We start from the raw sequence: 115,818 nt of genomic DNA, 5'->3' as shown, positions 1-115,818 counted from the left end.
CTTGTTGTGCTGTTTCAGTTTTTGTGCACTTTTACGCACTAACTTCAGTTTACCCATCAGAAGGAATTGCTTCTTAGCCTGTGAAAACACTTGTATTGTTGTATGGCGTCTTCAGGTGCCTTAAACGGAGCTTTAGAAGTCTTCAAACCAACCCTGATGATGTCAGGTCCGTCACAAATTTGTACATGAATGGCTCATTGCACAGGTGGAATGTGGTTTTAAAAATTATATCAAATTCAAGTGTCTTTTCTTTCTAGAAAGCTTTTCAGGATGGGAGTTTCATAGGTGGAAGCATTACAAGGATTACAAGGAAAGGAAGGTCTTAGTCAAGTTGCATTATAGGAAATATAGCATCCAGGAGGATTTAGGGATGTTTACCCAAGGTCAGGATATCTTGGACAATCTTTTTTATATAAATTACTTCCCAGTGCACCAAATTTGTGCAATTGTAAAAAAAAAAAAAAACCTTTAAGGGATATTTGCCTTTAATAATTATTGTAGCACAAAAATATTATTCAATAATATAGAATACAATCATTATTTAGTGTTGCATTTAACATATTGTGAGATCTCTGAAGGTCACGGGCCAAACAGCTTTTGTAACATAACATTGCAGTATGTTATGCAGAACAATTTAAAAGAGTAAATCTACAACAAGGGTATGTTTCGTTTCATCACAAAAAACATTTATGAAAATAACCCCCAACCCACCCACTGGCTCAAAAATCAGAATTATGCATCAAATACGACACGAGCCCTCCTAAACTAACTATCTCTGTTATCAAATGCAATCACAAGGATATAAATAAATGCTGGCCTTAAGGTTCTTGGATGCTCCATGAACCATGAAATCCTGCATTGTCACATTACTGCTCTGTGGGGGAGGACAGTAAGACGCTATGCTGCCTGAACACTGGTTCATGCGTTATTTCAATGTGCCACTTAACATCTGATCTGAGGTGTCAGTGACTGTCTATCTGCTCACTCAAAAAAATATAGGCTGTAACAATTACAATAAGATAAATTGCTTGTTCATTGTAAAGATTTGAATGAAGCACTGTTAAATTACATTTCTATGCAGTGTAAAGATTGCATGCACTGTAATGGCAGACATCAAAAAGAGGGGGGGGGGCTGGCAAGTGAAATGCCTCATAAGTCTTCGCCAGTGAATTGAAGCGTGGCTGTGATGTTCACATTTAGGTTACTGAAATATACTAACATAACCAACCAGCCTGAAGTAAACAAACAAACACACGCACGCACGAAGATACACACACACACACACGCACGCACACGCACACACGCACGCACACACACACACACACACACACACACACACACACACACCAAAACTCAAATCAGCTCCCTTGATTTCCATTCAGAATATCTCTCTCTGTGAGTGTGTGGCGCCATAGTGAAAATCACTGCAGTTTTCTCAGCCAGTCAGTCAGAGCCAGAAGCCTATACACTCTGTCTCTCTCGCTCATTCAGCGCATGGCTCACTCTCTCTACGCTCAACACATGCTGATCTTCGCCTCCTCACTGCATCTGTCCTCCTCTCCCTGAAGTGAGGTACCATGCATCCTGCTGTCTCCTCCTCCTCCGCCTCCTCCTCCTCCTCTACGCTCGTCTGTTGCCATTCAAGGGTTCCTTTATCAAACAGAGCATTCTTGCTGCAAAGCCGGGGACCGTAAAGCCTGTGTTACTGGCTCAAAGGACTTTGGAGACGGGACAAGGTTGTTTTGCCGGGTCTAAGGACAGCTGCTGGACACGCTGCAGTTGTTGCCGCTTTCTGTTAGGATGCAGATCTTCCCTGGGCATAAGCTTGCTGAGTAACAACGCTTGATTCCTCGCAAAGTTGCTGAAGGGCACGTCAATCAAGAACCTCGTCCTTGTTTCTCAGAGAAAGCTGAAGACTTGATGCATGTAAGAAAACTTGTACCACAGATTTATTTGTGTGTGTGGATAGAATGCAGTTGTTTGCCTGAGAAGAATTGTTACTTTGTAAGTGTTTGCTTTTCTGTGAAAGCATGATCATACCATAAAGATGTGTGACAGGAAGAGTTATAGGTTGTTTGTGATAATGTGTGAGTGTTACTCTCCTCGCTTCAGGTGGTTGGATAATAGGTTAGAGGGCAAGAGAGACTCCCCAGACACCCACAACTCCTAACAGTACGACAAACGCTCTAAGATTCAAGTGCATTAAAAGAGGAACTAAAGGCAGAATTTAGGTGTTTGTGGACAAAAATGGACTAGTCAGAAAGCAAGTAAGAAACCAAACGTGAGGAAAGTGCACAACAGTTGATATGCGATGAGGTGAGGAAGATAAAATAGAACAGACAACGAAGAGGAAAATGAGATAGGAAGGCAAGGAAAACTAGGGCAGAACAACCCTCATTCTTTACATTACCTCACAGAGACAGCTTAGAGGATTCAGCCAAATGGGAGTTAACAGGAGACAACACAGAAGGGTTTTCACAGGATTTTCTCTCCATTCTGGTTTCGCAGGACTTTTTCCTCATGCCCTCATCCCTCTAACACAAACACTCTCAAGGGCTCTTCTCATTTCAGTTACTCCTTCAAACAACTCACACAGTGCCTCTTCTCCTTCTTCCTTCTCCCTTCATCTGCATCCTCTCTCATATATTCAGGTGGAGTCAGACTGGCACAGGATCCCCATCTCAACCCTTCACACATTGACCAGGACTGCACTGCTGCTATGAACAATCTGGAAGCAACATCTGCTTGAAAGTCTTCTCTTTACAGAAACTGAACAATCTCATGGTTCTGTTTTTCTGCCTGTCCATATGAGATTCAGCAGCACCAAGCAGAAGTGGCTTGGATTACCGGCTTTCAATTTAACATAAGAACAACAAGGACAATATCTAGGTTTCACAGACGGAAAAAAAATACAGTTTAGTACGTTGAGGACACAAATAAACACTTGTTGTCTTGGAGAAGCTCTAGTGGCCTTTGCTAACAGCCATGCAGGTATCCTTTGCATGCACGGACCACGGGCTGAAGGCCCCGCGAAACGGCGAGCACAGCAAGCAGAACGCCACAAGCCCCAACACAACCAGTCAGGCCCGCGCCCGCTTCCGCACTGTGGCCCTGATAGCTCGGAGCCTGGGCTCCTTCACCCACCGCTACCACCATAACCTCAAGGAGTCCACTGCCAAGCTCACAGGCATGAAGTACCGGTACGTATATGTGTTGGTGGAGACTGTGTGAGACAGTAGAGTGGGGAAGAAGGTGAAGGTGTATTCAGTTTTAGTTTTTCTCCCCTGACACAACTCTGAATGTGAGAGAAGGAAAAAAAATAACTGAATATGAATGACAACCCATTATATAACAAAAAATCATACCAAAGTTAGGCTAAATCAATTAAAGGAGCCCTGCTGGAGAAGACGAAGATATGAGCAGTGACAGGTGATGAGTGGGAGGCTCTGCGCCTGAGGGCGTCTGTGCTTTTGTTTTTCTTATGCAGATTTACTGGCAACTCTTTATAATCATACCACGGTTAAGAGTGTCTAGCAAACTATGATCTGGGACAGTTTGTGTTGTTTGGATTTTACGAAGAGAGGGATTAGATTTTTGATGTGATGAAGACGGAAAAAAAAAAATTCTTATTCAGCATATTGGTTTAAAACTGGACTGGTTTTAACTGATATTATAAAGTGCACTCTATGTAGATGGATAAATTGCCCCCAAATTCTGTGCATCTACAGTACAGCACTTCACTGTATAAACATTTAGTTTGACCTTTAAGTCTCTCATGGGTTTACTCAATACTACCAGCATCATTTTAACTCCCTGACAGCTCTCAACAACTGGCTGCAAACTTATTTTATATTCTGGAAAGTGTGTGAGTAAGTAAACAATGCTCTCTTATGTCAGTGAGGGTACAGGTTGCAGGAGCAACATAGTAATTGATCACTTAAGGTGTCAGGATCAAGGGAAACTGAGAGAAAAATGGGGAGAATTAGAAAGAGTAAAAGACAGACAGACAGAGTACTATAAAAAGAAAGAATTAGAGAGTGAATAGAACAGAAAATGGGGCACGCAGGTCAGTTCACGGAAAAGAGGCAATTACAGAATCTGGGCGGATTGGATGCGGAGCAGTCAATGTGAGAAGTGTCTGCGTGTCACACAATCTCATCTCGTTTCCATAACAACATTGAAATGGCCAACTTCAATCTGTTCCCTGAACCAAACAAGCCTGAAGGCTCCATTGTGCTAAATGCTCCAGCATTCACAAAATCATTTTTGGTTCCTTCCATTTACTGAGATATTAATTTTGAAATGGTATTGCTTTTTATGAATCTATCATTTAAATCTCTTTTTTAAGTCACAGATGCAACCACAGAAAAGAGACCCCTTTTTCCAAGCTTGATTTAACGCTGCTGTTATTTTCCTGAGAGAGAGAAATTGATACAAACATGTTGCAGTACTTCTGGTGCAGGAGTGATGCCAGGTACATGGCCCCCAAAATGTGTTTATTTTGGTCTGTAACATGAGGATTTGCTTGTTCTTGTAGCTCTTTCTAAAAACAGGTGGAAGATGTAAGCAGTAAAGCTTCCTATAAGCCGTCTGCAAATCCTCTATTTTTACTACAGGAAAGTAAATGTAGCATGAAATGTCTCATTTGTTACATCCTGACTCTTGACCCTGTTTGTCTAACAATGCTTGTCCCTCTCTCTTCCAGTCATGTATCTCTTTCTTTTTATTCCAGCCACTGACCCTTAGCTGTTTTGTCAAAGTAGATGATTGCATTGCTATGGACTCTATATGATGTGGAATCTCTTTCTCTAATTTAAGATAAGTCCAAAACCAGATCTGTGTTGTGTAATCTATGTGAAGTTTCATCAGAGGGATAACAATTGAAAGCACTTTTACACAAAGGGTGGGTGTGTGTTAGTGGGTGGTGTAATTTGGTGCATTGAATTACATACATGAGCGCATTTATGTTCATTAGATGTGTGAGGCTCTGCACTGAGAACATCTGAAGGCGTAGCAAGTCAAAGCAGGAAATGTAGTGTGCAGAGCGAGCAAGCATAAACTAATAATACCACCATCTACAACATTTTAGTTGTCATGACGATGTATAGTGTAGCCAAGTATAGAGTAGGTGTAATTGTGGTGTCCCCAAGTAGGTACTTTACAATGCTGTACACAAACCCGCGTGCACATAGCCAAAATCCTGTGTGTGTTGTAACAAAACATGCTGTCGTTGCTGGCTTCACAAAATGTCCAGATTATTTCTGGGTCCTGGTAGGGAGCCCCTGGTTGCCTGAAGTTTATGACGGTCATTAGGCAGCAGAAGGTCTTTTGACAGTCCAGGAGATTTGGGGAAAATTCCACTTTGGTTGGTTCAGAGCTCCGCTGCAGATGGGCATGCAGAAATCCCTTCTGTCAGTTCCTTTGGATGCAGGCTTATCAGCGGCCAGCAGAGAGAGAGGCTTTCTCTGCTGTCTACAGTAAACATGTGTTGACAGTGTGAGTAATGTATACACCAGCCATACAAAGCGTTTTTGTGTCCACACGGAATAGACTGTATGCATCAGATGTTAGGGCTTGGCAAGATAAAGTGTTGATATTTGGCATATATTTTCAAACCATATGGATTTCTAATACAGCATCATAATTGCTACAGTGTGTTGCTTTAACCCTTCATCTCTGAAATTGTCCTCCAGAATCATTTCTTAATACCCTTGACAATGCCCTTTTGAGTTTTACTTTACCTTGATGCATAATGGGGAAAAGAAACCTATATTATATATATTATATTATATACCTATATGTATATTGTATTGTAGGGCTAGGCAATCATTCAATATGATAATTAATCGTCTCTGTTTGGAATGATATAAGGGTAAAATGATACAAAATGGTGTTTCAATTGGTAAAAACAGCAACCAAAAACTAACTGTGAAATATTTTGAGGAAATATCTTTTGAAGATTGCAGCGGTCTCATCCTTTAGTGAAGAAACAATCCATTTGTTAAGTATTTAATTCACACAAGAGTATGCAGAAATAAGCTTTACAATCTGACCATTTCATATAGACTATTTACTTACTGAATGACCAGAAATCTTACCATGCATATCATGAGCGGGATATGAAATTAATAATATTGGGATTAGATTTTTGACCATACCAATAAGCCTTAACACTGGGACTTACTGAATCCAGACTGCACTCTACCGGTTCATACTGGTTATGTCAATGTATTCCACACTTTTTTACGAGAGCTGACAGGAATTTGGGTGAAGAGTTTCCGTCTTGTTTGTAAGTGTAAAGCAGCCCCAGAGTGAATGAGATCCTTGCATTCATGCCTGACTCAGGTGTGCCTCTAGCGTAATCCTTTCAATTAAAATCCTTCCTCTTCTAAAGTCCCTCTTTTTAATAGACCAATGAGCTATCAAACCTGAAGCAAAAATGCTTTTGTAAGTGCTTTTACAAAACACTATGACTTCCCCTGATTCGCCATAGATAGCAGAGGATAGGTTTCTTGCCAAAAAAAAGATTAAAAACGACTGATGATATGATAAGCAGGGACTACATTGGAGATTTATTTTGCATGAAGTAAGCTAGAAATCAGCATATTTTCACAAATTATTCAGTGGGTTTAGCAACTGTGAATGTAACACAAAGGGCTTCATTTTTAGCGGCTCTATTGTGAGGCCTGATTTGACCTCTGTCCTCCGTCCACAGAAAGATAACAGAAATCCTGCAGCTGTGGCACTTGTCTAGATGCTCCATAAATCATAATTTGCTTGGTTGTTGCTCTCTGTTTGTTTGTTTGTTGTGAACTTTGAGTATTTGTGTGCATGCGCAGATGCCTGTGTGTGCATACATGCGTGTGTGTTTGCGTGACTTCATGCGTGTCTGCACCCATTGAACCGATAATGCTGCTTTTGCTCAGAGACACACTGTGTGTATCCAGCTCAGTGCGTTGCTTTTTTTTTTATCAAACATCAAAACTCTTCACCCTTTGGATAAAATGAATGTATTTTATGTTCCAACCTAATATGAGTTAATTTCTTGGATGTTTTTTTGTGATGTGTAGTTCTGATAATATGAGCCAGGGTGTTGCACAACAGGAGCCCTGTAGCATGCAGCTGCACCCTAAAGACCAAACCAGCCCCGAAGGATGAGATTCGCCCAGTCTCTCTGTTAAACAGCCAGGATGTTTTGCATGGATTTTGCCTTTTAATTAAAGGTCATAACTAAAATATTTTTCCTTGAGCATAATGGATTTATAATAGTGTTACTTTGCAAATTCAAATGTGTTTTTTTCTTCTGAAGTGGTCTCTTTAAACAGACTATAATCACAAGGATAACTAAAAGCTACAAAACTGATAGAAAACACTTCCTTGTGTAAATCAGTAAACAATAACTGTATGAAAAACCATGCTTATTGGTTGGGCTGAAAAAGATAAATAAAAAAGAATCAAGTATATGTTACTCAAGAAATCTATCTGAGCTCATCTGTCTTTATTGATATTGTAAATGTGGCAAATGTCAAGCAAACACTAATTTACCTTACAGTTTGTATCACAAATCCCGACTTGTGTGACAATACCGCTACAAATCAACAATTTTATTTGATTTCATACAGAATCTTATACAACATCCTTGAAAATGCATTTCAAAATGTTTATGTTTATTTATTTTTTGCTAAAAAGCAAAGCTTGTACTTAATGTTTTAATGACTTTAATTTCCTCCAACATTGCTAAGCTCCCCTCACCCCTCTGAATCTACCACTTCAGATCTTCCCACATGTTTTTCAATACAGGATCAACCCACAGACCAATGGGTTAGATTATGAGTCTCTGCCGAAATACAGTTATTCTGTGATAGATTCTCTACCCATCCATTTAGAGGGATTGTCAGAGGGAATAGAATCATTTTTTACAACACCGTAAAAATAACATTGTGTGCATTTATAAAAGTGTTACACACACACACACACACACACACACACACACACACACACACACACACACACACACACACACACACACACACACACACACACACACACACACACACACAAATAAGGCATTGTACAGGGCGCTGTAGGGAATCAGCTGTCATTTCCTATTTCCTATTCTGTGTCATAAAGTGCGTTCGTCTGTAGAGGGCATTTTAACTACTGAGACCTAAGACTTGGACATGCAACTCTGGACGCCCCAGTCTGTTGCCAGTGTCTCTCTCTCTTCGTAGCACTCTTTCTCCCGCTACATCTATTTCCCTCCTTTGGATATTGGTGAAATTCAACATGTGGCCTGTAGGGTTCATGGTAGTTTTTCCCCCCAGCATGGCTTCTGAAGCTTCTCCTTCCTACTTAATCTTTTTTTTCCCCATTGATTTCAATTCCCTGCTTTCTTCCCACCCACATGTGCCCTGGCTTTGATATATTTAGATTGTGAACCCCTTTCTACCCTGCCCTGAGTTATTTTGATAACAACATCAGGAGAGCAGTTGGAAATGAGGAGGTGGGCGTTGTCTAATCCCTCTGCCCATCAAGGTTGGCTTGTGTGGGTTGCTTAGTCTTCATTAATCCCCAGTGAGTGAGGAGTTTTATCTGTTTACTCATAACCTTGACAAAAGTGTTAGCTGACAAATATTGATTTGAGCAATCCAACTTCAGGAGATAAATGATGAGAAATGACTGTGTGTGACCTGGGAACCAAGTGCTTTCCAGGACAAAAAAACATCCTCCCTCAATGAGAGGTAATAACTCCAGAGATCTAAGCACAATAAATGCAGCCAGATGTTCATTAGATTGTTTTATTTATCTTAACTGGGGATCCACTAAGAAATGCACCGGCTACATAGAAGCATCGCATCTCAGGATATTCATAAGCGGTGACAGGTTTGTGTGAGGGGGCGTCTTAAAATGACTCATTTGTCATTTTACTTCAAGGCTTCTTTTGGGCACCATCCAAGCATGAGGGGCCGAGCCACATGGCTTCCAAAGTTGTTTATGTGGTGGTTTGTATGGACAAGTGGTCCTTTCCTTAGTGAGTTTATCTTAGGATTTACAATGTAATTAATATATAAGGAACGTGTCAATGCATCCTAGCAGCTCTCTTTTTCTCTCCCCCGCATGCACACAAGCTTGTAAATACAAGGTTTATTATTTTCTTCCCTTTGTTGCAAATTATATGCTGTAATCCCCTGAATCATTCGGTTCTTTAGAAACGTGGCCCTGCTGGCACCCATTTCCGAGACCTGGACAGATCTATTAATGCTGCATAGCCAGCTGTGTGGTTAATAATCAGGTATGGCTGTAAAATGCAGCATTGCGGCAGCTTTAACGCCTGAACCTCTTCACCTATCATTGAGACATGTTATTTGTATTCAACGAACAACACAAGCACTGCAAGTATAGCTTATGGAGGATCTCAAAAGACAAAGTTAGTCATTTTCAAGGACAGCCAGCTCTATTGGAAAATCAAAAATTCTTGCAAGCTTCTTTATTGTGGAGTGTGCATCGCCGTGCCACTGTAAACATGACAACATGTATCAATGAAGGCACCAGGCAATTGTATGCACAACTATTCCATCAGTGTAGGCATTAAGCTGATGTTTCACCCATAGCAACTTGCAATACACACATAAGCAAACACCATCACTGCAGTCCTAACTAACCCCCCCAACACACACACAACCACGCACATTCAGTCAGAATCCCACTTCTAAGTTACAGTACAGCCCCTCCCCCACACTTTCATGGATCAGAGCTCCCACTCTATAATACATCAGAGAGAGGAAGGATATAATATCCGAACTCCTCCACCATATCAGAGACAAGAACACATCCCACAATTTGTTGCTTCGTAGAGCTCTGTCTCCTGTCATGTTGTCATCAATGTCTTAAAAATTAAAATAAATCCATTAATGTATCAAATAAAGTGCTTATTCCTCTTTATTATCTTGGCTGAACTACTGACACGATGACTGATGCTTCCCCATGTTGAACACCTTATTGAATTGGCGGGGGGCATGGTAACATAGCATGGGCTTGGATTTGTCTTAAGCTCAATGGGACAGGCCATTGGTTATCAGGCAAGAGAAAAACACTGCTGGCATTTCTTTCATTCTTATTTGTCGTAATGTCTATATGCCTGCAAAACCAAGCAGAAGTCACAGACTGTAATTAGGGGTTGATTCTGTGTCAAGAAATTTGTATATGGACATATTCATCTCTCAAGATGAAGTGTGTGGCCTGTGAAAGTGGCTCTGCGTGTGGCATCGATGATTCTGTCGGACAAATGTGTCTCAATGTTACAGGGTTTTGCTTCAAATGGTTTCCTCGATCAGATGGCTGCGTTCACGGGGCATTGCATCACTTTTCCTTTCACAGTCTACAGACATCACACTGTTGGAAGACACCTGTGGTGGCAGGAGAATAATCTGCTGTTACTGTTATCACCAGTTTTATGTCATTAAGCACTTGAGTTCCCCTCTCATGATGTGACACCGATTGTAAAACTAAGGGTGAAGTGGAGCACTGAGACTCTGTGTTAAGGGTGGCAAGAACTCTCTCTTAGTTTATCTTCCATGGGGTTAATGAGAGCCAAAAGTGCTGTCTTATATTTCCTCAGATCGGCTGGGGGGAAATTAACTGTTATCAGGAGGTGCACTATTGCACAGTTCATAGGTAAGCGCGATAGCAGAGAAAGGAGGTATGGAGAAATTCTGATATGATACAACTCTTAAGAGCAAGCATGGCTGTCTGCCTTGTTTTGGGTAAGGCAATAACAGTAAAAAGCCCAAGGACTGAATTGCTCCCTGCTGTAAGGGAGCGAAAGGCTCCTAGGAAAATGGGAGGTAATTGAGTGAGGGATAAGGGGAACAAGTGCAACACTTGTCAAAAGTAGTGTCCCAAACTCAGTGCAGCAGTAATTGGATTTTCACGGTTGAGCAGAATATTTTCCAGGGTGTTTAGAGGGCCATCCTCTTATACCGGAGAAGGTGCGATCCATATTGATGGAATAAAACTGTCCTCCGTCTCATTTCTAATTCATGGATGCAGGTGTGATAAGGTGACCCTCACATTAGTGGTCCTCCTCCCAATCGAACATGACACGTTACATATGATCTTTTTATTTTCTTATGTTTTTAGCTCCATAGTAGCAAAATTGCTGTCATTTCATTTCAGTCTCTCAACTTGGACACAAAATAGATGTTGGCGTTGTTTAGGCAGAAAATCTTTGCCCAGAGCAAATATAGCACTACAGTAATTGCAATCATATTTGACTGATGACTTCTTGAGCCTAAACATTGCTGTTTTATAATCAGACTCTGTTACTCTTCATAGGAACCTGGGGAAATCTGGGTTGCGTGTCTCCTGTCTGGGGCTGGGTGAGTACATTTAATTAGGATCAGAGGCAAATGTCTAATGATTTCATAAGCATCCAAGTGCAAGAAAACTCATCTATGTGTGTGTGTGGGGGGGGGGGCAGCTTTGTTCCTTACCTCATGCATAGAGAGTCAAGAGAGAAAGAGCTAAGCTGTTTGCAGAGTGTTAATATTTTCCTCGTAAATATTTAATCAATAGGACTGTTTTTAGAAACAAATAGCTCAATTATCTCACATTTCGATTGCACAGCAGAGGGTCAAAACTCCCATTCATCTTGATGTCAGTTATTCACTTGGTAAATGGGTGGGCGTGTGTGCGCATGCATTTGTGTTTGTGTGCATTAGTTTGCTGGGTTATATCAGTATGCTAAGTTATTGATGGGGGTGCTTATCTGAAGACAAACTATCTCGACAAAGCAAATAAATGATGCAGTGTCTTTAAATACTAACTGATGGGAAATCTATGAATGAGTTAATTATCCCTGTAGTGATTTCTTTTTAAAGATTAAGTTCTAGCACATTAAGCAGTTGGTTGCCATCCTTCAATGTAAAGGAAGATGTTTGTTTAATCCTTCCAATAACCATTAATGTATAAATGACAATTGTTCTGCTTACTGTCTTTATGCTAAGCTTAGTTAAGAAGCAAACCATTTCTTTTAAATGTTATGATAATGCCAATAAAGCAGATTCTTTTAAAGAAATGTACATGTAATTGGGCACTTAATAAGGATGTTAAAGTTTTTACTTTACTTAAATTGCCTTTATTAATCTCTGCTGCTTCTGGTGCAGTTAGGGGCGGTGATGACGAAGTCTGTAGGGACTTGGCTTGGGAACCTAAAGGTCACCGGTTCAAGTCCCCGAAAAAACCAAGTGCTAACAAGGTGTCCCCGAGCAAAGCACTGTTCCCTACACTGCTCCCTGGGTGCAGTAAATATGGCAGCCCACTGCTTCTAAAACTAGGATGAGTCAAATGCAGAATGTACATTTCCCCTCTGTGGGGCCATTAAGGGTTCCTTCTTTCTTCTTCTTAGCTTCAAATTTAACATCAGCTTCTGCATTATTATAAGTGGGAGATGACAACCAGTTGCATGTTACAGAATCTTTCAACTGAAGGTTTAGAGGACAATATAAAATGCTGTGTTCAGACTGTGCTGTTTCAAGGGAGAAAATTGTCTTTCTACTTAAACTAACACAACCATAATTAATGCACATACTATAAACCCTCACAAACAAACACAAAACACAAAAAAAAACCAAGCTGCTTCTTTCAATATAACCACACAAACATCTGCTCAGTAGCTTACTCATTCCCGAATTCATATGGCAGAGAAAATGTTTTCAACCTATCAACACTCAACCCTGACATTTGACTGGGATGGATTTAGGCCCTTTTTTTATGTGTCCATGCCAAAATGTCAAAGTAATAATTAATGCACAACTAACATGATTATGAGTGATGCAAAGGTCTTTTATGTTTGTTGTTCCAAAACTTTGACTTTGATGTTTCCTTCCGCAGGCACATGGGTAACATTTGGAGGTCAGATATCTGATGAGGTAAGAAATTAGTCAAATCCAACATTCAAACATCACTGTATCAGCAGATCTTGGCTCTCATTATTTTTGATCCTGCAAATACAAAATCTGATGACAGTCTGCAACACCCCCAATATTTAGCCCGTATGGGAGCCATTAAGTGTTGCTGGATGTAAAATGGCATTAGTGTCAGTAGAACATCATTCTAGTATCAATTTCCCAATATCACAGCCTGCTTTTAAGTCCCTGTTGGCCTCTTCCAAGGCCACATGGTCAGGTCACATTGCTTCCTGTCACAAGCTCTTAAGCAGAGGTCCTCTTCCAGAGGCCTTGAAGGGGTAAGCCACTGAATTGGAGACAGCTCATCACTGCCTGATGACCACTGGGACTAACTGAGACACACAGACACAGGGACACAAACAATCTCACCAAAACTAAATCCTAGTACAGAAGGAGAAAGTCATCATGACAAAATTGGCCTTTCGGTTTATGGCTCTGAATAAACTGAAAGCACAAGAACTAGGTCAAAATAGTCAGGGAAATATATTGAGAAGTAAACAACATTTTTTTTAATGATTTTTTTTCTGTTCCGTTTTTGCCCTTATTATAGAGATTGACGGATAGAACGGGAAGAGAGAGAGAAACCATTTTAGACATTTTCTGATGATGTGTATCTTAGTGGAGAATAGATTAACTCTCCCTCAGCTTCTTCAGGGAATTTTCCCTGCACATACTTTGTTTTGTGTTATTTTGGGTGATATTTGCATTCATGAATTATAACGCACTAAAGTCCATGTGGGGAAACTTTTCTTTTCTGCGTCAGGTGGCAGAACAGCTGATGACTATCGCCTATGAGAGTGGGGTCAACCTGTTTGACACAGCTGAAGTCTACTCAGGGGGGAAGTGAGTGATGTCTCAGATTTGTTATCTATCTTACACCCACTGAGCAATTTTCTCGCTTTGTCGCTTTAGGACACAAGGTGTTTACAATGTTAGCCTCACACCAGGAATTCTTCATGGGGAGGGAAAAACCGAAAGGTGGCTTCACTCCGTAGTGATTTACATAATCTCATTCATCACTGGAGGCTCCCCGTTATGTTCACAGCTCAAACTTTATAAGCTTCGAAATTGTCTTCCTGAATAACGTGGGACAGGCTGTAGCTATATGCGCACAAATATTAATTTCAAGGTTGCTGGCAAAATTCAGGCTTGCAATACAGGCGTTTATCTATTATCTTGAACAGCTGTGTTGCTGATTTTAAATCAAGTATTCATACTGTAGATGCAGGGCAGATAACTGTCACGCTTACATGCTCTTAGAGAAATGGCAGCCTTAGATATAATCTCATTTTCTTATAGTGTATTTCCTTTTATTTTCTTTACAGAGCAGAGATAATCCTGGGAAACATCATCAAGAAAAAATGCTGGAGGTAAAATATACTCTCTTAAGGTTCTAAATGTGTTCTATGAATAGAGTTAACATTGTGTATGTGCGTACACACAACATAAGCCAAAAGTAAGACAAGCTAAAGAAATATACATATACGTTAGCATCTTTTTGCACATGTGTATCCACTGTTCTGAGGCTGCGGTGATTTGTTCCCATCAGGCTGCAAGAGCGTTACTGAGTTCATGCACTGATGTTGGGTGTTAAAGCCTTGCTCAAAGTCTGCGTTTCAATTTCTCCCAAAAGACGTTGGATGAGGTTGAAGTCAGGGCTCTCCGGGAGTTCTTCCACCCAGAAAACTATGTCTTAATGGTTCTTTCTGTGCATGGTAGCACTGTCATGTTGGACCAGCAAACGACCTTCTAGCATGCTTATCTTCATTATTTTTAGCTTGTGATTTAAAAGGAAGCATTCTCTATTTAGTTAGACAATGATAAGATGGTAATGTTACAGGTCTGATGTTGCATGTTAGCACACTAACAGATGTTTATGTTTAGTAAAAACAAAGTACAGCTTAGGTTCATAAAAGTATTTGATAATGACAATGACACTAAAGGGAAAAGTAGGGAATCACATACATTATTAGGATTCCCTCTCTATAGTAGCTTTCTGAGCCAGTCCATACAAGAGTTGTTAAGGTATTTTAGTCTGGGCCAGAGTTGTAGAACAACTGACCAAACCAACTTATAGCCATGCCATTAGCATGGATGAAAATAACTTGCCCTTGAGTAACAAAAATAAATATCTGCCTGATCCCTTGGATTTATGTAAGGATCCCTTGGGGGTCTGCTGGGGGAAAACTTAAGCATCAACATTTCCCTTTATTAAAATTAAGGACCTAAGCCCAAACCATGAAAAGTGACCCAATAACTTTGGTCACATGGAATCCCTCTACAAGATACTTCAAGCTGTTCCTGTATGTCTGCATTCAAGCATTGCACATGGTATTTTGAGGGGATGGAAGATGGAGAATGCCCATTCATCTCCCCTATAACTGGAGGTACAAGCACTAAATCCCTGATATCTCTGTATCTAAATGTAAACTGTGTGAAATATCATCATGCGTGCTGCTTACAGTTCAACAGCAAGCAAATGCTTGTAACAGCACTGAACCACGGAAAATATCAATTTAATATCAGTTCCATACATCTACTGTATACTGCATAAACACACATTGCAGTGAGAAGAATCAGTTACAACTCCTTAGAGCTCTGCCTGCCCTCACATCAACTCTGGATCTGTGTGAATTATTGATCATTCAAGCATGGAGGATTTAAAAGGGAGAGAGTTTTCGTATTAAAGTGCAGAGAAAAGAGTCCCTCTGTGATTCTTAATACTTGATCATTTACATGATTGACAATCTGCCAATTCACACAGCAGGAGAGAAGGTCACTGGAGAACACTCATTCAGGCATGGACTTGATGGCACGCACACATCTTTTTGACAACAGCTTCAAAGTACTTGATGGCTTTTTGATGTCTCTGTCTTCCCTCAGGAGATCCAGCCTGGTTATCACAACAAAGCTCTACTGGGGAGGAAAGTAAGTGTGTGTGCATGGAAGTGAGTTTATGGCATCCAGCATGTGCAGGCTACAGATGAAAACATTTGCCACACAGCTTGACATGGCAGGCCTCTGGCATTTTGGAAAACACACGCAAACAGACAGGGAGGATAGACTCAACATACACACACATAGAGATTTAAACACAGCCATGTTCTCAGCCCTTTTTGCATCACTTTATACCCTTCCTCAGCCTTCTTATCACACTATGAAGAGTCATATATGCTTCTTGTGTCATAGTGATGTATTCTGTTCTCAAAACAGTAACATTCCCTCTAGGTCTGCGTACAAAGTGAGGTACAAGCTCCTTAAGTTTAACCGCATCCTTCTTTTCTGTCTAGTTTGTCAATCAGTTTATTAGAGTCAATAGGCAGTTGTGTAAATTTAATTCAAGCTGATCTTCTCAGACTATTGTCGAGGTACCGAGTCAGTCTCCACACCGGATGGATTTGCAGAACAACTACTTACCCCCCCCCCTCTTTTACTGAGCTGTGAGTCTGCTAGAGAGGCCTGTCAAGCCTGTCTCATCACCCAAACATACAATAGGCATTTGCACACTTTATTCTCCATTGCACTTCCCTAAACTTTTGCACAGAAGAAGACATGATGACATGGAGGAGGACAGCCTGTTTTTGTTTCTGCACCACATTATTATAACCAAAGCAGGCTGGAACACCACAGGAAGGCGGGAGGCGGGAAGGGAAAGTGTGATTTGAAGCAAGAACAAGACAAATGGCAGGCAAATGAGCAAAGATATACTTGAGCAGAAAGAAAAGAAAGGAATTAAGTAGAAAAGGAAAAGCAGGCATGTGGAAATCTGAAAGGGAAGTCAAAACAGGTGGTGCTTCGGACAAATCACTAGTTTTATGGCCCAGCAAGTCGATTGACTCTCACCAATATTATCAGCCTCATTTTTAGATAAACTTAGCCATTTTGAGAACATATTTATAAATCCACTGAAAACGACATGCTCCATGCTACATGTCAGACCGACAAAGTTGCCAACTATAGCTAGTGGATGTAGTGGAGCATTACGCAGCCACAGAGCAAGACATTTCCCTCAGGAGTTGGTGGGGACTAAAACAAATTTAAGCAGAGAGAATATTTGATTTACATTTGTCTGGCAGCAAGAAACACAACTCTTAATGAATGCTAATGTGGTTCCATATTGACTGGATGAGTAAATAGGCATTTGGTTCCTAACATCGCATGGATAACATTGAACATTTAGGTGATATAGTTTTTGTCTCTATAGCTTGTTTCACTGCACAAAAGTAGCCTCAATATCAATAAAAGCAGATTAAAGTAAATTTAGGTTAGTCTAGTGATGCAAACTCCTATACTATGAATACTTAATACAAATACTATATTGTTCTGGAAGTTAAATGTTACGTCTAATCTGACTCAAACATATGACCTTTACAAAATACTAGCAAGCAATGAAAGTTTGAATGAAGTTAGAATTCTATATGTGTTATTGGATTAAGTGTACAAACATAAATTAAGTTAATCAAGTTAAGTAACTGCACATCAATAAAGTACTTATTCCAGCATTGCATAAAAAAGCCTTATATTCAACAACATTTTCAGTTGTTGACAAAATATATTTTTTGCATGCAAATCACCAAAGCCCATCTATCTGGGAGGCCGGTGGCAAATCCCTGGCGTTCAAGACAGACAGTGACAACAAGCCTTGTGTTGGCCGGCTGCAAAGACACGCTGCACAGTTTGTTCTATAGCTGCGGGCACACTGCAGAGTGTCGAGTGGGTGTATTTCTCCTCAGCAGTTTGTGGGTAGTTTATTATGCAGGCTCTGGTTTGGCATGCTTAATGATCTGCTTCAATTCAAGAGAATTGTGTGTATGTGCGTGAATGAGTGTGTCTATATATGTTTTCTGACATGTACATCCTTCCCTTCTGTTGCAGAGCAGAGACAGAGAGAGGCCTCAACAGAAAGCACATCATTGAAGGTAACAAGTCGATTTCCTCTCTGCTGCTTTGTCCTTCACATCACCCCATCACTCAAAGACCTGCTGCACTCCTGTAATCTCCTTCCTTTCCCTCCCTTTTTCCTGTCTGGGTCTTCTTTCTGCTCTTTCATTTTCATCAGCATCAACACCGAACAGAAAATGTAAAGTTAATAGTACATCGAACTTCAACAGACTTTCGTCTTTTCAGTTGTAGTATCATAACAGGTTGTTTGTTTTTTTTAAACCAAGTGTACAACAAGCTATCGATCATCATCAAACTCTCCTCTCCGCTCCTCTTTTAGAAGAGTTATGGCCTGGCTCAAGCTTCTAATCAGATAGCTCTCTCATCCCATTGGCTCATTCCTCCACACTTCCCTAACAACTGGCCATCCGGTGCACAGCGCAATGCATCTCCTGCAGTGACTCAGCGTCTCAGGTTATTAAGATTCACCACAGCCTCTGCAACGTACCCCCAAACAAGACAAGGGGAAATCTACTTTGGAGAGGCTGGAGGAGAAGGGTACAGATTGAAAAAGTGGAAGGAACTGCGGTTCCACCAATTAGATAAAGCCATTCCCAATAATAGGTACAGCATCCATGAGATAAATCTCTGTCCCTGTCACTGCTGGTGTGGCACAGAGTGGTAATAAACATGTGGTCATACCATTAGCCTCAATACTGGTTGTACATCCCAAAACAGGCAATTCCATGAGTCATTTGATTGGTTAAGTGACATTTTCTAGAAATAAATGAATGTCAAACTTAATGATAAATAGCATCAGAGATCAACACTTAAGAAAATGTCAAACTCTCTTCAGAAAACATCACTTGTGTTTACAAGTTTTGATCACAGGAAAATAAATTCCTTGACAGTTTCATGATTTCAAAGAGACTTGTATTGAAGGCATCATTTAAAGGTATAATATAATCCAAATGCCAGTAGAATAGCTTTGTTGTTCAACATCTTTTCTCAGTGCTAAAAATAGACTTCCTTCACAGCCTGAAAACGCCAGCTTATCCAGGAGACAGCGGAAACTGCTTGCAATGACGGCGCAGGCTCAGATTAGGATCCATGTAATGGATGTTTCTTGGATCGTGGGAGAGCAGATGACAGGGGAAGGAATAAGTTGTTGGAGCAGAAATCCGCAGAGCAACTTTCAGATGGGAATTAGCGGCAAATGATGAAGCCTCTGGAACTAATCTGCCTAAAACACTCACACAAACTCAAGAGCCCCGGGTGTATTTTGCCTTGCTTCTACTACTCTGCTGTCTTCCTTTGTGACAGTCTCTTGCTTTGCTTCTCATCTTTCATCTGGTCTTCTATGTGTGTGAATGGGGACTGATCTGCTCACAGTGTTGCCATCTCCTAACCTCCCCCCAATGTATTGTGTTTCACCTCGAACTAACACTGAAAGCAGAGCCCTCGTTTTTCTCATTATCCTCTCAGCTTTGAGTTGTTTGGTTTTGCCGCCACCTATCAAAACAAGGGTAATTTATGCAAAAAGGATCAAAGTTTGCACGGATGCAGGGCTTTCTCCACATTTGTAAATCTTCTTAAAAGGATGTAATGGTGTGCATTGAACTTGATACTAATTAACCTTGTAAATTCTTATTGTGAATATTTTTGATATTCTAGCTGTCGAAAAGGGACAACTTTATATTTTTGAAAGATTTAAGGATATTAACCTGAACAGTTCTGCTATTTCAGAAATAAACAATGTGTACAGTCCTTTATTTGTATAAAGTTTATATCAAAGTTTTATATTTGGACAAGAAACAGACCCACATGTTGTTTCATAACCTTAGATAAATATTGTGGGACAACAACATTTACTTTGTCACAAAAGAGTTCAAATTATTTAATTGAGACTATATAACTTTTACTTCGGCCACTGTGGCTAAAAGTGGAAGTCATGAGCGCTTTAGCATTCTACCAGTTTTAATGATCTTAACAGCTAACTTTGTATTGCCATAAAGCCTAACTCTGAGTGGAATAGCAACTCCACATATTTTGAATCATCACATAGTATTTAAAACTGGGAGACTTTTATTCCTCATAAACGAGCACTAAATAAAATAGAAAAGCATTTTGCTGTTTGAGGTGTTAAAGACTGCATTTCTTTAGCATACAATGCATTATTTACTTGTTTGACAAAGGTAGTCCAATAACTATACTCATACTAGGTTAAGCAGACCTCATATGACAGCTCAGATTCACATGTGAGCTGGATCATGAGATTTGCCAGGCCAGATGCAGCTGAGGGGCCTTGAGTCACATGTGGTCAACTGTCACTTTGCCATGTTTATGAGCATGATGGCTCTTAATTCCCCAGGACCTGACTCACCCTATTTTTCCTTTTATCTGATGTCATGTTGTAATGGATGACAGAACATTAAGATTACTACTTGAAAAATTTAAATTGCACGTTTTACTTTAAACTGATCACCAACACATATTGAAGTTAGAAGTTGAAGCTAGAATCAGTGTTTTTAAAATAACAATTGATAGTTGCAGAAAAGACTGTTAATTAAGCATACCGCAAACAATCACATTCTAGTGTACAGTTATTCCTATACCTACATAACATTGTCAAATAAATCGCAAGGAGATTGAAGGGTAATGAACACAGGTATTATCACTCTTCCTCTTAAAATCCAGGGCAATTGTATATGCACTAGCATGAGTCTAGCATGACACTGAAATAAATCTTCTTCAACGCAGTAGATGTTACATCAGTATTTGTATGTGTGTCAAATCAACCTTTAGAAAACAAGGACTATTTATTGATGTTGTTATCGTACAGGTTGGTAACAAATCTATACCAGCACTACAAAAAATATGCTTGATGTTCATGATTCCTATTGACTGTTTTTCTTCTTTCTCTACATATTCCCTTAGGTTTAAAGGGCTCCCTCCAGAGGATGCAACTTGAGTATGTGGATGTGGTTTTTGCCAACCGGCCAGACAGCAACACTCCCATGGAGGGTAAGTGATGGCTGAGCAGACCCAGGGAGCCGTTAGGGACAATTCAGGTTTTTCTGTAATAGGAGAAGGTGAGAAATGCTGACAAGGCTGCTGCCCTTACCAGACTGGAGACCTTTGCCTTTGACCAAAGAGGTTTGTCTTTGTGGTTGAGCGTGTGTGTCTACTTCTGACAAACACAAACACATTTCAAGTAATCTGACAAACTTGCCTCATCCCTCATCATCTATTTTAGTCTACCACTCTCTTTCTCCTTCCTTTCTGTCTCTGTGGGATCACTAGTTTCCACTGGGTCTCTCCAGCCCTCCCTGTTCTTTAGAAGCAGGATTATCCCCCCCCCACCATCTCCCCAGGGGTAAACTGGTGTATTTTTATGCTGGTCTCACTAGACACAAGGCCTACTGTGCTTTCCACACTATAGTGCTGCCTTTCCCACACATCAACCTTATCTGACTATTCATTTATTTTACATGCTTCCAGTTTTCTTCCTCAATTACTTTTCCTGGCCATCATACATACTAGGGCCCCTCTCTAGCCATTCCTAAATCTAATGATAGTATTTGGCTAAAAGGAATATATACCACTGAGCACTCTATAGTTTCCGGTCTGCTCCTTGCCCCCAATTCTTTTTTCCTGGTAAGCCAGCAGACGGAGGCCAGTCTGTCATACTTATTGTGTCCGGGCCTTGCTGTCACTGCTAATCCTGGTGACGGGCAGGCCCACCCTGCGGCCTACTCCATCAAACCTTCTAGTAACCTGCCTCTGCAGATAAAGTCATTTCACCATTAACTAACTGATGTACTGAAGTCTAATCTGATTGATGGATTGAATGATTCAGAGTCCGACAGAATGATCAAAACTGCTTGAATAGACAACTGACAGATACAGACATATGTAAAATAGATACTGTAGGTACACTGTAATGCTTTCAGTCAGTCCCCCCATTAATCAGTGTAAAGCCATTGTGCACGTTTTCTTCAAACTTCATTGAAGTGGAGCGGGTGCCATAAATCACTGTGTAGAGGGACATTCACTTTTAACAATTAGAGCGAGAGTAGGAACCACATGTACAGACTCAAACAAAACAGTGTTACCTCGTGCTTTAACACCAAGATTCCGTAAATGACTTCTCATGGGGACAAAGTAGCACTGCCAACATGCAAAAATGTAGGACTTCTGCATCTCTGTAGGCATTTGTTACTGAAACTTAAAACATCATTAGCATCTTTGCAGTGCACGCTAAATATCCCAAGTTACGTGTTAAGACAAGAATGTAAAGATATCGAACAGGTGTGTGAGCATACATTTGTGTGGAATTTGTGTTTGTATTATGTTCTTGTGACTTTAAGTGCTTCTGACTTTGTGTGAGACAATGTGTGTCCCCTTGGGGACAGAAAAAGTGATGTCACTGCTGCAGAGTCTCCCTTTGTTACCATCACTACTTTCTATTCTCTCGTCCACTTGTTCTTCTCTTTGATTTTCTCTTTTCCTCCTTGCTAAATCTTTCTTGCTTGATTTGTGTTTAGTTTATATTTCTGTTTAGCTTATATCAAGTCAAAACGTGCTCCTTACTTATTTTTATTTGACTCATGTCCTTTATTGCTTTTTACTATTACTGCTGTCACTCATGTTGATGAAATGATTTTAATTTTTCCTCAGGGGTTAAAGGCTTAGGAATCTACTTTTACATGTCGCCAAATGGTGAACTTCATAAAGCAGTTCCATTAAAGCAAATATGATGGAATGTGCCCCAAGGAGAATCCTCCATGCCATTTTCAAATCATTGTTTTAATAGGCATACTATCCCCTGCAGGGTTTGCTATTGGATATCAGCACATATTTTCTATCCAGTCACTCTTTTTGACAGTGACAATGCAGCAAATTGAATTCTTTCAATAAACTGAATATGAAAATCCCCTGGACAGATTGAATGAAAAATGGGATCGCCAGAGAGAAGAGCAGAGCAGACATGACATCAACAAATACACTTTATAGAAATCCGTCCAGACAAGAGAAAATTAAATGGTGCTGCCGCCGCATACTGAACACGAAACCCAAAGCCATCCTTGCAGGACATCCCATCAAAAGCAAGCAAGGACATCACTTCTTCTAATATGTTCAGTAATAAAGCCAGCATTTAGGAGGATCTTACCATCTCACTACTTCAATACTTATCTAATACTTTGGCTGCACATATTAAACCAACTTAAACTTGGTTTAATGCAACTCTCCTGGATGATTTACACTGATCCACACTACTTGCTGCATTCTGCAGAAATGTGCTAAAACAAAAACAGAGCACATGCAGTTTATTTACTTATTTATAACAATATCACACATATAAGGCAAAGCATGCACACTACTTCAGGCAGTCAGCTCAAACACCAATGATACATTTGCACGTAACGCCCCTTGCCCCTCTTACAACCAACCAAATGCATTCTCCTAAATCTGCCACTCTACTTAAGCTGCCAGACCTGCCTGAAACACGTGAGTTGTCTGAACTACTGACTGTAATAGGTATTTATTCCTAACAATATTCTGTAGTCTATAAAAAAGGCAGTCACTGAACAAAGTGGTAATGTTTTATTATATTAAGACAAACATTCAACATGATACTAATATGGACACACACGCATGTCTTTTCATGTGATCATTTCTTGATAATCTTCCGAAAGATGGTTAACAATGTTAATAAGTTAACTTTTCAGACAGAGCCAACCTCATACATCCAAGAGCATACCAGTACAGTCCATGTAGTTCATGCCCACAACTTTGCCCACGTCATCCTCCTTAAACACCCGCAGTGGGCTCGGGTGAGGGGGTGTTAATAATCGCTGGATATCTCCCCTGTGTGTGGCATTTGGTGTTGCAGTTGATGACTCACTGCGGCCTCTTGTAGACAAAATGTATGATGAGACTGACCAGTATGTTAAGGTTGAGGTTGCTGGAGATGAAGTTGTCATTCAGGTTGATAATTCATATATTCACAAACTCTTATTAACTATACACGCCACCGAGGTTCACTCTGTCCTTACATCTCTCAAAATCTCTCACTGCCTCCCTCCTTCCATTAAGGAGCAGATGCACTGTTATTCCTCCCACATGCTTCACCCACACCCATACACACACACACACACACACACACACACACACACACACACACACACACACACACACACACACACACACACACACACACACACACACACACACACACACACACACACGCACACACACTTGCTCTCTCTCTCTCACTGAGCTACATTTTGGTCCAGAGAGAGAACTACTGATGAAAAGGAATCGCTCTTTTTTAATCACACTCTGCTGTGGTCTCAGCTCTTCAATCTTATATAGAGTCACCCTGCTTTGTGTTTGCATTCCCAATCTACACTGCACTTTTGTAGTAGGCTTTGTGCAATAACTGACCAACGCAAGCAATTATAGACTATTGCAAACATAAACTAGTTTTTGCCTCGTTGTGGATTTCTCCAGGGATTAGAGAGTACAACAAAACACATTCAATACAATAGCTGTAGATCATCCTCCCATGTACAGTACCTGAGATGACGGTTACAGACTCCTTAGAGAAAGAACTTCACAGTGTTTTTAATTAAATACATTTTGCTTGTCCACAATTCCACCCACCAATTCTTGTTGCATCCTCAGGCACAAATACACAAAACACAAAATGCCACTGTGGCTAATATCAACCCCCAAAGCTGTAGCTACGATTTGTTTAACTGCAGAAGCAACATTTTGCTAAGGTTGGCTGAGTCTTTTCATCTAACCCCTGCAGCATTTGGCAAAATTAAGTCTTATGAACACCAGCAAAGAATATCTGTTTTCACATATAAAGGGATCCTTTCTCACAAAACGGCTTCTTCATATCAAGCATCATTGGATTCTGTTACTGTCCTGAAGGTGCTAGTTTTACCAAAGGCTGTTAGTCCGACTTAAACCTTGCTAAAGATGGTCTTTCTTGCAGGTTATTGAAAAGTTGCAGCTGTGGCGCCATCCACTGTTTGATTATTGATAATGGACATATCTTCTTCTTCATGTTTTGTTTTTACAGAGATAGTGAGAGCAATGACGCATGTGATCAACCAGGGGATGTCCATGTACTGGGGGACGTCCCGGTGGTCCGCAATGGAGATTATGGTGAGTGATGAAAAAAGTATTGTGCATCTTGTAACCAGCACTATGAGGTAAAGACTTTATTTATTTTTTTATCTTCCTATGACACATTTTCTTTATATGTTTTGTGGTATAAATATTATTACAAAATATAAGAAATAGGAAAATGCAGTTAAAAGTCACCATTTCTGTTTATTCAACGCAGTTTAATGAGTTAATTGTCACTTAAACGATTCCACACGTGATTTCCTTGCTTAACAGATGTTTAAATAGACTAGATTAGATTCAATTTTATTGTCATTGCATATGGTAGAGTACAAGTAAAAATAAATCAAGTACATCTATATTAATACGGAGGACATTGGGGGATCTTGTGTTAATCTTGATATTAATTTTTCCCTTCCTCACTGATAAAGCTATCATTACTTTTTTGTACTTGAAGGTGAGAATGATCTCCAAAATGAGCTGTTAATTATAACACCTTATGCTATACATAGAGCAGGGGAGAAACAAATTAAATCTGTTAACATAAAGGTCAGTGCTGCACATCGTTCCTCATCTTATTAACATTTCTACTCTTTTTACATTCAATTAGGAAGCCTACTCTGTTGCTAGGCAGTTCAATCTTATTCCACCAGTGTGTGAGCAGGCGGAGTATCACTTCTTCCAGAGGGAGAAAGTGGAAACTCAGCTGCCAGAGCTCTACCATAAGATAGGTAATGCTATAGTGAGTTCCTGTGTATATATTTAAGGCTGCCATCGATTTTTTTGTCTGTTGCTCAGTGACTTTTGCCCTCTCTTTTAGGTGTGGGTGTAGTCTCCTGGTCACCTTTAGCCTGTGGTATCATCACTGGGAAGTATGAGAACGGCGTCCCGGAAACCTCCAGGGCCTCAATGAAGGTACAACCAAAAGCTAATCTTTTCACAACCCGCCTAGTGTATGCTCCAATTTCTTCCCTCTTGTCCAACAAGAACAAAAAAAATGAAAACATAATCTTACCAAAGTTCTTTTTGCCTTATTTTGGGTTATAATTCTATAATACTTATTCTGATTTCACTGCTCCTCTAGCCATACCAGTGGTTGAAGGAAAAAGTAATGAGTGAAGACGGGAGAAAACAACAAGCCAAGCTAAAGGAACTGACTCATATCGCAGAGAAGCTCAGTTGTACTTTGCCACAGCTTGCCATAGGTAAGGGGCAACATGAAAATCCGAAAACCCTGAACTTGCAATTAAGCAATCAAAGATGTTGCTAGATATAATTTTTTTCTTCAAACGGTCTTAATCCCTTGAAACCACTACATCACTGTAAAAAGTCCTGCTATCTCTGATCTTTAGCCTGGTGCCTGAGGAACGAGGGAGTGAGCTCAGTGCTGCTGGGATCCTCCAATCCAGCCCAGCTAACTGAGAACCTGGGAGCCATTCTGGTATAAAGAAACATTCCATTTTTTAATAATTAACAATAATAATTGTACTGGTCGGCATTGATCTTGTGCTCTTGCTTTATTTTGTGCATCACAGGTAATTCCAAAGATGACAGCGGGCATTGCCACAGAAGTTGATCATATACTGGGGAATCGCCCTCACAGTAAAAAGGATTACCACCATTAAAATGGACCATGTTTCAGTGAACTATGCTCAGAAAAGCTTATCAAAGCTAACAGCCATGGCACTCTAAGTGCGTGCCCAACTTTGCTTGTGTGCGCGTATGACTGTATGTGTGAATGTGTAAAGTGTTCTGCTTGGCTCCCTGTCTCTAAGATCAGCCAGTATCATTATTGTAAAGTGAGCTACCTGACAAAACATGCATGCTACATCTATTGCAGCTGGCCACTGGACTAGACAACAGTACCAAGATCGTGCAACATGATTTCATGAGCGAAAGTCTCATCTGCTCCAACAAGCTGCTAGAACCAGATTCAAAATAGCATAAAATAAGATTATGGAAAATAGATGGCTGCATGATCAAGCTCAAGCTGACAACAAGCATATGCCAGGTACCAGCATCATCATTTTCTAAATAAGGGTGTCATTGCATTTAGAAAAGATGACTTAATAGGGACTTATTGTACACAAACTATCACATAAGCTCATGGCGGTGCAGTAACATAAAAAGGATATGGTGTTTCAAAATGTACCAAATCTACCTTACTAGGGGTTTGTGATGTGACGAAAAAAAATAAAATAATGAAGAGTGTAATTGGGACTGTTTTCGGGCAACCGGATGATACCCTTACACTTCAAACGCAGCTGGAGCCATTCTTATAACATTTTGAATGTGAGTAGGCTACTGGATTAACTAAAGTTCTTCTCACAATGTTGTTGATGATACCAAGAGAGCTAAGTTCAACTAGAATATGTATCAAAACATCTGTACTGACTGTTACATATATTTTCCTAACTAAGCAGCTGTGTCAGAATAACCTTTTCATCCCCTTGCGATGTATTTTTGGTTATTTCTCACTGATGCAAAAGTACAGCAAAGTGTACTTCCTCATTGTACCCCACCATCTCATTTTAATTTGAGCAATGCCAGACTTTCTGACAGTGAGGATATTGTCAGATTCATTTAATTTCAGTGTTTGTTGTGGATAAAACTTTTGTCGAGGTGAAGTTGGGTAGACGATCTTCCTAAGGGGAGCTTTTGAATTTAGCAAACAAAACCATGTAGCTGATAAAGAGACTCAGTAAAAAGAAACAAAAAAACCCCAAACTGAAACATATGGACCCCTGCAGTCATTCACCTGGATCTCTTACCCAACTTCTCACAGATGCCAGTTTTACATAATGACTTGTTCTTTGTTATGTCAAACATGTATTTTGGTGTCCTTCATAAGATTTGTACATACATATCAAGAGCGTATAATTATCATGTAATAGGTTGTAGAATATATAGTAATTTTCTATTAATGTTATGGATGCCTTCTAACTTTCGCCCCTAACAAATTGAAATAACAAAGGTAATCGTAGACTTCTTGTTTGCTGAGTTACATAGTAAACCGCAGTAAAACATAGAAAAGAATATAACCTGTGACTTGAAACACTCTGCCGTAGTTACTGCTGTTTGCTGTTGGGGTTCCTCTGTGTCTTCCTGTTTTATAATAAAACAATGTGTAAAATAATTTTTGATGATACATTTTCTTCTTTTTAATTTGTATCCTTTATTTGATCAGGGGAAACTTGCAAGGCAGCAAATCTCTTTTTCATATTGCAGATACTGCAGATAATAATCACAATTAAGGTCAATATGATTATGTGAAATCAAAATGTATCAAATCTAACATGAATTGAAAAAAACACACAAGACAATACATCTGTAAAACAAGTACATTTGACAGGAACAGCGTATGAGTATTTTAATCTTATGTGGTTGTTTTTGTTACATGGTTTCTATGGATACAAAGGCGGGCGTTTCTAGCGAATCATCCAATGAGGTGTTCTTGTTCAGAAGCGTGACATTTGATTGGCTTGACGGGACTTCCTTGAATCTACTCGGCTGCAGCTGGAAGCCCGCGGTTTACAAAAACAACTGCTGGAGTAACGATTCGTGAATTTGTTTAAATATCATTATTTCTAACTTAACTAACCTGCTAGAATGGTGCTAAAGGAGTGCTAACGACACAGCTACGTCAACTTGGAATACAGTTGTTGAAATTGCAGAGGCGACGTTTCCGATCCAAACACCGCACGACATCATCGTTTTGTTTGTTTAATGTTAGCAGATGGCTAGTTAGCCAGGCAGCTCAGGGGAGGTAACGTTACCTTGTCAACCACCATCAACTGAAACGGCTGCGGCCTGATAGAGAACAGAAGCTGCTTGGTTTATTCCTACGTGTTGGGGTGAGTGTTTCGGTCTTACTTTTACAAATCGGACGCCAATACCTAAGCAAATCCTATGTTATGAACTTGGCACATTTTTTTCTGTTGACTACCTGTGGTAATTAGCTAACCTTTAGTGGTTTAAAGTAACTAAGTATATGTACTCAAGTGCTGTACTTAGCTAAGTACAATTTTGAGATACTTTACTTTAGTATTTCAATGTTTTCCTACTTTTATACTTCTACCCCACTACAATTCAGAGGTAAATTGTATCCTTGTAATCCACAGCATTAATTTAATGGCTTTTAGTTACTTTGCAGATTTGGATTAATGATGTGAAATATATTCAACACTTAAATAAGACTTTAGTTACACCTGTAGTATCATTCAAAAGCTACCCTGCAGAATACAAAGTCATTAAAACTAGCTGCACTTTAATCCAACACATAAAAACATGAATGCATCAATAAATATAGTCAAAACATGTAATAGCCTATATATTGTTCTGAAATGGGATCTGCATAATGAGTACTTATGCAGTACTTTAGGTATATTTTGATGATAATACCCATTGTTTACTTGAGAAACATTTTGAATGCAGGACTTTTACTTGTTACAGAGTATTCTTACACTGGTAGTTCTACTTTTTGTAAAATACAAGATCTGAGTACTTCTACCACCTCTACTAACACATTTACAATGTTGCCATCCATTAATTCTGTCTTTATGGGTCATTCCTTGTGAATCCCAGCTGGATAACTAACAGCAATGGCGCTGTCATCTGAGGCTGGCTTTGGGGGCGGCCAGAGGAACAGGTCTAAAGGAGAAACAATCTGTGTGGTGCCGGGCCTCTACTCTGATCTACTGGAGGATGACTTTGACCTCAATAAGTCCTACCCATGTTCTCAGAGACCGATGTACAAGAGGAACCTTTGGGCATTGCAACGGGGAAATGATCCTGGTTCTTTGAGAGGTGAGTGTAACAGATGGTGAAACTAACAGGATCAATCATTCAACACACATTAATCCATATATATGATAATAACTTGTCCTTTAATAAATATCCACAAAAAATGACCCAAAAAGTACAATTGCATTTTTGCTTTTATTAAAATAGGTTGAATATTTTACATTTTTGTTTTATTTTCTGTGGTCATTCAATTTAATTTAACATTCACCTTTGGCTACTATAACATAATAATATGTGTTGGGTGGGAGAAAGTGCTTGTTTTCTAAATATTTTCCCCCAATTTCTGTCCTTGCAGGTGAAAATCGTAATGTTTGCACATCTGTTGCAACAAGAAACCTTCAAATCTCTAGTTTACATCCCGGCTCCCAACATTCTGCTGTCTCCCTGCCACACCCGTCCACCAAGTCAGAGACCGAGGAAAACTTATTCAGTCAGCTTATCTCTGAAGATTTTGGCCTGTCGGGATCTCCATCTGCAATCAACCCTAATAAAGTCATTTTTACGGTTGACCATAAAACCAGAAAGGTACTGTTCGTGGGACGATTGGGGGATGCCCAGAATTGGTCAGTACTCTGTCTAAAGCATGCACTGTAAATGTGTCTACCTTTTCTTTTTCAGATTTTGTCAGCAAATGAACAGGCCTGCAAACTGTTTGAGTGCTCCACCAATGAACTGATTGGAAAAAAGCTGTCCTGTATCTTGAAGAAAACCAGTCAGATCTTAGAGGAAGCGTTGGAAGAAGATTTTGTGCTCGTGGATGGAACTGTTGCCGCTGTGTCTGGAAAAGTGGTATGTAATATGCAAAAAAAACAAAACACTTGAAAAGATAATAAGTCTGGGTGTTTTGTATGTATAACATGCTACTTTTCCTGTAGGTGGATGTTGTGACCTCATCTGGAGAGGTGCCAGTGTCAGTATGTACCCACAGATGGTCAGAAGAGGACGAGCCCTGGCTAGTAATGATGGAGAGTGTGGAATGGGTGTCAGCCGTTCTGTCCTTCTCACAAGATGTAAGTACATGTTCACAAGAATTCCTGCCTGCTTCAACTGAATGCTCCTTATCCACAATATAACCATTTCTAACTCTTTGCTTTACTTTTGATGTCATTTCTAGGGCAGTATCCTAACCTGTGACTTGGCGTTTGCCCATCTCCATGGATACCACCATCCAGACGAGTTAAAAGGAGTGTCTGTGAAGGAGCTAATCCCCTCTTTACAAATCCCCCTGCACAGTAATGCGTTGCCAAAAGTAAGAACACTTTAAAAACGCTCTGATTCAGCTCAGGGAAGCTCTTTTTAATCTTTGCTTTCAAGTTTCTGTTTACCGTTGTGCTTCTCAGACCTTTCAGGAACACAGAAAAAAACATGATATCCCTTGACGTTTTAAGCGCAGGTATTTCTGTAAGCATGTCATCATTAAACTTCATTTCTCATCCTTTTTTCAGATGCTGAGGGTTCAGAAAGTGTGTGGGAAAAGCAGAGGGGCTGCTCCAGTCCCCCTGTGTGTCAAACTTCAGGGGGCAGTGGCATGTGGGAGGCCCCAAAATCAAAGCAATGGGAGTGGTTGCATCTGCCCAACAGAGAGTCCGGAAAGATCAAATACACAGGACAATCAGCCACACTCTTCCCTCAACACATCTGTGTGCAAGTCAGACGGCTCAAATCCTGAAGAGCCGTCCTCTGGTAAGGTGTTTAGTTTTGTTTTAAAGAGTCAATGCCTGATCAAAGAGGAATTAAAAACACTCAATATATTTCCTGGAGAAACAGTGAATTATCTACTGTCTTTAGCACTAAACACCCTGCAGTAAACTCTTCAGCCTTTTGTTATAAGAAAAATATACAGAGCACCGACAAGATAATGGTAAATGCTTATAGAAATATAAAGAGCATTTTAAGAAGCTGTCAAGGACTGAAAGAAAGTTAGGTTTTTATTTAAATGCCATTAATCAACATTAACATAGTTATTTAATGTCGAGAGAAATGGCCCCTCATTATGCCAATTTGTATTTAGTTAAAATAATAGTACGATGCGACATGAAATGAATATAAAAAGAGATGTGCCATTGTCACTATCATGAAAACCATGCATCTCCAAATTTGGTGATTTTACATTTTTCAGATAAAAATGACATTTTCCTCATGAGGTTTGGAAATTGTGTGGATGTTAAAAAAATACAAAATAAATTAAAATCCTGTTTTTATTTCATGTTGTCTACATGTCCACCCACTGCAGTATGTGTTAGTTGAATTGCATCCTCATACCCGTTATTAATAGATATTTGCATTTTGAACCTTTCCGATATCCAAAATAATACACATTGTAATAACTGCTAGTAACTTCTTGTGCTTTTTCAACTCGTCTCCACTCTTACAGAAGGCCCTGCGCTGGAGTACTCTGGAACTGTTTGGGCGTTTGCTCCTCCCAGCGGTCTCCTCCTGCTCAGCCCCGACGGCTCGATCTACAGCATCCACAACCATCTCGCCCTCAGTCTGTTTGGCTACGACAAGGACGAGCTGATGAGAAAGGTCAGCCAGCGTGACCGGCCTGAACGAGGCTGTTTTGGATTGACCACCGTGCCAACTCTCACTTCTGTCTCGTTGCTCTGTCCTCCACAGAGTGTCACTTTTCTGATGCCCGGTTTCTACGGGTGGATGTCTGACTCGGACAGAAAGACCAGCTCCTTCTCCGATTCTCAAGCAGAGGCTAATAAAAGTAAAGCCTCATCCAAAGTATCGGGGAAATATGGTGAGCATTTTTCTGTGTTTGTGATGTGTACAAGATGGCAGCTTCACAATTGGTCATCAGTATAAACGATATGTTTTCAAGCTTTGAGGTGAGGTGGCTTAGTTAGTGCCAGACTTAAAAAACCCTGCTATGAACTGTGAATTAAAAAAAACATACCCGGATTAATTTGTTTTTAGAATATCTGATTTGTCTAATCAGGCCTTTTTCCCAAATGCACCTCTCAGCACTCTGGATTCATTCCTGTTGTGTGTGTCTTTTTTTTTTCAACTGTGAGATTCAATACTTCTTCCCATCTCTCAAACCGTAGACCCTTCGTCGCTGGTGGCCGGTGATATGGCCATGGTGCATCAGGCTGTCCTGGAAAGAACCTCCAGAGGCAGAGGCCGGATCTTCACCGGGACGAACTGCAGGCTGGAGAAACCGGGGAGCATTTTGTCGACTCTTTCTCCTCCTGCTGTCACCTCCACACGAGTACACATGTAAGCAGCAATCCCAAAGTTCTTTCCTAAGCTATCTAAACCTTCTTTTTAATCAATGACTTTATACACGACACACCCCGACCCGTCACCTCAGGTCTGCTGACGCTAACCTACTGTAGCCCATCAAAACCTAGCTTTGGACCTGGGGCGGCAGGGCTTTCGCTGCAGCCTCCCTGTCCGGTACGATCTGCCAAACCCCCCCCATAGCTATAGCATAATAAACTACTGCAACATAACCTTGTTTAACCTGCACAGAAAATGGTGTTCCAGCAGGCATTAGAATTATTTGAGGACCAAATGTTTGTATTCTTTGTATTTTTTTTACAAATACTCGTGTAGACAAAAGCTGCTGTAGCAATATCCAGGGACCTAAGAGCAGCAGACTGCATGTATATTTAATGTGCCCCGCAGCAAATATAAAAACACAACAACTCTAGCTGTGTGTTTACCAGCAAGTAGAGACACTCTGTAAATGATAGCGTTCAAAGGTTTATCCCTTGGACTTTTCTTGCACAAAGTTTTCTAAACCTTCGGTACAGTCCATGGTGGTTTAGGTGTTGCATCCTGGGGTCAGGTTTTTTTTTTCGTTAATGGTTCTGTCGTTGAGAACATAAACAAATGATCCTGTTGTGATAATGGGAGATGAAGACTCAGGTTTGCAATATATTAATGCTCCCCTCTTTTGCCATCTGTTGGTCAAATAGTGTCACAGCTTTATATTGAGTCAGAAATATAAATGCACTGATCATAAGCTAAAGTTTAAACATTCTCTCTGTTTGCATTTGTGATCACAGCAAAATGTCATTATATTCTTATTAGACTGGTCTGGAAATACTTCCTTCCTCAGGGCTGATGACACCACAGAGCTGATGGAGGAGGCGGCCCAGGTTGCTCTCTGCAGCAGCCAGCAAGACGTTAATGATACCACTGAGGCGCTCCTCAAGACATTCGCCTGGTTGGAACCTCCTGAAGAAACGACTTACTGCCTGGTTCCCACTGACCCACCACACCATAACCCAGAAGTTCAGAGAAACAATCACCCTGCCATCAAAGTGATCCCAGGTATGATGTCGCCAAACTGTGAATAACTATTTCTAAATTACAGTTTTCACATCATTTCTGATTAACAGTAAACACAAGCCCCAAAGAGAAACACTATATGATTTGTTTGAAAAAATAACTGTATTTATATTGTTTGTTTGTTTGTTTTTTACCTCTTTAGACACTCCCAGTCAGAAGGGACATGCTGTTTGCAGAGTTTATGACCCCTCTCCTGATGTAGGCAAAGACCATCGCTCATGTGCCTCTGTCCTCCAGGAATCCAGCTTTGAGGTCATCTCACTAGAGAGCAGGTGAGGGTGGAAGTTTTTCTTGGTCTAAAGACATTTTATTGGCCATATTTTATCACCAAAATATACTAGCATTAATCTTTTCTGCATGGAATCCTTCCATGATAACCACAAAGTAATCTATTTTGGACTGGATAACTTTTCACTTCAATAACAGGCCCGGAGCCACTGATGTAGGTCAAAACTGACGCTTGCCAACCTAGTGGCATCATTTCTTTGTCACTAATTTATTGAAACCATTTCCCAGGTCTTCTTCTGGCTTCTGTGAAAAGTTTGCCGGCCATTGTGGTTCTGATCCGGGCCAGGTGGACGACTCTCGTTCAGCACACATAGTGGACTCAGTCAGCTGTTTCCTGGACCTCAACAGCAACGGTGATCTGGTGACCCAGGCCCTCGCCAACTTAGATCTGAGCGCCAGTGTAGAGGTCCTCAGCGGTGGAGCGTACAATGAGGATAACCAGCCCTCCATGATATCCTGTGACACAGCCGAGCTGCTGCGTACACCCTCCCCATGCCTGGTAGAGTCCGACCAGGAAGAGCAACCTGTTGGGACTGGGAACGCTGATGTAGAGGCCAGAAGTAAAGAGCAAGAAGAAAACAACCAGGGCGAGCAGGACCAGTGGGGAGCTCTGTCTTTAATTCAAAAAGAAAAGGGCCAAGAGTTCTCCGTGCCAGCGAATGGTGGGATGCAGCCGATGACGGACATTCCTGCCACCTCCACTCCTAAGAAACAGAAGGTGAACAGACACACATCATCCTCGGACACGACTCCGATACTTGAGGGCCGATACGTCGGAAGTGCGTACCACAGAGATGGCACAAGAGTAGGTTGGTACTGACCCAGCTGTTGATCCATTTCCCTCAGAAATGCACACCTTGTGTTCGACAGAGCTAAAAGGCTTTAACCGCCACCTTGTTTTTTCTCCAGATGTGCAGTGTGATGTGTGCCGGACCGACCTCCCTGATGGAAGCTCCATGTTCTGTGTGTGGATGGGGAGGCCTGGCTACCAGGGGACACTCATGCAAACAGATCGATCACTGCACAACCAATCAAGAGCCAGTCTTGGAGAGGTCAGTGAGAAACTCTAATAATAAGTTAGGATGGCACTCATTTCTTTATAAAAATGTAAAAAGTGTCATTCTGCATCTCTTAATTATTTACTGCCTTCCTCGTTTCAGAGGATTGGCGAGGGTTTACACACCACCATGGACCTGGATCAGTCACGGGCCTGTGACGGACAGTTTGAAGAAGTGTACCAGCCTCTTAAAGCTGTGGGTAAAGGAGCTTTTGGATTTGTCTGGAAGGCAATAAAGCGCTGTGATGGACTAGAAGTAAGAAAACCTTTCACATGAACGCAATCTCATATTTATACAGCGACACTATTTATATGTGAAAGTATTTCAACCGTTAAGAAGATAAAACATTAGATCTGGGAATGTAAATGACTGTTTGGATGATGTGTTTCTTTTTTATTTTGCAGGTGATAGTGAAGTTTATTAGCAAGACCAGGATAGTGAAGGACTGCTGGGTAGATGACCCGATGCTGGGGCGAGTCAGCCAGGAGATCGCCATACTGACACGAGTTCAGCACCACAACATAGTCAAGGTCACTGCACTCTGCCATGGGAGGGATGTTTTTTGCCAAAATATTTAGATAATTTTGGTTAATGTTACCTCTGCTACTAAGTAAATAATAAACAGTCTAACTAAAGAAATTGACCCTAAAGGTTAAAAATGCCCCCATTTAAACCACATTTTCTGATCCTATAGCTATTACACCATAAAATAGTTCCTTCTTTTATATAAGATTTTCAATTTAGAGCCCTGGACACAAAATTGTAGTTGTTTTCTATTCTCCAACAGAGTGAACCATTTCCCCAAGTTTAGCATTATTTTCCTTGGTTAGAGTTAGGGTTACTTCTAGGTTTCCTCTACAGATTTGGTGGTATTTTTCTTTTTAAATAAGAAAGAACAGTGGATTAATGTAAGCAAACTGGCATGTTAAGGGATAAACATCTGAAAAATAATTAAAATGTGCCATTTTGTCATTAATGGACATCAAAGGAGCTTTTTGATAAGTCAGGTGTAAGGGAAATGAGTTGTAAGATCCTTCATATTTTTTTGCTTGACTATTTTGCTCATCCTATTCTGTATGTGTGTCTACTACTAGGTGCTGGAGGTGTTTGAGAATGGGAGCTACTTCCAGATGGTGATGGAGAAACATGGAGATGGTCTGGACCTTTTTGAGTTCATAGACATGCAGCCACGGCTGGATGAGCCCCTGGCCAGCTACATCTTCAGACAGGTTTGAACACGGGCATAAAAATCCATTTACCGGAGAATAGTCTCTGAAATGAGATGCGTTCTTTTGTTACTTGCTTAACTGGAGGTTCTGTCTCTTTCCAGCTAGTGGCTGCCGTCTTCTATCTGAGGTCTAAGGACATCCTTCACAGGGACATAAAAGACGAAAACATCATCATCGACACGTGTTTCCACATCCGCCTGATAGACTTTGGCTCTGCTGCGATGATGGCTCCAAGGAAGCTCTTTTACAATTTCTGTGGCACACTGGAGTATTGCTCCCCAGAAGTGATCCGGGGAAATCCGTACGTACATGATACCTGAGAATGACAAGTGATGTTTGTTCCTTTTCACTTAAACATTTAATAGAATTAAACATGAATTGAACTATGTTTCCTCAAGGAAATATTGATTGTAAATGTACAGTTGTACATGTTTTACACAGACACTAAATCAACTGGCAGATAAAATACTTCAATGTGTATTCTTATTGCCAAGTAAAAGCTTATTTTAATTGTTGTTTATGTCCTTGTTCATTGTCTCCTAGCTATGCGGGTCCCGAGCTGGAGATTTGGTCTCTGGGTGTATTGCTCTACACTCTGCTTTTCAGTGAGAACCCTTTCTGTGGTGTTGAAGAGATCCTGGAGGCCAAACTGAAGCCTCCCTTCCCCCTCTCCCCAGGTAAACTGCTGTTCTTCACTGGAGTCTGTACATGGTTTTCATTCACTGTCTCTCAGAAAAATCACTCTTTATTTTGTTTACATTTCTCTGTCGACTCTCAGAGCTGCATGATGTGTTATGTGGGCTGCTGCACCCTGACCCCGCTCAGAGAATGACTCTGGACCAGCTGCTGCTGCAGTCCTGGATCAGCCAGCCGATTTCCATGGCAGAGTACAGCTGGACAGAAGTGGTGCCTGAATCTGAGAGCTGCAGTGAGTACTCTTAACACTGACAATGGCCGACCGTGTTTTCTACTTCAGATTTGATCTCCACCTGTACTTGTTCAACCCTTTCCTCTGCACATTTAGAAATATTTGTTAGTTATTTGCTTTACATCCAAGGTATAATTCTCCATAACTTTCCCACCATGCTTTAAAGAAATATGCGTTATGGCTTGGTGACATGGAGAAAATAAAATATAACATTTTTAAATCAATACCTCTATCAATATTGTAGGGTGAACTGTTTGTGCTTTCAAGTTATATTTAAGAAATGAGTTTAATGAATTGATTTATAATCATCAGTGATGCAGATATAATGACTAAGTGGGTGAAGTCAAATAATAGAACAGCTTCAACAGTCTTTTAGGCTCAGAAAATGAAATTACTTTAGTATAATCAGCTTTTAAAACTAGGAAAAGTCACAACAACAATATAAAATATCTTAGACTATATTTGTCTCAAATCAAATAATATAAATACCAAACAAATGTGAAGCTATTTTCAAATTTAAGGCAGCTCATGTCCTCCTTCCTTTTTCTAACAGGCTCACCGCAGCACCAGGACTCCAACCAGGAAGCGTTCATCGGTCAAGGCTTGTTCCCTGGTGGACATGATGAGACTCTTCCTGATGATGAGGAGGAGGAGGAAGATGAGGATGACAGGTTGTCAATGGTGGCCCTGGAAACAGAGCTTCAGAAGTACCTCCATGAAGATTGAATACCGAGTTCAAAGGGAGTGGCATCCTGACCATCGGTCCGACATTTAATGTGACACGAAGTTCAAAATGAAGAAATGAAGGCTTTTCTTACTCCGGAGACATAATCCTACACTACCGTCCAGCCAGTAGTCATTAAGAGACAAATGGTCCTTTCCCTTTATAAATGATACACAGCTTAGTACCAAGTTTAATGAATATCCAGATGTTGATCAAAATGTCCTTGTTTGACATACAAGTAATTTCTGATAGCAAAACAAAGTGAAACCATCATGATGTATGTTTGTTTTCCCCTTTTCATTGTAATTGTTTAGTTTATTCTTCAAATTTAGAAAAAATGTGAGGCATTGAAACATAGTGATGGTTAACTGGGATCCAGCTTTGCCACCCAAACTGACAAGTGATCCCAACCTTAAGTTGTTACCTCAGAGGAACCACACAGAGAACTTGAGCGAGTCAAATTGAATTGTTTGACTGATTTAGCTTCTGTGTCTGTTTTATGTTGCTGATTTTAATATGTTTTTATCTATACTTGTAAGTAAATTTACAATATTTTATCTATTTATTTGTATACATTAATAAATATTTGACCACAAATGTTATTACTTTTTAAATAATTAAAGGCTTGCCTGTTGATCAGAACTGAAGAACGTCTTTTTCATTTTTGTCATGCTAACACTGATAACCTATTTGAATTGCTTTATGCAGCTGTTAGTATTCATTTTCTAAATCAAATCAAAGTTTATTTCTATAGCCCAATATCACAAAAGACGTTTTTCTCAGTGAGCTTCACAGATTAAAAACAAACAACATTAATAAATAAAAAATAAATGACCATTTAAATAGAAGATGAATTCCATTAAAACAGTTTTCAATATCTTCCATGTCATCTGACCCAGTGTTTCCAAATATATGTATCCGATATCTTGTATTTTCTATGAATATTTTTATGAAATATCCACATTTTCATAATTTAAATCTCCCAGAATTGTTTAATACGTTCAATAGAATGGGCTCTCATGACTAAATATCAATGCTACATTGTATTACTACAATGGTATTGGAAATCTCCTGTTTAAAAACGAATTGGTATAAACAAGATTCAAAGCAGAGCACAGCGGAACGTTTGTCCTCTATCCTTTGCTGCGCTTGAAAGACGGACGTTTATAAGCGACGGACAAGCATGGGTACCCGAGTTGCAGCGAGTCAGGTAAATCAGCTACAAATCCCGATATTTCTATTAAAGCAACTTAAAATAATATAGTTATTTTGTGAATCTTTAACATACTTAACTGCTTGCAAAACACATGTGGAAGAAACAACTGACAGTCCACACATTCCCGCTATAACCTTCATGTTTGCTAACTTATGCTAACGATATTACATTAAGTTCATCTGTTCTGTTTACGTATGTTCTCTCCACCAGTAACAGGGGTCATTGTCCTGTTCTGGCTGTTCACCATAATTGTACAATAAGAAATAAAAGCGGGACATATCGTAACAGTTGTTTGTGTATTATAATGAGTGTGAGAGAGACAAACCAGATGCATTTCATTTCATTGCATTTGAATACAACTGTGTACATGACGGTAAACTTGAACTTATAATCATGATTTTATTTTTTACAGGTTCTTCGGTGGACTTTGAGGAATGCCACTTCTGTATTCAGTCCACTTCAGTTTGGGAGATGCTTGCTCCAGCCTCTGTGTACTGGGGGCAGATTGTTGTGTTCCTCCACCAGCCATGGCCCTCTCCAGCCAACACTACACGACCGTGAGCTAAATCCTCTGTCTAGGCAGCCAGTCACAGAGCTGTCCCTACCGTCTCTGGTTGATATGGGATTCACAGACTCTCAGGCAGAGCAGATGTACGAGGCCACCTCCAAACTCAGAGGAACAAGTACTTCCAAACATGCTCTGTCAACTCTCACAGCTCTTTTCGTCTTGGGCCTCAATCCTTCCAGTGTGCAGAAAATTCTGGAAAAATGTCCTGAACTTTACACTGTCACGGAATCGCAGTTTCAGCAGCGCATAGGCAACATGCGGAAACTAGGGTTAGTTGAAGGTAAGATCATGATCTTTGTGCAGTTGGTTAAAGCATTGCTTTAGCTTGACATACAACATGTTCAGAGTACTTAATATTTTGGGTTTTGAAGGATAATTCCATTTCTATTTTTCCTTATTTCCCCTATTAGGCAGTCTTCAGAGAGTGGTGTCCCATTACCCCCAGATCCTGACTGTGCCTGTGAAGACAGTAAAAAATGTGGTGCTGTTCCTCAAGGAGAAGTGCCTGTTTACTTTCCAGCAGGTCACAGACCTCCTCAGGGATAGTCCTGCCGTTGTACTGGAAGACAGGGGGCAGCTGGAGTACAAATTTCAGGTGAGTATTTTGGGGCAAAACAGAATTTGAAGACATCACCATTGGCTTTGCACACATTGTGATGGGCCTTTTATTTTTTTTAAGCTGTTATCATTTAAATCGAGTGACTGATACATCTGTATTCACGCTGATAAAAAAAACATAAATTGTAAGACAAATTTAAATCAATATTTATGGGGACATTCAGCAGGTCCAATAGCAAAATCCTGGTCTCATAGTGAACAGCCAATATATTAATTTCCTCAAACCTGACCATACATCAGATGAAAGGCAGCAGTACTACTAAAATATACAATACCCTTGTTGTTCACACAGATTGCGTAATTCAAACTATATAATAATTACATGCTGTGTGGAATATTTACTTTCCCTCTTAGTAGCCTATTCAAGAGATATTTTGTTATGCTCAAACAGAAAACCTTTTCCCCCCAAAGATGTCCTATTTGATTAGAAGTGTTCCTGTAGCACCTTTATCATCATTCATAATTTCATTATTGGCGGGACAGCTCAACCATTTAATGCATTCTGGGACAATAGTGTCCATCAACAGCACACCTGAAGCCAATCATTTGTACGATCTAATCTGATCTTTTTTTGGGGTGTAAAAATAATTCACTCTAAGCATTCTAAGTAGTTAGGATGCTGATGTAGTACTCCCTCTGGTGGTCATTATTAAACTCTACATGTGGTTTGACTTCGCTGTTTTTACAGAATGAAACCTAGTTAATTTCAGCTTGTGTGCTTATGTCATGCTTTCTTATTTATTTAATCTGTATTCATCAGTTAGTCTAATTGACATTATCAGCTTGTTTCTAAGAGACCTGATTAAGATGCAGTCACAAGAAAACTGAAAAACTCAACTACAACATAAACAAAGAAATAAAACCAGCCACAAATAATCAGATTAATGCCATATAGCCATGTATCTGTTGAGTTGTTCCAATTTGGCTTAAGTACAATGTTCCACTGAAACAGCAAGCATTATTTCATCCATATTTTATTATTTCAAACTGTTTGTTGTTGGTAACAGCATGTATTAACTCATCTCTCCCCAGTACGTCTACTTCCGAATGGGGATCAAACAGGCGGAGATGGTGAAGTCCAGATTGTTTCGTTACACTCTGGAGGAGGTGCGCTGTCGACACTGTTTTCTGGAGCGCAGGGGCCTGTATCAAACCCCCGACAAGAAGGGACAGACCATGATCATCAACCCCAAACTGGACAGCATCCTCCACTTTGACCAGGACACTTTCCTCACAAATGTTGCCAACGCATCAGCAGAGGAGTATGAGGTGTTTCAGAGACTGATGGCGAGAGAATGGCTGGAGGAGGAGCAGCTGCAGGGGAACATTGAAGCTGATAGTGATGATGATGAAGAAGAGGATGAAGAAGATGAGGAGACTGGAGGGAAAAGTGGATACAGGAAGAAGAGAAAGAGATAACAGAACACTGGGAGTGGGAAAACCAATTTAAAGTGGAAGTTAGATGAATAGAGAAATGACATATGTGATGGTGATACATGATCCAATAAAATGTTTCCTGTTATCAGGTTGATGACTTCTGGATTGTAATTAGGTACTATAGAAAATTATTATCTAGAACACACATGGAGAAAATGTTGCAGTTGTTGTTACATAGCTTGTTCTCTTTTTTCATGCACCCCCCAGTAAACCCCTCAGTTTAAAGTTGATTTATTGGGTTGATCTCAGGGGCCCCAGACTACAGAATGAGATGACATCAGTGTGACGTTCAGGCTGAAAGACCAAGACTATTTTATAATAGTTATAACTCTTGTGTGTGAACATTTTCTACCATATATTCTTTCCTTAAGTGGCTCCACAAAGCAAGTTTAGAGGCTTAGTTGTCTTGATGCTTAATGTGAATTTTAACAATAGAATATACTTGGTTCTCAAATCATATTAAGCTACATCAGATATGAAGCAATTTGGTTAGAAATCCCTGATAAAGTGACAGCAGGAGGGGCAGAGTATGAAAGCTCCAACCTGTTTCTATGTGACTGCCAAGTGGTTTTAGCTTTCTCCGTCCTTGTAGTATCTTGCAGAGTAAACAAAGAGTGGAGCAGATAAGGCCAGCGAGTGAGAGGAGTAATGCAAAGCATCTATTGATTTATTGAAGCGCGATTGCCCAATGGATGTGCAACACAGAGAGGTTTTTCTGTTCGGGAAATCAGGTAGGAAAACGTACGATGCTCAATCAATAATCTGTTTGTATGTGTGTCTGACTGTCAGAACAAGTGAATTTCAGTTTTATCTCAAGGGATGGCAGTGTTACAGTTATCATGATTATATTATTCCAAAATGCTATTTTGTGTATATATAACTAAATACAGTGTTGGGCCAAAAGGGTTAGACATGGTAAATACAAGTAAAAAGATAGGCTCAGTGTTGATGAGTGCTCCATCTCTTCATAGTAAAAAAAAGGTTTTTTAGTCATTAAGATTAGAAAGCTGATTGACACAGGATGTTTATTTTAGGTTATTTCTAATGGTTTTTTTTCACCGACAGAATTGTTGACATGTTCAACATAAAAGTGAAAGGACAGAGTATGTTACTGTACACCCATATTTGAATTATGTGGTCAAATCGTCTATATGCAAAGCAGTGCATGAGCTTTCAACACAATACCATGTATTATTTTAAGTTCAAAATGTTATCATTTTGACTTTTTACACTCCTTAATCTGGTAAACCACTAATATAATACATACAATTATAGCCTTACATAGAATAGTCTCTATACTTATACACTAGACATGCGTGATGCATGCATTACATTTTTGCGTTTTGAAGGTGGCCCTGCCTGAACGTTGATATTAATCTTTGGTCTTTTCATTACCAGAAGGCTGCTGGAGGAAGTAATCAACACACCACACACCACAGCTCAGTCACAGCAACTGTGCCTGCAACTATCAAAAGATAATGACGTCTTCATTGCTTATTTCAAACCTCACCGGGGAGTGGTTGGAGAGCCTGCGGCGGTGGCACCTGGAATACTTTTTCATCCCCACCACAGTGGTCACTGTTGCCACATTGTTAGCCAACCCTGTTCTCGTGGCATGCATTTTTTTGTCCCGTGCTTTGCGTCAGGAGACGCGTTACCTGCTGGTGGCCAACACCCTGACAGCAGACATGGTCTATCTTGTCCTCAACATGGTCACCAACATCTGTAACACTATGAGAGTTCAAATCCCTTGGCTGGTTTGTGAGCTGGGCACAGCCATTACTGTCACCTCCTACTGCTGTGCTATCCTCACTGTCACCCTGATGGTGGTCGACACCTACGCTGCTGTTCGCTGGCCTCTTCGTTATCATGATGTTCTTCCACCTGCCCGCACCCACCGCATATTGGCGGGGGTGTGGGTGATGGCTGCTTTGTACCCTTTAACCCTGCTTATCATGAGCGAGATGGAGAAGGGGAATCCCCATGAGGTGGCCTTTTGTCTGGTCCTCATCTCCCTCGGCTTCATTCAGGCCAATAACTGGAAGGGGATCCACATCTACTTCTTTGTAGCTGCACTTATCTGTGCTTTACTCATTTTTGTCTGCTACATTCAGCTCTATATGGTAACAAGGACCCATGGCATCTGGCACAGTCGCTTCTCCAGGGCCCGGGTCACGCTGCTAGCTCACGGAGTTCTTCTCCTGCTCTACTTTGCCCCCGGCTTTGTTTTCACAATGGAACTCTTCCTGTTCCAAGAGAAAGCCATAAGTCAGGATGTTCGTGTGTGGATCAGCACTGTCAATATGTGTGTTTTCATGTTGCTGCCCAGGGTGTTTGCTCCATACCTGTATGGGCTGAGGTACAGAGAGATCTCTGACACTTTGATGCAGCTGCTGCACCAGCACCGAAGACTTGGCCAGACCACAGTTTCCTGAAGACATCACAAACTGTACATTTTTCAAGTTCTCTAATGGAATTAGTTTTGATATTCATATTAAACAGTTTTTTCTATTCCCACACAACAAACAAAGATGTGTTTGCAAAGGGAAGTAGCCAGTATTAATCTAATTTTCCTCAGTGCATTTCTTATTTATTTTGAATAGCCTGCATTTTTTCCAAATGTCCTATATTCATTCAACATATATAGATTGTTGGTGCAAATTGTCTTCTGTTTCAAAACAATCAACATTCCAAACAATGTCATTCTTGTAGAAAAACACAATAATTCCTTCATTTTATCCGAGTTTTTGACAAAAGTAGTCAAACAATTAGAACATAATCTCTTCCTCAGCTTGTTAAAATCCCCACATCCACAAAAACATTACATGAGCTAAAGTCCTGGTGGTTCCCCTGTCCATGTTTTCTATCACTTTAACTAAACCAGCCCCTCTTCACTCAAAAATATATATTATGGCTACACTAGAATTGTAAACTGGAAACCCAACATTACTGCTGTTTGGATCAGAATAAAACAATGCTGACCTCCGTTGTTTTAAATTGTGTGACCAAATTGTGTTTTTTATCATCATTATGTAATAAAAGCCATGTGGCACCGGACATTCAGCCTCAGCTTTATGACCCTTCTGTGGTAACAAAGCACTTAACTCTATTTGCTCTCAAAGCCTTGTTTGTCTTAAACTAGATGTACAAGACAATCATTAACAAATGCCTGACTGACTGCAGTCTGAGGGACTAGGGAGGAGAAAAAAACACCTTCCCTCATTCAGGAAGGTGTGATGGATGGTGATAAGTCAGACATCCTGGCTACAGGGACTTATCTCTGTCTGCTGTGAGTCATCTGGTACAACAGCCCAACAGCAGAGGGACACATTTGTCTGTCCACTGGGCTGCGTTACAGCACTTACTGCAGCACACCTAACCATTTGCTTGATTTCAAGCCACTGGGCTCTTCACACTTCCTCTAAACACCTGCTCCTGGTGCTCATTGTCATCCTTACTACATCTATAGATGGATCAAAATCACGTTTGCTATTGTTTGCCATTGTTGTATTAGTGTTAATGGCAGTTGTATTACATAGCTCTTATAATACAACATGCCTGATTCTTTTCTGTATTGACTGACAAAACCAGTTTTTTAATGGACATGTTTGCTCTTGACATAGACACTTACCCGGCTTAACGTCTTTGCGGTATTCACTGATTGCATGGTTTTGGTTCTAGTAGACTCGTCAGCAGGTGCCTGATGGCCATGTAAAAGATGACTCATGCTTTATTCTTGCAATTCATCCATGTGCTTAAGTTTCTGAGTTACAGGTGTCACTCAACTCCTGGATTTTCCATTCTGTATTACTGATACCTTTCAGTGAAGTTATACCTGAATTTAGACATGACATCCTACTTCTATGAGGTTTGATAATGCCTGAATGTTTCCTGTTTCTAACAAAGTGTGTGTCTTTAAATAGTATTTTGCATAAAGAAGAAGACTATGTTTAAAGGGCAAAAGCTCCCCAATGGGCCCTAAGCACATGCTTCAAAACTGTGTAAACTGGATCATTGATAACATCTTGGACACTTTCAGGGAACTCAGCTGGGAGCTCTGAGAAATATTTTGCAACAGGGTAAGGAAGTTGTGACATGCTTTGTTCCAAACCGAGCTCCTCCTTCATCCTCACCTGAGAGAAAAAAACAAGCATGCTGTGTTTCATCCTGTTTTCACTGTCCTCGGGATCACCTTTCAGCTGTGCTTGTTGTTTGGAACGAATACATGTTTTTCTTTTCCATTGGATGTCGATATTAAAACAATGTGAACACTTGTCCATCAGTCTAGCATTATATAATAATTATAGAACAACGTTTATTTAATCATGGTTGCCTTTTTAGAAAATATTTTCAACGTAATGTGTAGCTGTTCTTTACGCGTTAATGCTAAGTAACGCTATAAATCTCGTATTCTTGTGCGTGAATCACTTGTTGTTTTGATCTTTTCCTTCACTGAAAGTTGAGTTTGTTTGCAAACAAAGAACAGCCACGTGGAAAACGAGAGGCGCTTGGGAATTGTGTTTTTTCTTGGGGCAAAAAGTAAACGTCAACTAGCAATTGAACTCAATTACCCATGATGCACCGGCAGCACCAGCTGAGTGGGTGCAGTGGGCTGGATTTTTTTCTGCCTGACCAGTATATATGGGTTCTGTGTTTACTGTTAGCTAGTTAAAGTTCTTAGTTTTTGTCACCATCTGAAAGTCACAATGTCCCGTCTACTTTGTTTGCCATAACTAGTCGACGGCATATTGTAAAAGTTATTGGTAAACTATTGTCTCAGATACAGATTTTTTATCCATACTTTTGTTGTTTTTGTTTGTCCACTAACTGAAGAGGAAGCCTCATCTGGAAACATCTGCTCAAGGTAACAATTTTTCTCAAAGAAGCAAGTCTAAATGAGTTTGTGAGTTCTGAATCTTTAAGTATTGGAGGCTTTTCGGTTAAGTTTGTCTCACTATGCCGAGTAAAGCCAGTGTTTTTTTTAGTATGTTGTCAAGGGGTAACGGTTGGCAGGAGGCAAGTGTCCTTTGTTTTTACCAGACTTCCATTTCGTTACCTGGCAAAATATTATACATGTGCATATATAGCCTAGATTTAACTTTGTCTATAATTAATGCTTAAATTAAGTCAAAATCAAAGTGCGGCGTATTAATGAGATAATAAAACGCTTTAATTTTTTTCAAAAGCAACAAAAACGTGTATGTATTATTATATTTTACATTGTCATTTATTTTATATTACATAGTTCACAGCAATTAGTAAGATTTTGAAATGTTTTTGTTTGCTGTTATTTTATTTTATATTATTTTATGTGCTCATTCTCAATGGGTATTAGTCACAGATGCATTTTCATTACAATGTTTATTTAAACAAAGCCTTGCAAAATGTTTATTGTTCCTGAGTATAATGACAATAAAGATCAGTCTTTTGTATTATTTTCTATTCTATCTTTTTACGTCACACACATCTGGCTAAACCTGTACTCTGGTCTACTTGACTTCATGTAGGTGCTGCTGAAGGCATATAACGCACATGAATAGGTTAAGTCTTCAGAGGCTGAGCCACAGTTAAAAATATCCTGCGATTAATGACCTCACAGGAGGAAAAGGCCAGACCTGCTGCCAACTTTAACACAGGCAGTGAGACCATAGATCAGGGAGTTTAATGTGTTGATGAGATATCTTCAGGAATTTGAGAATTGGCTGTCCTAAATATACACCTACTGTTTTTGGAGTCTAACAAAAGTGAATGGAACACACTGGTTGTTTGCTAAGTAGAATAATCTCTAAGGTTACAGAAACATGACTTAAGGTTATTAGTAGTACTGACTTTGCACTTGTTCAAGCAATGATGTTGTACTGGCTGATAGCATCCCTTCCCCCCCTTTGTTTCAAAACAAACCCGACTGAAATATATGAGACGCTCAACCGTTGCTCAACCTCTTTCCCGCCTCTGTCTCTTTGTTGTACCATCTCATGCAAGTTCATTGTGCTGCAGGGCACAACTGTTTTGCAGCATTGATGATCTAATGGGACCGGCACACAGATTTATGGTTTAATTCCTTGAAACTACTTATTGCTTTAAACCATTATGCAAGACATGTTAGCACTACACCATGGGCTTGAGGACATTTTTTTTGGAACACATGATTCCTGCCTCTTGCTCTGTTCTTTGTTTACCCATGGTGAATGTTCTCAATTTGTACCAAAGTGTTCCAATTAGGTTTTATAACTTTATAAATGACTGATCTATTCTTTCCTACTACATCTGATAAAATGCCATAATAAAAACGGATATTTTATGAAAATATGTTCGTTTTTGAACAATACAGCACTGTTCTCCATCCTCAGATCATCCTAAATTTAAGTGAAGGTCTACTTCTAAGGTGGCAGCCATGGTGCTGATTCTGGGCAGAAGGATGACCAGGGAGGACTCTGGCGTCAAAGATTCACCAGCTGTCAAACGCAAGGTGCAGTTAAACACTTGCCGCTTCTCTATCACTTAATGAAACTCAGAAACAATATAAATCTTTATACATGTTGTTATTGTCGTCTCTTAAGGTGTTTGAGGTTGACTCCAAAACTTTTGCCAGCCAGGATGTCTTGGACTTCTGTTCTGGCTCATCCCACTCCGAGGGCATCCTGCAGGTTTTCAATGAGTTTCGTGACAGCCGCCTGTTCACCGATGTTGTGATCAGCGTGCAGGGCCGGGAGTTCCCCTGCCATCGCGCCGTGCTCTCTGCCTGCTCCTCCTACTTCAGAGCCATGTTCTGCAACGATCACCGGGAGAGCCGCGAGATGCTGGTCGAGATCAACGGCATCCTGGCCGAGGCAATGGACTCTTTCCTCACCTATGTTTACACCGGCCGCGCCAAGATCACCACAGAGAATGTCCAGTTCCTCTTTGAGACCTCCAGCCTCTTCCAGATCTACATACTCCGTGACGCCTGTGCCAAGTTTCTGGAGGACCAGCTGGACCCCTGCAACTGCCTGGGCATCCAGCGCTTTGCAGATGCTCATTCCCTGAAGCAGCTTGCCAGCCGCTGCCGCATCTATGCCATGGCCAACTTCTCAGATGTGGCTCAGCATGAGGAGTTCCTCGACCTTCGCAAGGAAGAGCTGGAGGAGTACACTGCCAATGATGAGCTGTGTATCGGTAAGGAGGAGGTGGTGTTTGAGGCTGTGATGAGATGGGTGTACTACAGTGTGGAGCAAAGAAAGCCCATGCTGAAGGCCCTGCTGCACCATGTGCGCCTGCCCCTTCTGCACCCAAACTACTTTGTCCAGACAGTGGAAGGAGATCAGCTCATCCAGAATGCTCCAGAGTGCTACCAGCTTCTGCACGAGGCCAGGCGCTATCATGTGCTCGGAAATGAAATGATGTCACCCAGAACTCGTCCACGCAGGTAACTTAAATATTGTCCGACTAGTTATGAGGAAGACGGTATTTCTACAACGTCAAACAGGCAATAATCGATAAATCTGTTTATCTAAGGAAGAACATTTTGGGCTTGTGGAAGTAGTATGACTTTTAAGTTCTTAAGTGCTGTGTCACATGAGTGATACATTACTCTTGTCTTATCTCTGCTTTGTTATGCACCAATTCTCTTTTCTGAAAAATACATTTTTGTTTTGTTCATTTCTTTTCTGACAGCTAGGTGTCTTGTTGGGTTAGAACACCTTGTTCACAGTGATGACAGATGTCAGCGTGAGATTGGAGAACTTGTCTTTTTAAGCACTTATTAGGTCATGTATCCATTGTGTAGCAAGAGGTTATGATATGCTCATGAACTTAGTGCTCCCGGTGGTGTTGTTGTTGTGTGTGTGTGTGTGTGTGTCTGTGTGTCTGTGTGTCTGTGTGTCTGTCTGTCTGTCTGTCTGTCTGTCTGTCTGGCACACAGGGAGAACAGTGTTTTCTTACTGAACAGACAAGTCGTTAATCGAAGAAGCAGTTTTTTTGTTGCCTTGTTTTGAAATGGAAATGATAATGAGGGAGGCAGGGCATGTTCCTACATAGACGAGTTGGCTGAGAGAAAAAAATAATGTGATGCAAGTTATGGCAATGGTGAAATGTCGAGTCTTGTTTTCATACCAGCAGGGTAACTCACCTTGCTTATGTATTCAGTGTCCGCACCTGTTCTCTTATAACCTGTTAACCAAATGTTGTTTTATTGATGGTGAGTTTGGAGGGTGGCCATTTGTATTATCAATATAGTGGTTGATAAAGGACTAAACTCAGGGCTGACTAAAATCATTGAATAAGATACAAAATGGACCATATGGTACCCTGCTATAAAACAAACAACAGTACAGCTGCCTTTGTGTGTTAGACAACTCAGCGCAGTGCCAGCTGTCAGTTATTCAGGCAGTGGGACGTGTATTTCAGGTGTTTTGTGTCAGTATCCAGGCAGATCTGTTCAAATCAGCCAGCCAATCAGTCCTCGCATTGGAAGTTTTGTTTGCCCTGAGGGCCAAATCTGCTCCTGCTCAAAACAGATGCCTGGTTCTCCTCTTTTTGTGTCTATCGGCGCCTTTATATTCTCTTGGCAAGCCTCTCGGATATAATTAATAACATGCACACGCATTGCATGTACTTAAACACACATAAAACTAAATGCTCTGGGACACTGCCTCAAAGAATACACGCACGTGAAACAAACAGCCCTTATCTCCCACTTGCGCCTGACCTATATCACATTGTGGGGAAAGTATAAAAGTAAAATATACTTTTGTTTAACATTTAAACTAACAATGTTTTTCAGAAAGTATTGGGATTCTTTATACAGTATCCGAAAACGAAGAGAAGCTGCAGTTAATTAGCTCCCCCTTGGAAATGCTGTCATATCCATGGCATGTGTTAAGCTGCCAGAGAGGAAAGCTTTGTGTTTTTTGAAATTCAGCTCAAGTTTAGACCCAAGTGTGTTTTTGTTATATTGATTGATCCCTCCATTGTTAATTGAACTTTGCCTTTGCGATAAGTCTAGCTGCTTCTAAAGCCATGACTCTGTTCCTGCCCTGGTACAAATGTCAGCTTTCTGTATCCTCTAGATATACAGTGTATTTAATTTGACATTATATCTATTCTTTAATCTGTACACTCGTGTAAAGACCTTTTTAATTCAACATGCTTGTCTTGCCTTTTTATAATAGCTTAAGCTGTGCTGTTATTTTCCTTCCATCTCAAAATATTGCCTTTTTGCCTCACCTTGTTTGCTCACAGGTCGACTGGCTTTTCTGAGGTGATTGTGGTGGTGGGTGGTTGTGAGAGAGTGGGGGGCTTCAACCTGCCCTACACTGAATGCTATGAGCCAGTCACAGGAGAGTGGAGATCACTGGCCAAACTACCTGAGTTTACCAAGTCGGAGTATGCTGTCTGCGCCCTTCGCAACGACATCCTGGTGTCAGGTAAGACCCCGCTATGTAGGCGTAAAACTAACACTGAGATACACATTTACTGTATAACTATTAACTGTAGCAGTTGTAAAGTTACTCATTTAATCTGTTTTTTCTTGTCTTTTATTTTAACTTTTTAGAAAGAATCATAACACATAGTTGGTTTGTATTTTACAACAATATTTATGGCTATTTTAAATTCAGAATGGGCAGTAACTTTAAATCTCAGGTCAATTTCAAGCCTTGGTACAAATATTGTTACCCCAATTTTGTATATTGTTATGGTGCTGTTTGTTACAAAGCCCAGTAATAGTGAAATTGTGCAATTCCTAAATAGAACATTTCACACACACACTCTTAAGGCACATTGTCAGTGTCTTTCTTGGCTTGGCCTGCCATCTAATTCCCGAGTGGAGTTGCAGGAAAGGGCCGGGGTTGCTGTTTGCCCTGTGTTATTTTTACAGTGACAGCATGTTTGAGCTGAAGGAAAATATGAGAGCAACATCTGGATGCAAACTCCAGGCTCAGTGCTGTGAAAGGCTTTCATTGGCCAAGTCTATTCCTGTTGGCCAATCATCAGGGTCACTACCTTTTCATCAGTTCAGCAACTTTCTACGACCAGTATGCAACAACCTTACGTCCTCTTTTGTTTTTAACTCTTGTTGTTATTAGCCCTTAGAAAACCGGAATTTGACATATTGTACTCTCAATGCTCCCTGGCAAGGCTGCTGCATTTCTTGGAGATTAGCATAGACCGTAAGCCTTCTTTGTAAAAAAACAAGGCCTAGATTAAACAACACATTTGAATTACATGTTTCGTGTCGCCTAATAATGTCAGGGTGAAGGTAGTTCCTGAAGCAGCCAAACATTGAAGTTCTGTGTACAAGAAGAATGTTGAATAGAGGCCAAGGAGGCTGTGTTTTTACTTCATTTGTTTTTTCTGCAATTGTTATTGAGAATATGCATTGACAGTATTTCAAATGTGGCTGCTGAAACTGCTCAAGCTCACTACTGGAGATTATAAAGGGGAAAAGTGAAAACAAAGTTCTTTCCTTCAGCCAATAGTGTGCAAGTGTTTGTTTTTAATGCTCTTAGTGTGCCAAGTCCTCGTGCGCTCTATCAATCTGCCCTCAAAGCGCTGCCTGGAATCGTCAACATACCCTCCCCCCTCTCTCTGTCTCGCACACATCCGTACACACAACTGCTTGCTAGCATATTATGATATCCATCGACCAACTTCCTTTCTTTTATAACACATATATACCTATACCTTTAATCCCATTTTCTCAATCGTATTTTTATCTTGCACTCTCACAATTACATTCCCACCCATACATCTGTTCTCTTTGTCTATCTGCCCTTCTCCTCTTACTGGGAACTGGTGCAAATACCTTGGACAGCCTCCAGTCTCTAGCACAGCTGCAGTTAGCTATGGTCTTAAAGAGGATGTGGCTCAATTGAGCACAGTCAGCATGATCTCAATTATAATCTGATCTCACACAATAAATCAAGTTTGGTTAAAACTCCAGATTAATTTAATTAAATAAAGGTTAACCATAACATTCAACTTAAGTCTTTACACTTATTTGATAACCACTAATAAATGTAATGTTTTGTATAAGGACAAGTAATAGTTGACCACGGCCAAGTATGTTTCTGACCCAACAAAGCAGTGAAAAAAATGTTGAACCAGAAATAAAATAAGTTTGTTCTATTTGCTACTGTACACATATTGTCTTATCAGCTAATCAGCAACAAAACACATGTCCTTGCCTCACACATTACAGAGTGGTCCACAGAGTCACAGGTATTCTGACCACAGGAATGTAGCAACATATTGAACTGTAAGAATGAGTAAATCTCACAACACTGTCTCATAAATCTTTTTCAGACCTCCCAAGGACACTGCTTCTTGTCCTCTAAGAACAGTGATTACAGGAAGGACATTTGTGTTGAAAAATAACAGAAAGTACTACTTTTTCTAATTATATTTCCTTGTGTGCAAGGCTCTGTTTGAAGTTGTTCGTCCTCTGTCAACACGTTCTGTATATGCAAATGTTTGAAACAGAAGCCTTGGGGGCAGCAGACTGTCTGTCTCTTTTCCTATCCAGCAGATTATCGGCCAGACACTTGCGACTAACTTCCTTCCCTTGGCTCCTTCTGTCTGTCTGCTACCGTGTAATCTTAATGGAGGTAACATTAACACAGGCCTACCACCTGTCCTCTCTGTCATTCAACTACAGTAAGAGAAATGGCTTTTTTGCATGTGAATACAAAAGACGCCAAGAAGCCTTTTGTTTGAACTGGCAGGCTTTCGTTATGCCTTTATTATTGGCCCATTTAACCACCCACAGAACAAAGAAAACACCCAATTGCAAGTAGCTAACACAACAACAACAACATGTAATGATAAATGGTTTTGCATTGCCCAGGACATGTCTAAATGTATGTTGTTCAAAAGGAAACATTTCCTCTCTAAAGGGCTCCTAAAGGTTTTGACCTTAGGGGTGTTTTTAATCATCATCTGTATTTCATTGACTGATACCGCCACTGTGTTATCAATTTAAGTCCCATTGTGAAATAACACATATTGTCACTGACTTTTTGTTTATGTGTTTTAGTCTTGCTGGTTTCCATTCTACATCCTACTCCCAGATATATTTACTTTGAACTCAATGTTGCATAAAAGGCATTGGTCACAAACGTTCACCGAATCTTTTAAATGCCTTTTACATAATGTTACATTTTCCTTTTCAACTTTAATTTAAATAGGTTTTCTTGGGTCTTGATTGGTTTACCTACATTCATCATGTCTTTTTCCTTTGTCCTCCATGGTTAAAAGTTAGCTTTTGTTGCCCCTTTTTTTTTATGAAGAGTTTGGATTTTCCTTTGGTCTGTGAAGAATCAACAGATGTGCATGCCAGATAGAGAGGGGTACATGTCAGGGCTTGTGACTGGGTCACACTGTAAGCTATGAGTGGCTGTTATAATTCTCTTCATCTTACGGTGTATGTTTGCCCAGAGACAACAGCTGACAGTCAGTCAGACTGCAGTTGTAGAGATGTTGTGGCTCTGTTGACTTCAAAAGGACCATGTGTGTTTGCTATAGAAATGATAAACAAACCAATAGTCCACACCTGTGCATGCATTGTGAAACACAAATGAATGTGTAAGTGTGTGTATACGCATATATTGAAATGTTACCAATCTTTGTCTGAGGACATCTTTATTTGCTATTTGAACTCTGAAGACCCGGCACAGTCAAATTGAGATACATCATGTAACTTTGAACTTAACACGGCTGTAAACCAAGAACAGATTTATTTTAAGATATTTTATTGTATTAGATTAACTGGATCACAAATTATAACAGCAACAACAACAATCAGAGTTGTCTAGTGCGACACTTTTTTTGTACCCTAAATTGTCTAAACTATTGTCCTGACTATTAACTGTCTTGCATGGTTTTCCTCTTGGTGCTTTCAGGTGGTCGTATCAACAGCAGGGACGTGTGGATGTATAACTCCCAGCTCAACCTGTGGATCAGAGTGGCTTCTCTTAACAAAGGCCGCTGGAGACACAAGATGGGCGTCCTCCTGGGCAAGGTAAGGAGGGACCCTAAACCTGGATCTATGCATCTCTGTCCGGTTACCTTAGCGTAGATGCCTCTGATGTAGTAAGTAATTCATAGTGTCAGCTTTCCTGTATACCCTAAAGTAAACCTGTCTCTCTTTTCCTACATGAAAAGCAAAATATAAGAATGACTAATAGAAATTCTGGCCATCAAAGCTCGCCACTTACAACTTAGGCAGTCTTCACAAGATCGGAACCACCATTGTAAAGTGTGAGGCTTCCATCACACACTTATAAGTTTTGCACATCCAAACAACAGTTTGGTTTCTCAAGAAAATGTGATATCTTCTTACAGAAAATTTGAGCCATGGGTGCTTCTGAGGAATAGAAAGCCAATGATTGCTAGACTTTAAACACAACATGAGGTTAATCAGAATGGAGATGACATTTAACAAAACAATTCTGTAGAATCACTCGCTGGAAAGTGATGGAGCTTTTTGACTGCTTTCTACTCATACTTTTTACAGTCCTATGTCTCATTCTACTGTAAGACATGTTATTTACCTGCAGGCTTGAACTATTTTCTGACACTATTTGCCTATTAGTGATGATTCAACTGACCATGTCATGTCAACTGATAGTTGTATAGCAGTAAGTGACTCCTTAGTGACAGAAACGCTTGTGAATTCCCGCCATATTTTATTAATTACCTGCTTTTCTTGTCTTGTTTTTTGTATGAGACGCATCCCTTTGTTGCCCCAGGGTTTGTAAACGACTGGTGCCAGCAGGTCTTGCACATCCTGGATACTTATGAGCAGATTCAATAAGGAGAAGGAAGTTTGCTTGTTGTTTAAAACTGGCATATAAACAAGTTCCCTAGGTAATGGAAAGGTGCAGTTGAAGCGCCCACACTTTTAAAAATACTTCAACTGTCACTTGCAGTTAGTCATATTCTGTAAACACAATATCTAATGTGTAAAACCAGGATCATGGTTGTGAAATTTTAGTAAACTGAGAGTACATGGGAGCTCAGCATTAATCCTCGATCACTGCTTCTACTTATCTGCTGTTACTATTTAAAGTCTCTAGTACAAAGCCAAGAGGACATTCTTGTTTGAGGGCAATGGGAGTTTAATGGACGTTTGCCAGCACCTCGCACTTCCAAGTTAAAGTCTATCTTAGTCTACCCATATCATAATCAATGTGGCTCTGCTATACTGTTAGCCTGGAGGGGCTTTAGATAGCTGAAAGAAACCCTGATAACTCTGTAAACACGCTCTGGATTTGCATACAGAACACTAACTCTGTAAATATGTACAGCACAAGGCTGTTCCTTTTTCTACAGCATGCTGCTTTCTACTTACAAGAATGGAAACTCTATTGTTAGATTAAATCACTGCATTTCTCACCTGTGAAATGTTTTTTTTTTAACCACAGGTTTTGTTTGCAAATGCTCTTAAAAGAGTAGAAAAGTCTGTTTTTATTGCTTGGCATTTACTTCTGTCTTTAAAACGTGGTTGTCTAGACTATCTTTGTGTAAAACAAATTTTGACCACTTCAACACCAATGATGTGTGTACCTCACACAAGGTTTGGAACTGTAATTATCTGTAATTAGGGTTGCGTAAAGAAGAACGGCCGTTAATTTATAGTTGAAGGCAGGCAGAGAATTTCTATTGTTTTTTTTTGAAGCACATAGAGCATAAACAGATGGCTCTTGCTCACACACCACACACAAACTCATGTGTGCTACAGTGTACACACTTGTAAACACATTGAAAGAATATTGGCACAAGTTCAATTGTTCTTTGAAACCTTTGGGCTCTAACATAACTGTATTTACTTAGTCAGAAAGTACAATCTTTAGGGAATTCTGCAAATATACTTACAAAAAATGTGAAAGCTCTGCTTGTGGCACATTTGTACTGGGTGTTTGTTCCAAAGAACCCCCTGAATGCTTATTTGCCTTGCCCCACAAAACAACGAACACATGTGCGTGCATGTGCAAACTACAGAAAGGTCCTCCACAACAGTGAGCTAATCATCTGGCAGGTCACACTCTGACTGTAAAAGTCAGTGATTAACTCAGAAGTGAGTCATGTATCAAGTTAGGATCAAAACAAGATAGACCAAAATGAACTGCATCTTTGTAAAAAATGACCAGGCAACACTAACGACATAAAAGAACCAGTGATACATGTGTAGTGCTACACTGCTTAAACACAATTGTACCCTCTTAGATTTTTAGAACTCTTTCCACTCTCTGTATTTGTCCCACACGTGGATCTGTCTCCTCCTGTTTCCTCCTCTTCTCATATTGTCTTTCTGTCTGTCACAGAAATATTTTTCGTTGTAATTTACTTAGTGTTTCATTTTTCCTCAGAACTCTGTGGTATTCATTCCATTTAATTTCCTCATATCAGTTTTCCAGTTTGATCTGGAACGCTTTTGTTATGTTTCCAGGTTGTCTCTGCCCTCGAAACCATAGGGTATCTCATTAGGATATACTGTATATTTTTTTCATATCATTCTCCAGAACTCAGTTCCTCCTCTTCCTGAGTTAGAACCCAGTCATTTCCTCGTTCTGTCTGTAATTTCCTCTTTTGATGTGCAACACTTGTGCTTCAGTTGATAGCAGGGAGAAACAAGAGTGTTGTAAACAAGCCTGTAAAATGCTTGTTCAAGCTTTCGAGCAAAGACCTCAGTACTAGCTTCCACTAACGCATTATTCAAACAATTTGCATACTCAGTTGACAAATCATATATCTTTTGTTAAAGCTGGTTCTTGTTGAGATACAAGTCCAAGATCACACACACTCCTCAGTATTGTCTTGTTGGGCTGGTCTTGTTTCCATAGAGTAGAAGCCAAAATAGGTCACCACTTGGTTGCCTCTCCCTGTTATGGCTGCACTTGGTGACGGCTGTTTTCATCTATCATAATGTGTGTGTCTCTCTCTCTGTTTCCCTCTCTGTATCTCTGTCTCATTGTCACATGATCTCTCGCTATCTTTCTCTCTATTCTCTGACATCGTTTTGTCCCCTGAAGTCCTGAATGTTTCTATCGTGGTCACTACTTCTAACCTCTCTGCATGTTCATCATTCAGCCACTGCTAGGGTTTGAGTGTGGTCATGAAAAAAATGCTTGTTCTGTGGTTGGTAAGTGTGTCTTCAGAAAGTCGTGAATCACGCTTGACTTTGGGTTTATGTGATAGCCACATACATAGAGTATACACTAAAATTATCGAGCTAACGTGGAATGTGCCTATAAATGTACTTACACTTTCAAGGTACAGTGAAACCATGCATATGTTTTTTTTTCAATTGACTGCAGGGGTGTGGGTGAAAAATATCCTCGACGGTACTTAAAGCGTCAGTTAAACGAAATTATGGAGAAGAAAAATGTTTTTCTCATTAATAACATTCCCCCATTACTGTGAGTAATCCTCAGCCCTCATTGACGACAATTTCAACAAACAATATATATATATATATTTTTTTTTTCTGCAACGGCAAGATCTGGGGATTATCCAGAATAAGCTGCACATTGTTTTCTGGAAAGCTGCTTTCTGGAAATGTTTCTTCAATGCCACACAATCCCCTCATCTTTCCATTGTTTTTTCTTCATTATCTATCTGCTATCAACACATTTCAATTTGTCCAATGAATGTAGAAAACAGAAACGTTCATGAAGGTTGTTTTTTTTATCTCAATCAACTGACAGTTAAAAAAGGGTAGTTTTTGTCAGGTAGCCCAGGTGTTAAATGCAAATATTCCATGTCCCTCATCCACTTCTGTCTTTTTGTTCCTTGTTTTTCCCTCTCTCTTTGTGTCTTTGTTTCTTTCTTCTCCCTCCGCCTCTCTCTTTCTCACCTCTGAACTTGTTTATGCTTCAGATTTTGCAGAGACAGGAACAGCCTGAAGGGTTTCTTTTGCATAACTCGTCTGTTTATGAGCACTTGCTCTTGAAACATGATCTCCTTTCAAACATTGAGGAAGTAGAAGTTTTACATAAATCTTTTCCTTCCAGTTTTGTTTCTCCATTCTGCATGCCTCATTTTCACATCTTGCCATCAATTGCGCTCCAGGGGATAGTATTTTTTACCACAAGGTATTTGTTATAGTGCATATCTCACGTCAACACAATTCTCCAGTTCGTCATGCTTTACAACTTCCAGTATGGTTTGTGTTTGTATTAGAGGCTCAGATCTAATCACCCAGTAAATGAAATGGGACCACATTAAATCAACCAACTTAGACAATGTAGTTTATAGACTGACTTTATAACTAGTTATTATTTTTAATTATAAATTCTAATGGGAATTAACAGAATATATTGAGACCAGTTAATGGTTAGCAAATGCACTTTTTCCTGCCGTGGTAACAGTTCTAAGAGCAAAGAAGACAATGGTGCTTACTCACAAGCAGTATGTCATCTTTCATCTATACCTGATAGACTGGTTCTCTATGTGCTGACGTTGAAGTTATTGTTGATACTGTTGAACTATTAAGCTATAATATAAACCTCTCGTATACTGAAATTGAAATGCTTATGTGGTGTATGTTGAAAAGTATATAGAGTATCACACCTGAACACAACTCATAACTTTTAATAATCATGCTCTGTGTGAAAAAGCTTGTCAGTGGTTCCAAGGTAGTCATTTCCACTCCTCCGCTAATCTAAATGTGTGTGTGCCTTCAGGTGTATGCTGTAGGTGGCTACGATGGGCAGAGCCGCCTGAGCAGTGTGGAGTGTTATGACTCCTTCTCTAACCGCTGGACTGAAGTGGCTCCCATGAAAGAGGCGGTCAGCTCTCCAGCCGTGTCCAGCTGTGCCGGCAAGCTGTTTGTCATAGGAGGAGGACCTGACGACGAGACCTGTTCAGACAAAGTGCGAAACAGATGTGTTCTGCACAAACTACACACTTATGCACATAGTGATGACAGCTGAGGGGCTTTTTGTCTCAACTTACAGTTATTATACCTTGGAGATGCAGGTTATGTGCAAAAGCGGGTAATTTCAAAGTGGACTTTTCAGTGGGTAGTCTGAATAACCATTACTTGTTGGTCAAGAGAGGTATAATATAAAACTAGGCAGTGCTACACATGGGTCAAAACATTAAAAGCTAAAATATTTAGTTTGCCTTAATCATAACGAAAAAAGATAACAAATGCAATGTAAAAAGATATCAGTTCTTTCTTAGGAAACATTTGCATGAGGAAAATCCTTAATAATATGAAGCCTCCTCAGTCACCAGGTATGACTAACGTTTGTAGTGTCAAAATCAGGACTGACAGGCTTAACTGAAATAGTTCCATTATTAAGGTTAAGGTTCCTGCTTCATTTATTTATACCTTGGAATAGCTGTTATACTTGTTCATGCTAGAGAATTTGCATCTTCAGGCGGAAAAGAGTTAACATAACCGAGCTGAGTATTTGTACTTGGCTCCACGTGGCCAAATGGACTAGAGTTCATGCTGACTCAAAATCCTTAAGAGACTTATCTCTGCGTCATACACATTGATCCAGTACTTTGTCTGATGAAGTGTGTTGTTTGCTGCAGTCCTACACAAAGCTGTTTGGATGGAGGCTATTTTCAAGTGATGTGGGTGACAGAATGCTTGGATTGTATGCAAACCACACAGAGCCAAACTTATGTCAGCCCACAGAACAAACGAAAGAGAGTAAAACCACAGAATGAGCTACACATATTTCAGTTATTTATATTCAACAACTATGTCCCTTTCTTCTACCAGAATAAAACCCATCTAACTACATGTAACTACTTGTGTGTCACAGGTTCAGTGCTATGATCCAGAGACAGACTCTTGGTTATTGCGGGCCAACATCCCCATCGCCAAGCGTTGTATCACAGCAGTGTCCCTGAACAACCTGATCTATGTGTGCGGGGGTCTCACAAAGTCCATCTTCTGCTATGACCCCGTAGGGGACTACTGGATTCATGTGGTTCACACCTTCAACAAACAGGTAACAGATTAAATGCAGATACAGAGAACTCCAGGAACAGACAGTTTGAACTCACCTGAAAGTATTCTGTAAAAGCTGCAACCTTTAATGTGTGCCCCTCTCTCGCTGCAGGAGAGCTGTGGCATGTCAGTGTGCAACGGCAAGATCTTCATCCTTGGAGGGAGAGGGGAAAATGGCGAGGCAACTGACACCATCCTGTGTTACGACCCATCATCAGGCATCATCACAGGAGTGGCAGCGATGCCACGTCCAATCTCCTACCATGGATGTGTCACCATCCACCGCTACAATGACAAGTACCACAGGCCCTGACCATGAACAAGCAAACACACACACACACACACTAAAGAACTTAAAATCTTCAAGTTCACTCTGCACAACACACACAGATCAACACAATAACACACTTGTTTATACCTGGCACATTAGGTTGCTTTGTCCATTTTCCCACTACTAATTTATTTTCCCACAGCATCATGTAGCAATACTTCTGGTTACTCATGGTGGTGCTGTGAATCTTTTCCCTTGTGTATCATAGTTCAAGCCATTCTGTGGAAATTACCATTGGTTGATGATAACTTGTCTATAGCCGGAGCTAAAGTGGAGTCAGATCACCATGGTAGATGTGCCTTGCATTTAAAGTAACTGCACATTGTTGGGAAGTAACAGATCATTAATGATAGAGGTAAGAGGAATTAATTATCATTATGGTAAAATAAATAGAAATGCAAACGATTTTATTGAAAATGTTGTGAAAATTTTACAAAATTGTAATTTGAGATTAAATTCTGATCCTAAGAATTGTGTTTCTGTTGTAATGCAATTCTAAACTCATGTATTTAAGAAATAAAGTAAAGTAAATGTTTTGCTTACATAATTACATATTTGGTGGATTGTAAGTAAGTACTAAGTGATCTTCCCCAGCCTGTGCTTATATTACTGTGCAAAGGGATCACTCCCCTGAGATTGATGATAACAATAACACAAATGAGCCAATTATTATCCACCTGCAGCAGAAAAAAAAAGATAAAAGGCTTTAATTGTCATAAGCACAACAGCTGCAGCATAGTTTTGGCAAAGAAAATATTGAGTCCCAAGCTCCTCCACTAGTGCAACATACACTATCCTTAGCTAAATGGCCAGGTCAGATCTGAAACCTTGTACCCAATGCACTCCATGCAATCATCCAGAACAGTACAGTACGGTACTAGTAAAGAACTTTAGAAAGTACCGCCCTCCATTTATTAACTTCTTTCTTGATACTTAAAATGACCTTGATAAAAATGTGGTAAACAGTCAGTCAGCTTCTCTTCCACAGTATCAGTGGTCATAGGGTAAAGAGAAGAAAAGAGATAAAAAGTGGAGCCCGTACAAAAATATTGGATCCCAGCCACTGTTGGCTCTGCCCTCTTGTTTCCTTATTCACTTAGTTCCACTTCCCTCGTGCATTTCCCCTTTTCATCCTCCAGCTGTGCCATCACCTCAAACTTTGGTTTCTCCTTTTTATATTTTTCTACATTTGAATTATTATTACTCTCATTACAGACTGCTTTATTTGTTTTATTATTTTAAGTTATACTTGTTTGTCTTTTTTACAATTGGATTTTCACTGTATTATAAGTAGCTTTAGTGTGTGTTTTTCATATAAATGTTTGTTCATTGGTGTACTTGGTAGATGGGTGATTTTGTAGATGAGAGAAGCCTTTGTAGATCAAACTCAAAGACTCCTCTGAGTAAGTGGTTTGCATGCTGGGTGTGTGTGTGTATGTGTATATGTGACTTTTACGACTGAGTCCTAATGTGTAGGAGCCAAAAAGTATATCAATGAGTGTTGGTGTTAGCATTGCACGACTGTTGATTCTGTTCACAGAAGTTTTCACACTGATGGTCACACCTCTCACCTCTGCACTTACATGTAAAGATGTAATTTGGGGTACCTACAGTATAGGTACTACCAAGTGTGTATGTGTGTTTTTGTGTTTACTAGTAACTAAGGTGGTGTGTGTAGCAGTGCTGCACCTCACTCAGGGAGTGGGTTAAGAGTTTTGAATGGAAAGTGTTTTGAATGATGTGGCTCATGGCGAGTAAAAGTCACCTTTTACTATAGTAGGTGTTGATAGACAAGACATATTGCTGTGAATATAACTTTAATATGTGTCTTTGTGTATTTAAATGTGTCTCTTTTTTGGTTGCATATTACGTTTTTCCTGTAACTGAGGGCCCCAATAGTGCACTTTGACAGAATCCTGTTAAATGTAAAACCTTATTCCAATGATTTCCTTTTGTTTTACTGTATCAGTAAAGGTTCTTTGCTTTCATGTGATGTATGGAAGAGACCACAAGGGAACCTTTAAGCTCCTCATGTTAGCCACTACCTGCTAAGGCTCTGTTGAAAAAACATAATACCTGCTACAATAGAACACTGTCAAGAGTCAGCAAGAGACCTTTGGTTTTGAATTTGAGGTTAAAAGGTTTATTGTTTCTCATAATAAGTGTTCTTCCATCCGTCAGTCACAGTGGCAGTAACAGGTAGGGGTAAATCGGACTAAGCCATCCTCAAGGCAGTATCTCTGAAGATGTGCTCAACAGAAATATAAATTGAAAAGAAACATCCTCAGGCCTTATGATAGGTAACATACTGTACTGAAGGGTAACTCAGGAAGTGAACAAGAGGACGTTTGGGGCTAAGAATGTGGTAGCAAAAATGAATCAGAAGGAGTTACAAAATAGTGAGTGAGAGAAGAAATTTGAGTGTGTGTGCGTCTGTGGTTCCACTGAGTATTTACACATAACAACACTTTATGTTGATTTATTGATTTTCATTATTTTCTATGTAGAGGCCTTTAAACATTGTTTACTTTGATAAGATTGTTTATTGTTCTTATCAATTGATCTGTTTTTCTTTCCTTCTGATTGTTGTGGGGAGCAGGAATATTTTGACACCCACATGCAAAAATGGATTGCCTTAAATCAAACCCTGAAAAGCGGACCGTTAAAGTTGAGTGAAGCATTAATAATTAATATGAATGCAGTTATAAACCAAAGTGGATTAGATTCAAGCACAAAGGTGACTTTGTTGTAAAATGGCAATGGATAAACTGCGCTGGCATGCGAGGTGGGGGGCTTTAGCTTGTTGAGTAATGCCCAATGTGCCTTAATTAAAAAGAATGACGAGTGGGGTATTTAATGGCTTCATTTTGATAGACATTGTTCTTATTGTTGTATGATGTGATATTTTAACACCACTTACTCCTCAGATGCACTTTGTTCAACTGCAAGAAATTTTTTGGATTTTTTAAAAACTGCATAATGTTGAAATGTAATGGTTGACTTGTGTAAAAGAAACATCAATAAAGTTTTGTCTTTCCGTATCACTGCTTGCGTCCTGACCAGTATTTTTCTGTACTTTACTGCATTGTTATGGATTATATTCATGACAGCTTTTAATATTAAGTGCAGAGGGATCCCCTGATTATTGATTTCTTATGAATGAAATCAGAGGATTGAGATGAAAAGCAGGATTTGATGAATGAAGTTGACAAGCATTGACTGAACATTTTCATTTGAATTAGTATCAGCATATTGGACTTTACACCATAAACACGAGGGAGATAAAAATTAAACAATTGTACCAAAGGTTTGAACCCATTGAACCACTAACTACACCGCAGATTTCAATAGAGATGTCAAATGTGTTTTACCACTAACAAAAAATAAAATACTTACAATACAATACTGTCTTATCAAACTTCATGCAATCTGCTTCATATTACTAATGCATCAAGGGATGAATCAATCATGTTGGTGATCTGTTAATGAGCCATTGTGTTAAACAAGAAAACAGCACAAAAAACCAGACATACTGTTTCAAGCTAGGATTGAGCAACTTGTGCTACATAAAGGCCTTTGTGTTGAGTCTTATTTGTTGATTTATGTTCTCCTTATTATGGTTTGTTTTAATGAAAACCACAAACATTCTTCTCAGATATTCTTATGTGGGCACAATGTCTCTCCAATCACCCTAAACAATATGGAAAGTTTCTAGCGAGACTACGTACACACACTCACAGACAGGAAACACTCTATATCTCACTTGTGTCAGTTCATTAATCTTTTTAATACACATGGTATTTGCAGCACGCAATCATCTTATACCCACACTTGTCTTGGGGCAAGGCAAAATCAGGCAAACACGCAATGAGCACTTTTTTTTAATAAATGTTGCTAAAATCTACACTGCTGAAAGATAAGATTTTTTTTTGTTTTTGTTTTTATACTGTGGATGGAGGTTGAATCAAAAGGTCGGGAAAGTTACAACAACAAAAAAATGAATGAGTTCATTACTTGACATAGTTGATACTTTTTGAACTGTGTCAGAGTGATGAATATTAAGTGTTGCTTAACATCTAATACTCATTTATTGTGTGGCTCAAATGAAACCCATAGCTGTATGGAAAACACAAGTTCACTTTTACTAATGTGGACTGGATTGAAGGAACGATAGTGAAGCCTAAAGCAATGAGAGTAATGCAATTATGTTTTGGCATGTGGAACTGATTCCCTCTCAGATCACCTTAAATGTTCTCATCAGAAACTCGTTTCACTTCTTGTGAGGTTAATATTGCAGTCAAATCTTAACATGTAAAGGCATTTTCACTTTACACTCAGCCTATATTCAGTAAGAATATGTAATGCTAATATACGTATAGGTCAAAAGTCATTACCTACTCTCCTGGCTTAAAAGCAAAGTTATGTTTGCATACGTATTTATATAGTCATGTGATTCCTTTTTGTATTTTCCATTGAATCAATCATGAAATGAAAAAATCACGATAGAAAGTTACAAAACCACCTAATAAATAGGGAGTTATGCATAGTTAAAAGAATCATAAAAACAATCAGATAAAAGCTTATTATTAGCCAATATACGAGTGAATTAAGACTTCTATCCAGAATTCTAGGATTATTTTAAATTGCTATAAAATCCCAATATATCTAATCTCCAGTGAAAAACTACAGACAGATCACAATGCATAATATTTACATTGATTGTGCTCCCCAGTGTCATCTGTTCTGTAGAATACTGGTCCCTGGTGGCTGTTTTGATGAAGTGCAAAGCTAACTGTCTACCACTTACTTAGCTTACTTGTCCACCTCGAGATTTAGCAATTTACTAAACACAAGTGTGGGAAATTGATATAGAATAACTCAAAGGACATGCTCCCACTGAATTAAAACATACGCCTCACACAGAGACGTTGCTTTGCATCACAGGGCGCTCCAGTAAGTTTGCATTTCAAATTGATTCAATCGGTGTCTACAAATGTGTGCTAACGTTAGCTAAATTAGCAAACAATGATAGCGTTTGTCTAATATTACTGTGCTACCGGCTTCACGAAAGACAGGCACGGATTTATGAAAACACAGTTCGTTAGAGAGCCTGGTTGCTTAACGTTTAATTTATTTGTTAAGATAATTTGGTTCGTTGAAGGCTATGGTTGCGGTGCTAATGTTAGCTTTGTGCATTAGCCTCACTGCTAGCCGGCTAATTCGGTGCTAAGTACCATCACATATCTCAATCTCATAGGTTTTAATGTCATACACAGCTACAGTGTAGTTACCCAATGAAATACTTGGATCACAGCTTGCTCAAACAATGGACTTTACATACAAGACACAAAACAAAGTACCATCACCACTGGCTATAATATATTGATGTGACTAGCTTGCATTAGCTGTTTATACATGCATTTTTCCTAATATCTCCCTTTTTGCAGGCAGCAATGTCAGGAATTAAAAGAAAAATAGAAGACAATGACCCCGATTATGATGACATTTCGCTGGTCCAAAATAGTAAGAGAAACAAAGCAGTTGAACATAATGGTAAGTTCATGATCTGAACCCCCACACAATATATATGTTGTGACAGTTTACAAGTTACTGTTCTCTATTGATCCCGGCTCTTTAATTTGTGATCCTCCTTCAGCCCGAGAAGCAGCAGTACAGAAGATTGAAACCATCATCAGAGAACAGTTTTCTTTAGAAATGAAGAACAAAGAACATGAGATAGATGTGATAAGCCAGGTAACTGGAAACATATATTTTATTCATTTCATTAAACTATAATTTAACTGTTTGTGTCATTGATGAAGACATACAGATGTTCACTTACATTTTGTATTGAATGCTCACTGTATAAAGAAAAGCATTTAGGTTATTTGTTTTTCGTTATGTTGCAGCGACTCAATGAAGCCAGAAGGATGATGGACAAGCTAAGGGCCTGCATAGTGGCCAATTACTATGCCAGTGCTGGAATAACAAAGCACTCAGAGGTAAGTTAAGATGTGTTAAAATATAGACAGCTGTCAGTTGCTCTAAGCTGGTGGTGTAGTACATTGGCAGAAACCACCATTTTTTCTGTGTCCTAGCATGCTTCTAAGAGTGACCCTGCCATGCTGAACCATCCAGCCATCCGCCGGTTCCTAGAGTCCCCATCCCGGTCCTCTTCCCCTCTCAATCAGGGCTCTGAAACTCAATCTCTGGCTCAGTCAGAGTCCGAGTCCCTTTCACAACAAGGAGAGGGAGCTGAGAGAGAAGGAGAGGGAGCATGGAGAGAGGACAGCAGCAGGCCGGAGCGCAGACCAGGGCGCAACACGGGCAAGGTGAGTTCAACTGACCAAGAAAGACTGTGTTATTGGTTATGTGATAAAGAGCAAACTTCCTTCATAAACCCTCAATGTTGTCCTTTTTTGTTGTAGGACACTTTTGGTGTGCCATTGTCTTCAGGAGCAGAGCAGAGGGTGACATACCACACTACCGGAAATGAATCCTCAAGACTCTATGCAAAAAAGACAATTGTTGTGGGGAATGTTTCCAGGTATGTAACCAAAACCAAGCAAATGATTTACTCTGTCAAATTCTGATTAGTATGCTGAAAAACAGGTCTTAAGTGGTTAAGAGTTTCTCAGGAAGTTGTCAAACTGTTTATATGATGAAAAAACACATTGTTAAACCCTTCAACTCCCACTTTTGCACTTTTATATGGACTGTTTAATAGTTTTCAGATCATAAATAGACAAACATGTACCTACTGATAACAATATATAAATGGTTACATAGTAGCCAGATGTTAAACAAGCAACAGAAAAAAACTGTTCTGGATGTTCACATTTGTAAGATAGTCAACCATGAAAAAAGAGAGCCTAGCCAAAGATTAAGCTTAAATGCCTTGCCTTGTGTGTATATATATATATATATATATATATATATAAAGTAAAACCTGTACATAAATTAAAAGGCATACATTGACGTAAGATTTTAGCAGGGAGTACAACTTTACAATTTATAACTGTTTTTGTAAATGGATGATGCAACTGATTGCCATTTATTTTAAAATCACAGCCAAATTGTTTGGAGTGTAAAACAATTGTTGTAGGAAGCACATTTTTTAAATAAATTGACCAGACTATAGGGAACAACTAGTTTGGAAAAATGTTGTTATATGAGAAATGTGCGCTAGAGGTGTTGTCATTTCAATTTAATGACCTCCCCCTGTATAATAGGCATACAATCACAAGCTCTTTTAAAGCCTATTTTTTAAATTTGTCTTGTTTTTGCATGACTGTGCACTGAAGAGCTGAGTCTGGACAGACTAACTGGGAAAGTAATTTCTTATGTGCTACAGTGAATAGTTACATAATAAAAATCTAACCTGACAAAGCAGGTATAGACAGTTTATAACAAATAAATGGGATTAAATCCCCTCTAATATCAACTAATTAATCATTTAATGTATGTATTCCCTGGCAGGTTCTTTTAAAGCAGTTTTGATCTGTTTCCACAATTAATTCATCGTTTTCCCTTTGTCTCTCATTCTCAGGTACATTCCCCCAGATAAGCGGGAAGAAAATGACCAGTCGACCCACAAGTGGATGGTGTACGTCAGAGGCTCCAGGAGGGAACCCAGCATCGACCACTTTGTAAAGAAAGTCTGGTTCTTCTTGCATCCCAGCTACAAACCCAATGACCTGGTGGAAGTCAGGTTTGTGCGTGTTTGTTTTTCCGCATATTTGAGACAAAGTGAGTAAGCACTCCTGAGCTAGTGCACATTTTCTGATAAAGGCTAAATTGATATTATTATTTAGGGCTCTTAGTTTTCCCCACCTCTTTTGCCAAACTAAGAAAGGAAACTATTCTGAATAAAATCACCTTGAGACATTCAGTTAAATACTTTTCAGATAATAATCTAAGACTCAGTAGTTAGCAGACTGTTGTTTACATCCTTTGATAAACAGTTCCCCCTTGTGGAAATGTAATGAAGCAGCCAGGCTAGTCCCCGTCAATCCTAGCTGAAGTAAAAAATAATGTCTATGTCTTTTGAAGGATTTTTACTCCACCTACTGCCAGTGGTTAGTATTTATGCAAACTAAGAAAATAAATAATCATACAGATTATACATACATCATCAGGTGGTGTCTATGACGTTGTTTAGAACACCATGAGTCATACTAGAAGCCAACACTGAGATGACTAATAGTGGTCACATCTACACAATTTAGTATGAAAAACATGCAGGTTAAGGTGTTTACTTTAGCCCAAAGCACTGTGTAGATTATTGTCGCACGCACAGTTCAGTAAGGAGGCATCTAGAAAAATGGAATTTGCCCTCATGGATTAATAAAGGTGATCTGAGTCTTAATCTTAGAAGGAACAGAAGAACAGTTGTTTTGGTTAAGCTGTCTCATTTTAGTTTTCATCCTCCAAATGTGGCAACGGATTTAAGTTTGCCCATGGCTTTTGAAAAAAATCCCTTTCATCAGTCAGCAGTCCTGAGCCGTAGCCTCCTGGCTGTTTCAGCTTGCAAGGCACTCGCCTTGCTGTAGCAGCCGCTCTTAAGCCCCCCTTTTCTGACTCAAGTCTTCATTAACACTGAACCCCACACAGGCCCAGTGCCTTCTGCTGACTCTCTATACCGTACATAAAGGGATGAACCCCATAGGGTATTCTTAAATGAACACAACAATATGCACGCACACACACACTCGTTAATGCAGGCAGTCAGATCAGAGTCTGTTAGGGGATGAAAACCTCAAGCTTCAAAGGAGAGAAGATGAGAGACCTTCAAGTCATTGATTTTAAGAGATTATTAAGAGTCAGAAACCACGATGGGAGCCTGTTTTTAGTTTTTCTTCTACAAAGTCATTGGGCGGAATCCTTAACATTTCTTTTCCCTTCCAAAGCTGAGTTTTCCTCACTTTACATAAGCCTTTTTGAATCTGTGTTTTCAGCGAGACTCCCTTTCATTTAACACGTCGCGGCTGGGGGGAGTTTCCTGTGAGGATCCAGATCCACTTCAATGACCCGCGCAACAAACGCATTGATATCATCCACCAGCTAAAGGTCAGACCACGTCAGGAACCCACACAGCTTTATTACACATGCAGGTTAACTCAGTTCCTGATATACTTCCCTGGTTGATTATTAGTGATAATTGTTTAATCAAAGAAGCCTACTTGGCCTGCTTAATTAGTGCTGACTTAGAACGTGAATGATTATGTATTATGGGCAGTGTTGTGCATGAACGAGTTCAAAAGAACGCGTTCATTGAACACGCTCATTTTTTCGTGAACGTTGAACTGAACGCAACACATTTTTCAATAAAGAACTTGAACGTGAATTAGTTCACATTATGTGTCATGAACGCCAGACATCACTATAAATGAACGTTGGCATTTGTTTTCCATTGAAAACTGAGTGACATCTGTTTTCTCTTTTGAAACGCAACGAGAGAGAAAGTTCCTCCCTCCTGTAGGTGCCGCTTAAATCATGTATCAACGTAGAGATAGTTTTGGCACTGTATGCGCAATGCATTGCGGGCAACGTAGTGTCCGGCTGAGAATAGTTGAGTTGAATAGTTGAAACGTACTGGCTTCCGCACAACGTTACCCATGATGAATTGCAGCAGAGCGGCTTAGGCATAGCAACGCCGAGAGCGCGGAGGGCTGGAGGCTCGAGAGAGAGAGATAGAGAGATACAGAGACCAATGACGAGAGTGAGAGAAAGCGCTGCGATTTAAAAAAACCAAAACAAGATGGCTAGTGGAAGTGATGGCACGGAGACGGACTCCGATTCTCCTCACGAACATTTAAAACAATTTTACACTCTTGCAAACCAAGACCCCGACGGCAAAAATCTTTCCTTCCTGTGTAAGATGTGTCCACCTGCGCAGCAAAAACAAGTTAGGACATCGACAACGTCCTTCTCGAATTTGAAACGGCACATTGAATTAAAACATCCATCCAGTGTGAATGCAATTCAAGAGTTTTGCTCATTTCATACACACACATAGGTATATATAATATCATATATGTCAAATAATATATTCATATTTCATATTATATATTCTTTATTTAATTGAATGCTAGTAGATTTCATTGCACTAAGTATAGAACTGGTCTATCTTGTCTGTATTGCTACAAGTTTCAGCACCTGTTAAGAAACCCACAATAGCAGTGTTATGAGCAAATGTCTACAATGAACAGTTTCAAAGAACGTATAGTGATTTCTAGCTCGTAGTGTGAAAAAAAGTATTTATTTGAATATCTCACGAAAAAAGTGAAATGAACTGAACTTTGAACTAGTTCAGAATTAAAATTGTGAACTTTGAACGTGAACTGTTCACTTTGAGCATGTATGAACTGAACTTGAACTAGTTCAGAAAAGCTGTGAACTGGCACAACACTGATTATGGGACCATAGACTGTATAAATAATGGACGTAGTATCCGTGACGTCACTCAGGTTTGTGAAGAACCGTAATAAAGCTCAAAGTGGGCGACTCCCACCGTCGACATCTTCTCAGTCTACTTCCCGCCCACTCCCGGCTAATCCAAATATAGACATAGGGTTGGAGCTGAAGCGGGTGTGGCTACTGAAACACGCCCATCTAGCTCGAAGCTACCAAGCTAGCGAAGGCTTCCAACCTAGGCTACATGCTACCGTATGCTACTCTCATGCGGTAGTATTTTCTCCAGCGGCAAGGTGGCTATCATACGCTCCCGTTTAGCATCATGGGCGTCTTTCTCGAAGGCTAACCCACGGCTAATTAGCTAGCTAACGAGCTAATCTAAAAGTGAGCAGACGATACTTTATACATTCTATGGAGCAGACACACTGATAATTAGTGCCAACGGTGCTAAAATATACATAAAATAATAATACAATTTCACTAACGAAAAAACTGGATTTCAGACTTCTTGGACGGTCTGTTAGTACAATTAATCGCACAGCAAGCCATATAATGTCTGATGTTTGCATTCAAAAGGCACCTCCACCACCAATTTGTCCGACAGGTCAAGTGGAGTGACTGTTAGCAGAGCTAGCAGAGCAGACAACTAGCGGCTAGCGCCCACTGATGGCGCTAACCTATCAATCAAAGCGACCACGCCCTTAATTGTGCATAACTTTAAGCCTTGATATAATTAAAACGGGAGAGTTATATAGCAATTCACCCTCCTCACAGTTGTCATGAATAGGGAAATTACCTATAGAGACTAAAAGCAATTTTTCGTACCACGCTGTAAACATGTTTATTTCTGTAAAAATTGGCATTTGAACACGGGGGTCTATATAAATTGCTCTGTTTTGGAGCCAGGCCACGCGGCCATTTGACGAACTGCAGTTTTTGGCACTTCCGTATGTGTTTCACTGCTCAACCCCGGAGGTTGCCCGTTGTATGGGACACACAACTTTGGGATTCTCAGTCTTTGATTGACTTGATTTTGTCATTATAATGAGTAAGTATCTTCATGGTATTTTTGTACTTTACAGCTATAAACATATATTGAAACTCCATTATCCCTGTAAAGCCCAAATATAGAAAAACATTAGCTTAGTTTGACCTTTCAGATGTTGTTGTAGGAAGCCTCTGGTGCAGAAATGAAAGAGTTTTCACATGTTTTATGTGTTTGTAAGTTTTTAGGGAAATGTTGTAATGTTGCAATGTAAAATTAAATGTTCTAGACATTGTAATATCACAAAAGCAAACATTTGAGGCATTTTACTTACTTGAATCTGACAAATCCAAATCCAATAAAACAAAGAGATGTTGCTTGGTTTTGAGATTTGGAAGTTGTGTGAATTTATGGCCCGACGGCGGGACCTATAAACACATTTACTACCAAATGGCATTGAGAGGCTGAACAAAAGGACCTTTTGACTATATAAATGTAGTTTAAAAAAAAGACAAACATTAACTGAATTTTGTAGGATAACTGAAAGAGATGTTGTAAAATGACAACCGGGAGCCTTACAGGGTTATTCAATTATCTACCTCTACTTTACACTTAAACTCCATTCGAGTTTTTATTTCAAACAATTTTTTTCTTTTGCCTGCAGCTGGACAGAACCTACACTGGGCTGCAGACGCTCGGGGCAGAGACTGTAAGTTATAAATATTTACTCAGTTCCCTGTAGGGACTTTTTTCTCTCTGAGCTGTCCTCTGACAGTGAGCTGTATTCATTCCAGGTGGTTGATGTGGAGCTCCATAGGAACTCTCTTGGGGAGGACTTCATCCCTCAGCCCTCTTCCTCCAAGGTGACTCACAGAGCAGCCAGCCCCCCGACGGCCACCTCCCTGCCCCAAAGTTATGGACGCTCCAGTTCTCCAGTCTCACACGATCCCAGTGTAGAGAAAGGTACACACAGGAACATTTGTCATGAGAAGTTTGTCTATACGGTAGTGAAGGCGCCCTTTAGAGTTCTTATATTTCACAAGTGTGTCCTGCTTTGTAGTGGCACAAAAAACTTTGCAAAAGGCATTAGGCAAGTAAAGGCATTAACCCTTTGATACACAGCATGGGTCAAAAGGGACCCGAATGAGTTTTCATTGTAAATATCTTTGTTATAAATTACTTTAATCATTCAGAATTCCAGCTATTCCTCAATTAACTTGTTTTTATCATCAGACATTCTTATTTATTTATTTTTTGTATCATTTGTGTAAGGCACAACATGACCTGTATTCTCTTCCTATGTTATTTCATGTATTTCTTTGCTATATCTTAGCTATTAAATCTATATATCTAGTCATTGAGATTCAAAGTATTTATTAAATATCTTGTTTTGATAACAAATCGCTATTTTCATTCTCCCTTTCTTCGTTTGTGAACTAAAATAGTGTTTGTTTACAGAAATGACCCATGTATAGCAAGACAGTTTGCAAAGAAACACACAGCCATGCATGAAATAACATTAAAGGTCAATACAGGTACATTTGGGCCCATGTTGTGCCTTAGAAGGGGTTTGCGTAGCTTGTGTATCAAAGGGTTAAGAAGATGACAGCTGGCTAGAAGATCTAGATCCAAGCAATGCAGGATTTTAAAAAATCGGCATTGCAAATGTTTTACGAGCAATATGTTTGATGCATTATTGAACATGTGTGTTAAGCCTCAAGGATACACACAAATCGATTTGGTGAGGTGCTGAATGTGAACATAACAAATGTTAACAAGAAATCCACAGACTAACTTTAATGGTTGCATATCTTAACTCCAGATGCGATTGAAAGGGGCTATGAATAAAAATACGCCTTCACGTCTTCTTCCAGGTTTCATCAAAGCGGAGATAGGGAGGTCTGCTAGCGGCCACAGCTCCGGCCTCACCGCTGGCGAACGCACCCCAACCCGACCCAAAGTGTCCGACAGGATCACTCTGGGTTCCCATGGCAACTCTGCCTTCCAGCCCATCACTGCCAGCTGTAAGATTGTCCCTCAAGGACAGACGCCCAGCCCTGCTGAGTCTCCGGGGAAATCGTTCCAACCAATCACCATGAGCTGTAAAATTGTTTCAGGTAACTGTCTCCCGCTAGTGGCCATCTGACAAAGTTAAGATATTTTTACAGCATGTTGCATAACAACCTACTTTCAGCTTTTTTAAAAAAACTTTAATTTCCGATTTTATGCTGGGAAAATACAAATACCACAAGGAGACACTTCACTGTCTTGATATCAGGCTTTGATAGAGTTACCATATTCACACGACTGATCCGTCTCATGTAAGCCGCACAATTTGTTCCTGGCATTGATGCTTATTTTTCACTTAGTGTAATTATTTCAAATGAAACTCAGGAGGGAACCAAACTTCTCATGAGTTCCTGTAATTACAGTTTCTGTATCTTTAAAATCTAAACTAGTTTAACTTTAATTTGTGTCGACTTATCCAGCAGTGACGCGAGGATCATCACCAGTGGTACAAAGAGGAAAAGAATAGGCATCATTCACATGTCAATTTTTTTGTTTGTTATCAACATCCCAAATATTCATCTCATAGCCTGTGAACTCTCTCCCCCACAGGTTCTCCCATCTCCACCCCGAGCCACTCCCCACTGCCTCGCACACCCACCACCTCCACCCCTATCCACAGCAAGGGCTCTTCATCAGTCCTCAATAACCCTTACATCATTGTTGACAAGCCCGGCCAGGTGATCGGCATGGCTTCCTCATCCGCCGCCTCCACAGGTACACGTCTCCTACTCGGTGACGCTTTAAATCGGAAGTGGACCGGCAGCGAAATAGTGAAGCGGTGTCTGAGCCGCCCACGCAGGATATAAAAATGGCTGGAGAGTGTACTTTAGAGCAGAACACATGAAGAACAATACCCTCATGGCTCTCCTTTACTCTTTGTCTGTTTCTCTCTTTATTCATTTTTTTGTTTGTCCTCTTTCTCCCGTTGTACTTTCTCCTTTAAGCTCTTCATGTTTTCTCACTTCAGTTTTTTTTATGTCTTTATCTGTTCCTCTCTCTCTCTTGTTCTCGTTTTGCATCAAAGTATGACGTGTGGTGAGCCAACAGGATGGTTAGTGGATGAGAGGTTACCATGGCGACTGAGCTGTTGGGTTTCATGGCAAGATTATAAGAATGAGACCCATCGCTCACGTCAAGTTCAATATTTGTTTGTGTGTTTATTTCCGCATACACAAGATGCAAAGTGCAATTAACTGCAGTTAGTCAGATGAGTGTCATTGTGCACTCTGTTTATGTTTCAGGAGTCATCTTACATCCTCAAGGCTTTTGCATTTACTTCCTCACATCAGAAACTCTGTTCATATGCTACTTAGGAGTTCTTTATCCCAGATTGCTCACTGTTTCTCGCCCACTCAGCCAATCCCACTCCTCCTCCACAAATGCACAGCTCCAGCAGGTCTGGCAGCAGGGCTGGAGTGCCAATAAGAACTGTTTTATGATGCTGGAGGATGTGGGTGTTGAGGCTGATTCACCAATCTAGCGAGAAAACAAATTTAGTGCAGTAGGTAAGCGGCAAAACTTGGTAACTTGGCTCCAACACCCACGCTGAGTAACCCTGACAGGGAACTGTCACCTCGACACACAAGTTCCTTTATCTGTGGAAAGGATCTGCAGGGAACCTTCACCTGTACACTCATCTCCTCCATGACTTATTGTGTGTTTGTGTGTAACTTGCTCTGCAGGAAGCCCCTCAGCCAAACAGTCTGTTGCCCAAGGCGCTCGCTCACCAGCTCCCAAAGTTCACTCCGGCACCTTCCTCTCATCCGGAATGAAGGTGAGTTGGTTAATGATGTCACGCTGTAACATGATCTGAGATAAAACGTCTCTCTTTTTGTACTTGTCTGTTCCAAAACATGTGCCGGTCTGTCCCTGTGGTATCTGTTCCTTTAACAAAGCAGGGAGGTATTAATAGTAGGACAGTGCTATCTTCGGCAGATGTGAGTGCCTTGGCAAGCTATTTAAATGGGACATCACTCTAAAGATAGGGGGGGGGGGGGGGGGGTGTGGGTAGCTTTGCAGGGAGAAATGCCTGGTTCTGTTTCACTCGCTGTCAATACCCCGCTGTAAAGTCCTCCCACTCCCACATGCTCATTATCCCGGCAGCAGCTTTGAAGAATTAAATACATTTTCCTTAAAAATTCAGTTTTATCAAAGCTATCTCTCAGAAATTACACTCCTCTCTGTCATAGGCTCCTGCTGGGGTACTAAAGGCCAGGGCAGATGGGAACAGAGGGAGAACATGGAGAATAAAACAGATATTGATGAATAAATGATGATGCTGATTTTCAAAAATCTCTTTTAGGAAACATGTCTCCTCTCTGCGTCTGCTGCCTGTAGGAAAGAAATAAGGGGGTCTTGATTTTACAAATCTTTCATTAATCACTAAAGGATCCTTTTATTAGCTAACAGCTACTATATCTAAATGTTGTTGTTGTTTTAGGGCAGAACAACCTTCCTGTGTTATCCCTTCTCTTCATGTTTACTCACTGTTTCTGCAGGTTATTATTAAACAGGAGCCAGGGGAAGTTTCCACACAGCAGCAGCAGATGGTTTCCACAGTAACCAGCCAGCAGCAGCCTGCCGCTACAGCAGCTCACCAGTTTGTCGCAGTGAAGGGAGGTCACATGATCTCAATGTCGGCCCAGAAACAGGCAGGAGGGGCCTCAGGGGCCACAACTGGCAAGGTCGGACTCTTGCAAATACACACGATCACATGTCAATCATTTCTATATTAATAGTGATTTGCAAAGGAACATTTCCTTCAAAAACTTTTCTTCTGTTTCCAGATGTTAGGCATCCCTGTTAGCTCCACGCTCCAGTCTGCAGTCAAACAGGTGGCTATCAGCAGTGGACAAATTCTGGTGGCCAAAGGCAACCCTTCAGTCTCCAAAGTGATGGGTGGGAAGCAGGTTTTGGCTCAGGGCGTCGCTAAAGCCATCGTCAGCGGAGCCAGCGGCCTCTCCGGACAGCAGGCTGCTGCCAAGGCGGCCGGCGGTTCAAGTGGCAAGAGTGGAGGTCAGAGTTCACACACACATCAGCGCGGGTCCATGAGACACTAAATCCTTGAAAGACTTGGATTTTGAATGAACTGCTTGAAATAGTGTTTGCATTACTTTCATAATAAAACTCTGTCTGAATGAATAGATTGCCCTTTAGATAAAGAAATAAAATAAGTTGGGTGATTGCTTTTGCTAAAGAGTACTATTCATTGTACAATTATCATAATAATAAAAAGAAAATGGCACATACACATTTAATTAAGTTTAAATGAAGTCACTATTGTATTGAGAATTAATATTACAATTTTGGGGGCATTTTATGAAAAAGTACTTTGAAATGTGTTATTAGACAACTAAATAAAATAAAGTAAAAATATGATAAAATAACAATAGAAAAATCACAAAGAATTTTAAGGTGAAATCATTTTCACTGAGGTATTTTTGTTTCTTTAGTAAGCATACTCTGGAAATTGCACGGAAGTCACAACAGATTGTAATCATATTGTAATAAATGTGCAATATTGTTTTCTGTTCCTCTGCTGTCCTTAGTGATGGCTACTCTTCAGCTGCCAGCCAACAACCTGGCTAATCTAGCCAACCTGCCTCCAGGCACCAAGCTCTACCTGACCACCAACAGTAAGAACCCATCGGGAAAGGGAAAGCTGCTCCTCATCCCACAGGGAGCGATCCTGCGAGCCTCCAGCGCAGGTGAGACATGCTATAATAACCCCTTTAAAAAGCAGACATTGGCAAAAGAACTCAGTTAATAGTTATTTACCAATGCTCTCTGCTGCTCCGTCATTCTGGCTTTCAGTCACTTGCTTGTCATACTCCTGTCCAGCTCTCAGGAGGTGTTCAGGCCCAGGGAAATTGTTTCTGTAACTGCCACCTTCTAAAATGATAATCTGGTTTCTATTTTAGCTGAGGCATACACTTGTTAGCAGGCATGTAATAATATATATTGCTCTCCTGTGCCTTTTACATGGAAGTTTGAAATTGGTAGCTTTGGTAATTGTCTGGGATTAACTAGTATTTAATTAGTATTTGGGGTTAAAATCCGGACTAAATGATTAATGCCCTGACTTTCCACTGTGCCTTAATTTGTAGAAAGCTGTAAAAAAAAAAAAAAAACATTTTGGGAAAAGTAAGAAACTCACTTCTCTAGTCACAGGCTCCGGCTGCTCTACCCGCTTCTGGACAGCAAGTCAACCCTAGTCATCTTTTTCTCTCTGCTGGTTATTTAATGCATTCTGCGAGCTACAATCCCTCCCACGGCACACTCTCTGTCAAACAGCAACGAGATTAAGGAGATTAAGCAGCGTCCTGTATGTCATTATAAAAAATAAAATGTCACAGAGAACCAACGTTACTCTGTATAGCTCTGCTCAGAATCCTTTGTCCCAGGACAATCATACTTTTTGAAATAACACACATGACTGAATGTAGGATGAGCTGTAGGTATGGATGAAGAATAACAGGATTGTTCGTCAGATTGGAGGCTGATGTGTATGTGGCTGAATGTAATTTAGGTCAGCAGTCCCAGAGCAGCTCATCGACGGGCGCTGGGGGCTCTCAGACCTCCTCCTCCTCCTCTTCATCATCCAGCAGTCTGCCTTCCAACCTCTCCTACACGTCCTACATCCTCAAACAGACCCCACAGGTGGGTGGAGATGCATTTAAAACAGAATCTCTTTTGATGTCTTTTGTTGTGGATTCTTCATTTGTTTTATTTTTTATTTATGTTGGCATGTTTTGAGCAGAGCTTGAACTGCTTCATTAAAGTCTGTAGAAACTGAAGTTGATTTGCACATTTAGTTTTCCTCACCACGGATTTTACATTTGATGTCTTTATAGCACGGCAGGACTTGCATGCATAGTCTGCATAGAGCTTTCTCTCTCTCGATGAATCCTGATTTTTGTATTCTAGTGTAGAGGTTGAGCCTGATCTGTTCCTAATTAGAGACATTCATTACAGCGGCATTGATCCTGCAGTCAGCTTTAGAACACTGCTGGCTGTGCGTTTAGCCAACAGCATAAAATGAAGTTGCCAGCAAAGGTTTCCACTTCCATTTAAAGTAATGAATCTGGACTGTGTTTCCTAATAATGATCAATCTTCAGGGTTAAGTGTGTTTTCTAGGTGTGATATCTACAAGTATTCAGATACATACACACACACACGCACACGCACACTCACTCCAGTTAAGAGCTAATAGGATAATGCATTGATTTCTAGGAAGGCTAATTACATTTTCTGTTAGCTTTCAGGGTAAATAAAGACATAGATTCATTTTAAATGCTTAGAATCGTCATACCCCGATGCACTGCATAGTAAACTTTGGGTTAAATGTTGATCTTAGCTTTGGACTGGTTCATAAAGGGACTGACTTTGTGTTCGTGCGGTGGGTTACTGAGTTTGCACCATGACGATGCCATGACTTTGAATACAAACTAATATGATGTTGGATTTCTACCCACTCACTCTCCCTGCGTATCTTCAGGGCACGTTTCTGGTGGGCCAGCCAGCGCAGGGTTCAGCGAAGCAGGCAGGTTCAAGTTCAGCAGGTCATGCAGCATCATCTCCAGCGAGTGTTACCCAGCAGGCCATCCGGGTGACAGCAGGACAGAAGGCGGCTATCCTGGCTCAGGTCAGTAAGGCTAACAAAACCGAGCACAGCACTGATCCTGTACCATGTCTGATACTAAGGGAAGCTGCTGTACTGCACTTCTTTACACTCTTACATACAGCTCTGGAAAAAATTAAGAGACCACTCCACATTTTTCTTAAATCTTTATCTCTACATGTCTGGCACACATTCTAGTCAGTAGTTTATAGAATACAATTGTTTTTTTTAAAACCTCAAAAACATACCTATAAATAACAAAACAAGAGAAAATGATAATGCTGAAGTGGTCGCTTAATTTTCTCCGGGGCTGTTTGCTGTGGCTGGTTACAGAATTGGGATTAGAAGTAGCACTCAGCTAATTCATCTTCTGCCGCCTTACTTGCTTCCTTTCCATTTAATGATGTTCATTGTTGTGAATTGTAATGGAATGGCGGCTCCTATTCAACATTGTGATTGATATGGTTGACAGGTGGTGGGCGGCTCCCAGGGTGCACAGGTGAAGTTGTCCGATGGCTCTGTTAAGACGGTCAGCGCCGCAGCAGCAGGCCACTTGTCCAAGCCCGGGACGACCACACTGAGGATGACAGGCGGAGTCATCACCGCCGCTTCCTCCACCCCCGGCCCCGTCAGCGGCGCAGCAGCCAGTCAACAGCAGGCTAGTTCCCTAGTCTTCATATTCCTCCGTTTTATTCTGTCTGACAGATGTTCATTTTTCAAAGTCATCGCAAACCAAAGGGATGTGACCTTCAACATGTTAGTAGTTATTTTTGTTTATGCTGGCAAATTGGTTATTTTGTTTCAATTACTGTAGATTTCCTTGTTGAATTTCCAACAAATCCACTTTCATATAAAACATTTACTTTAATGTTACCCAATTACAGAAATAATCAGTTTGAATGTATTTTCTGTGATTTCAGAATTTATTTCATTGTGATGAAGGATGCTATTGCAGAGGAATAGTCAATGTTCATACATTTGAGTTGTTTTTATGCTTTAAAACAAGTGAGAGGTACATGTTCTAGTGATTTTCCACTGCAGGAGTTACACAGTGTGAGTGCAGGAGCAAGGTGAGTGTTGCATTTGTCAGAGAGTTGAGACGTGTGAGGAGCCCTGCACGGTACATCAACATTGGTCTGTTTGGGTGATTATAGCTTCAGACTCGGTGGCCAGGCCTCATTAACTCGGGGAATGGAAAGACACAAAAATACTTCCTAGAGGCTCCAACAAGCAAAAGAAAAACATGTAACAGTGAAAAACACTAAACACCCAGAAGATGTTGACGCAAGTACAAAAGAGGAATACATCACTGCTGTTCCTGTTTTTGAAAAACTTCCCCTTTCAGGACAGTTAATTAAATCATGAGGATTCTCCGTCAGAGAAATTGACTCTTTTGTCTTTGTGAATACCATAAAACCAGTGACCTGATCGGCACATCTCACTCTGAGAGCTGCACAGCAACCAAAGTCCTGCCACAGTGAAATGCATTTTCCAGCATGTCTCACATCCCCTTATAAAAGCCAAAGTGTATTTTTACATTCTCTGTGATGTAACAGCAAAAGCAGTGAGATATCATCCCATAAAGTATTTCTTTAATGCCTAAAGCAAGTGTTTTTAATATGAAATGTGTCTCCCAATCAAAGTCATTCTGTAATTTTTTTCTAAATCATTTTCATTTTCCTCTGTATCATTAAGTTAAAACTCTTTAAAAAAATATGAGTGTCTTTCAAACTTTGCTCCCCTCAGGGTTATGTTAACTCACTGGTAGAGGTCAAATTGACAGAAAAGTGTGTGTGTTTACTTCCTGTCTGACGGCTGTGTTTCTGTGTGTGCAGGCTGCCGATGGCGGGAAGCTTCCCTCTCAGCATCACTCGCTGCTGGTGGCAGCCAATCAAGCGGCAGTGATCAATGCAGCTAAGAGCGCCAGTGCGGCAGCAGCTGCGGCCGCTGGAGGCAGCCTGTCCAAGGCGGCGGTGGCCTCGTTGGTCAAGGGCGCTGCCAACTCTGCCACCATGGCAAAAAACGCTGCCGGTTCAACTGGAGCTGTAGTGACGGTGGCCAAAGGCATCACCAACATGCCTGTTGTCAGCATGTCCAAGGGTGCTGGGGTGGGGACTGTGGTGGGTGTGACCAAGAGCAGCGGCACGTCATTGGTCAATGCCGCCACATTGGTCAGCGGAATGGCAGCAGGAGGAGGAAAGACGGGTGCTACTCTCTCAGGTATGCAGTACTGTCATTTAGAGATGCATGTTCACTTTGTTTTTAGGGCCAGATCCGATGTTACACTTTAATCTGATTGTCTTCTGCACCAAATATTATTATTCTTTTAAGCACAACTTCCGTTCAGTGGAATTTTGTCTCAACAGACGTTACAAGTTGCTGTCCTTTTCTTTTGTTTCGGTCCTGAAAAATTCTGTTTGCGTTAGACAGCGGTTACTAGCTCATTTAGTTGCAGACTGTTCCATTTAAGATTAATGCTACTTCATAGAGTGGTGCAGGGATGATGTATTTCTGTAGACCGACCCGGAAGTAAGCTGCGCATGGGTTCCATGGACAAAAAAGCAATGCGATTTCTCCATAGGAATTTGGAATATTGTAAAAAAAAAAGAGAAAAAGATCTGTGGAAAACGAACCTGTTTGATATAATATAATCGGCAGAAGCAAAATGCTAACGTTATGCTATAGACGAACTACAGACGAGTACAGCAAGTTTGCACAACTTCACGCCAACTTAAGATCGTTTCAACTGACTTTTGCGCGCTTGCATATTTTAACAAAGCTTTTCCTTTACAAATTGAAGTGTTTGTTTTAAGAGTTTGCAAGAGCGCAGGTACTTGCTTTCAATCAGAACAGGGGCAAACAAACCTAGCAGGAGTGTTTACGTGTTCGGCGTAATGACGTACAATGTCCTCGACAACTTCTCTAGTCCTATTCAGCCACTTGTTGACAACCATCGTTTTTCAGACATATAAACTCTCAAACTCACCAGTGGGGGGGTCACTGCGGATGGATTTAATGTCATAGAACAAAACATGATCCGTTTCTTAAATTTGTGTCAACCACAGACCTTACTTCAAGCTATTTTCCAAAATCCTATGGAGAAATCCCACTGACTCTGAGAAGAGGGAACCGGAAGTGGTAAAATGCTAATTCACTTCTGGCTTTTTGGACTGGTTCCTGCACCACTCTATTGTCAAGTTTATCTCACTTGTAGATCTAACTCATAGACTTCTGGGAGAGAATAATTAGGCCTACATGATATTTTAGTAAAACCTATTTATTATTACAAATTAATTTGTGCCAAAACATTTTGACCATGGATAAGTCTGGGTTGGTACCTGGAATTCCAATATAGGATCAAGTCAGTCCCAACATTCTATAACTACTGTTTTCCTCTTCTGGTTTCACTGTTAAATTATTTAAACAAACATATTTTGGATCCAGCCGCACTGCTCCTCCTGTTGAATGTACTGTGCTTTGTCCAGGCATGCTGAAGATCCACTCCGGAGTCTCCAGCTCTCAGCAGACGGTACTTACCATCCCTGCCAACCAGTTCAAGCAGCTGGGGGTGGGTGGCGGCTCTGGAGGGATGCAGACCATACTCATGCCTGTTGGGAAAGGTACGCCTGACACAGCCGCTTAATACATTTGTTTAGCAAGCACAACAGTCTGCCTCATCACTAGCTTAGACAGACACTCTTTCATCACCAAAGGTTGCATTCAGGGGTAGGAACGCTGTTTACTCTGGGAATCAGCTCTGAAAGGGGATAAAAGGCAGCTGAGATGGCATTGAATAAAACATGAAGCAGCATTGACATTGATTTCTTTGTTGTTGTGCCACTTCTAAGTGTCTGAAAAGCAAATATTGAAATAAAGCAAGTTGTCCTCCAAAATGATTTGAGAGTGTAAGTAACCAGCAGAAGATTTATACAGTTTCTATTCAATGTAGTATACAGCTATATTCATCTTAGACAGAGGCTCACACATCCCCTCTAGGTCCTCCTCTCCATCTCCTCTCATATTTCATCTAACTGTAAAGCCCATTTACCTAATGGGCCACTTATCCATTGTGTGTGTGTGTGTGTGTGTGTGTGTGTGTGTGTGTGTGTGTGTGTGTGTGTGTGTGTGTGTGTGTGTGTGTGTGTGTGTGTGTGTGTGTGTGTGTGTGTGTGTGTGTGTGTGTGTGTGTGTGTGTGTGTGTGTGTGTGTGTGTGTGTGTGTGTGTGTGTGTGTGTGTGTGTGTGTGTGTGTGTGTGTGTGTCTTCTGTGTATAGTAATGTCTAAAGGCCCACTCTCCGCCACTCCTTCCTCCTCTGCCACCCCTGGAGCAGCTGGAGCCTCCCCAAGTCCTGGCAGACAGGCGTCCCCCTCCCTTGCCCTGCCTCTGGCACAAGGTGAGAGGGGTCCATCCCACTCCTCCTCCCTCCATTCCTTTATTCACAGCTCCATTTTCTACCATTCTCTACCAAAATGTAAATAAAAGTGACAATACAGCACTGAGTTTTGGTACACATTTATATTATATATGTACATGATATTCAAACTGTGAACAGGAATTTAAACAAAGAATGTTAAGCTAGAGCCTCATTTGTTTCATCAATACAAAAACATTGCAGTGCTTAATGACTTTAACCACCAACTGTGTTGACCACACACCACACACACGCTTTTACTTCAGCTGCCGTAAAACAAGTTCACCTACACAACTGCAATCTTAAGAAGCCCTTGGGAAACATCAACAGGCGTTTTACTAAATCAGTCAACTCACATAATGAGTGAACAGAGAGCATCAAAGGAATGCTTATATTCTCTTAATAGCATCATCAAGTTCTTAAAAAAAACAACTTTAGTTGGTTCAATTGTTCAGGATTCAGGGAGATACCTTTCTTCCCCGGCTTCATCTCCCCACCTGAGTTCGTCCAGTACTCTCTACAACAACAACAACAACAACAAATCTTTAACAAAATATATTTCTCTCCTCAATTATCAAAGTGCAATTATTTCATTCAGTCTTTGTCTCACTCTTGCTTCTCTGCTGTCTCTCTCTATTCCACCACAGTGAAGACCGAGCCCGGGGCCGGCACAGCTGTCACAGCTGCTCCGTCTCCCCCGGTGACCGCTCCTGTCCCCACCTCTGCAGCTACGATAGTCAAACAGGAGCAAGGGGCGGATACCTCGGCTCACGACCTCATCAAGTAAGTGCAAGAGGAAGTCACGATGCGGCTCTGACTTACAGCGCATGAGTCTTAGAGGGGTCGATCATTTATGCTCTGTTAGAGGAAAGGTGCAAGTGAAGAAACCCGTTTTTTTTAGCACCCAAACTCACACGGAGTCATCGGAGCGCAACTGTGCTCCTATATATTTGTATTTATGAGTCAACATTAATGTAAGATTCCGACTTTTTGCGATTTAGTGCTCGTACAGTTTCAGAGTGCAATTCACTTACACTGCTGTTGTAAATATGGATTGCTTTAGCATTACACCTGCATTTGCTATCATGACACTACTTAAAATTACTAGTGAGTTGACAACTTTGTGAAGTCAGCAGAACATCAAATAAGTGCAACAATATCAGATAAGTCAGTTAACTTTTTCTCACAATTCCTTAGAGGCTGCTGAACCCTGCTCCATTTTCCACTCACCTGATTCCCATTCTGCACAGACATAACTTTGCTTTAAAGGTCTCCTATTATGCAAAATGCACTTTTTGCTGTCTTTTTATACATAAATGTGTCCCTGGTGTGTAAGTAGACTCACAAAGTGTTAGAAAATACAACCCTCTGTCTTTTCCTCCTTACCCACGTCTCTAAAAACAGGGGGTACCAAACAGCTGATCTAGATTTGCTGCCGATATGACGGAAATATCAGAAATGTGGGCTGGCTTTACATTGAACTCCTGGCAACGTCCCGCCCACGTGACACGTCCCAACCTATCGTCCGCAATATACAGTCACAAGCTGAATCCCCTCCGCAGCTCCTCTGCATCTGTGTATCAGCAGGATGTCTGCAGGAGGGACTTAGAGTTGTTGTTTATATAATACATATAATGTCTCTGTTCTAGTGGTAAACACTGAGAAGTGTTTCAGAAATAATGCTCGATGTGGTTTGGAACATAATATGGCGTTTAATCACGGCAGCGTTTAGCTGAGTTTCTCCATTAGAAACTTCTCTCTTCAGAGAGAGATCATGACGCTCCAAATGGGCGTGGCAGCTTCAGCTCAGCTCAAATTGAAAGCGACAGTCATCACAGAATCAGCACTTCAAAAGCAGGGCTGAAATAGAGGGGGATGAGGCATCAATTGGTGATCTGTTTGGTATTTTGAGCAAAACACTTCACAGACAAGTTTTGTATAGATATTGCCCTACAATATATTGTTCAAATATAGCATAATAGGAGCCCTTTAAGTGTTATCTTGTCCGAATGTATCGTGCTGAACTGAAAAATAGTTATTTTCTCCTCCTAGCTCCCATTGCATTGAAAACTTTCTGGTTGTACGTCTGACTCTTGTGCTCTCCCTCTCAGCACGGAGCACATAGAGACCATGATGCAGCTGCTGACAGCCGTGGTGAAGAAGTTCCCTCTTATCGTGCCAGATAAGAGTAAGTGAGCTCGCTTTTCTGTTTTGGTGTGCTTCAAAACCAGCTCATTATATTAAATCAGACCGAATGCCTGTGTACTCACTCACTGTGCGTTTTTTTCAAGCTTTTTAATGCTTTGTTTGTTTGTTTAGCCGAAGATTCCCATCCATTCTGTGCCTCCTCAACAGAACAGTATTATTCCTGGACTATTGGCAAGCGCAGAGCATCAGAGGTGACTTTCTGTTGTTGTTGTGTGTTTGAATGATTGCTGCTGTTCGTTTCTGTGACTTTAAGTTACAATACTGCCTCAGTGGACTCGAACTGTCAAAACTGTGCAACTACAGCTGCGATTATTAGTAAATAAGTATGTTTTGGTCATGTTGGGGTTATTTTTTTCCCTTTCAGTATTTTCTGGCATTTTATAGACTCTATTTCATAGACTCATTAATTTCTCAGAGCACCAACTTACTAGCAGTTGCTTTCCAGTTTCAACGCTGGGGGTGTCTATAATGTCAGGCATAATTTGCATTATTTGCAGTTTTGTTCTCTATGTAATCTGTCTTGGTGCTCGGTGCTGGGCCCCTGACTCAGCAGTCTTTGTGCTTACCTCATGGCTTCCTCACCATCCGGTCAGATGTGTATTTCTGCCTGTTGTGTCCCTTCATCTCTTGCTAATGACTTCATCAATAGCTCATGCAGGCCAGTCCATGTCTGTTCTCTTTCTCTACAACTATAAACGGCTCAGACTGGATATTTATATCTACGGGTCGCTAATTTACTAAGGGGCCCGGGGACTTGAACCACATCATGAGACAAGGCCAAAGGAGGATCTGTCACAGAGAGTTAAATATGCTTTATGTTCAGTTTTTCATAATAGATATTGGTATTTGTTTGTGTAGCTCCTTTTTTTAAAATATTTTATTATGAAAAATTAGCAGTTTACACTTAAACTTTACATTTTTACATAATAAATACATTTAGACAATGTAATATCCTTTATGGACATCTTTTAATCACTCAAACAAAATCATAAAAAAACAAAACACCTGCTAAAACCTAATAATGAAAACCAATAAACAAGAAAAACATACACAAATCAAAAAAAATAAACCAATCATACGAGAAAATAATGAAATAAAGAAATAATGTCAATTTTTCTCAAACACCAAAAAGAGCAAAGCAAATCTAATGCTTCTTCTGATGATTCTTCAGGTGAGGGGAAAGAAAATAATGTCCTTTTTTCTTCCGCAATATCGTTTGTGTAGCTTCAGCGGGCGGTGGCAGTAAAGCGGCTGGTCCAGGATGTGCTGGACCGCTCGCCCCGCCTGCAGGCCCTCACCCCCCCAAAGACCAGAGAGGTGGTGCAGTGGTGCCGGCAGAGGGGCTACACGCCGCCCGACCTCGAGCCCCAACGCAAGAACGACGACGAGTCCATCGAGGACATCCTCACGCAGATAGACAACGAGCCCGGTGAGTCTGTGTGTGTTTTTTGGGGGGAATAGATTCTAGAGTTTTCCATCAGCTCAGTGTGGATCAATACTCTCCCTTCAGTGTTGCATGTGTGGGTGGAGTGCTTCTGTTTCGGTCCAGAAGTGTGTGAGGGCGGTGTGCAGCCTCAGTGTTGCTCTTCAGGCGTGTTTTATTCAGAAAGAGTCCTCATTAAGTCTGTCTTTTGTCTGTGAAGGGTGAGAGACAAACTACTCAGCTCAGTGAGTCACACAACGCCTGAGCCAGACAATATGATAATCTGTGTTTGTGTTTTCCTCGTCCTCCTTCATGCACAAATATCTTGATTTTTAATTATTGCTTTGTTTGGCTGATAAAACGAGCCAACACAAAAAGCTCTCTTAATATTTCTCCTTTAAGCCGCTGGGTGAATCACCGATGCAGTGACTGGTGAACTGGTGTGTTAAATGTGAATCGCTCTGCAGAGTGCCCGACGACCCTGAGCAGCTGTGATGAGCTGGTGCTGCGGCTGGAGCAGATGCAAGCTCTGCTGAAGACTGAACCGGAGGAGGTAGACGACAGAATAGTGGACATCGTCACTGTAACCCCCCCATGCCAGAAACTAAAGGTCAAAGAAGAGGAGCAAGAGGCTGACGCTGAGCCCAAGTTCTTCCTGGGGCCATGCATGTCTGCACAGTTTGTCAGTGAAACAGCGCAGCAGGTCAGGAGGCTCTCTTTTGAGTAACCAATACAATTGTGTTGTTGTGTTGCTTCTATTCACTGATTTTACAGCTATAAAGAAGCTGCACCACTGTCTCCATCTTTATATAATCTCTCCTCCCTCTCTCTCAGATCGGGGTGAACTTCCAGCCAGTCGAGGTGGAGAAGAATGTGTACGCTCCAGTTGTTGAAGCCATGATTCTGAAGGTCGGTCTCTATACAGGCCAGAACAAAAAAAGTTGTCTATTTCCAGCAGCATTACATTACCTTAACATACCCCACTGTACAGATGAGATGTTCCCCTGCTCAGTATTGCTTGTTTCGATCTTGTACTGTACGAGGGAGTAAGTGTCTTTGTTGCTAATGATGTGTGTGTGTGTGTGTGTGTGTGTGTGTGTGTGTGTGTGTGTGTGTGTGTGTGTGTGTGTGTGTGTGTGTGTGTGTGTGTGTGTGTGTGTGTGTGTGTGTGTGTGTGTGTGTGTGTGTGTGTGTGTGTGTGTGTGTGTGTGTGTGTGTGTGTGTGTGTGTGTGCGCGCTCTGCAGGCTACTGAACAGTTTGCCAGTGACATCCTGAGAGAAGCTCTGGCCGGGGCGTACGCCAAATCCCCTCAGAACAGGTCAGCCTGTTCTCTTCTCTTCTCTCTCTCTCTCTCTCTCTCTCTCTCTCCCTCCAACATGCAACCTGCCTAATGCTACATTTTTTTAATTCAATCGTTTTATCCAGGGCTTGCCCAAGCGACCAGTTTGCTACTCAGATTATTCTAAATTTATCCATACCTGGAAATATCTATAAATTGTATTCCATTAATAGATATTCTACTGTAACTGTTTAAAACCGAATATACAGAGAGCTGAATTAAGTAATGTAAGCTGAAGTAAAAAGATCCAGTAACTGTATTTGTCTGAATGAGAATACCTACTTAAGACGTTTGAAATCATTGAATTGCTGAATTATGAATACTTTTTCTAGGCGCTAAAAAGCAACAAACTGCTCAAGGTTAAATGAATTAACGGCATTTCCAACCGTTTTCAAACAACAGATTGCGTTTAATGCTCTGTAGTAAATCTGGAAACATCTGCCAGTTTTATGACCAGCTGACCTCACCTCCAGGAACAAAGGAAATAAGAGACCAGAAAATGCAGTGATTAATTTCTTATTATTCAGTCATCCAACAGTGATAAAACATATTTCCTGTGTGTTGCACCATGCTTAAAATAACTTGGTGTTTTGCAGGGCTCCAAGAGAGATCACAGCCATGAACATCCACCAGGCGGTCAGTAGCATCCCCACCTGTGACTTCCTCACCAACACACACATGGGTTACCTGTCTAAGGACAATTGAGGCATCACAAGAAGACGTTGACTGTTAACCGACCCGTACAGGGATGTGAGGACGGTTTGACCTCCTGCTTATGACAGAGAGACTCTATGAAGTGCGAGAAAATCTGGATGTAGTCCTGTTGCCTCAGGGTGCGCAGTAACAAGTAATGTACTGTATTCATTAACTTAATTATAGAAGGGCTCAGCTTGCTCCTCACAGCAGCCGAATAACAGCTTCTAACACTCTGGGTAAATTGTATCATTTTAGTCCTAATGTTCCCAGAAGCAGCACCGTGGGACTGGCGTTATTCGATTTTGAGAGGCTGTTGTGCGCTAGCTTACCTCATAACAAGATTATTTTAATGATGAAGTGTTTCCTACTAGACAGTCAACTAGTCAGCAGGGGAAACGAAGCCTGAGTGACTTACAGGGCTGCAAAAAAACTAAACCTCATCAGACAGCTGTCCCCCCCCTTCATTCTTCACCCTGCCGTCACAGGTTCAGTTTACTAGCGGGGGAGAAGCACAGATTTACAGCGGCTTGTAAACAATAATGAACATCTGGTTATTAGAGTTTCATCAATCACGTTGATAGTAATGCATGGTGGGAAATAAAAGGATTTTCTTTCAAAAGAGTTGTTGCTACAGCAACTGTCACTGCGAACATCCTATGATGTGTTTCAGTGTCACCTGGCAGCTGAATTATGGCTCCCACAATACATCTGTTTTTAAGGCTCTACAGGGAGCTGACTGATTCATGTTTCTTATATTTAAGTTGCAGCGTATTATGAAGGGTTATAAAATATCCCATGTCTGACTCTTAATAAGACACAGTCTAATGAACAAAACATGTCATAAATATCTCAATATTTATCTTCTCCCCTTTAAAAATAGGTTCAGTTGAAAGTGCTTTTAAGTGTTCTGGTGAACAACCATAACGTACCATCATGTGATGTACACAGTGTATATGACCAATTTGAAATAGATGCTGTTTTCAGATCCTGTTTTATTTTTTTATCTAATATTAACTGCGAACAGTAATGCCCTAACAGTAGTGAGTGTGTGTGTATGAATATGTGTGTACAGTGGATGTAGTCATCACAGAAGTTAATGAATTTGAAGGTAAGCGAGTGCTCTGTGTGTGTTCTGTGGGCTGATGTAGTGTTGGTAATTCTGTTTAATGTGGAGCTTTGCATTATGTTAATGTGAGGATGATTGGATGAGTGGAAGTGTTTGGCCTGAGTGGTTGTGATGCCTGTTCAACCAAATTAGTGTAGAAGGTTACCAAACGTTGTATTTTCATGTTTCAGTGCAAACCAAAAATATAATCAATATTCTTGTAATAAAAAAAGATTAAATATACTTGAAGTATTTTTTCTGAACGTCAGTAGTGTTGAACATTTTAGTTAGCTTTCTGTTAAACATTATCAGGGTGGATGCTTTTACCTCAAACTGTACAGAACATTTTTTATTGAATTATGATGCATGAAAACCTTTTTACTCCCACACTACCTGAACTTCAGTGGTGTAAAGTAACTAAGTACATTTACTCAAGTACTGTACAATTTTGAGGTATTTGTACTTTACTTGAGTATTTTAATTGTGTGCTACTTTGTACTTTTACTCCACTACAGTTCAGAGGTAAATAGTGTACTTTTACTCCACTATTTTTACCTTTTAGTTACTTTGCAGATTTGGATTAATGATGTGAAATATAATCAACACCTGGAGTAAATTCACAAGCTACCCTGCAGTAATTACAACTAGTTCCACCTTTACCAGTCTTAATAAATACTTTAATGCATCAGAAATTATAATCATAACATACAACATGGGTTTTTCTGAAATGGACCAATCTGCAGAATGAGTACTTTTACTTGAGTAACATTTTGATTGCAGGACTTTTTCTTGTAACAGAGTATTCCTACACTGGTTCCTCCATTTTTACTCAAGTACAAGATCTGAGTACTTTTTCCACCTCTGCTGACCTTTGGTATAATAGTGGTTAACTGCAATCAGAACTCTATGCATACTATTCTTTTAATAAGGGGTCCATTATGTTTTTCAGGTCCAATACCCCGTAAGCTAAGAGAGAGACAGAGCAGGAACCCCTACTATATTTATAAAATGTATTTGCATTTAAACTGTGCCTACAAAAGAGCAGAGGGACATCTCATATAAAGTGCTAAGAACCTTATATTGTTTTATTGTAATTTCACTTACATAATATATTTTCTTTAACAATAGATTTACAAAATAATAGACTGAACAATACTTTCTCAAAATAGTAAACTAACTGAATACTAGGGAAATAAATAACTGATTTTCTAGCAGAACACCAAAAGGGCAACATAGTATTCTTAAGCACACACACTTAGTGACCCACCATGTCATTCGTTACTGTAGCAGACCCAACATTATATACAATTAAAGGACAAATCAGCAGGTGCACACAAACTCACACACACAAACACACAGAGCAGCCCGTTTCTTGTGCATCTATAACCGCAAAAAAAAACTATTTCTAACATGCATATTCTTTTTCATAGCAACAGGGGCAGAAGGAGTGTAAAAGGGGGGAGTCTGTCTGTCTGTCTCCACTCAGGTCATGACGCTGCAGCTCGACAGGGTTCACAACATTACACATTCACTTGCATAGATTCTTGTGGTGTGGAATGGATTCAAATCATTCCCCTTTTGATTCCTTAAAACTGAAAATGATCAAAGAGGAACGGTTCGAAATAAGAGCAGCTGTCAGATGTTGAAGACCCTCGGCCCGCTTTGAAAGAGAGCAGAAGAGTTTGGAGGGTACTTGGTCCTCACCAGATGATCCTGAGAGAGAGCGAGAGAGAGAGAGAGCTATTAGGGTTATCAGAGACATTAAAGCAGAGAGGGCAGCAACTGGGCGCTCTCTCTGGACCCATGAAATTAGAAGAGACTGGTTTTGACTGTGCTGTCGAGATGAATCATGTCTACTGTCAGAGTGCTAGCAGACTGGGCTGTGTTGCTATTTCCTGCTTAGTGCTGCTCAGTTCTGCTGATGGCAGCTCTTCTAAAAGCCTGACCAGAAAGTTGCCTTTATATATGTTCTCTCTTTCTCTCCTTTTTTTTCGTGGAGAGATTGATGACTTGCTGTCCCGGCAGCACTTTGAATATGACTACACAGCTCAGTGGGTGGCAGGAAACGCAGCTCATGTTGTTCAGCAGGTCACTTTGGTGTGTGAGTGTTTTCACCTCCTCCCGGCTTTTCTGCTCTATGTAGCAGCCAGGTTTGCCTCTCTCCTAAATTAGATTTGTGCCAAAGAAGACTGCATCCCTGTGCAACATTGCACTTTAACAGATAATCCATCAAATTGTGCTGTCCAGCACCCCACTCCCCCTCCCTCTCATTCTCTCATCACCTATCTTTCACATGCTGCATCTCGTTCTTCTCTCCTCATCCTTTCCCCCCTAGCTTTACCTCTTTTCCCCTCAACCTTCTCTTGCCTTTCCTCTGCTCTTAACACAATTCTCTCCTCCCTGCCAGTTTGGCACAGATTTTCCCTCTGTAGTCCTGGGCAGCGTGGGAAAAGGGAAGAGGTCCAATTGAAAGACAAGGGGAGAGAAAAACAGGGAAATGGATTGACGTTAAAGCTAGTGTGAGCAGCCTTTCCATCCCATTTACTGTGCATCTATGTTACTGACTCACCAAAACAGAGCACTGCTATGCATTGTATTCAGAAGTTAAGCAGGGGCTGCCAGTGAGCTCTGAGAGTAAAAACTGAAATCTAAGGGGGGCTGCTGCCCTAAGCTGACTATGCAACAACCAAGAATTTAATAATAAGAGTTTTTTCTCTGCATGCTTAATGTGTTCACCATTCAGCGGTTTTGTCCTGCTCATCCCTGACACACCGGATTAAAAAGCCCATCCTCGCAAATCTGTTTGCCTTGTGTTGCAGATTCCGAGAAAACATACTTCTGTGCAGAGAGTTCAGGGCTGCACTCGTTTAAGCGTGACAAGTGGGACAGCTGAGATTCAGGTTTAACAGAGGTTCATTCTCTCATGTGAATGTTCATAACAAACTCTCACTGGGGGGGTTTAAATTAGGTTTCTGAGTTCAGTGAGTTCAAGAAAAGGTGTCTCTCTCATCATGAAAAGCATCAGTGTGTCCTAATCACTCGTTTGTCTGCTGCGTGTCACGAAATTAGAGATGGCTTTTATCCGTGGAGGTAGATTTTAATGTGTTAAAGGTGGGAGAGCACACAATTTCACAGATTGATTTGAGCAATAATGAGAATTGTGTGGCTGCTCAACTCTTTTATCATTAAGAGCAGATTTATTCTGATTTCAACAGCTTATTTGGTACTTAACCATTAAATCTCTTAATGAATAGATACAGTCTGCTCCACGCTAAATGGGCAAGCGTCGCCTGCTGGTGATAACACAGTTGGGTTTAGTCTTGTATTTTATAGAATGGCCTCACAAACTGAGAATGCTCTCGGAGACAAATACCAGCAGAGTGCCATGACCCAGCGTAATGCATACTGGAGTGGGATGTGTAATGCTTGGTCAGACACCTCTGCGGGGGGCTGCTGAGTCAATAATGAGTCGGCAGTGTGTGGGCCTGTGGTGACTGGGGTGGATTATCTAAGTTCAACTTGATTTGCTGCCAGGCTGGTGTGCGATGCACTGGCAGATTGTGGTACAGCTGATAAAACGGTATTAAAACTGCACATGTATGTGTGTGCTTGTGGTTTAGTATGTATAATATTGACCACAGTATTCATTCCTACAGCCGATCACACTGCCAGCAGCACATCCCTTCTTAATGTGCCATGAACTCTCACTCCAACTGCGCCAGTGTTATTAATAGAGTCTGTGTCCTTCAATCGACATCTCTCAATTCGACCTCTTCACCATCACACAGGATAATGAGGGACAAAAACCCTCAGCAGAGTTGTCATTATTCTGAAGAATTTCTCTCTTGTGCATCATGATTTCGTAACCTCCTGAAGTTGTAGAAGTCAAAGTCCCCCATGATAAAACTCAAAAATCTAACAATGTTTAAAACTGTAATTTCAATTTATTTTATTAATTTAAATTAATATATTCAGTCATATCATCAGTCAAATGAATGTCTCTGACCTATGAAAACCACATCTCTGAAATGTCACTTGCAAAAAAAACGCACAAATAAATAATGTAATTTTTTTAATGTTGTTTATGTAGCCAGTGTACTTTCAATGGCTTGTATTCCGTTCATTGCCAAAACAACAAGTTGGGAAATAATCAAATTCTTATTATTTGTTAGCCAAATGTTAATTGTGTCTTCAAATGATGGAACATGCCTTCAAAACATCCTCTAAAGTAGCCTGTAAACTCACCCGGGTTCCTAAATCTCCCACATACAGGACATCAGTGCCCTTGGTGGTAGCTAGGACCCTCAAGACACAGATTTTCCCCACAAACATTTTTCTTTCTCTTCAGTGTGAGATTTATTGCCACACAGTGTGCAGCAGAGACCAGACTGACCCAACCTAGACCAGCCCCAGATCTCCACTAGCAGATGGCACCGAGATGTGTGGGTGGGAAGAGGGATGGCACTAAACCTCTGGAGATTCCCAAAATCTGTCTCACTTACTGTCACGCAAAACAGCTGACCTGAGCAACATCACCCAGGGAGGGGACGGAGGAAAGGGGGTCATGTCCCCTCAGACAGTTTATCCTATGATAATCTGAAACAACCTGACTGAACTGATGAATTTTCCACATCCTGAGCAAATCTTGCCCTGTTGAGTTATGCTTCTGTCCGACATCTGCTTCTGTATGTCCCAGGCTTCCTGCCTTTTCAGAGAGCAAAAAAACGTGGACAAAATGTAAAATTCTGTGAATATTTGGTTGATTCTTTAACCCTTGTCGTTCTGCCCGTGGTCATATTAAGGAAACTTTTTCAAAATAACTCACATTTCTTTATCATTATGTGTATTTTTACTATATTTTATTATAGTATCGCTCCAGGTCCAAAAAAACATTCCCCCTTCCCCTCCCTCACATAATTTAGTCTCCCATTTAGACCACTATCTTTACATTTGTCTGAAACAAGATGAGAAAAATTACCCATTTACGTTTTGTTCTCATAAAGCCTTTTCTATTCAGGTCAAAGTACTGTGTGTAGCACCAGCAGTATGTTACCTAACAGAGCACATGGCCTGTTTAAACTGCTGGGTCACTTTGAGCTGCTATAGGACAGAATGCTGTGTTACTTTTCTGAAGCACCCCATCAGCAACAGGCCACCAGGGAGAGAAGCTGAGTTTAGGGAGGAGGATGCTGCAATTCAAACCTGTAGCTCCTCCAATCAGCTCTTTGTACTTTGCATAGCTCAAACTGACTGCAGCTTTTGCTTTAATATATCGTGAAAACACAAACATTTCCGTCTTTGCTTACCTCTGCCTCGCTCTGGTGGAGGCTGGATGGGGTGGGTGAACTGCCAGGTGGCAGGGCAGTGGGGATGTGCTGGGGGCCACCAGCAGGGTGTATGTTGGCCGCAGCAGATGTGATATTTTGCTCCTTATGATGCAGCCCTATGGACGGGACATCCCCACTGTAGGCAGCCTGGTAGCTAGTCTCACGTGGGACGTTAGTGGCCTCTGAGCCCGGGCTTGAGTACTGAGTTGAAGGATTTTTCCTCACACTTTTGGCTGGTCTCACCCCGGTCCACTGTCTGTACTCTTGCCTGGAGGAAGAGACATGCATCAGGTGGCTAAGGGCTCAGTAACGGCCAGGCACAAGTTTGTCTAAGAGTAACCTAAAGGGGGAATCATACCAGTTTCACAACTAAAGATCAGTTTATTTGTCATGGGGAGTGCATATCTTGTGAAAACAATATGTTGTGTAAAGTCTCCTAAAGCTTGGTGCAAAAGCTTCCTAAAGTCTAGTTTTGAGAGACATGAGCATTAACCAGGCAGGGAGATATGCTTTCAGTTTGCATTGTTTTAAGTGTTTTTGATGCTTGATAGATTGTTTTTTTTTTAATGTGTTGCTATAACCTTACTCATATTACCAACTCTGGTACTATGGGTTATTTATATAACACTACCTGGGGGTCTGAACCAACCAATGAATCGTAAAAAAGCTGAACAGTTGCAAGATAATCAACAAGACAATAATACAAAATGTTAAATTACATTGTTTTATTGTGAAGTATTGCACAGTTGTCGTTATTTCTATCTAAAAGGCTAGTAAACATTTATTTGATTGCACTAGTTGTCACTCATAGGTAAGGAGACGTCTAACTTACCTGAAATAAAAATGCAACAGCAAAACAAATTTAGTCCTCTTACATGAATATGAAATGTGTAAGAGAATTATTGATGACCTCCACCGCTTGCTGGGAAGTCAATGAATTTTAAAACACACAAATCTAATTAAGCATCAAAGCAAGCATCAGCATTCACACAGAGGACAACGACAGGTTTTGAACCCAGAGGCTGACATGTCCTACCTGTAGGAGCTGGTTTTGCTCTCCTCCACCCCCTGGGGCTCTGCCCACCTCTGCCCTCTTCCCCGCTCCTCGCCCTCCCCTGGATGTGCCTGGCTGTGGTAACCGTTCACCGGGATGTCCGGAACACTGTCTGCCCTGCTGCCCCCGTTACTAATCCAAGGGAAATTCTCCTTCCTGGGAATGGGCCAGGGTTTGAAATCCTGCTTGTACTGGGTCACACTGTTGAAAGGCACTCCGGGTGGGTGATACTCCTCCCGGGGCTTGTAACTTTGCTCCTTCCGTGCCCTGAAGGATCCTCGGGTCCCAGGGCCATCTTTGGGTGCATGAGGGGGGCCACGCGGGTCCAGGGTCGCGTAGTTATTCCCGGGTGCACGCTCCGAGGCGGAGACCTGTTTGGTGACGGAGCGCACCTCATGATCCGGGATGTCCGAGTAGTTCTGAATAGTGAGCGGGACGGAGAGGTCCGATTTGTCGAACTGGTTCCAGAAGCGAGCCAAGCAGCACACTCTGCTGATGCACGGCCAAGCCATTCCCTCCCCTAACTGTGCGACTTGTAGAGGAGAGAAGAAATCAAAGAAAACAACAGAAAAAGAAGAGGAAAAAACGACAAAGATTACATTCAGGAAGAGTATCGCCCTCCCTCCGCGTCCGTTTGTGGGGAGCTGAGAGAATACAGTGTCCAGCAGTCCATGTCAGCAGCAGAGGAGTGCCAGGAGATGAACCGGTCTGCCGGGGACCGTCATTGAATATTCCTCTCACGTGGTCTGTGATAGTGCCTCCACTATGCAGAGGAATCTGTGGCAAATGTTTCCCCGCATCTCCAATCGGGTCCGGAGTGTAGCCTAAATATCGGATTTAAATTATCCTCCTTGTGGAATTAAAATGGTTCACGGAGATGTGTTATTGCTTATCCACTTGCAATTACTGGTAGCCTATTACTCTGACTGGTGCCAGCACGAGGGTTACATAATTATGATGCAGCGGCAACCTACAGTTTACTGTATGGCAGGGGTCTCAAACTCAATTTACCCGGGGGCCGTTAGAGGTAGAATCTGGGTGAGGCTGGGCCGCATCAGGTTTCCCTCAAGAAAAGTACTAAAAAACATTCCAATGTTATCAAATGTCTTTATTTTTATTTTTTAACACAAAATAAGATGAAAAAATTAATTAACAAATTCATAAGAAAAAAACAATCAATCAGTAATAAATAAATAAAATGAAAATAATAATAATAATAATAATAATAATAATAATAATAATAATACAGCAGATATAGAAGACTGAAGAAACCATATAGTTGCTGACTAGAGAAATGTAATTATTATTATTCAGATTCAAATATCTGTATTAACAGTTCTTTAACATTTAACTTTCTGAACATGAATGGAACATTGAACATAAACTGTTCTGAACATGGCTTCTTCTGCCCACTTCTTGCTGCTAGAGATCTGGCAGCGCTTCCTCTCACATAGCCGAGCCACATTTGGCTTAAGCAGGGATGAAGCAGTTGAGACCCTCAGTAGGGCTTGAAGATGCTCATCAGTAAGTCTGGACCTGTACTTGGACTTATTGAAGTTCAACGTAGAGAAGAGCTTTTCGCACAAGCATGTGCTCCCAAAAAGACACATGGTCCGCTTGAACATTCGTGAAAGCTCAGGGAAGCAATTCTCTCAAAAATTGCCCGAGCTTGTCTGCTTTTCCACTCACCTCCCTGAACTTGGCTTTGAGTTCAGAGTTGCACTGCAGGTCAATGAGCTCCATTTGAAGCACAGGAGGGGCATCTTGCACATCAAAGGAGAAGGAGTCCGCAAAAATTTGAAATGTGGCTCTGTGCGTCTTGAAGTCTGCAAATCTGTGATCAAATTCCTCCTGTAGCTTCAAAATGACATCCACATACTCCTCACCACTGAATGGTGTGCCTGCATCCATGAGTTCCTTGCATGCTGGAAAATGGCAAAGGTTTGTCTGAGAAAGCTGGGCTTTCCATAACATAAGTTTTGTAGAGAATGCTCTCACGTTGTCATAGGCAGCACTAACAAGTTGCCCCTGGCCTTGTAACTTCTTGTTCAGTACATTAAGCTCATGTGTGATATCAACAAAAAAAGCTAAGTCCATGAGCCATTTGGGATCACTTAGCACAGGAACAGCAACCCCATCTTTCTCCATGAAGGCTTTCACTTCCGCTCTCAACTCAATAAATCTCTTCAACATGTTTCCCCTGCTGAGCCAACGTACCTCGGTGAAGTAGAGCACATCCCCATATTCTGACTCCATTTCCTCTAAAAAAAAAAGCACGGAACCTTCTGTGCTTTAAGCCCCTGGATCTGATTTAGTTGATGCATTTCACAACGAAAGACATCACATTGTCAAACTTCAGGCATTTGCTGCAAAGAGCCTGCTGATGGATAATGCAGTGCAGAGCAATGGCCTCCTCCACACCTTCCTCCTCAGATTTTTTTGAACAAGTGCCACCAGTCCATTTTTCCTCCCTGTCATTGATGGCGCTCCATCGGTTGTTATTCCAACAAACCTCTTCCATGGCAAACCGGCATTCTCAATGGCATCACACAGCTGGTGAAATATCTCCTGAGCGGTGGTCTGGCCAAGCATTGGAATCACTGTGAGCAACTCCTCTATGACTTCAAAATTGTCATCAACACCACGGACATAGATTGCGAGCTGGGCAGTGTCAGTGATGTCTGTGGTCTCATCAAGAGCGACTGAGTATACACTGAAACATTTTGCTTTCTCACACAGTTGATCATAAATGTCACTTGACAGGTCAGAAATGAGCTCTGCCACGGTGTTGGCAGAAAGGCTGATGTTGCTAAACTGACCTTTATTTTCTGGACAGACAATACTTGCAGCCTGTAATATGCACTTTTTGACAAATTCACCTTCTGTGAATGGCTTTCCTGCTTTAGCAATCATCTCACTAACCACGTAGCTAGCTTCGACTGCTGCATCATTCTCTCTGGTTGCTTTCTTAAAGAAATCTTGTTGCCTCAGTAGATATGTTTTAAGCTTAGCAACCCGGTTGGCTCTCTCATCTCCCTGGTATTTTGCATACTCCTCAGCATGTCTAGTTGTGTAATGACGTTTCAAATTGTATTCTTTGTGCACTGCAACTTTCTCTGTGCAAATAAGACACGTCGGGATGCCCCTGTGTTCAACAAAGAAATATTGCACTTCCCACATTTCCTGAAATTGTCTGTGCTCATCACCAACCTTTCTCTTCACTGCAGGCTTTGAAAAAGACATGTTTGGGGCTGTGTAATATATATTTCCACTTGGTGTCACTGTCGCGTTGAAGTTTCAGTGTTAAGCCGATACGTCTTTTCCGCTTCTTTTTCTGTCCCGCTGAGCAGCAATTTCCGCGGCCGCCTCCGCTTCTGAGCCCGCGGCCGATGTCCCGCCCCCGAGAGCAATATACCCCACCGTGATTGGTAGGTTCGTTCAGCTCCGCACACAACACTGAAAAGTGCCATTCGTATCAAACTCGCGGGCTGCACTAACATTAAACTTTCATATTGAGGTGGGGGCCGCAAACTATCATCTCGAGGGCCGCAGTTGGCCCGCGGGCCGCGAGCTTGAGACCCCTGCTGTATGGGTTGGTACACTTCAATTCAAACACACTCAGCAAACCTGATGACCAAAGCAAGAGTGTGTGGAGAATATTTTTTTGAAATGCTTCAGTCATTTCTCAAGTCACTCTTTGCCATGTGTTGCATCAACCTGCTTCAATTACAAGGAGGTCATTGGTTTCACATACACATGACAGCTATTAGTACAGTAGATTGGGTACAGATACAGTAGTATCTTGAAAAAGAACGACAAATTGCCCACAGAAGACATTTTGTCATCCTTTATTAGTCCCGCAGCCGGTGTTACTGCAACATTTGAATAGCAGGTAAAAAAAAGAGACATGAAATAGTAAAAAAGTAGAGCACACATTCATAATAAAAAGTAAATCACATATTTGTAATACAAAAAGAATAAGTACACAACCATGGCTAAAAAGTATATTTCATACTATTAAATTATTTTAGTAGTATGAAGTATTGTGACCTTAAAAGAATAAAGGTTGGGACATTTATAAAAATAAGTAGTTTCTTACATTATTCTGTGCAAATTGCAGATAGTGTTTATATTGCACATTGGAGGTATATTGCACAAGATTGCAAGAGTCTCTATTGTGTGGCGGTCTACCAGGGGTGGTGCTGATTGTAGACTGATTGGTGCAGGAAGGAAGGACCTACGGTATCTCTCTGTGACACACTGCGGGTGAAGCAGCCTGTCACTGAAGGAGCTGCACAGTGCGGACAGGGTGTCCTGGAGGGGGTGGGACACATTGTGCAATAATGGTGAACGCTTTACCATCAGTCTCCTGTCCCCCACCACCTCCACAGTGTCCAGAGGGCTCACAGCACTGGCCTTCTTAACCAGTCTCACTGTCATGGCTAACTGGATCACTTGGATAGAACAGATACATTGTTAATGTTGTTTGTTACACCTGTATCACTCCTACAACGCTAAATGCTTGAATGGCCCATCACCCAGTATCCATGATCCATTGCAGGTTAGGTCATGTCGTGCTCAGAGCACTATTGCCTTTTGGACCCCCAGAGTTAGGTTCCTTGGATTTACATTTTCTTTATGCCATGACTTCAAAAAAAGAAAAGAAAAAGCAAAGCAGATAGGGAAAAACAACAATGTAGAAACACTCAACAAAAAAACATTTTAAAACTTGATGTCCAAGAAATTTCTATCAAGTTTTCCACATTTTTTCCAAAAAAAGAGTGAAGTTTAGTGAGGATTGTAACTGTCTAGCAATACAATTTCTTGTTAGAACAAATTCTTTTTCGCTTATTTGCCTGAAATTGAATATACTGTTACCATAGGGGTGGCAGTTCAGTTGCTCATGTGGATTGTTTTCAAAGGCATAAATGACTTACAGTACTTTAATGTTTAAGTAAAAGTGCATTTTTATAACATGAATATTACATATTTGACCCTATAAGCATATTTAGTTTCATTGAGCCACCAGTCATCCTCATCATTATGCCTATTTTTTTTTGAAAGAAGTGTAGTCTGCCTTTCATGTGGTATTAGAATGGATAAAGAAAATGTAAAGTACTTTGTTTCTTCTAAGATAACTGACTCTTTCTCCTTTATGGCGGATTAGCAATAAAACACTGCATACGAGAAAACTCTTGCTATATAAGTTTATGTAGAAAATTACGGTTTATTACAGTTCAGTGAGGATGAAATGGAGGGATATGCATGCTTTTTTCAGAATGACACTTGATGCACTGCAGGCATAAGAACTTCCCTCTGTAAGCTGTTCACAGAAGGATGCAGGATTAGCCTCTCTCAGCGGAGACAGCACAGCCATTTAAGAGCCATTTAGGTGGCTTTGACACAGAAAAAGCAACTGTCATGGATGAAGATGGATTGCATTTTATCTCCACACCACTGCACTTTCTGGTAAAGATGGAACAGGTGTTCTAGTGTGATTGCCAATATAAGCCAATAACTTCGGCTGCAGACTCTTTAATGTCAGATAATAATATAAAATGAACATTGTTCAGTTATCAGGAAATTTCTTACAGCACTGATGGAGATTATACAAGGTATGTAATCCTTTAAAAACAGCAGGGTGATACTACCATCTACAGGGGGATTGATGACATTACTTTCCTGCAAAATTAACTTTGTGTTTAATTCATGTAAATAAACTGGGTATTTGTATGTCTTTTTTTTTCTTGATACAGTTCACAGAAGAGAGAAAATAGCTCAGAACATGAAACTACTCACAAGAAGGTGTGTACATTGTTGTTGAGGGTTTTTTTTTCTTCAAATAAGGCAACCAGCTCTACGTCTCCAGCTCTACACCTTTATCTCGTATTTTTCATACACTTCAAGGTTGAAAGTCATTTAAAAAATACATTGCCAATATTTGTTTATCGCTGGCATCCATGTTCCCCCAATACTCAATTGAGTGATTGAGTTGCAGTGTGATCTTTACAACGTAAAGGCAAGTATTTGCACAAAATACGACATCCTGCAGATGCCATTGCAGAAAGGAAGTAGTTGTCATAATGAGAAATGATTATTGTGTTAAAGTTAAGCACAGCAGATGTAGTCTGAAAGCTGTATTTTATGCGACAGAAATTGTTTTCAAAGAACCAGGCATTCGAGGATCAGGGCCTCAGTTATTTGGCCATCACAAGAGAGGAGAAAAGAGCTATTGAGAGTGCCACACAACTTTAAGGTCTTGTTAGAAACTAGTTTGAGGTATTCTCTGTTGCAGTTGGTTGGGGTTTTTTCTTTTTCTTTATGCCATTCTACAGGCAAAATTCCATCAGTTTGAGCAACCCTATAGACACACTACCTGGACTTTTCTGTCACCTACAGTCACAAGGAGGATATTACAATAATATCTTGACTGGAGTGTTTAACCCAGGGGATCACCTTCCACTGTTTGGCCTTATGGGTCTCTGGGAGCACCCCATACAAAGAAATAAAACAATGGAAAGGAATCTCCATATTGCATATGTCAAAGCTTTTCTAGTGTGTTTGCCAATGTGTGAGCCAATAACTTAAGCAGCAGAAGACTCTTTAATACCAGATATTAAAATAGTTATTGTTATGAAATATCACATGGTATGGAAGCTATTGGAAAAATAAACATAACTTATAAAGTGGACTTAAAACAATGAACACAGTTTTGCATTGATTTGGAGTCATACGTTTCGAGAACATTGATTATAAGAGGCAATCATTGTCGACTACATTTTTTTTAAAACGGTCTCTTTGTGCTGTTAAGTGAGACACACTGGGCGATACACTTAATGCAGGACCAGAGAGAAATCGTGTTGCGTCGTGGAGTTCTTCGACCCGCTGCTTCCATGGCATGACATGCACGGCACGTGGGTGCTCGGCCGTCTCCGTGGGTGCTCGGGCCCGGAAGCACCCACGGCGCCTATGCTTCCAATAATAATTGCTTAAAAGACTCTTAACTTTAGCTCACTTTAGTTTCTCCCCATGTTTCCTTCTGTTGTGGATGATTAGTAACTGCGCGTGCGCACCCCCACTGCCTGTACTGCGCTGTAGCTTTAAGACTGTGAAACTACAACACGTGGTTTTGGGCACAGTTACACCCTGGCGTTTTTACTGATTCAAGAGCCACTAGCCTCGACAAGGAACACGTAAGTAGCAAAATAACACAATGTAATCCAAAGCCAATTCTTTCTAGGGTGTGTCGCTGTTTTAAATCAACTGTGTTGAGAAATAATGTGACTTGAATTGAAGCGATATCAAGGACGCATGCGCAGTGCCATGCACAGGGGTAGGACCATTTCATAGATAGTGTACGTCAAGGGAATTCAAAACACAACCCTGAAGTGTCTGTTTGTTGTTAAAAAGACTGTTTAAAGGGCTAACGCTTGTCACATTTCACTATCTTACCACTACACTTACTTAAGCACCATGGTATAAGGACCGATTAGGACCCATTTCATTTCAGACCTTACTAGACATCAAACTAACAAGTGTATGGTGAAACTTTACGAAGCCAACAGAGAGAGGTTTAACTCCCCGTGAACTTTCCGGAGAAACAATTGTCTAAGGCAGGGGTCTCAAGCTCGCGGCCCGCGGGCCAACTGCGGCCCTCGAGATGATAGTTTGCGGCCCCCACCTCAATATGAAAGTTTAATGTTAGTGCAGCCCGCGAGTTTGATACGAATGGCACTTTTCAGTGTTGTGTGCGGAGCTGAACGAACCTACCAATCACGGTGGGGTATATTGCTCTCGGGGGCGGGACATCGGCCGCGGGCTCAGAAGCGGAGGCGGCCGCGGAAATTGCTGCTCAGCGGGACAGAAAAAGAAGCGGAAAAGACGTATCGGCTTAACACTGAAACTTCAACGCGACAGTGACACCAAGTGGAAATATATATTACACAGCCCCAAACATGTCTTTTTCAAAGCCTGCAGTGAAGAGAAAGGTTGGTGATGAGCACAGACAATTTCAGGAAATGTGGGAAGTGCAATATTTCTTTGTTGAACACAGGGGCATCCCGACGTGTCTTATTTGCACAGAGAAAGTTGCAGTGCACAAAGAATACAATTTGAAACGTCATTACACAACTAGACATGCTGAGGAGTATGCAAAATACCAGGGAGATGAGAGAGCCAACCGGGTTGCTAAGCTTAAAACATATCTACTGAGGCAACAAGATTTCTTTAAGAAAGCAACCAGAGAGAATGATGCAGCAGTCGAAGCTAGCTACGTGGTTAGTGAGATGATTGCTAAAGCAGGAAAGCCATTCACAGAAGGTGAATTTGTCAAAAAGTGCATATTACAGGCTGCAAGTATTGTCTGTCCAGAAAATAAAGGTCAGTTTAGCAACATCAGCCTTTCTGCCAACACCGTGGCAGAGCTCATTTCTGACCTGTCAAGTGACATTTATGATCAACTGTGTGAGAAAGCAAAATGTTTCAGTGTATACTCAGTCGCTCTTGATGAGACCACAGACATCACTGACACTGCCCAGCTCGCAATCTATGTCCGTGGTGTTGATGACAATTTTGAAGTCATAGAGGAGTTGCTCACAGTGATTCCAATGCTTGGCCAGACCACCGCTCAGGAGATATTTCACCAGCTGTGTGATGCCATTGAGAATGCCGGTTTGCCATGGAAGAGGTTTGTTGGAATAACAACCGATGGAGCGCCATCAATGACAGGGAGGAAAAATGGACTGGTGGCACTTGTTCAAAAAAATCTGAGGAGGAAGGTGTGGAGGAGGCCATTGCTCTGCACTGCATTATCCATCAGCAGGCTCTTTGCAGCAAATGCCTGAAGTTTGACAATGTGATGTCTTTCGTTGTGAAATGCATCAACTAAATCAGATCCAGGGGCTTAAAGCACAGAAGGTTCCGTGCTTTTTTTTTTAGAGGAAATGGAGTCAGAATATGGGGATGTGCTCTACTTCACCGAGGTACGTTGGCTCAGCAGGGGAAACATGTTGAAGAGATTTATTGAGTTGAGAGCGGAAGTGAAAGCCTTCATGGAGAAAGATGGGGTTGCTGTTCCTGTGCTAAGTGATCCCAAATGGCTCATGGACTTAGCTTTTTTTGTTGATATCACACATGAGCTTAATGTACTGAACAAGAAGTTACAAGGCCAGGGGCAACTTGTTAGTGCTGCCTATGACAACGTGAGAGCATTCTCTACAAAACTTATGTTATGGAAAGCCCAGCTTTCTCAGACAAACCTTTGCCATTTTCCAGCATGCAAGGAACTCATGGATGCAGGCACACCATTCAGTGGTGAGGAGTATGTGGATGTCATTTTGAAGCTACAGGAGGAATTTGATCACAGATTTGCAGACTTCAAGACGCACAGAGCCACATTTCAAATTTTTGCGGACTCCTTCTCCTTTGATGTGCAAGATGCCCCTCCTGTGCTTCAAATGGAGCTCATTGACCTGCAGTGCAACTCTGAACTCAAAGCCAAGTTCAGGGAGGTGAGTGGAAAAGCAGACAAGCTCGGGCAATTTTTGAGAGAATTGCTTCCCTGAGCTTTCACGAATGTTCAAGCGGACCATGTGTCTTTTTGGGAGCACATGCTTGTGCGAAAAGCTCTTCTCTACGTTGAACTTCAATAAGTCCAAGTACAGGTCCAGACTTACTGATGAGCATCTTCAAGCCCTACTGAGGGTCTCAACTGCTTCATCCCTGCTTAAGCCAAATGTGGCTCGGCTATGTGAGAGGAAGCGCTGCCAGATCTCTAGCAGCAAGAAGTGGGCAGAAGAAGCCATGTTCAGAACAGTTTATGTTCAATGTTCCATTCATGTTCAGAAAGTTAAATGTTAAAGAACTGTTAATACAGATATTTGAATCTGAATAATAATAATTACATTTCTCTAGTCAGCAACTATATGGTTTCTTCAGTCTTCTATATCTGCTGTATTATTATTATTATTATTATTATTATTATTATTATTATTATTATTTTCATTTTATTTATTTATTACTGATTGATTGTTTTTTTCTTATGAATTTGTTAATTAATTTTTTCATCTTATTTTGTGTTAAAAAATAAAAATAAAGACATTTGATAACATTGGAATGTTTTTTAGTACTTTTCTTGAGGGAAACCTGATGCGGCCCAGCCTCACCCAGATTCTACCTCTAACGGCCCCCGGGTAAATTGAGTTTGAGACCCCTGGTCTAAGGTAACATTTTATTTAATGATACCGCAATGAATAAAGGGTGGTTGAAGGAAAGGCTAGATGCATTTGTAGCAAGCAATGCAGCTCCTGACAGTCACAAGAGAGTAATAATATCCAAATAAATATCACAAACTTAAGTATTTAGGAAAAGGATAGCCATTTGTTTTGCAGGCAGTTTAAACAAACAACTGACACAGACGTTAACATGTAATAAACCATTTACAGAAAACGTAAACTACTGTGAGTAAACACTGTCCACATAAGTCCCCCTGAATGACTTTAACTCCTTGCTTTTAAATAAACCTGCAGATAAGATAGGAAGAACAGTCAGACTAAAGGAGCGTCGGATTCATATTGAAATGGATCATTATCATGCTCTAAATGTTTACAGATTACTTTTTGGACTAATATTATCTTCCTGTACCTTTCATCAATGTTAAAATCTGTGCAGCTTCTTCTTTATTTATTTATAGATATGTTTTAGTTTGTTAAATGTTACTGTACCACTTCGCTCCTCTGCTAATTCTGTCTTGGGGTCAAATAAAGTGTTTAGAAATGAGTTGAAATCGCAAACTGAATTGTTATTTTGTTTTTGGCATTTCACATCTTACCTGATAAACTAAGCTAAGCCAAGGAAAATTGACAGTCTAGCATTGAAACAGGTAGATGTAAACAGTAACAGCAGTTAATTGTCCTTTTTGAAATCGATTCTATTTTGTTACATTGTTACATCACAGAGAATATGGACTACCTGCCGCATGATAACTCCAGGTACAAAGACGTTGACTACTGGGATGAAAGATACAAGACGGAGCAGTGTTATGACTGGTTGGGAGGATTTTCCAAATTCAAGCACCTTCTGGAAAAACACGTGAAGCAGGAAGACTCTATACTAATACTTGGTGAGTGGCTTTGTTATTCTGATAGTAAGAGACACAAAGTGTATAAATCACTCTCAATTCATCTGGACTACTGTCACCATTTGGGGTTTCCCTATTTGAGTCAAGCTGATGACTGTTGCTGTGAGCCCTCTTCCTGTCCTTTCTCTTCGTTCTGGTGTCAAAGGAAAAAGTGTCCGTGACCGTCTGTCACAAGAGTTGAATTCCTTTAGCATGGTTGTCAATGCTGTCATTAGCATTAAATGATATATATATTTAAAACCTCCTAGGCAGCCCTTGGTATGGACTTTTCCTTCTTGTTGGTGTAGTAGAAGTACTTGTATTTATATAAAGTATTTACGGATTTGACACCATTATGTAGTATTGTCTGAAAATATGACTTTCTGTTGACAATGCATCACCAGATTTATTTTGATACATATTCAAAATAATTGTTTGTTAGATATTTTGACTTGAAAAAGTGTTTATTTTGCTTTTAACAAGAGTAGCCACACTTTTTTTATAAGCCAATGTTGTTTTACTATCTTTACATTTTTGGAAAATGGAAAGTTTGTTATAGTCTTTAACAAAGACAGAGTTCAGTCGATACCAAAGAAAATAGTAAAGATCAATACTCATCCCTACTCTTTATCTTTTGATTGAGACATATTAAACTAGATTCTGGTTGCTTAACTGATGTACAAGATGCCTTGAAAAGAAATCAGGTTAGCTTTGTGTTATTTAAGGTATATACTCATACAAAATATACTCTACGCTCTCTGTAAAGGAAAGATGAGGTGAGTTTGCCATGATTTTTGAGCGAAGCAACTATTTATTGCTGAAGAAAGTTGAAACCCCTGGGCTTTGAAGGGACATTTCGCAACTCGTCCACAAGGTGTCACCAATCCCTTAAAAATACAACCAGTTCTCCTGTACCTGCAGGAGCTGATTTTAAAGGTCCCTGCTGCTCAGTAAAACATGTAAAGCAGGAACACGTTGTGGCTGCTGAACATAGAATAGACCTGTATGTGAATTGACAATAAATCTAAAGCTATTGGCTTAAGAGCTAAAAGCTGGTGGAGGTATTTATATGTATTCAAAGCCAGAGTAAGTTTATCGCTTCATCATTTTTATGTTAAATATGTATTTGCCTAGTGATGATTCTAAAGACTGTGCTGCTTTTAGAGCTGTTCATTACAGTGGTTTGTTTGATCTATTATTTTGTGATCAAAAGAAGAAAAGCATTCAATATGAAATACAGATTCTGGATGTTGTAAAGAAGTTTCAGTTATCTGTTTTTTGTTCATCATCAGAATGAGTTATACACAGTAGTATTCACGCATGTAGCTTTGAAATCTTTTGTTGTAACTGTTATACCTGAACAGAAATATAGAGGGATGTGGCGGTCTATTCTTTTTCCCAATGTGAGCGTTGTTTATGGCACCTGCGTTTGTGTGTGTGTGTGTGTGTGTGTGTGTGTGTGTGTGTGTGTGTGTGTGTGTGTGTGTGTGTGTGTGTGTGTGTGTGTGTGTGTGTGTGTGTGTGTGTGTGTGTGTGTGTGTGTGTGTGTGTGTGTGTGTGTGTTTTGAGATCTTTACTCTATTGTACTCTATTTTTATTTCCATGTTTTGCTACCTCATTCCTGTTTAAAACTACAGTGCCGTTATACAGACAACTTAATTATAGCTAGATGATGATGGTCTGGAGCCATGCTTGTCAAAACAATGTTAGGAACATTGACACACGGACAGACGGACAGAGAAAGTATGCAGCCTCACTTTCTCTGTGTGCGTCATAGGCACACCTACAGCAAAGGCGTGAGTGGGCTCAGACACTCTGGAGTCTGGTATATAAAATGTCTTCTTTTGCCTCTCTCCTGCGTTGCACTGCAGCAGGCAACACCAGTGCATACTGCTTTCTGCGTGCTGATATAAACCGATTAGAAGCCAATGTATCTCCAATCCTGGAATTGGAGGGCACATGCACAGATAGGCAGATCAGACATCAGGGAGTCGACTGTAAAGATGTGTGAATCCTCATGTGTAGTTAAGGCCTGAGAAGATCTTACAAGCACTTAGATATCACCACACTTAAATAAAGGCTTGCCACGGTTGCACACGTTTCCCTCCTACCCTCACTTGTCAAGTCGGTAAATCCAGAGCGACTATTGTCTCGTTTAAAATGACAAAATAAATTACCATCACTATAGCAGGACCGAGGCATAATTTGGTAGGGAGGAGGGGAGACGTAAAGGAAGACTTGAGGCGCCACAGTGCCTAGAAAGGAGAAATGGAAGTGAGGTAAATAACTAATCAGGTTTGGGCCACTCAGATGGAGGTCACTTCCATTAAGACAATCTGTACAGCACTGATAGGAAGATATACGATAGGGAGAAGTGCATAGATGAGGAGAGCTGGAACTCTGCATGATGGTGACCATTTGAATGTCTTTCTCCTTCCTCAGCCTGTACTTAAATACAATGTGTTTCCTTCTTTGTCCTTAATGTATCTTTTAGTTTTGTGCATGTTTTTGTCAAAAACCTGTTCTGTCCTCACCCAACCTTTTCAAACCTGCTTTTTCTCATACCTGTCAAGACAATCAGCATTCAGTGACCCTCTTATGTCTCTCTGTATGCTTCAGTCGTTGTCATGAACTCTCATTCAGGGTTATCTGGTTATAGTATTGAAGTTAGGATTGATACTGCTGTCTCTGTGTGGAGTGGTGATAAACTGAAATGAAACTAGATAAGTGACTGTCATCCGAGCATGCATGGTAAAACATTAGTGGGTTTTATGTTTGGATCAATAGAGATGGTGGCACTACTGAATCCATTTTGGTCACTAAGCAACTAATATGTTGGCATTAGGATCATAATAATTCTACTTGACTGTGATTTACAATTATTGTTCCCGTAGTTTATTCAAAGCCTGATATAGATGTATTCCTTGTTACCCAAAAAATGATGATTCGGTCACTCAATAGTTTGTGATATATTGTTTCCTGATGATCATAGACATTGGGCAAAGTAGTTTATTTTCCAATTAAAGTATCTATTTAGGAGCTGTTTTTCAGTTTGTGTCTAGAGATACTCTCATGTTCACTCTATCTTGTCCTCACGTGTTAAACAGTAAACTTGTTAAAAGAATAGGATTTTTAAAAATGTACCTGCCTTTACAAAAATCAATGGAAAAAAACTTGGTATCTGTGTTTTTTTAAGTACATACAGTATTGATCTGCTAGTCCCTTTTGACTAAGAGGTGGTAAAATCATTCATAATAGCACATCCAGTTTCGAAGCTGCACTGCCCACTCAGACTCCCACTTTACCACAATGGCATGAGGTCAGTGTTGTTTCTGCTTTAAAATGATTTAGAGAGTTGCTTATTTAAAGGGCAGTAACATTTCTTGGCATAATAATATGATTTACAAGGGTAAAAGTGCTTGTAAATGTACAGAAATATTGAAGCGGGAGGCCTTGTCAACAGCAGTTATAAAACACCTGCGCATTCCAGTTTTGAGTTGGAACGTGAACTCCAGTATTGATGATAAAGGAATGATATTATAAAATCCCTGTGTGTGTCACATATGGCAATATAATGTGACATAACAATGCTAAGTACTAACTGGGCAGACTAAAGGCCTTGGGGGGTTGTGTGTGTCACTGCATTGCGTCAAGCAGTGCCTGACCCTTCACGTAACCTGTGTGTCTGTGGGCGACATTACGGAGCATTAGCGATGATCACCTCACACACCGTCTAGTTCCCGCCTTCAACGCAGCCACCGCTTTTTCTCCCTCGTTCTTTTATGGCTTGCTTCAGGCTGCTGCCAGTGATGTAATGACCCCACGTCTCTCAGTGGTCAGTGCTCCTTCCTCACTCCCTAAGGCGAGGGGTGATGATGTAATGGCTCTGTTCTTCAGCACTGAGTGGGGCTGAGGTGTGTGTGTGTGTGTGTGTGTGTGTGTGTGTGTGTGTGTGTGTGTGTGTGTGTGTGTGTGTGTGTGTGTGTGTGTGTGTGTGTGTGTGTGTGTGTGTGTGTGTGTGTGTGTGTGTGTGTGTGTGTGTGTGTGTGTGTGTGTGTGTGTGTGTGTGTGTGTGTGTGTGTGTGTGTGTGTGTGGGTTTCCTGGGAGTATCTATCTGCCTACCATGTTCCTTACATGTTTACATCAGTGCACCAGGTTAGAGGGCATGTTGCAAAATCTCCATAGGCTGACCAAGAACATGTGTATTCTGTGGAACAAAGCGCTTCTAAAACATGTCTTTGCGGTGTCTTGCCATCAGTGCACACATTAAAGCATATGATTTTTTTTTCTGAAGTGCTTGGTCATGTCAAATGACTAATTCAGGTCATAACAAATGAACAGAACACATGCACAACATGTTCTGTAGAGTTGCTTCATCCATAGATTCTGTAAAGGAAAGGTGAAGTCATTGGTTTGTTGCATAGGCTTATCTTCATCTGCATGCATGAATTTATCAATATTTTGTGCTTGACATCTTTTACCACCATGCTTTTTATATTTAACACAAACTATTAATATAGAGTATAAATGGATAATGGAAACCTTTTTAGTGCCGCCCCACAGTGCGTATAATAGACTTATAGGGTGTGTTTTACCCTCCCTAAATATCCTGCACTGGTGCTTCTATTTAGCTCACCCAGTCACATCAATGCCCCATCACTTTGGGCTCCTCCAGCTCCTGAGGGTGATGTAAACGGTGTTTATTGGCAGAGGAATAGTGAAAGACCATGAGTGTGACTGGTCAGTCAGCTGTTGTGTAACTATGTATGGCCCAGTGCCTTGACAACAATGACCGTATGCCTTTTTATAAGGAGCATTACTGCATGCTAGCAACAATGTAAAGTCTCTCCTCCGTCACTGACCCTCTCTGTCTCTTGCACGCACCATCTTGCTCATTCATTCCTCAAACCTTGCCCCCCCACTCGCCCTTCCATCACCTCCTTAAGCTCACTCACTTCCTCCATTTCATCCTCGATGTCTCACCCTCTCTTTTTCCTTTACCATTCCCTCCTGTCCCTCCATTGCCCTCCTCTCTACCTACTTACCTTCAGTATTTGGTATCAAAGATGTCCACCGTTGTGTCAGGAATCAGTCCATCTATATATAGCTTGAGTGGAGGTGTTTACAGTGTGGAAATCTGTGGGAGCTACACTCTTCACACGGGAGTCCAACTAACTCTTGATGGGCTATTATGTTGAGCTATGGCTCATTCAGAAATTGACAGTAGGACTTGCACCTTTCTAGAGTATCTATCAGCCACTGCTGTATTTAATATGTAATAAACATCATCATTATTCACAGTTCTTGAGTAAAGGATCCTACCTAATGCTGAATCAATCATGTCATACATACAGTTTAATGTTTGTGTTCTTGTGTGTCTGTATCACTGTGTGCGCTGGGAAGACACTAACCCAGGCACATAAGAGTTTACTGTTTGTTTGTGAACCCTCAGCACACATGGCACAGGAGGGACATAAAGGCTGAACAGGATGATTTTTTCAGTGTTAATAGGGAGATCTTAGGTGACAGTCCTCACATCCCTTTTTTTCCGCAGTGTTAGAGACACACACACACACACGCGCACGCACACGCACGCACACACACACAGACACCAAATGCTGATGGGATGGAAAGTCACTGGCAACACACAGAGCATAGGGATAGAGTGAGAGAGATTTGAAGCCCGGAGTTATGTCTCAGCAGCTGTCAGAAGATCCAGCTGATATCAGATATGCTGTTGCACACGGGAAGTTAATCCCTCATTTCTCAACCTGAGTTCCTACATTTTTCCATGTGACCTTTTCCCTCCCTAACTCTTATCCCTCACACTTTATTTCCCTCACCCCTCACCTGTGTTCTGCCCTTTTCCTCCATACATTTCTCACTCATCCTTCCCTCTAATATCGACTTCCTATATCTTGCTTCATTCACGTCTCTCACTGTCTGCACATGCATGCACACACCTTCTCCTCGCACTTGTAATAAAAACAGCAGTGAGGCTGTGAGGAGCAGGCAGCTCTCAGGGGAATAATAAAACCAGCAGACAGGCCTCGGCCATTTCACGCTGGCTGGGGGGGGCTTACGTCTGATCAGATAGTCTTGTATCAGCTCCGTGCTCCCCTCTCACTGCCCCAGTTTGTGCTGGCAGTTTCCATCCAGCCAATTCACAGCGGTGTTCAATCAGAGAATATATTGGCTTTATTTAATGAACAATGAACTAATTGTGAAGTGATTGCAAGGTCTGAGACACTCTGACAGTCTTGACATGTTGATCAGACTGATGACGTGGTCTTGCTTAATGGAACAGGAGAATTGGCATGTCTGGTTGGGTAATTATGAGCAGCAATGAGGTTGAATTAGTTTTGGATTAAACAGTAAGCAAGGAAATACAAATGAATTGAGCTGAATATAAAAGGGAGTAGAGGTCGTTAAATCTGCAGTGTCCTCTGGCTTCAACCAGAGGTAAATCTCACACACACACACACACACACACACACACACACACACACACACACACACACACACACACACACACACACACACACACACACACACACACACACAAACAAGCAGTCATATACAGTATACTCTCTACGAC

The 115,818-nt window shown here is 40.7% G+C and overlaps 8 protein-coding genes across 11 annotated transcripts in view; 7 read left to right on the top strand and 1 right to left on the bottom strand.

Moving 5' to 3' along the window:
* The first annotated feature begins 1,473 nt into the window (after positions 1-1,473).
* On the top strand, positions 1,474-28,077 carry kcnab1b (potassium voltage-gated channel subfamily A regulatory beta subunit 1b). Its single transcript, XM_063885043.1, has 15 exons — positions 1,474-1,926; positions 2,652-3,200; positions 11,335-11,378; positions 12,892-12,929; positions 13,732-13,811; positions 14,294-14,338; positions 15,852-15,896; positions 17,844-17,887; positions 20,787-20,873; positions 24,946-25,031; positions 25,603-25,723; positions 25,813-25,907; positions 26,077-26,197; positions 26,345-26,433; positions 26,528-28,077. The coding sequence occupies exons 2-15, from the start codon at positions 2,986-2,988 to the stop codon at positions 26,615-26,617; spliced, it is 1,200 nt and encodes a 399-aa protein (XP_063741113.1). The 5' UTR covers positions 1,474-1,926; positions 2,652-2,985; the 3' UTR covers positions 26,618-28,077.
* Positions 28,078-28,514: 437 nt separating this feature from the next.
* On the top strand, positions 28,515-38,950 carry pask (PAS domain containing serine/threonine kinase). The gene is made up of 21 exons (XM_063885299.1): positions 28,515-28,846; positions 29,577-29,798; positions 30,091-30,320; positions 30,414-30,584; positions 30,671-30,805; positions 30,910-31,044; positions 31,241-31,478; positions 32,170-32,321; positions 32,412-32,541; positions 32,849-33,020; positions 33,868-34,082; positions 34,243-34,372; positions 34,617-35,197; positions 35,298-35,440; positions 35,549-35,701; positions 35,851-35,976; positions 36,541-36,675; positions 36,777-36,976; positions 37,219-37,352; positions 37,454-37,603; positions 38,157-38,950. Exons 2-21 carry the CDS (start codon positions 29,594-29,596, stop codon positions 38,327-38,329), a joined length of 3,708 nt encoding a protein of 1,235 aa, XP_063741369.1. The 5' UTR covers positions 28,515-28,846; positions 29,577-29,593; the 3' UTR covers positions 38,330-38,950.
* A 494-nt stretch (positions 38,951-39,444) lies between these two features.
* mterf4 (mitochondrial transcription termination factor 4) lies at positions 39,445-42,251 on the top strand. The gene is made up of 4 exons (XM_063885071.1): positions 39,445-39,537; positions 39,956-40,391; positions 40,522-40,706; positions 41,762-42,251. The coding sequence occupies exons 1-4, from the start codon at positions 39,511-39,513 to the stop codon at positions 42,146-42,148; spliced, it is 1,035 nt and encodes a 344-aa protein (XP_063741141.1). The 5' UTR covers positions 39,445-39,510; the 3' UTR covers positions 42,149-42,251.
* A 212-nt stretch (positions 42,252-42,463) lies between these two features.
* On the top strand, positions 42,464-45,165 carry LOC134865505 (probable G-protein coupled receptor 148). Its single transcript, XM_063885072.1, has 2 exons — positions 42,464-42,897; positions 43,565-45,165. Exon 2 carries the CDS (start codon positions 43,645-43,647, stop codon positions 44,599-44,601), a length of 957 nt encoding a protein of 318 aa, XP_063741142.1. The 5' UTR covers positions 42,464-42,897; positions 43,565-43,644; the 3' UTR covers positions 44,602-45,165.
* Positions 45,166-46,740: 1,575 nt separating this feature from the next.
* On the top strand, positions 46,741-64,490 carry klhl24a (kelch-like family member 24a). 2 transcript variants are annotated; one of them, XM_063885539.1, is made up of 8 exons: positions 46,741-47,030; positions 48,517-48,635; positions 48,763-49,571; positions 51,386-51,570; positions 55,045-55,163; positions 59,830-60,018; positions 60,928-61,116; positions 61,228-64,490. In XM_063885539.1, the coding sequence occupies exons 2-8, from the start codon at positions 48,561-48,563 to the stop codon at positions 61,426-61,428; spliced, it is 1,767 nt and encodes a 588-aa protein (XP_063741609.1). In that variant the 5' UTR covers positions 46,741-47,030; positions 48,517-48,560; the 3' UTR covers positions 61,429-64,490. The 2 variants fall into 2 exon arrangements, with proteins under 2 accessions (XP_063741609.1, XP_063741608.1); XM_063885538.1 differs by having other exon boundaries at positions 46,748-47,030; positions 48,727-49,571.
* Positions 64,491-66,233: 1,743 nt separating this feature from the next.
* Positions 66,234-91,965, top strand: yeats2 (YEATS domain containing 2). Of its 2 annotated transcripts, XM_063886629.1 has the most exons (30): positions 66,234-66,399; positions 66,894-66,999; positions 67,103-67,200; positions 67,356-67,448; positions 67,545-67,778; positions 67,875-67,993; positions 68,996-69,157; positions 70,404-70,515; positions 73,512-73,556; positions 73,642-73,810; positions 74,722-74,964; positions 75,467-75,631; positions 76,600-76,691; positions 77,416-77,601; positions 77,704-77,932; positions 78,466-78,624; positions 79,446-79,576; positions 80,416-80,562; positions 81,011-81,196; positions 82,374-82,758; positions 84,024-84,158; positions 84,813-84,932; positions 85,598-85,733; positions 87,062-87,138; positions 87,270-87,349; positions 88,383-88,587; positions 89,049-89,284; positions 89,416-89,490; positions 89,827-89,900; positions 90,518-91,965. In XM_063886629.1, exons 2-30 carry the CDS (start codon positions 66,900-66,902, stop codon positions 90,624-90,626), a joined length of 4,302 nt encoding a protein of 1,433 aa, XP_063742699.1. In that variant the 5' UTR covers positions 66,234-66,399; positions 66,894-66,899; the 3' UTR covers positions 90,627-91,965. The 2 variants fall into 2 exon arrangements, with proteins under 2 accessions (XP_063742699.1, XP_063742700.1); XM_063886630.1 differs by lacking the exon at positions 84,813-84,932.
* Positions 91,966-92,782: 817 nt separating this feature from the next.
* On the bottom strand, positions 92,783-98,963 carry map6d1 (MAP6 domain containing 1). Its single transcript, XM_063886631.1, has 3 exons — positions 98,086-98,963; positions 97,029-97,317; positions 92,783-93,435 (listed from the first exon to the last, which is right to left on the bottom strand). The coding sequence occupies exons 1-3, from the start codon at positions 98,613-98,615 to the stop codon at positions 93,358-93,360; spliced, it is 897 nt and encodes a 298-aa protein (XP_063742701.1). The 5' UTR covers positions 98,616-98,963; the 3' UTR covers positions 92,783-93,357.
* A 6,182-nt stretch (positions 98,964-105,145) lies between these two features.
* ece2a (endothelin converting enzyme 2a) overlaps positions 105,146-115,818 on the top strand; it is a 64,305-nt gene continuing 53,632 nt past the window's right edge. Inside the window, exons 1-2 of one of the 2 annotated variants that reach the window (XM_063885026.1) lie at positions 105,146-105,296; positions 109,058-109,222. In XM_063885026.1, the coding sequence (XP_063741096.1) occupies positions 109,063-109,222 (160 nt within the window). In that variant the 5' untranslated portion in view covers positions 105,146-105,296; positions 109,058-109,062. Of the gene's footprint in view, positions 105,297-105,472; positions 105,717-109,057; positions 109,223-115,818 lie in introns of those variants that run through there. The other variant, XM_063885027.1, reaches the window with a different exon arrangement.

The sequence above is a fragment of the Eleginops maclovinus genome, chromosome 6 (assembly GCF_036324505.1).
Source record: "Eleginops maclovinus isolate JMC-PN-2008 ecotype Puerto Natales chromosome 6, JC_Emac_rtc_rv5, whole genome shotgun sequence".
In the NCBI taxonomy this organism is placed as follows: domain Eukaryota; kingdom Metazoa; phylum Chordata; class Actinopteri; order Perciformes; family Eleginopidae; genus Eleginops; species Eleginops maclovinus.
The sequence above is the reverse complement of the archived record's forward strand: the minus strand, read 5'-3'. Positions and strand labels throughout refer to the sequence as shown.

Bases quoted from the DNA above. Each gene is read 5' to 3' on its own strand.
- klhl24a (XM_063885538.1), top strand. From the start codon at position 48,561: ATGGTGCTGATTCTGGGCAGAAGGATGACCAGGGAGGACTCTGGCGTC. The intron at 49,572-51,385 runs GTAACTTAAATA...GTTTGCTCACAG, and splicing joins CCCAGAACTCGTCCACGCAG to GTCGACTGGCTTTTCTGAGG. The intron at 51,571-55,044 runs GTAAGACCCCGC...TGGTGCTTTCAG, and splicing joins CAACGACATCCTGGTGTCAG to GTGGTCGTATCAACAGCAGG.
- yeats2 (XM_063886629.1), top strand. From the start codon at position 66,900: ATGTCAGGAATTAAAAGAAAAATAGAAGACAATGACCCCGATTATGAT. The intron at 67,000-67,102 runs GTAAGTTCATGA...ATCCTCCTTCAG, and splicing joins CAAAGCAGTTGAACATAATG to CCCGAGAAGCAGCAGTACAG. The intron at 76,692-77,415 runs GTGAGTTGGTTA...CTGTTTCTGCAG, and splicing joins TCCTCTCATCCGGAATGAAG to GTTATTATTAAACAGGAGCC.
- mterf4 (XM_063885071.1), top strand. From the start codon at position 39,511: ATGGGTACCCGAGTTGCAGCGAGTCAG. The intron at 39,538-39,955 runs GTAAATCAGCTA...TATTTTTTACAG, and splicing joins CCCGAGTTGCAGCGAGTCAG to GTTCTTCGGTGGACTTTGAG. The intron at 40,392-40,521 runs GTAAGATCATGA...TTCCCCTATTAG, and splicing joins GAAACTAGGGTTAGTTGAAG to GCAGTCTTCAGAGAGTGGTG.
- kcnab1b (XM_063885043.1), top strand. From the start codon at position 2,986: ATGCAGGTATCCTTTGCATGCACGGACCACGGGCTGAAGGCCCCGCGA. The intron at 20,874-24,945 runs GTAAGTGATGGC...TTGTTTTTACAG, and splicing joins CAGCAACACTCCCATGGAGG to AGATAGTGAGAGCAATGACG. The intron at 25,908-26,076 runs GTACAACCAAAA...CTGCTCCTCTAG, and splicing joins CCTCCAGGGCCTCAATGAAG to CCATACCAGTGGTTGAAGGA.
- map6d1 (XM_063886631.1), bottom strand. From the start codon at position 98,615: ATGGCTTGGCCGTGCATCAGCAGAGTGTGCTGCTTGGCTCGCTTCTGG. The intron at 97,318-98,085 runs GTAGGACATGTC...CTCTTCCTCCAG, and splicing joins AGCAAAACCAGCTCCTACAG to GCAAGAGTACAGACAGTGGA. The intron at 93,436-97,028 runs GTAAGCAAAGAC...GCTCTCTCTCAG, and splicing joins TCCACCAGAGCGAGGCAGAG to GATCATCTGGTGAGGACCAA.
- pask (XM_063885299.1), top strand. From the start codon at position 29,594: ATGGCGCTGTCATCTGAGGCTGGCTTTGGGGGCGGCCAGAGGAACAGG. The intron at 32,542-32,848 runs GTGAGCATTTTT...CTCAAACCGTAG, and splicing joins CAAAGTATCGGGGAAATATG to ACCCTTCGTCGCTGGTGGCC. The intron at 36,977-37,218 runs GTACGTACATGA...ATTGTCTCCTAG, and splicing joins GAAGTGATCCGGGGAAATCC to CTATGCGGGTCCCGAGCTGG.
- LOC134865505 (XM_063885072.1), top strand. From the start codon at position 43,645: ATGACGTCTTCATTGCTTATTTCAAACCTCACCGGGGAGTGGTTGGAG.